General features: G+C 48.8%; 8 protein-coding genes across 15 annotated transcripts; 4 read left to right on the top strand and 4 right to left on the bottom strand.

Annotated features, from left to right (window-relative positions):
• The first annotated feature begins 12,323 nt into the window (after nt 1–12,323).
• Nucleotides 12,324–37,052, top strand: plekhg4 (pleckstrin homology domain containing, family G (with RhoGef domain) member 4). Of its 2 annotated transcripts, none has more exons than XM_068313930.1 (22): nt 12,324–12,475; nt 22,367–22,564; nt 23,343–25,647; nt 26,588–26,761; nt 26,851–26,974; nt 27,054–27,147; nt 27,251–27,337; nt 27,413–27,514; nt 27,628–27,726; nt 27,799–28,074; nt 28,319–28,441; nt 28,527–28,718; nt 32,888–33,783; nt 34,071–34,320; nt 34,402–34,491; nt 34,837–35,061; nt 35,137–35,488; nt 35,562–35,678; nt 36,023–36,164; nt 36,260–36,357; nt 36,449–36,711; nt 36,797–37,052. In XM_068313930.1, exons 1-21 carry the CDS (start codon nt 12,473–12,475, stop codon nt 36,673–36,675), a joined length of 6,174 nt encoding a protein of 2,057 aa, XP_068170031.1. In that variant the 5' UTR covers nt 12,324–12,472; the 3' UTR covers nt 36,676–36,711; nt 36,797–37,052. The 2 variants fall into 2 exon arrangements, with proteins under 2 accessions (XP_068170031.1, XP_068170022.1); XM_068313921.1 differs by having other exon boundaries at nt 27,413–27,529.
• Nucleotides 37,053–37,999: 947 nt separating this feature from the next.
• zdhhc1 (zinc finger DHHC-type containing 1) lies at nt 38,000–43,204 on the top strand. Of its 2 annotated transcripts, none has more exons than XM_068313592.1 (11): nt 38,000–38,492; nt 39,390–39,677; nt 39,808–39,983; nt 40,194–40,295; nt 40,413–40,537; nt 40,620–40,775; nt 40,856–40,971; nt 41,055–41,143; nt 41,391–41,502; nt 41,579–41,651; nt 42,153–43,204. In XM_068313592.1, the coding sequence occupies exons 2-11, from the start codon at nt 39,444–39,446 to the stop codon at nt 42,620–42,622; spliced, it is 1,653 nt and encodes a 550-aa protein (XP_068169693.1). In that variant the 5' UTR covers nt 38,000–38,492; nt 39,390–39,443; the 3' UTR covers nt 42,623–43,204. The 2 variants fall into 2 exon arrangements, with proteins under 2 accessions (XP_068169693.1, XP_068169695.1); XM_068313594.1 differs by having other exon boundaries at nt 38,000–38,504.
• Nucleotides 43,205–43,997: 793 nt separating this feature from the next.
• On the top strand, nt 43,998–47,751 carry tppp3 (tubulin polymerization-promoting protein family member 3). 3 transcript variants are annotated; one of them, XM_068325495.1, is made up of 4 exons: nt 43,998–44,154; nt 44,746–44,947; nt 45,910–46,063; nt 46,185–47,750. In XM_068325495.1, exons 2-4 carry the CDS (start codon nt 44,760–44,762, stop codon nt 46,377–46,379), a joined length of 537 nt encoding a protein of 178 aa, XP_068181596.1. In that variant the 5' UTR covers nt 43,998–44,154; nt 44,746–44,759; the 3' UTR covers nt 46,380–47,750. The 3 variants fall into 3 exon arrangements, with proteins under 3 accessions (XP_068181596.1, XP_068183235.1, XP_068182429.1); XM_068327134.1 differs by having other exon boundaries at nt 44,147–44,159; nt 46,185–47,751; XM_068326328.1 differs by lacking the exon at nt 43,998–44,154 and adding an exon at nt 44,477–44,661 and having other exon boundaries at nt 46,185–47,751.
• Nucleotides 47,752–47,755: 4 nt separating this feature from the next.
• Nucleotides 47,756–60,376, bottom strand: LOC137598960 (transient receptor potential cation channel subfamily M member 1-like). Its single transcript, XM_068319984.1, has 29 exons — nt 59,772–60,376; nt 58,545–58,821; nt 57,883–57,959; nt 57,603–57,795; nt 57,321–57,534; nt 57,126–57,250; nt 56,396–56,567; nt 56,121–56,295; nt 55,903–56,026; nt 55,492–55,564; nt 55,286–55,386; nt 54,985–55,182; nt 54,776–54,910; nt 54,089–54,139; nt 53,845–53,985; nt 53,721–53,750; nt 53,310–53,602; nt 52,283–52,511; nt 52,088–52,207; nt 51,879–52,019; nt 51,680–51,808; nt 51,355–51,606; nt 51,105–51,279; nt 50,069–50,089; nt 49,542–49,686; nt 49,247–49,449; nt 49,038–49,170; nt 48,467–48,840; nt 47,756–48,380 (listed from the first exon to the last, which is right to left on the bottom strand). The coding sequence occupies exons 2-29, from the start codon at nt 58,626–58,628 to the stop codon at nt 47,770–47,772; spliced, it is 4,719 nt and encodes a 1,572-aa protein (XP_068176085.1). The 5' UTR covers nt 58,629–58,821; nt 59,772–60,376; the 3' UTR covers nt 47,756–47,769.
• Nucleotides 60,377–60,999: 623 nt separating this feature from the next.
• galr1b (galanin receptor 1b) lies at nt 61,000–62,282 on the bottom strand. The gene has a single exon (XM_068322345.1). It carries the CDS (start codon nt 62,168–62,170, stop codon nt 61,379–61,381), a length of 792 nt encoding a protein of 263 aa, XP_068178446.1. The 5' UTR covers nt 62,171–62,282; the 3' UTR covers nt 61,000–61,378.
• A 662-nt stretch (nt 62,283–62,944) lies between these two features.
• Nucleotides 62,945–64,871, bottom strand: LOC137599695 (chymotrypsin B-like). The gene is made up of 7 exons (XM_068321146.1): nt 64,739–64,871; nt 64,159–64,262; nt 64,003–64,082; nt 63,770–63,851; nt 63,509–63,689; nt 63,281–63,414; nt 62,945–63,192 (listed from the first exon to the last, which is right to left on the bottom strand). The coding sequence occupies exons 1-7, from the start codon at nt 64,788–64,790 to the stop codon at nt 63,031–63,033; spliced, it is 795 nt and encodes a 264-aa protein (XP_068177247.1). The 5' UTR covers nt 64,791–64,871; the 3' UTR covers nt 62,945–63,030.
• A 698-nt stretch (nt 64,872–65,569) lies between these two features.
• On the bottom strand, nt 65,570–66,922 carry agrp (agouti related neuropeptide). Of its 2 annotated transcripts, XM_068324319.1 has the most exons (4): nt 66,716–66,922; nt 66,273–66,412; nt 66,071–66,168; nt 65,570–65,994 (listed from the first exon to the last, which is right to left on the bottom strand). In XM_068324319.1, exons 1-4 carry the CDS (start codon nt 66,748–66,750, stop codon nt 65,812–65,814), a joined length of 456 nt encoding a protein of 151 aa, XP_068180420.1. In that variant the 5' UTR covers nt 66,751–66,922; the 3' UTR covers nt 65,570–65,811. The 2 variants fall into 2 exon arrangements, with proteins under 2 accessions (XP_068180420.1, XP_068179632.1); XM_068323531.1 differs by having other exon boundaries at nt 65,570–66,168.
• Nucleotides 66,923–68,105: 1,183 nt separating this feature from the next.
• vps13c (vacuolar protein sorting 13 homolog C) lies at nt 68,106–105,471 on the top strand. 3 transcript variants are annotated; one of them, XM_068329416.1, is made up of 84 exons: nt 68,111–68,314; nt 70,333–70,376; nt 70,621–70,663; nt 70,748–70,843; nt 72,075–72,107; nt 72,867–72,968; nt 74,855–74,964; nt 75,078–75,137; nt 75,252–75,311; nt 75,412–75,492; nt 75,826–75,883; nt 75,958–76,085; nt 76,172–76,278; nt 76,362–76,536; nt 76,608–76,670; nt 76,750–76,888; nt 77,721–77,821; nt 77,952–78,094; nt 78,178–78,370; nt 78,453–78,567; nt 78,785–78,921; nt 79,170–79,299; nt 79,379–79,496; nt 79,568–79,700; nt 79,801–79,873; nt 79,968–80,068; nt 80,170–80,323; nt 80,407–80,483; nt 80,587–80,646; nt 80,737–80,887; nt 81,013–81,129; nt 81,207–81,310; nt 81,415–81,582; nt 83,316–83,620; nt 83,702–83,849; nt 83,921–84,029; nt 84,113–84,231; nt 84,370–84,526; nt 84,612–84,691; nt 84,799–84,858; nt 85,002–85,155; nt 85,236–85,355; nt 85,430–85,533; nt 86,670–86,837; nt 86,971–87,275; nt 87,493–87,640; nt 88,032–88,170; nt 88,277–88,398; nt 88,488–88,654; nt 88,740–88,987; nt 89,348–89,574; nt 89,858–89,950; nt 90,062–90,295; nt 90,381–90,512; nt 90,631–90,720; nt 90,830–90,985; nt 91,077–91,341; nt 91,550–91,710; nt 91,796–91,917; nt 91,995–92,292; nt 93,805–94,194; nt 94,500–94,604; nt 94,757–94,912; nt 95,000–95,125; nt 95,218–95,351; nt 95,425–95,551; nt 95,776–96,011; nt 96,819–96,963; nt 97,049–97,271; nt 97,392–97,461; nt 98,096–98,207; nt 98,270–98,383; nt 98,474–98,604; nt 98,717–98,798; nt 98,910–99,023; nt 99,117–99,192; nt 99,270–99,433; nt 99,502–99,547; nt 99,623–99,746; nt 101,514–101,628; nt 103,854–103,945; nt 104,041–104,164; nt 104,865–104,942; nt 105,030–105,471. In XM_068329416.1, exons 1-84 carry the CDS (start codon nt 68,215–68,217, stop codon nt 105,126–105,128), a joined length of 11,088 nt encoding a protein of 3,695 aa, XP_068185517.1. In that variant the 5' UTR covers nt 68,111–68,214; the 3' UTR covers nt 105,129–105,471. The 3 variants fall into 3 exon arrangements, with proteins under 3 accessions (XP_068187127.1, XP_068185517.1, XP_068186348.1); XM_068330247.1 differs by lacking the exon at nt 72,075–72,107; XM_068331026.1 differs by lacking the exons at nt 103,854–103,945; nt 104,041–104,164; nt 104,865–104,942; nt 105,030–105,471 and adding an exon at nt 103,073–103,847 and having other exon boundaries at nt 68,106–68,314.
• Nucleotides 105,472–110,922: the final 5,451 nt, after the last annotated feature.

The following is a 110,922-nucleotide window of genomic DNA, read 5'->3' as shown; positions in this document are numbered from 1 at the left end:
CAACACGTGGGAAAGAACGAGATCCGGTCTCACTGATGTTGTATCCATCCACCAACACCCAGGAAAGAACGAGATCCGGTCTCACTGATGTTGAATCCATCCGCCAACACGTGGTAAAGAACGAGATGCGGTCTCACTGATGTCGTATCCATCCACCAACACGTGGTAAAGAACGAGATGCGGTCTCACTGATGTTGTATCCATCCGCCAACACGTGGTAAAGAACGAGATGCGGTCTCACTGATGTTGTATCCATCCGCCAACACGTGGTAAAGAACGAGATGCGGTCTCACTGATGTCGTATCCATCCGCCAACACGTGGTAAAGAACGAGATGCGGTCTCACTGATGTTGTATCCATCCGCCAACACGTGGTAAAGAACGAGATGCGGTCTCACTGATGTTGTATCCATCCGCCAACACGTTGCGGATGGATTTTTGCTGGAAGTAAATTGTAAAGTGATAGTTCTTCATGAATATTTATGTTTCGGTGACCAGAGGTGGTGTCAGATCCTTTCCGGTCCTTTTCTCCTCAGGATCTAGTTTCTTTTGTTACTAACACCATAATTACGGAGCGGTATTCCAGGTTACCTCCCCCAGGAGGTATTTCTACCTCACCCATCTCCCCCCCCCGATGCTCTTATATCCTCGAGGTGTGTTTTCTCTGCTTGTTTGTGTGTGAGTTGTGTAACGCTTCAGTCTGCAGCAGTGTGTTCTGTACTGGGACCAGTTCAGACTGGGAGACGCCCACATGCTTCAGTCTGCGGTTGTTATGGGTGTTAATGGTGTTGATGCTGGAGGCTGTGTGGTAATAATGTGTGTGTTCGCCATCAATCACACGTGTGTGTTTTACTTGGAGCTGACCTGAAGGTTCAGCGCCGGTGTGATCCAGACCGGTTGAGTTCTGACTCTTTTTATTGGTTATCATCTCCTGGCGTTGCCATAGTTACCAGTTTCATGGTATAACATGTTCTGGTTGTTACACCATGAATGTTCAACAATCTTCACTCCTCAACCGCCTGTCAGACAACGCAGCAGGGACCACATCCATGAACGTTTAATCATGTTTTTGCGTGACACGCTGTAGTCATGTGACATGTTTCAAACACGGGATTGGTTAATTTAACACCTGAAAAGAAAGAATTTATTCTGTTCTGATCAGCTGAGCACTTCCTGTCGTTTAAAGGGAAAGAACACTTTACCTTATGATTTAGACCCGTTACATTTTTAAGACCCCGCCCCTTTCTCCTCCCAATTTTGCTCCTAATCCTGAAGTGAGTTTTGTTGTTACCATAGCAACATCACTGGCTCAAAACCGAATTACCGAAAGGAGGTTCTGGAACCTTTGGAAAGTTTTTTCTGCAGCTTTTTTTCCTGACAGCAGTAGTTTATGATCTGAAGAAGGCATCAGTTGTCACGGCAACCCCACCTGTTTGTTCCACGCTGGCTGTTCTCAGATGTGCTGCTCCGCCCTCCGTCTGCTGCTCTGCTGTTTCTGGAGCACACGGTTAATCCCCCCCCCCCCCGGAGAGAAAGAGAGTCACATGATCAAAGTCGAGCCTGTCCCCTGATTGGACGATTATGGTTCCGACTTAAAAGAATGTGCAGAGGAACCTTGGAGATACGAGTTGAATTAGTTCCATCGCCGAACTCATAAGTCAAACATTTCCCCATTTAAAATAACTAAAATCAGTTTAATCCCTTCCAGCCTGTTAGAAAGCCACCAAAAAACGAGATCCGGTCTCACTGATGTCGTATCCATCCGCCAACTAGAGATGATGTCCTGAAGTAAGACTTGTATGTCGAGCAGCTCGTATCTCAACGTTCATACCTACACGTGTAAAAGTGCAGTCAGAAATTCTGGAGTGTTACTGGACCGATGAACTCGTAGCCAAAGGTAGAAATCCAAACCTAACTCAGACAGAGGCTAAGCCACGTATGTCAAACTCAAGGCCCCGGGGCCAAATGTGGCCCACAACATCATTTTATTTGGCCCTCGAGAGCATAAACGTTCAGACTGTCTAAAAATAAATGGGTCAAAAGCATGCTTTGACCAAAAACTACATTTCCCACAATGCAGTAGTTCATCTCATTTTAACTCTGACTAAACGTAGTAAACAAAGTTAATGTCCTAACTTGTGTCTGATGTTATTTTTCTTTATTGATTGATAGTTTGATCCTTGATTGATGGAGTTCTGTGGGTTTAATAACCTGACAAATGAAAAGGATTTATGTTAGAACAGAGAAACAAACAAACATGTGTGTCAAGTTACAAACTGAAAAGTTTGTAACTTGAATAAGTAAGAAATTCAGTTATTTAACATTAAGGAGTAGTTACATTTATGTTACATTACACTCAGTTAAATTTAGTTACATTTTATTAGTTACATTAAGGTGTATTTATTGGGCTAAGCTAACATTAGCATGTATGATGTAGTATATTGTGAACATCTAAATTCTTCACGGAGACACTTCTTGCTCTCCAGAAGCGAACGCGCTGCCGCTTCATTGGCTCTGGAGTCAATCCAGACCTGAAGAGACGTTTTGGAGACTTTAAATCACTACTGTCCTGGTCTGAATGAGACGTTGGTCCTGCTGGAGACGGGACCGGATCACAGGCTGGACGGGCGTGGCCTCCTGTCCATGTGCCGTTTCCTTCCTCTGGTGTTTACAGCTGTCTGACAAAGCCTCCCATTAGCCTCTGATCCACACCCCCGGGGGCAGGTGGGTCTGCAGCCACACACGCAATTACATCCACTGCCAGCAGAGCGGCGACTGGAGTGACCCCGGATGACCAGCAGAACCTTAAAGGGTCGCAACAAACACCTGGAGGGGGGGTCTTTGTTGTTCCTGGAGGTGGAACGGAGCATCTGTTCAAAGGTGAGGCGGTACAACAGGACAGGTGTGACCATGTGTCACGTGACCCCAGCAGGTGAAGAGTTAAAAAGTAGCTAGCAGCATTCAGCGGCTAACTCAAAGCTAAAGAAAAACAAATACAATAAGACCCCCCCGAGATACGACCTGCTCCACATACAAGTTGCCCCCAGGACACCACCACATGTTGGCGGATGGATACAATATCAGTGAGACCGGATCTTGTTCTTTATCTCGTGTTGGCGGATGGATACGACATCAGTGAGACCGGATCTTGTTCTTTATCTCGTGTTGGCGGATGGATACGACATCAGTGATACCGGATCTCATTCTTTACCACGTGTTGGCGGATGGATACGACATCAGTGAGACCGGATCTCATTCTTTACCACGTGTTGGCGGATGGATACGACATCAGTGATACCGGATCTCATTCTTTACCACATGTTGGTGGATGGATACGACATCAGTGAGACCGGATCTTGTTCTTTCCCACGTGTTGGCGGATGGATACGACATCAGTGAGACCGTTGTTCTGATTTTATGCTCGTGTGAATTCAGGCAGCTGAAGCGGTTCGTCCTGTGGAGACACATCTTACCTGTCCAGGTGTCATCAGTCCCCCCTCCCCGTCCCCCCAGAATGTACAAACCAGGTGTACTGGGGGGGGGGTGGGGGTCTTGTTGTTCAGGTCAGTTTAGACTTAAACTGACCTGAAGTCGGTTTAAATCTCATGGCTCTATTTAATTAACTTTTAATTATTGTGTGATGCTTCTCAGCCTGAATGCAGCCTCCCCACAGGGGGACAATGGGGGGGTCCCAGACCATCCAACCAAACGATGAGGGCTTAGCTTCAGGCGCCCCCCCCCCCAGCTTCTGATTGGCTGCCTATAATTTGCCCTGCGAGGTGGAAAACCTGCTCACATTCCTGTCCGATGATCCGCGCCACGGCCGCTGTAATTTTCCATCGGAGCCGAGCGGCGCGGCCTTTACGGACGTGTTGTTATGTCGATGACTCCGTAATTACACACACACACACACACAGGCCCCCCAGGAAAGGCCGTGTGGGATAATCACCACTTTCCTCTCTGCCGGTGGGCGGCGGCAGCGCGGCTTGCTGCGTGTGTGTTCAGGTTCACGTTGTCGTTTGTTCGCGAATACGACGCAGTTATGTAAGAAACGCCGTGATGTCACAGAAACGCCGTTGGAGCCTGCGGCCTGGAGGGCCAGACGCGGCCCCCCCTAGACGGTCATTCAGACTTAGAACGGTCGTCGCAGGAAGTCGTCGCCCAGACTTGTTGATTTCAGACGACACGCTGGCGTTCCAAACAACAGAGCCGCACCGCCGCAGAACCCATCGTCATCCTCATCCTCACCAGAAAATAGTTCCGTCTTTGAAGTGGGATGAGTGGGACGGTTCACATGTGTGCAGCGTGTGTGTGTGTGTGTGTGTGAGACGAGGATGTGGAAGAACGGTTACCAGAAGTGTGTTTGGATTTGGATCGGGGGAATTTTTAGTTGTTGTGATGCTGACTCCACCCCCCCCCCCCACTGACCTTTTCTTTCCATACTCAAGCGGCTCATGAATGGATGCTGTTTGAGGCCATTGAAGCTGTAGTCAGGCTGAAGTGTCGGCTTTAGGGACCCCCCCCACACACCCCCAGGGAGGCTTCAAAGGTTTAGACCAAAAAGGGGCCCCACGGGGGCCCCCTGACGGCCGGGCTTCAGTCCCTGAACAGATTTTGTTCCTGAACGAACGGCTGAGCTCATCAGCTCATCACGTCTGTCCTTCCTTCCTTCCTTCCTTCCTTCCTTCCTTCCTTCCTTCCTTCCTTCCTTCCTTCCTTCCTTCCTTCCTTCCTTCCTTCCTTCCTTCCTTCCTTCCTTCCTTCCTTCCTTCCTTCCTTCCTTCCTTCCTTCCTTCCTTCCTTCCTTCCTTCCTTCCTTCCTTCCTTCCTTCCTTCCTTCCTTCCTTCCTTCCTTCCTTCCTTCCTTCCTTCCTTCCTTCCTTCCTTCCTTCCTTCCTTCCTTCCTTCCTTCCTTCCTTCCTTCCTTCCTTCCTTCCTTCCTTCCTTCCTTCCTTCCTTCCTTCCTTCCTTCCTTCCTTCCTTCCTTCCTTCCTTCCTTCCTTCCTTCCTTCCTTCCTTCCTTCCTTCCTTCCTTCCTTCCTTCCTTCCTTCCTTCCTTCCTTCCTTCCTTCCTTCCTTCCTTCCTTCCTTCCTTCCTTCCTTCCTTCCTTCCTAACATTAGCTACAGGTTGACACTTCCTGTTTGTTGTTGTGCTGCTGTTTGACTGGCTGCAGTGACCTCAGATCTCTTTATATGTTAAATCCATGATTATTAATCTCAATCTGAACGTTTTCTGGCATCATTGATCTGTCATTCTCTCTTGAAACCCTGTAAACAGTTGTTGTTGGTTACCATGACGTTTTGACTCCCATCAGCCGATCAGATGCTGTCAACCAATCCTACCCCCTCCCCACCTCTCGTTAACTTGGGTCAAGAACCCGAAACGTTCTCTCCAGCAGCGTTACGCTAATCCAGGCCCTACTCTTTAGAGCTGGGGGGTCTGATGGAGGAGCTGCACCTCATCTTCCTCATCCTCTTCATCGAAATGACCGTGTTCATCTGCAGGTCGGTCTGACGGCGGTTAGCCGCGCCCAACATGGCCGACGGCCACCACCAACGCGAGCAGCAAGAGGGGAACAGAAAGGGGACGCAAACCCAGAACCACCCTCCAGCATTCAGCCAGGTTTGAACACACACACACACACACACACACACACACACACACAAACACACACACACACACACACACACACACACACACACACAAACACACACACATGCGGTCATTATTTCTGCCTCTTTATCCTTCATGAATTCTGATTCCTTCTCTCCAGAGGCCCCTGGGAGTCCTCCCTGAGGGGCCGCGGAGACACTCATGGTCAGAGGTCTCTGATGTTAGCTGAATCGTCTCTTACTTAGCATTAGCAGTTAGCCCTAGCCTGATGGGGTCGTTCCAACTCTGAGGAGGTCGGGGGGGGAGGGCAGAATAAAAGCTGAGCAGAGCCGAACATCATCCTTCTATTTTATTACTTTCTTTATCATCCTGCTTTATTTTATTGCTTTCTGCATGAATCAGAATGACTGGACCCCTCCCAGAGAGCCTGAGGCCCCCCCCTCCCAACAGCCTCATCAAAATCTGTGGGAAACAAGAGATGTGCAAATACTTTCACTTTATTATGAAGTGGATTGTGAAGGACCACCCGTCTGGGTAGCTAACACTAACATGTGTGCAGCTAGCAGATGCGGCTAACGTTAGCAGGTCCGTAGCTAGCAGATGCGGCTAACGTTAGCAGGTCCATAGCTAGCAGATGCACCAAAAGTTAGCAGGTCCGTAGCTAGCAGATACGGCTATCGTTAGCAGGTCTACAGCTAGCAGATGCAGATTTTTCTGAGTGATTTAACCAAAAGGTGGCGCTGGTTGTTGCTGCAGGATTTTTAGTGGGTCACTGCTTCTGTTCAGGAAACATGAAGCAGCTGCTGCTGAAGCAGGACAGTAAATGTGCTGTAGAACGGCTGCAAATAGTCATGTGACCTACATGATGATGAGTAGAGTTTGAAGTAGCAGCTGTTGGTCTGTTCCGGACGGTTCTGGAGGACTATTTAAAGGTGTGAGCTGATGCCCAAAGCCCTGCAGCACCGTTATCAGCTGTTTGGTGAATCTCTTAGAGACCTTCATGCTTCATCGGTGGGGGTGGGAGGGTCGTGGGGGGAGCTATCCGAGGCTTCAGGATGGACCTTTCTTCAACAGCTTCTCTGTTAACTCTATGATGCTGCTACTCAACTGTGTCTCTCTGCCCTCTACTGTTACAGTCTGACCTCTACTGCCTAGCTGACCTCTACTGTTTCAGTCTGAACTCTAATGTCTGTCTGAGCTCAACTGTTTCAATCTGAGCTCTACTGCCTCAATCTGAGCTCTACTGCCTCAGTCTGAGCTCTACTGCCTCTGTCTGAGCTCTATTGCCTCTGTCTGAGCTCTGCTGCCTCAGTCTGAGCTCTACTGCCAGTCTGAGCTGGACTCTCTCTCCTGGTCCTGACTGCCTCTCAGTCTCGGGGCTCCGTCGCTCCGGCTCTTTGTTGTCTCTGCTGGAGTTGGGATTACTTTACTTTTGTCCGGAGCGGCGCTGAGTGGGGGTTGTGCTCCGGCCGCCGGGGGTAAGTACCTTCCTCTCTTCAGCTGCAGCCTCCTCTTCACGTTCAGGTTTATTTCTGGAGAACTCCGTCCAGTTGATCGAGGATCTAGAAAGTTTGTCCATTTTGTTCCTTGAGGACCCAACTTTATTTAGCCGTAATGCACGAATAGCGACAACTAAAAACACACCGTCCACTGAGATAACGGGGTTTAATCGTCTCCTCCAGATGGGGATTAAATATTCAAGGGTTTTTGGGGGGAATCCTGATCCGGTGAGGGTAAATCTGGTGGGATTGTGGTGGTGTTAGAGACTCTACTGTCATCCCTAAAAAGTCTCGGGTTTAAACTTTTCAGCTTTAGTTTGTTTCATCTTGGCTTCAGTGTTTGTAGGAAATATCTCCAGATGTCAAAGACTTGCTGGTCAAACTGGTGTGAAGTTCTTCTCGGTGTTGCATCGACGTTTCTCTCCTGGAGAAGACTCTCGCTTCAGGTTCGCTTGTCTCTGAAGGCTCTTCAAAAGTCTTGAATCTCTAATGAGTTGTTTTGTGCAGTGAATAGAAAGAATAGATGTCTATTCGCTCTGCACCCACGATGCGTTCATGGTCTGCAGGAGTTCAGAGACCTGAAGCGCTCCTTTGAACATAATTCACTAGTCCGGGAATTCCTGGAATGTCATGGGATTTTAAGAGTGTTTTCAGGGCTGTTTAGAGTTCCGATCGTGTCGGTGAGCGTTTGAGATCTGGATCAGCCCGCGGGAAGTCGCTGACTTTGTTCTGGTGTGTCTGTGTTTGACTGTTTGACTGTTCCTACAGCCAAAAAGCAGCTTCAGCAGTCGGAACAGGTTGGATTCTGAACCCGATTTGGATCGGTGACTCCGAAGGGATTGGTCAGGGCCAGGGTCAGGGTCAGGAGGGTGAAGCTGCATCTCGTACATATCATTAAAAGTACCCTCCACACAACCCGACCTGCAGGTAATACGGATTAACATTGACTGGCTCAATCCCACTTGGTTGAACTCGTCATCGGCCGTCGTCGCCACCATCAGGGGGTCGTTTCAGCGGTGTGGCAGGAGATTCCGTTCCTGGTGGGAATCGGATCAGATTCCCGGTTCGCCCAGGCGACCCCAGAAAACATGGGAGTGTTCGGGTTCTATTCAAGACTATTGCTGCTGTTGTCAACTAGTTATTGATTAGTTATTACTAGTTACTGATTAGTTATTATTAGTTATAATTAGCTAGTGACAGATCCACTCATCTACAGGGCAGAACAAAAGAGGAGGAGGAAATAAACCAAACTGGATGTTTATTGTCTGATAGAGAAGAGAGTTGAAGGTAAAAACATCTATCAATGATGTTTATTAAACGTGTGTCCAATTAGATTTTAATTGATTGTGTATTGATCAGATATTCTTTTCAGTTTTTAACATTTTTGATGGTTATTATTGAAGATATTCAACATTTATACACATTTATTACTAGAACAGTAGCATCATTCATTTACGCCTCTGTTTGCAAAGCATTCTGGGACTTTTCTTCTACCCCTCCATTGGGAGTCTGCATGTGAAAACACTTTGTTTGGAGGGTCATCTTATTGATGACTTGGGGGGGTTAGGGTCCTGTGTGACGTTTGTGTTTCGTTTTGTTTAGCCCCGCCTCCATCTTTAATTTCTCTACTAATTGGACGGAGATCAGAGATGATCAGTCAGACACAGTCTGTGTGTGTGTGTGTGTGTGGGGGGGGGGGGTGTTGAAGAGGTGGAAATGTGACAAAACACAAGAGGCAGGCCCCCACCTGCAACAGGTATGCAGCCTGTGGCTGCTCACATTCTTTAGACAGCCCAGCAAGAGAATGTGTGTGTGTGTGTGTGTGTGTGTGTGTGTGTGTGTGTGTGTGTGTGTGTGTGTGTGTCTGTGTGTGTGTGTGTGTGTGTGTGTGTAACAGGTGTTACTACTCACTCTTTAAACAGTGGGTAATCACTGCTTTGACCTTTGACCCTGTGTGAAGTCCGCTGTGTTGACATCTGATGGAGCAGCTGGAAAAAAAATGTCCATCAGGGTCAAAGTCTGGATCAGGATCATGGTCAGGATCTGGATCAGGATCAGGATCAGAGTCAAGATTGGAGTCTGGATCACTTCTCCTCCTGCTCCACCAACCAGAAGATCGTTCCTTCATCTGAGGAAGAGGAGCTGGTGTTTTGCTCTCCTTCTGCCGTAAAGATTTAAAGTGTATTAAAGTCACGCTAAGGACACGCTAACTTCATGGAAGGGATCATGAAACCATGTTGGCATCACAGGTTGTTGTTTTAGTTCCTGCTGATGCCAACAGGATATGAACTCTGAGTCCTTCAAGCCACCATCATCTTCATTTCCTCCTCATGAGCCTCAGAGCTCCTCGTCTTCCTCAGCAGACGCCTCACTTCGCTTCTGGTTCCTATTTAGCTTCACCTTCAAGGAACGACGTTTGATTCCAGGGTTCAGTTTGTCTGAACTGTAGCTGATGATCCACGAGGTGAAGGTCAGAACCTCCAGGAGACCTGAAGCATCAGCAGCCAGGTTCACGCAGTGAAAAAGTCCAGGTTCACGCAGTGAAACAGTTTAGGTTCAGACAGTGAAACAGTCCAGGTTCACGCAGTGAAAAAGTCCAGGTTCACGCAGTGAAACAGTTTAGGTTCAGACAGTGAAACAGTCCAGGTTCACGCAGTGAAACAGTCCAGGTTCACGAAGTGAAAAAGTTTAGGTTCAGACAGTGAAACAGTCCAGGTTCACGCAGTGAAACAATCTAGGTTCACACAGTGAAACAATCCAGGTTCACGCAGTGAAACAGTCCAGGTTCACGCAGTGAAACAGTCCAGGTTCACGCTGTGAAACAGTCTAGGTTCACGCTGTGAAACAGTCCAGGTTCACACAGTGAAACAGTCCAGGTTCACGCTGTGAAACAGTCTAGGTTCACGCTGTGAAACAGTCCAGGTTCACACAGTGAAACAGTCCAGGTTCACACAGTGAACCAGTCCAGGTTCACGTGGGGAAACAGTCCAGGTTCACGCAGTGGAACAGTCCAGGTTCACGCAGCGAAACAGTCCAGGTTCATGCGGCGAAACATTCCAGGTTCACACTATGAAACAGTCGAGGTTCCCGCGGCGAAACAGTCCAGGTTCACGCAGTGACACAGTCAAAGTTCACGAAGTGAAACAGTCCAGGTTCACGCAATGAAACAGTCAAAGTTCACGCAGTGAAACAGTCCAGGTTCCCGCGGCGAAACAGTCCAGGTTCACACAGTGAAACAGTCCAGGTTCACTCGGTGAAACAGTCCAGGTTCACACAGTGAAACAGTTTAGGTTCACGCAGTGAAACAGTCCAGGTTCACGCAGTGAAACAGTTTAGGTTCAGACAGTGAAACAGTCCAGGTTCACGCAGTGAAACAGTCCAGGTTTACGCGGTGAAACAGTCCAGGTTCACACAGTGAAACAGTCCAGCAGAGCACTCCCATTCATCAGCTCGATTGTTGGTGACAAGTCAATCCAGCGCCCGTTCCAGACGCGGTCCCGTTGATGAAATGTGGCGTCCAGCGTCTGTTCTGGCTCTGCCTCGGCCTCCTTTCATTCAGTGGAAGATGAGTGGACCCAGTGGAGCAGTTATCGGACCCGGCAGAGCTCCCAGAACTCCCAGAGTTCCCATTAAAGCTCCGACAGTGACGGGAGGAGGACCGATTCATCCAACACCCCCTCAGAACCACAGTCATTGTCCGTCTGCCAGTTCGTCTCAAATGTCCTCTCAAACATTTTCTGCCCAGCGAGAGCTTGTCCCGTCTCCTGGAAACCAGTGACTGACCCCCAGCAGCTCCTTGGAAACCAGTACAAACGCAGTTCAGTGCTGGTTTCAATGGTTTCAGGTCCAGTTCTGCAGACATTTAGAGGAAGACTGAAGGTTTTATAGCAGATGTCAGATTCGAAGCCTGATGTTTCCTCCATCACATCCCCTGCAGCCTGGATGGGTTCCATAAGGTCGGGTCGTCATTATGATGTAAAGAGCAGGCCTCTCATTGGCTGACACGTCCAGAACAGCTGCTTATTGGTTTAAAGAGTCAACTAAACTTTTGGAATGACCAAAAAAATGAGCAACTGAGGTGGAAGGGTTCACACAAAGCCCCAAACGTGGACAGCTGTCGTCAGATAGATTCATGTTGGATGAGAAAGTAGAACGTCGAGATATGAGCGGATGGATACATGAGTTGAGATCTCGTTTTTTCCCCACATGTTGGTGGATGGATACAACATCAGTGGGACTATATCTCGTTCTTTACCAGGTTTTTGCGGATGGATACAACACCAGTGAGACCGGATCTCGTTCTCGTTGGTGGAGTAAAGACGTAGCTCGTGTGTTCTTGCGACTTTTGCGTTTCTTTTCATTCTTTATAATTGCTTACGTAACTTATGTATAATTAATTAAACACAGGTAAAGTCTGCGTGTCTATTGGTTGATAAAAATGTTTTTTTTTAATATAATTTAGAGAGTGTGAGTTTTTTTTTATGAAGCTGGAATGAATTAAACTCGTATCTCGACTGTATTTGGCGAATAGAATAATCTTTGGTCTTTGAGTCTCCAGGTTCGTTTCTCTCTAGTGCCAACGCTGCAGTGCATTATGGGTAATTCCTACTTGTGTCAGGTGTTTAGCAGCTGTTTGGCCGACAGACTTCAGCAGATTTCCATCTTGGATTTTCTTTTAAACGTCCTTTTGAGTCAGAAGATTCAAGATTCAGACTGGATCTATTTTGTGACGACTCAGCAAAGAGACCATGTGATTTGTCTCTGCGTGTCGATTGGACGTCGTTCGACTGTCTCTGTGCTCCCAGTCAATAAACTGGTTTCCAGTCACCTTCATCAGAAGGTCAGCAGCTTCTTCACCTGTCATGTGACTGGCTGGAGGCCAATAGGAGAACAGTATCAGTTAGGTCCAGCTTGGACATGTGACTCGCTCAGTTGTCATCGATTTACAATAAACAGGCCAATCAGCTGTCGGCGGGGGCGGGACTTATCGATCAATCAGGGTAACGCTGGAAAATCAATGACAGGTTTATTTGTTCAGACATGTTCAGAATCAATACTGGATTATCAGTGTTTATTATCAATACGGGGCCGATCGATCGAGAAGCTGATGTGTGAGACCGGTCGCTGCCAGCAGGGGGAGACAGGGACGAGATGATGAGGAGGAGGAGGGACGGCCGAGAGAAGAATGACTGACAGCTGGTGGGCGGGGCTTAACGTGCGAGAGGCTCAAGTGTGAACGGTAGAAACAGACCTGACGGGACGAGAGACACTGGAACACCAGAGACAGAAAAAGAGAGAGAAAGAGAGAAAGAAGGGAAAATGGTCTCAAACAGGGATAAACCACTACTGACAGAACAGCATGGTAAGAACACACACACACACACACACACACATGCGCGTGCACACACACACTTCTTGCACTAACTGTTGCTGGTAGCACATGGATAGAGGGAGTGTGTGTGTGTGTGTGTGTGTTGAAGTGTGATTTTTAGGTGGGGGAGGGGCTATAATGGTGTTTGGTTTCCACCAAGGTGTATTCTTCAAACATTTGTTGTGTGTGTGTGTGTGTGTGTGTGTGTGTGTGTGTGTGTGTGTGTGTGTGTGTGTATTAAAGTGAGTCCGTCTGGAGGGGGGAAATAGATTTAAAAGCAGACTCCTCCGTCAGTTGAACACAAAGCAATGATCGGATGATTATTGCCTCCTGATCGGATGAATCACCTCCTGATCAGATGAGTATCTCCTCCGGATCGGATGATTATTGCCTCTGGATCGGATGAATCACCCCCAGTGAGGCGGGATCCGTTTGAGCAGGAAGAAACCGGAAGGAAAAACGAATCACAACACAAAGAATTAAACCAACAACTCCAAACCCGTTTAACCCCGCGTTGTCGGCGCGCAGAGGTCGAGTCCGGTGTTGTTGAAGTAGGATTGTTCTGATTGGTTGATCCCAGATGTGACCTCTGACCTTTCCTGAGGTGACAGAGGTCTGCAGTTCAACGGATCGTCCGTGACTTCCTGAGTCGCCTTTTTTGACGCGTTCCTGGATGAGTGTTAGGAGGTTGTTGTTGTTGTTGTTTGTTTATCAGGGGTTCCAAGATGCTGTGAGGATGATGAAATGAGAGCTTCATCTGGTCTGATCCAGTTTGACCCAACAGTTAACTAGTTAGTAGTTGATACCTTTAACTAATAAAACATCTAAATATAAAGTTTAATACATTATAAACAAACAGCCGTCATTAAAATCATCCATCGTCTTCAATGAAGGTTTGTGTGTTCGTGTGTGTGTGTGTGTGTGTGTGTGTGTGTGTGTGTGTGTGTGTGTGTGTGTGTGTGTGTGTGTGTGTGTGTGTGTGTGTGGTGCATTCATGGACATCACGGTTGTAGAAAGAAGTTTGAAGTTTCTCCGTTCCAACACACGTTCCTTTTGGTTGAGTCGTTCTTGAGGGGGGGGGGTGAAGGCTGGCGCCTGATTGGACGGGTTCGCTGACTCAAAATGAATCACCTGTACCTGTAGGGACACGCCCCCGCGTCAGTCCACTCACTGTCAGCAAGCAAACACTTGCAGATGAAGAAGTGATGAAGACCAGTGTGTGTGTGATGGTGATGGTGGGCAGTCGATTGTTTGCGGAATCACGATGGGTATTGATCAGTTTCTGATTGATCGGATTGGTTCATTCTTTGACAAGCTGTTCAGCTGGAGAAATTCTTGTTTATAAAAGTCAGGGAATTTTTAATACTTCAGTGTCATTTTAAGCAAATTCGTCACCTCCAGACATCTTTAGACAGTCAACCCAAACCGCCTAAAGTAGGAAAAAAACAAGACATGTTTATCAACCAATAGACACGCAGACAATACCTGTGGATAGTTATAAGTAAGTTAAGTAAACAATGAAAAGAACGAAAAGAAACGCAAAAGACAGGAGAACACACGAGCTACGTCTGTACTCCACCAACGAGAACGAGATGCGGTCTCACTGACGTTGTATCTATCCGCCACCACCTAGGAAAGAACGAGATGCGGTCTCACTGACGTTGTATCCATCCGCCACCACTTAGGAAAGAACGAGATGCGGTCTCACTGATGTATCCATCCATGTTGTTCCTTGGAGTCGGTCGGTCTGGAGACGTTTCGGTCCGTCTGTTGACAGGAAGAGCTTTCTATGATTAGCATATGGAGGGGGGGTATCATGTTTAACCCACTGACCCACTGGGCGCTACGCTCGTCCCGTCCTGATGGAAGCTGTCTTCACACCTCCTGGGGGGTCAGGTGTCAGGATGGGATCGGGGTCTTTGTAGCTGAAGGCTACAACTCGCCAGAGAAGCCTTTACTCCTCGGAGAAACCTCTTTCATCACATGACAGTCACAGGAAGTCTCTTTGTCCCAGATGATGATGATGGGGGGGGGGGGGGGTTGTCGGGACAGGACGGTCCCGGGGCGATGCGGTTCTTGCTGATCCAGGAGATTTGTCTTCCCACATTTTCCTGCTTCAACCTGCCTGAAAGTTGAAACACCTCCATCTGGGAAAACACCCTCCACCACATGAATGTGACACCCCCTTTAAAGAAGAACCCCCACTCCACCCCCACCCAGCCATTAATTCGCTGCCCTACTTTATGGGAGGTAGACCCTGCTTCATGTCCTGTAGGCCTGAAGGATCATCACTGGTAGATCATCTACAAACATGTGTGAAACTTTTCAGAACTGCTTCCAGCCGAGTGGCAAGATTCAGGTCGTTACACGTTCACAGACAGGAATTATGGAGCTGAGACAAAGTGAAAACTTTATTGAAACAAAAACAACAACACAAAGAGAAAACGACTGTTGAGCAGCATTTCATTGACATTCGGCAAGACCCAGTCCACTTCCTGATCACTGATTGCTCCTTCCTGTTCGCTGATCGTTTCTTCCTGTACCCTGGTGGCTCTTTACCGTGATTTTTACTTCCTGTACCCTGATTGCTACTTCCTGTACCCTATTCACTACTTCCTGTACGCTGATCTTTCGTTACTGTACCTTGACCACTCCTCCCTGTACCATGATCTGTACTTCCTGAACCCTGATCATTACTTGCTATATACTGATCATTCCTTCCTCTACCCTGATCGATACTTCCTGTATGCTGATCTCTCCTTCCTGTACATTGATCTCTTCTTCCTGTACCCTGATCCCGACTTCCATATTGCTGATCATCTTTCCTTTACCCTGATCACCCCTTCCTGTACCTTGATTGATACTTCCTGTATGCTGATCACTACTTCCTGTACACAATTTTAAACGTCTTCCAGTGCTGACAGGTGTTCAGGCTGATGTCTCTCTACTTCCTGTCAAGGAGAAGGTTTTTCATTCTCGTTGAGGAATGGGATCTGGTGCTAGAACAGAAGCTTGGTCCCAGAGGGTTGATAGACCCTCTTTACGACCCCAGAGACCCTCCTGGAGGTGGTCTTACCTCCTTTTCACAGCTGGCCTGGGTTTATAGAGCAGGATTAGAACCCATTCAGTCTCCATCGGGTCTGAGAAACGTTCAAATCTAATCTCCCGTTTCAGAAACTCGGCGTGTCAAGGTCACGGCTCTGTGCTATCAATCTCAGCTCGGTGGCGCCTTCAGGTCTTTGTGCCGCCTCTGGACTGTGTTTGTGTGGATGAATGGATGAAGGAGTGACGACATTCTTAAACAGACATCCTGGCCTTGTTCACACCAAACGATGCGTTCGATTGTCACCAGGAGAACCTGTGAAAACAGCTCAGTGTTCAGAGCTCACAACGTTTGGAGTTCAGTCGTCCTCCATTAGACGCTGGTTTTCAAAACTAACAATCAAGTTCACGTCTTTTAACTCGACTTAACGTCTGTCCACTCCACATACTGGACTCTTAAAATCACTAGACCATTAAAAGCTCATTATATCATGTTACTGTACAATGAACAAGAATAAAAACACGCAATCTTATTAAAATATGTACGTATAGTTCCAATATCTACCGTTAAGCGTCACTCATGATTCACCTGATTGTTTTATTCCAGATTAGTTTACGCTGGTTTATATATTTTAAAAAGTTAGGTTTTTTACTATGACAATAAATCCTGTTTTTGTTTAACCAACTTAAGAAGGCTTTTATTTTGTCATTCGTCCATAAAGCATCCAAGATGTTGGGTAAACGTCACCAAACTATAATCGCAAATCTAGTTTTTTTTTCTGTACTGTATCAAAAAATAAAATGTGTGTGTTTTTAGGCTTCAAAAAGATTCGTATTAACCAAATATTATAGAAAATGTATAAATAGATAAAGTGCAGAACAGAACTGGGAATGTTCAGTTTTGGTTTAGGCTGGAGACTAGTTTAACTAATCCAGCAAACGTTGTGTCTTCCCGGAACTAGTTAACGGCGTTTGGTGAGGCCTATCTGTACCTGTAACCTACCCATGTAGGAACGCTACACCTCTAAAGAGGAAGCCTATGTATCCCATCGTATTCCCAGCTCATTCCTGCTTGTCACTCATTGGGTGAGATAAGATCTGGGGGATGGAAGGCTGAACCCTGTGTGTGGGGGGGAACATCACCAAGTCCTCAAACAAGCTGCGACAGGAAGACGAGCAGCGAAAGTCAGAAACGAGCCTCTGAAAGGGAGCGGAGGTGATTCACCACGAGGAAACGTCAGATCGACGGTGCCGCCGAAGCGTCCTGACACTTTCACACAGGACTCGTGTTACCTGTGGAACGCACTGGAGTCCTGACGGTTGTGAGAACCGAGGTGCGAACTGTGGCGTGTTTCACGCGAGGTCATGCGTGTGCTGCGACGTAGTTTGAATCCATGTTGGTGTCCGTTTGTCAGCCGCAACTTCTCATCCGTGGAAATCTAGCTGCTAGCCTGCTAGCTGCTGCAGTGTTGTCTGACAACATTAAAACTTCTATCGTGCAGGCAGTCCTCGAGATAAGAACATCCAACTTACCAACATAAGTAGATTCGACTTGTCAACATCCTTAGATACCAACAAACGTGCTTCACCAAGTCCGACTATCATCCTGCAGTTCCCCTTTCTGCCACATCTCCAGCAAGGGCAGCACCACTGAGTTTACGCAGCTCCAACACTCGCCCCCCCCTCTTGTTGTTGGTTGTTGTTGTCTCTGTTAGCATCTTAGAGCATCAGACTTCCTACCTTGGATACTGTTTACCATGGATGATAAAGTAAAGACTAGTGAAGTTAATAGTCGTGGTGACCATCTCTGATGACAACTCTGACTCTGACCCACAAAAACCCCTCCCTCCACCACCTCTTTCTGCACTACCATACAGAAACATGATTTATGAGCCTCCAATGGTCCGGTATCTGTGGTGGACAGACGTTAATCCAGAGAAACAACCTAAACTAGATTTTTATTTTTAAACTGACGTCTAATCAGGACGACTGAACTCTAAACGACCTGAACCTGGATTTATTTATTATGGGATGTTTTAATTTCTGGTCAGTCTGAGGGAATAGAACTTTAGTATTTAGAGTAGTAATGATATTACTTTAGTATTTAGAGTAGTAATGACATTACTTTAGTATTTAGAGTAGTAATGATATTACTTTAGTATTTAGAGTAGTAATGATATTTAAATGACCTCAGATCGAGATTAGAGATTGAAATTTAATAAATAACGACTTACGAACAATTGAACTTATGAACAACATCTGGGAACCAGTTGTATGTTGAGGACTTTCACATAGAGAATTTTAGTTAGAAGCGAAGTGAAGCTAGCATTAGCAGTAGCAATGGTTCAAGATTGAGGTGAACTCTGGGGTCAGTGATGTCCGTGGACGTCAGGACATTTCTAACGTTACGTATCCGTGAACGCTACACGGAGAGACTTCCTCTTCGCTGTCGAGAAGCTAAAAAGCTAACATCCGTTTCATTTGCTGCCGAGAGATCACGTGTTTGAATCCAGACGGGAACTGAAGAACGTTTTGTAGAGGAAACACTGAATCATCAACTTGTCTGTCGTTCACACCTTGTCTGTCGTCTCGACCAATCAGGGAGCTGCCTCGCGTTCCGTTTGAACCTGTAGTTCTGATATTCATGACAGCTGGTCTGCCACTGTATCCACTTGTGTGTGGGGGGGTCAAAGGTCACCTCCCCAGTGGGTTTCTTTGCCTTTTAGCACTCCCCCCCTCCCATCTCTTACCCCCCCCCCCACTTGATTACTTAAAACCCTATTGCGACCCTCGGTGACCCCCACCTCAGCGTCTGAGTTAATCAGACTCGTATCTGGTTATCTCTCGTTATTCCAGGATGTTTGCCTTTCACCCGGCTGCCACCAGTCTGGGACCTGTTACTCATCCTCCACGCCCAGCAGGAACTGGTTTTTCCACCAGCAGGCGGCTGAACAGTTGCCTGAATGAATCATCGCCCTCTGGGGAGAGAGTGGCCGCCATTGGCTATTGATTCAAACCAGCTGAACCTGAGAGATTGGATTAGTTTATGTTCACGGCTCCATCTGCGTGATTAGCTTTGACCTCTTTCTGAATGCTAGGCGCTAACGTAGAGTTCAAACCATTTTCTGCTCTGTGATTGGCCGACAGGCGGCTTTCACCTCTAACACCTCTAACACCTGAATGTTACTCTACGTTCATGACTTGTTGTTTCCTGAATGTTTTTGCTGAGCTGCTCTGAATACTACACTACCCATGATCCTCTGCTGCACCAGGCTGGGAAGACACCGTAGCTGATCCAGAGTCTGATTGAACCCACTCACTGTTTGACCCCGTTAATACGAGGCTCTGTGATTGGCTGTCTGTCCCTGAAGTGCACCCTGGGAGTTGTAGTCATAATACCTTTAAGGACCTTTTGTTTACATATTTTTTTGGTTCATGCTACAGGTAACCATAGCAACTACACCATCACCACAATAAACGCACTCGACAAAGTGTTCGCCGTTCGTAAATTAGTGTAGATTAGCTTCACGGCGTGCGTTTCATGCTAAACCTGTTTAAGGTCCTGATTCAGTTTGTCTTGCATTTCCACGTCCTCTCATCTGACCTTTGACCTCTTCATGGTTGTGTCATCAGTGATGTCATAGGTGAACATTAGTCTGGAGCGAAATGGAACGTAAATCTAAATAAAGTCAGAATTTAAATGTTTTATTGCAGAAGCCTGGAGGTAATGAAGTTACTATTCATCAGAGCGGGGGGCCCCTCCGTCCCCCATGGGAGCCTCACTCCCCCTGCTCCAAAAGGGCCCCTCCCCACCCGACGCATCATCAGTGATGTCACCCGGCGGTCTGGTGACGGATGAGTTCTGTTGAATAGTTTGTGTGTTTGTCGGTGAAGTTCATTAAGCAGGAAGAAGGTCTGTCCTCGCTGGTGTCAACAGTTTGACCTCTGATCTAGGGGGGGGGGGGCACCAGCAGAACCCCACCTCCCACCCCATCGACCTTCGGCCGGGTGTCATCAGATACCCTGATGCTAATATTGGCTACGGTGCTACATTTGTCGGCCAGTTGTTGTGTGTGAGTCCTGCTCAGCTGGGTCACATCCAGAGTATTCAGACTGAAAGAGTGTGTGTGAGTGTGTGTGTGTGTGTGTGTGTGGCGGGGGGGCATATTACTACCCTGTTGCTAGGTAACCTCATTAATTCTGGGGTCATATTCTAAAAGAGACGATCGTGTTGTTATTGTACAGAGGTGAAGGTGGTGTGGCACCACGAGCAGATGATGATGAAGATGATGAAGATGGCTGCACTGATTAAAATAATTCAGAATAAACCCTCGTTATGCTGCCAGCGAACATTTACCTCTTCAGAAAGTTCATTTCTGTTTGTAAAATAAATATTTAATTGACGTCTAAAGCCTGAAGCGCTCCTGGTTTGTGATTTTAAATGTCTGCACATGTTCGGAGCTGAGTCGTCATTATTATTATTATTATTATAATTATTATTATAATTATAATTATTATAATTATTTACAAATCTGAAAAAATCAAGACCACGTGTATAAAATAAATATATAAAAATATATAATAATATATAAAATAAATTCTGAATTACCCTTCATGAGCTAGAGGAGGGAATCTTGTGGGACGTAAACACACACACCTTGACGGAGGTTCTTGATCAGAGCTCAGGTGAGCAGCTGAACATCATTTGTTCTGGTGACACACTTTTCATTAGAGCCCCGCCCCCTCTAAGAACATGTTATCCAAGCCCAAATATTTGGGGCTGCTGGCGTCGTCCGTCTGAGGAACGTGACTGGATACGGCGACACCCCCCATGGGCTGAACTCCCCAGGCTAGAATGAGGTCCTGCTACGTATATAACCAAACACGCCCGCAGGCTTGTCCAACAGACTTACGTTTACGTCGGTAATGAGCTCAGCCCTGGAGGGGTCACATGACCGCCGGCTATGGCGGTGGTGTTTAGTGATGATCTGCAGGACAATCCAGAAGGAACCTTCCTGAACTGCAAGCAAACGGACTCGGTACCGGGTGGACCGGACTCGATGGGGCAAGTCTCTCATTTATAGCATCCACAAAGGCGCTAACGTCGCCTCACCTGCTGGGTTGAGTTCACCTGTGGAGCTGAATGAAGGTCGGTTTGTTTCAGGCGTCCTTAAAACCTCACTGATGGTTTTAGTCCCTTAAAGATTAAACTGTTTGCAGATGTTGTGATATTAACTCATTCCAGTCGTCTGGTGAGAACATGCTTGACCTTTTGCATGAAATGATCTCGGTCAAGTCACAAATAACTTCGACATGTTGTTCAGTCTACAGTAGATTGATAGATGAAAACTTTATGAAGTAGAACTTCATAAAGCTACTCCACACACGAGTACTTTAAGATATGAGCCGTCGCTACGTCCATGGTTTTGTTCGACGTACGCGTGAAAATCCGAGATATGAGTGGATTGGATACATCAGCTGAGACCGGATCTCGTTCTTTACCACGTGTTAGCAGATGGACACAACATCAGCTGGGACAGTATCTCGTTCTTTACCACGCGTTGGCGGATGGATACAACATCAGTGAGACCGGATCTCGTTCTCGTTGGTGGAGTAAAGACGTAGCTCGTGTGTTGTCATGACTTTTGTTTCTTTTCATTCTTTATCATTTTTTATGTAACTTATTTATAATTAATTATACACAGGTGAAGTCTGCGTGTCTATTGGTTGATAAAAAAAATATTTTTAAAAATAATTTAAGGGGTTTGGGGTTTTATTTTACAAGGACTGAAAAGATTTCAAGGATTTTAATTCATTTTAATTGGGGAAATGTTGTTTGACTTACGAGTTCAGTCACCTAACAGATTCAATTCGTATCTAGAGGTTCTATTTTTCTTCTGATGTGACCACCTCTTGAATCTTTGAAGCAGGCAGTGAGGACGGACCGTCAGTCAGTGTGGTTCAAACTGTTGTTTTGCGCCGGTATCCTGTCAGAGACGAGGATGAGGAGGGAGTCCGGACTCTTCTGCCCTCATAGACATCCGTAATAAACTGAACGACAACGTCAGCGTTTAAATGTGTGTCATCACGCGAGGCGGCCGGAGCCGGACCATCTGTGCCCACTGATATTTTTACCTGACCGGTGTCCATTACCTTCAGACCCGTAGATCAGTTTCAGCTCTGCTCCTGTTTTCGGCGCCGGTCGACAGGGCGTCCCAGCCGTGCCTGCAGGGCCCGGCTGGCGGCGCACCCCTGGCGGCGAGCCAGATATGTTGGACTTGTGTTTGTACGCTCGAAGAACACGTGCCACGAGGAGGCACGTTGGCATTCAGATAACAGCTGACTGGGAGATTAATAATAGCAGGGGAGGCGGTCCAATGTGGTCCTGGTCTGTGTGGTCTGGTCTGTGGTCCTGGGGTTGGAGGGGCTGGTGGTTCTGGTTCCATGCTGATCGTTATCTCGTTCTGAGATCGGAGTCTGTGGGTGGTCTGAGGAATCCGATAAAATCTGTGCTTCAGTGACTCAGTTTAACGTATGATTGGAATGTGATGAAGGGCGGGGTGGGGTTCGAACCAACACCGTCCTGGAGACGCTGACATGGCATCATGTCTAGCCTGGTTACCTTTAGCTGGATGTTGTAAAAAAAAGAGCGAGTCTTCTTTAATATCTTTAGACGTTTGTGAAACAAATGTTGATCTAATTCCTGTAAAAGTCAGCTTTTTTTTTATTATTCTGAATTTTCCAACAAGTAAACTTAGAAAAAACCGAATCAGCTTGTTCAGAAGTTCTTTGTCGAAGCGAATCTCAGCCTAAGACTGACGCTGGTCTTTATCCTCTCAGGACTCTGAATCTTTGGACCGGTGCATTCAGACCACTCTGTCTGCACTGTACCCCCCCTTCCAGGCCACGTCCCCAACGGTCCTCTGTCAGGTCCTCGATGTGGTGGAGAGCTACTACAGAGGAGATGGTCTTCGATACCTCCTCCACTTCCTGTTGCCTGCTAAACAGTTTTTGGTGAAACTCCAGAAAGATGCCTGTGTGAGTATCCCAGGGTGCATCAGGGTGTTCTGTGTCCTGTCCTGTTTTGCTAAAGTTTCTGCCCAGTCTGTACAGATCAGTGTTTAGTACCCACAGCTTACCTTCCTGTCTTTAGAGGCTAACTTCCTTTCTGTACAGATTACTTTTCTGTCTATAGAGGCTTACATCTTGTCTTTAGAGGCTGTCTTCTGGTCTATACAAGCTAACTTCCTATCCAGAGAGGCTACCCTCATCCATAGAGGCTACCTTCCTGTCTTTGGAGGCTAACTTCCTGTCTACAGAGACTATCTTCCCGTTTGTAGAGACTACCTTCCTGTCTTTACAGGCTTCCTTCCTGTCTGTAGAGGCTAACTACCTGTCTTTAGAGTACAACTTCCTGTCTATAGAGACTTATCTTCCTGTCTGTAGAAGCTAGCTTCCTGTCTTTACAGACTTCCTGTCTTTAGAGGCTAACTTCCTGTCTATACCAGTTATCTTTACTGGCTACCTTCCTGTCTATACTGGCTACCTTTCTTGTGTCCAGAGGAAACCTCTCCGGTCATGCCTGACCTTTCCCCTTCAAAGCCGTGTGTTTGTCGTGTCGTGTTTGCTGGAGGTGACTCACCTGCTGGATGTGGTTTCACCTTCAGACGTCACACAGAAAACTATGTTCAGTCTGTTGACATCTTTGATTTCATTTCCTGTTAGACGACCGCTGACCCTGAGCAGCAAAAAATAAAATCAGTCCGATCAGACATTACCTCCTCCTCACCTCCTCTTCCTCTCTCCTCTTCCTCAGTTGCAGTACCGCGGCTTCCTGTTCCGTCACGAGGGCTGGCCTCTCTGCATCCATGAGAAGATAGTGGTCCAACTCTGTCCTCTGGACCAGCGCCTCCTTCACCCGGGGGACTTCTACTTGCTGGTTGCTCCGTCTCCACCTCCTCCTCCCCCTCCCCCTCGATCGCGCTGGGCCCCGCCTCTTTCCTGTCCCCGCCTGCTCCTGTGCAGCCTGTCCGAGGGGCGTCGCCATGCGGAGCAGCAGGAGGTGTCGGCGGTAGCCCTGCGCTCCCTCTTCAGCATGGCCTTCCTGGACTCGGTCAACCGGGAGAGGGAGCAGCGAGGAGCGTCCAGGCTTGAGCGCTGCCTCCTCTCCGTCCAGGGCGACGTCTTCAGGGTCCCCTGGGAGGACCTGGTCTACCCACAATTCAACAGCAGACCCAGGACCTCCCCCAAGGAGGCCAAGAAGTCGCCCGTTAAAGACGAAAGCACGTTTTTCAATCCCGACACCTCAAAGCAGGAAGTAAAACCGGTCCCTCCTTCCGCGAAGAGCGACCAATCGGCAGCGAGCAGCGGAGGCGAGGACTCGGAGGGCGAGTACGTGGAGCTAGCCGAGCTGCCGCTGCCTCGCTTCTCCCCCCAGAAAGGCTCGTTGACCCAGTCCATCAGCCTGCAGCACCGAGCCAGGACCAGCACACACACACCTCACCACACTCCAGCGACGACACACACTCCCAAACCCACGTCCACACACTCCCCCCAGGAAGTCGCCGCCCGGTCCGGGCCCAGCTTCACGCCCGTCGAGCAGGACCTCCGTCGGGACTCCTCTTCGTCCCCCCTCCCCCCCACGTCTTCCTCAGCTGCTCCTCCTGAAGTCGGGGAAACCTTCAGGACCGACGGTCGGACGTCACAGGAGAGAGAAGGAGGTACTGGTTCAGGTCCGGAGCCTGAAAGCCCGACAGAACAGAGACAGGAAGCAGAGGAGGAAGAAGAGAGGGAAAGGCAGGAAGTGGTAACGTTGGATGAGGAAGAGGAGGAGGAAGGAGAAGAGCTGGAGGGTTCAGAAGGTAGACTGAAGGAGGATTTATTGATTCACACCACTGAGGAGGTCAGAAGTAAAGAGACAGAAGTTGAGTCTGAAATATTAGAGGAAGAGGAAGATGAGGATTTAGAGGTGGAAGTAGAAGAGGAAGTTCAGGAAACAGTCGTGAAGCAGAGTCAAGAAAGTAGGCAGGGTAGAAAAGAGACGCATAAAAATGATAGAAAAGGAGAAGAGGAAGAAGAGAAAGAGAGAGGAGGTGAAAAAAAGGAGGAGAAATCTGACTCCAGGGACTCTTATTCTGAAAATTGCACACAGGAAACACAAGCTGAGGACTTTTATTCTGAAAACACTCTGCAAACACACACTGAGGACTGGTATTCTGAACTTAGCAGAATACACACACACTCTGAGAACTCGTCTTTTGAAGACAACACACAACAAATACACTGTGACGACTCTTATTGTGAAATCAACCAAACACCGACACACACCGAGGACTTGATTGATTTTGAAGACGCGACGCCACAAACTCACTCTGAGAGTTCTGTTTCTGAAAACCCGCTACATATACTCCCCGAAAGCTTTCATTTTGAAAATACTGCACAACACACACAACCTGTGGACTCCTGTGTAGAAAACACCGATCGAACACACACCAGGTCGTCTTATTCTGAAAAGACGCCACCAACACACACTGAGGACTCTGAGAACAGCAGATTAATACAAACACAATCTGACAATTCTGAAATTGTCCAAATTAGTACGTTCTCTGAGGACTCTTATTTTGAAAAACCGCAACAGAATTATTCTGTGGACTCTTTTTGTGAATATATACAGGAAAAACACATCGAGGACATTTTTTCTGAAAAACCATTGGAAGATTTGCATTCTGAAACAGTACTCACACACTCTGATGACCTTGATTCTGAAAACACACAACAAAAACCCACTGAGGACTCTTATTTTGAAAACACACGGGAAAAAATCTCCGAGGACTCTTATTCTGAAACGGTCCCAATATCTACACACTTTGAGGACTCTTATTTTGAAAACACACAACAAAAACCCACTGAGGACTCTTATTTTGAAAACACACAACCAACAAATTGTGAGGAGTTCATCGCACCAGTGACGGATCCGGACTCACTCTGGACCAAACCTGGGGAGTCTGAACCTGGACAGGAAGTACACGAGGAGACGAACAAGGAGGAAGAGGAGGAGGAGGAAGAAGGGAGCTGCTGTGAGGAGGTTGGTGGAGGAACATCAGCAGAGCTTCAGACCGAAGGTACACAATCCTCTTCCTCAATCTCTTTCTTCCTCCTTTAACCAAACCGTCAGATTCTTTCTGTCCTCATGTATCACCTCCTCCTCCTTCTCCTCCACCTCTGATTGGCTGATTCCATCTCTTCTTCCTCCTCCTCCTCCTCCTCATCAGTAAACTCTCACACTCCAGTTCTAACTCCAGTCTTGCTGGGACGTCCATGACGTTAAGCTAACGGTAGCGGACAAAGCTAGCAGGCTAGTGAGTGAAGATGTGGACGTTGTGAATAAAAAGCTGCTTCTACGCCGTCCCAATATTTTTGGGAATGGGTTTCAGCAGGAAGAAGAGCAAACCATATTTAGACAAGTTGTTGTGGCCGTAACGGCTGCTTAGCATTTGTGTTAGCGTTAGCTGACAGTTATCCTTTCCATCCCAAATTCCTTAGCAATGTGCTCTTTGTTAGCTACAACAGTCTGTTGGACTTTTAGCGTGTTTGAAAGCTGAATCGTGTTTCCTGTTTCAGGTCTGAATTGCCAACCAATCAGAGCAGAGGAGTAGTGTTACTTGAGGTTTAAACGACTTGTCGGCTCCAGCTATGTGTATGGAGGTTTAATTGGCTGTGTGTCGGTCTGTTAGCTTCCAAATTAGCATTGCTAGCACCAGAATAGACTGAGGGAGTGAGCTCAAATTAGAAAGGAGATTTTTAAACGACCCACCAGCTCCCCTACACTCTGATGTCACTCTGATGTCATCACTTGTAACTGTGATGTCACCGCCTGAAAAACGACGGCGAACTATTCTACGTCTCAAAAATTTCCATTCCGAAAACGTCTGGAGGCCAGTTTGAACTTGACTGTTTTTGTGTCCAGGTTTTTAAAGTGAAGCGGACCCCCAAAAAGGGGCGGGGCTAGCTCTGTTAACCTCCTACAGGTACAGGATGTAAACACCACATCTCTTTCTACAGGCCTCAGCGGGCTGACTGCTTCCAGGCCAACAGAACCAGAACTCTCAGCGTCCTCTTCGCAGCTGGACCAATCAGCTGCTTACACACTACCGCCGCAGCTCCGCCCCTCGTCCCAGCTGCACCACTACAGCTTCTACAACGTGCTGCTGAGATCCGGAGCCGTCTGCCTGCCCGGTGAGAGCCACACTGACACACAGGTGACCGCTTCCTGTCGCCCCTGAATGCATCGTCAGCATCTCCTCTTCCTCCTCCTCTTCCTCCAGGAACCAGAGACAGAAGCGGTCGTGCTCTGCTGACGGCGTCCGCCGCCAACGCCGTGTGGTCCCACCCCGACTGCGAGGCGGCCGAGCTGCTCCACCTGCTGCTCTACTACACCTCCACCCTCAGGTATGAAAGCCCCTCCTTCCTTCACGGCGCTCGCTCCGGTCAGCACTCCGCATCTGACATCACTTCCTGTCTGCAACAGGAAGGAGGTGCGAGCCAAAGGCGTGACAGTACTGGTGGACGCCAGGAGAGCCGCACCGGCTCCCGCCCTGTTCTCCGCCCTCAGGTCCCTGCAGGTGAGTCTAAGAGGAACCCCCCCAGGAACCGGAGGAATTTACCCCCTGTGTGTTTCCTCTTTTAACCCTTTGTGTGTGTGTGTGTGTGTGTGTGTGTGTTCAGGAGAACACACCTGGCTGCATCCACTCCGTGTTGGTCCTGATCAACAAGGACTCGTCTGTCCACGTGGACAAATCTGCAGCCTATCAGGTGACGCCTGACTCCTGGTCACGGGTGGGCGGGGCCTTACTTCCTGTTGTGACCACGCCCTCTGTGCCCCTGCAGGTGGAGCTGCTGAGCTCCCCGAAGTCTCTCCACAAGCAGGTGGAGCTGCAGCAGCTTCCTGCAGAGCTGGGAGGCTCTTTGAGCTTCAGTCAGAGCAGCTGGGTGTGCTTCAGACTGGTTAGCACACACACACACACACACACACACACACACACACACACACACACACACACACACACACACACACACACGGCTAACGGCTGTGTCGTCAACAGCGGGTGGAGCAGCTGACGCGTCAGTGCGAAAACGTCATCAGGCTGCTGCGGAAAACCATCGACATCCTGCAGGCCACGCCCCCACCTGATACAGCTCAGGTGACACACACACACACACACACACACACACGAGAAGAATCACAGCTTAACGCGCCTCTCGCTCCCTCCCAGGATGCCGAGCTGCTGCTCTCCAGAGACAAAGCGGTGATTCGCAGTATCCTAGAAGACAGCCGATTGGTGCAGCTGCAACAGGAGGGAGGGGCCTCCCTGTCGCGGCTGCGAAGCGTGTGCGCGAGCGAGGACGAGCGGGTGGCGCTGGAGGGGGTGTCTACCCTGTACGACGAGGTGGACGAGCTGCTGCACCGCCTGGTGACGTTGTCCAACTCCCGGACGGAGGAGCTGCGCTTTGTGCTGGAGTTTAAGAAGCTGGAGCAGGACTTCACCGAGGTCAGTCTGAGCGCGCTCAGTAGGCGCCGCAACGAAGGGGCGGAGCCACAGCCCCGCCCTCTTCTCGCTGCACCGCTCTGTTGATGTTTTGATCGATAGGAGTTTAAGGTGCGTTGTGGTTTTTGGGGAGAAAACTTGCAGGAGAAACAGCATGGAGGTGATTGGTTGATGGTCTGCAGCCAATCAGGACGCAGAACACAATGCGCTGTAAAAACAAACAAATGTTGGTCCCACCTGTGTCCAGGTGAGCTCCTGGCTGAAGGAGGTGGGGGAGGAACGTCTGAGGCGTCTGGAGGAGCCGGCGGATTCTCTAGAGCTCCTCAGTCGGAAACAAGAAGACTTCAGAGAGTTCAGCACGGCGGCACACGTACGACACACACACACACACACACACACACACACACACACACACACACACACTCTGTGGAGTCTCACCTGTGCCCCCCCCTCAGGAGCGCTGTACGCGGGGCGAGGCCTTGCTGAGGAGTCTGGAGCGTTGGGGCGACATGTCGTCAGCTGACCTCCACGTCTACGAGGTCAAAGTTCAGGCCTTCTGGACACAGCTGCAGGAATTCTGCCAGCGGGTCAAAACCACCGGACAGAAGATCGAACGGGCCGTCAGACTGTACCGCTTCCTGGACCAGGTACCGTCACTGGAACCAGTTACCATGACGACACCGCTGGTCCTCAACATACGAACAAACACGCTTTACCATTACTTTAGTATTTAGAGTAGTAATGACATTACTGTAGTATTTAGATTAGTAACAACATTACTTCAGTATTTAGAGTAGTAATGACATTACTTTAGTACTTACAGTAGTAATGACATTATTTTAGTATTTAGAGTAGTAATGACATTACTTTAGTATTTACAGTAGTAATGACATTACTTTAGTATTTACAGTAGTAATGACATTACTTTAGTATTTACAGTAGTAACGACATTACTTTAGTATTTACAGTAGTAATGACATTACTATAGTATTTACAGTAGTAATGACATTACTTTAGTATTTACAGTAGTAACGACATTACTTTAGTATTTACAGTAGTAATGACATTACTATAGTATTTACAGTAGTAATGACATTACTATTTAGAGCAGTAACGACATTACTTTAGTATTTAGAGTAGTAATGACATTACTTTAGTATTTAGAGTAGTAATGACATTACTTTAGTATTTAGAGTAGTAATGACATTACTTTAGTATTTACAGTAGTAATGACATTACTTTAGTATTTACAGTAGTAATGACATTACTTTGGTATTTAGAGTAGTAATGACATTACTTTAGTATTTACAGTAGTAATGACATTACTATAGTATTTACAGTAGTAATGACATTACTATTTAGAGCAGTAACGACATTACTTTAGTATTTAGAGTAGTAATGACATTACTTTAGTATTTAGAGTAGTAATGACATTACTTTAGTATTTAGAGTAGTAATGACATTACTTTAGTATTTAGAGTAGTAATGACATTACTTTAGTATTTAGAGTAGTAATGACATTACTTTAGTATTTACAGTAGTAATGACATTACTTTAGTATTTAGAGTAGTAACGACATAGTAACTACTCATGTCTTTATTAATGAATGAATGAAATGTAATAGCAACTCACAAACAGTTCAACTTATGAACAACCTCTAGGAGTGAAGTTGTGTTTGTATGTTGAGGACTTCCTACAGTATTACACTCATGCTATTAGTAATGGTCTCTTCTGTTTATGTGATGAAGCACGTGTTCCTCCTCCTCCTCATCATGATAATGTGTATTAAAACTGACGTCTCGTATTGAGGCCAGACAGGAGGTTGTGGGTGAGGGGGTGTTTTGGATGGGGGGGTGAGGGTCCCTCTTTCTTTGTCGTGTCCTGTCGTCTTGATTTAATTTAACATGAATAGTAATCGAGCTTCAGCTGAATCTCCTGATGCATCAATAACTCCTCCCCTCCGCTGCGATTGGATGACAAATCCACAGCCGCGGTGACATCACAACCCCCCCTTAGCTCCGCCTTTGATGGGTTTGCGTGCCGGCGACACTTCTGACTTAGCCAGCAAGTTCCCGAGAAAGTTTGAAGCAGCTAAAACTAGCTCAGTGACAGGAAGCCATCATCCAGCCAATCACAGGAGAGCAGGGCGGAGCCATGGTGTCACGTGATCGCCATTGATGAATTCACCTTCAGTGGTAACGAACAATCAGAGGACATGTTTAGCAGAGACCGTCATCATCATCATCATCATCATGAAGATGATGATGTCACTGGATCAAACTGCTAGTATGTTAATGAGGATCAGGATTTGACTCATTCGCACAAACCGTAGACACACATTCCACTTATGCGCGTGAGTGTGTGTGTGTGTGTGTGTGTGTGTGTGTGTGTGTGTGTGTGTGTGTGTGTGTAGTCCAGATAACACTCCAGTGCCAAGTTTTCCCTCCTTCCCTCTTTCACTCCTTTCACAAAGTCTTTGTTGCCGTGGCGATCCCCCCCTCTTCCCCGCCTCCTGGGACCGCCCAGCTGCCATTCAGCCCGTGAATGATTTTTGGTGTGTGTGTGTGTGTGTGTGTGTGTGTGTGTGTGTGTGTGGTCGAGCCCCTTCTCTTTGCTTCCTTCAGTCTGACTCCAGCTCTTGAGGAGAACACACCGAGGTAGGACACACACATACACACACACACACACACACACACTCTTCATGAACGCTAACACACTTGCTAGTTGTATTGTGTGTTGCAGCTTAGCGGTGAACAGTTGTGTTGTTATTTTGTGCGTGCGTGTGTGTGTGTGTGTGTGTGTGTGTGTGTGTGTGTGTGTGTGAGTGTGTGTGTGTGTGTGTGTGTGTGCCCCCCTCCACTGAGTTTACCTGAGCAGAAAGTTGAACTGGATGTGAATGAGCTAGCAGACGCTAGCACACTTTAGCAGAGGTTAGCTGTGAGGTTTCACATGTTGATGTTTAAACTGTGTTTTAATGAAGAAGGGGGCGGAGCCTCCAGAGACCGCTTCAGATGTGTGTGATCGATGCCGCTTGACCCCCCCCTCATTGATCTGGTGACCCCTAGATGGGGTCCCGGGCCCGCGGATGGGGACTCACAGGTTGGTGTTGGCGGAAAATGCTAACGCTGTGACGGCGCTAACAGTTTGTTTCGTTTGTTTACCTTTCATTTGTTTACATTTTGTTTACTTTTCATTTGTTTACATTTTGTTTGTTTACCTTTCATTTGTTTACATTTTGTTTATTTTCGTGGTGAGGCGGGGCTAAAAGGGGTGAAGGTGGGGCTTAGAGGGTTGAGGCGGGGCTTGGAGGGGGGAGGCGGAGCTTTGCTGTTGTGTTAGCTGATAGCTAATAGCTATTAGCTTCTAACTAAAAGCAGTCAGGATTGTCAGGTGACTCTGTTGTTTACGTAGCACCACCCCCTCTGAGGTAGAGGCGGGTCCTCACTGAGGAGGGGGCGGGGCTTTAAACCTGTGTGCTGATGATGAGGAGCGATGAAGGAGGTGCCTTCTGGTTCTCCTCTGTCTCTGGTTCTCCTGCAGGAGTTCTGGAGTGTAGGTCGGTTTGTGTTGTATCCGGCTGGTCCCTTTCAGTCACATGACCCGTTCTACCCGCTGTGATTGGACGACGGTGACGTCTGCCGGCGGTCCAGCAGGAGGTTCAGACTCGGAGCTCCTCTTCCAGTAAACGTGTTTGAAGTGGCTCCGCTCTTCCTCCCCCTTGTCTTCCTCCTCCCACTCCCCTGGCTCCTCCCATCCCCCCATGCCTTTCATCTGGCTTTTGGAAGGTTTTGTCCCCCCCCCTTCTTCTCCCCCCCCCCCCGTTTGGTTGACTGCGTCCGAGTCTGGAGTCCCGCAGGGCGGCTGTCCCCAAGAAGTGTCTGGACCCGGTCAGCAGTGTGTGTGTCGCCCCCTCCCCGTTATCACCCCCCCACTTCTTCTTCCTCGTCCTTCTGTCTCTGCTGCACAAAAACAAACATCTGATTTTAATTAGAGTCAAAAACTTCCTTCTTCATAAAGTGATTGATCTGAGTTCACATGTATGAAACACATCCATCTGGATCTGGATCACGGTCAGGATCAGGACCTGGATCTGGATCTGGATCAGGATCTGGATCAGGAGCAGGAGCAGGATCTGGATCAGGATCTGGTTTTGGATCAGGATCAGGATCTGGTTCAGGATCTGGTTTTGGATCAGGATCAGGATCTGGATCAGGATCTGGATCAGAATCTGGTTTTGGATCAGAATCTGGATCAGGAGTCGTCTGGGAACCGGACAGCTGCAGCGATCAGAACACATCAGCAGCTAATCAGTTTAAAGAGCAGTGAAGCAACACACACACACACACACACACACACACACACTCACCTACAGTAGGCCACTGGGTCATCCGTGTGTGTGTGTGTGTGTGTGTGTGTGTGTGTGTGTGTGTGTGTGTGTGTGTGTGTGTGAACGGTCCATATGGTTTCATTGTCTGAGAGGAGGAAGTGGATGGGGGTGGTTTGTTTGTTTGGTGTTCGATGATGATGATGATGAAGATCGAGACCCTGAACCTGTTTCTGTGTGAACAGACCCTCAGTCTGATCTGGTGTCATTCAGGTCTTATTCAAAATCTCAGGTCTCCATGGTTACAGTTGGGGCTTCTAAGGCATGATGGGAAAATTTATCCTGTTTTTGATTGAATTTTTTTTACATTTTAAATTAAAAACAGAATTAAATGTTAAACTTTAACGTGTGTGTGTGTGTGTGTGTGTGTGTGTGTGTGTGTGTGTGTGTGTGTGTGTGTGTGTGTGTTTGTGTGTGTGTGTGTGTGTTCAGGCGTACGGCTGGGCGCTGGAGGGTCTGCGTCACCTCGCCGGCGTCGCCATGGAGGACTGCACGCTGCCCGACAAATGCCAGGCCGTGATTGGCTGCCTGGAGGAATACCGCCGCCAGCACCCGCCAATCCCGGACGCCCGCTTCCAGGAGATGAAGGAGGCGGCGGCCGAGCTGCAGGGGGGGCGGAGCCTCCAGCAGTGGAGTTTTGCCTGGTCCAAGTGTCAGGAGACCAAGAAGATGTTCGACAGGAAGATGGAGGCGGCGATCCGGACCAGAGACTCCGCCCACAGGCAGCGCTCTGACTCCTCCCTCAGCTCCACCCTCTCCCTCAACAACAGCTCCGCCTCCTCCACCAGCAAAAGCTCCGCCTCCTCCAGGAGGATGCTGTCGGGACTTTGGAGCGCCCACAAGTCGTCGTCCTCCTTCTCGTCCCAGAAGGACCCCCCTTCAGCTCCGCCCCCTGGCGCCTCTCCCCTCCCCCCGGTCACCTCCACCCCCCTCCGACCCAAACACACCCCCATCCTCCAGCGTTTGCTCCGCAGCTCCTCCTCCGACGAGCCGTCCGACCCCAGCGGGAGCTTCGCCCGCCTCAGCTTCTCCTCCTCCTCCTCTTCCTCCTCCAGACGGCAGCAGCTCAGGAAGACGCAGAGCTTCGACTGCCCCCCTCCCACCCCGGAGGTGCCCCGGTACGGATCGTGTTCACGCAGCCACAACGAACCGGTTTGCAGAGGAAACACGGGCGTGTTCATCCGCGGGCTGGAGGTCAGCAGCACTGAGGCGGCCGACCGAACCCTCAGCCCCAGAACCGCTCCTCACGGCTGGGCAGGAGCGGCAGGACGAGGCCCCGGGACCCCCGGGACCCCCAGGGGCACGGCCGACTCCAGACCCAGGGCGAGGTGAGTACTGAACCACGAGCAGAGGGAGTGGGGGGGGTTAGCTAAATAAAGTAGAACCTCGAGATATGAGTCGGTTATAGGTTGTACTGCGGGTTCTCCTGTAGGTTCTCCTGTAGGTTCTTCTGTAGGTTCTCCTGTAGGTTCTCCTGTAGGTTCTTCTGTAGGTTCTACTGAAGGTTCTATGGTAGCAGCAGAGCTTGTATATTCGTCCTACTGTAGCTCCTTCTGTCCTGGCAGCGAGGGGTTAAAGTAGGAGGAGCTAACTGGCGGCCGTGGTGTCCCTGCAGTAAACTGCGTCACGTGGTGGAGGAGATGGTGACCACGGAGCGTGAGTACGTGCGCTCGCTCAGCTACACCATCCTGCACTACTTCCCGGAGATGGACCGGCCCGACCTGCCCCAGGACCTGAGGGGCAAACGCTCCGTCGTCTTCGGCAACCTGGAGAAGCTCCTGGACTTCCACAGCCAGTTCTTCCTGAAGGAGCTGGAGGCGTGCTGGAGACACCCGCTCCGGGTCCCCCACTGCTTCCTGAGACACGTAAGACCGCCGCCTTGATCCATGTTTGGTCCACGTCCGTTTGACCGACGCTCACCCGAACCCCAACCTGTGTCCCAACAGCAGGAGCAGTTCAACCTGTACGCGCTCTACAGCAAGAACAAGCCCAAGTCTGACGCCCTGCTGGCCAATCACGGCGCCTCATTCTTCAGGGTGAGACCCTCCTCCTCAGGTCACTTCCTGTTTCTAAAAGCAACTGACCAATCAGACGCCGTCATCGATTAAAGGAAGAATCTTTTTTTTGTTTGTTTGAATGTTTTGTCAAATCGGCTGACCGGTGTTGATTGGTCAAGTAATTTAAGACTGGTGGGAGGAGCTGTCATGGCGTCCAATCAGAGCGAGGCAGTCGGGTTTAGTTGAGCTGGATAACTTGAACTTATCCTGATAGGATGATACGATCAAGTGTCCGTCCTCCACCTTCCTCTTCCTCTGTTCTTCTTCCTCAACCTGCTCTTAACCCATAACCCTGTCCTGACCTCTGACCCCTGACCCCCCCAGAGGAAGCAGGTGGAGTTGGGGGACAAGATGGACCTGTCGTCCTACCTGCTGAAGCCGGTGCAGAGGATGAGTAAATACGCCCTCCTGCTGACCGACCTGATCAAAGAGGTGGGCGTGGCCCAGGAGGCGGAGCTCGCCGCGCTGCACGCCGCCACCGACATGGTCAAGTTCCAGCTTCGCCACGGCAACGACCTGCTGGCAATGGACGCCATCAGAGACTGTGACGTGAGTCCGTCGGCGCTTTATCGTCCCCCCCCCAATCATCATCATCATCCTCACCCCCCCCCCACCCCCGTCCAGGTGAACCTGAAGGAACAGGGTCAGCTGATCCGGCAGGACGAGTTCACGGTCTGGACCGGGCGCAGGAAATGCCAGCGTCACGTCTTCCTGTTCGAGGAGCTCGTCCTGTTCAGCAAACCCAGGAAGGTGGAGGGGGGGCTGGACGTCTTCATCTACAAGCACTCCTTCAAGACGGCCGACGTGGGGCTGACGGAGTCGGCGGGGGACAACGGGCTCCGCTTCGAGGTCTGGTTCCGCCGGAGGACCTCCAGGAACCAGACCTTCATCCTGGAGGCGGGGGCCGCCGACGTCAAGCGGGCCTGGACCGCCGACATCGCCTGCATCCTGTGGACCCAGGCCGCCCGCAACAAAGGTAGGACGAGGGTGGGTGGGCGTCGCCCGAGATCTCCCCCCTCACCCTCTGTATCCACCCCCCCCCCCAACAGAGATGCGTCTGAAGGAGATGGTTTCCATGGGGATCGGAAACAAACCGTTCCTGGACATCCAGCCGAGCGACGCCGCCATCAGCGACCGCGCCGTTCACTACATCATGAAGAGCAGAGGTGACCCACAATGCACCACTCACCAGAGACGTAGAGCTTACCCACAATGCACCACTCACCGGAGAGATGCCAGGGGTAGAAGTAAAAAAGGGGGAAGTGGTTTGTCCCGCAGCCCTCAAACTCATCGTTAAATCAGTTTTTACTCACTGACAAAGTGGGCGGGGCCAACCGCTGTCGCCGCCCACCAATCAGGGATGTTTTTAAATTAACACGATGAATTCCAGATTAAAATTAAATCTAAACTTTCCACAAACCGGAGGCGACCCTGAAGGCATCACGATGTGTTTCTGCCTTTGTCGATAAAGTTTATTGATTACTGACGACCTGATTGGTTGTGTTTTCAGGTGCCAGAACGCGGGCCTCCATCGCCGTCTCCGCCTTCGACCACGCCCACCCCTTCAAGCGTGGAGCGTTGACCTCTGACCCCCCGGCCTCTGGGCTGTCCTCCTCCAGCCTGCTGGGGCCCCTCAACCTGCACATGTACAGGTACCGGCCCACGCCCCCCCGGGGGTGCGGTAGAGTCATCGATGGTTGTTTCACTCAATTCATCTTCATCACCCTCTCTCCCCCCCACCCCCCAGCCAATCGTTCCCCTCCCCCGCCGCTGAGAGCTCCTTCGGCGCCTCCTGCATCGAGGAGGACGAACAGGAGCACGAGACCAGCAGCCAGCCCTCCATGAGTACGTGAACAGGAAGTGATGTCATTGCCGCCCCGCCTCCCACCGGTGCTAACTTTTACCCCTCTTGTTGCCCCCTCCCCCCTCATTTAAGCCACTGAGAGCTCGGGCTCCTCCTCCCACTGCCTGTCGGGCTCCACCGGCTCCGACAGCGGCTGCGTCTCCTCCCACCTGCAGGAGGCGCCGGACGAGCCCAGCCGGCCCAGCCAGTGCTCCGCCTCCTCCTGCTCCTCAAGCCCCTCCCACAAAAAGCACCTCAGCAGTCAGTTCGGCCCCCCGGTGAACGCCGCTCCAGTCGTCGGCCCCGCCACCGTCGTGTGAGTCAGCTGACCCCCCCCCCCCCCGGAGGGACCGACTGTAAGTGAACGCATCACCGACAGGAAGTGACGTCTGATTGGACGCATTAACAGAGTGACTCTCTGCCCCCCCCCTCTCTCTGCAGGCGTGTCTTCTTCAGTTTTGTTCCGACCATCGTTCCGTTGTCACGACGATGGCGTCGTGGATGTTTTTTTTTGTACATAAGAACCTCTTAGACTTGATGTAGTTTTTTGCTCACAGCTGCTGTTTTGTTGTTTGTGTTGCCGTCGGTTACGCTGATCCAGAGTCGGCGGCGTCCCGGTCCCAGGACCAGCAAACGAGACCCGAGCGTCCGCCGCCACTTTTCTTACTTGAATAATAAATGAGTTTGTTCAAACCGAGACGAGGCTGATTGTCGTCCATCGAGGTCAGAGGAGGAGGTAGGGGTTAAAGGTTACCAGGTGATCGGGTGGGGCCCCGCCCTTCAACACCAACGCCTTGGTCTTCTGGCCCACCCACTTCCTGGGAGCACCGGGTGATGTCACCAGAGACAGGAAACGAGAGAGGGAGGGCTTCTCTCAGTGGAACGGTGCTTCCCCCTGCTGGTGAGTCTGTTAACTACAGTCTGATGTCGCTGCCGAGGTAAAATATGGAGGTTCACACCAGGTTCACACCGGGTTCACACCGGGTTCACACCGGGTTCACATCACCGATTTAAAAACAAAATCACTCGGATGTTTAAATCTTTATTCACGGTTTTAATTTTTTTTCTGAAACCGGGATTTGCAGAAAATGTTCTTTAGAGTCAGACGTCCAATAAAAGTCACAAAAACGCATCAATGTGTCGGAAAATGTAACGTTTGATCAGATCCAACATGTATGTGTAGACGTGTGTGTCTTTATATTTTGTCTACATATGTGCCCGGAGTGTCCCCCGCCTCACGCCCTATGCCAGCTGGGATGGGGTCCAGCTCCCCGTGACGGGCTACAGCGGATACAGCGGCGGTACATGAAAATGAATCAGTTTTTTTTGGGTCGTTTTGCGTTCAGATGTTCTAACGGGTTTTCAAGGTCTCAACCGTACGCGATTCAGAACCAGAACAACAAGAAGAAACAGACTGGAGCCAAACAAACTGACAAATGTCTGCCAAGAGAAATAGTTCAAAAAATAATTCAAAAAATTCAAAATATTCAATGAGCTTCACTCTTGAAGCTTTTATTGGAAACAAAAGGAAATTTTATTGTGATTTTTAGAATCCAAACTACTGTAGTTAAAGTTCATTTACCCTCCAGACCTCTAGGGGGCGATAAGACTCCAGGTTTATCACCGCCATACAAACAAGAAGAAGCAGCTGTGTTACCATGGAAACAGGACACAGCGCTGGGAGACGGTCGGCAGCAGGAGAACCGGTTACCGGAACCACGAGCTGGTTAACGGACATCAGTTAATTAACGGACATCAGTTAATTAACCGTTAAACTAAACGACCCACCCGGAAGTGAATCCTCGTGTCTCGCTGCTGTTAGCTAGTTAGCAGCGTTCGGCTAACGAGGCTAGCGCTAGCAGAGCTACCGGAAACAAGCTAGCGGGTCCGGGAAATTAGCCTCGAAACGGGGATTAAACCTCAGCGGAACCCCCGGTTTGAATTAAACTAACCGGATAAAGAGAACCGGAGACGGAACGAACCGGAGAGCAGCAGCCCGGAGCTAGCGTTAGCCGGGTCGGAGCACGGAGGTCTGGCCCACCCGGCTGGGAGACAGACCCCCGTCCACCGGGTCAGGAACCAACGACTGGCCGGGATGAGATGCGATGGAGCCGAGGCCGCTAGCCCGAGCTAACAGGTGAGCTAACAGGTGAGCTAACAGGTGAGCTAACAGGTGAGCTAACAGGTGAGGTGGTTCAGACTGTAGGCCTGATCATGTAGGCGGCTGGTGTGTAGAATTAGCGTCTGTAGCTCTGATGCTAATGTCCTACTGAGGCTCATTCATTTCTTTGACCCCCTCTTCACGTTTTAAAGCACGCGTGTCAAACTCAAGGCCCGGGGGCCAAATGTGGCCCTCCACACTATTTTATGTGGCCCGCGAGAGTGCATACAAAGAAATGGGTCAAAAGTGTGCTTTGACCAAAAACTACATTTCCCACAATGCAGTACAAAGTTGAACAAATATGTGTCTGATGTTATTTGTCTTTATTGATTGATAGTTTGATCCTTGATTGATGGAGTTCTGTGGGTTTAATAACCTGACAAATGAAAAGGATTTATGTTAGAACAGAGAAACAAACAAACATGTGTTTTCAAGTTACAAACTGAAATGTTTGTAACTTGAATAAGTCATAAATCCAGAGTTATTAAACATTAAGGAGTAGTTAACATTTACATTACATTGAGTTACATCTGGCCCTTTGAGGACAGCCGTTATTCTAATGTGGCCCCCAGTGAAAATGAGTTTGCCCCCCCCCCATACAAAGGTTTAATCTAGTTTTCACTACATGCGTGACATCATCAGGCACACAACCTGGCGTACAAACCAGTGTAAACCCCATGGGAAATGGGTCTTACACTGTTGTAACTATGGGAAAGGACTGTTTACGTATGAATGTTGTTTTTTTGTAAATGTACATTCATTACTTTATTTTTATTTTTTATAATTATTGAATAAATATTGAATAAATAAAAATAAACAAACAGCAGTTTGTTTTTTCGTGGTGACGTCTGGTGATGCGTTCGCTTCCCGTAGGTCGTCTCCTGCCTGAAGCAGAACCGAGTCCCAGATGTTGGATCCGTGCTCAGGATGGACGTGTGCAGCCGGAACCCCAACCGCACGGCGCCGGTGGGTGGCGGCGGCGGCAGCAGGGGCAGCCCCCACCGATCCGACGTGCTGCTCTTCTCCAGGACCAACGGCTGGAGCTGGCCCCCCCACCCCTTCCAGCTGCTGGCCTGGCTGCTCTACGTCTACTTCGCCATCATCGGCTTCGGCGTGTTCGTCCCCCTGCTGCCCGCTCACTGGATCCCTGCAGGCTACATCGTATCCTTACGCCAGTAGAACAGAAAGTAGTCCCTGTTTGGGATCATTAACGTATATATAATCTAATCTGTGATTAAATAAATGCGATGGAGATTACGTGATCACATTATGGGTCCTGACCTGCCCTCAGTGCATGGGCATCATGTTTGTGTTTCACCTGTGCGTCCACCTGATGGCGCTGTCCATCGACCCGGCCGACTACAACGTCAGAGCCAAGGCCAGCCGAGGGCCGGTCCCCGCCTTCGACCGCTCCAAACACGCACACGTCATCGAGAACTGCCACTGCTACCTGTGCCAGGTGGACGTGTGGGTGACACACACACACACACACACACACACACACACACACACACTGTGGTCACACGTGTGACGCAGTTACAGTCTGTTTCCTGATGTCTGTAAACTATAGTTGGTGATTGATCTTGATCGTGTGTGTGTGTGTGTGTGTGTGTGTGTGTGTGTGTGTGTGTGTGTGTGTGTGTGTGTGTGTGTGTGTGTGTGTGTGTGTGTTGTCAGGGGTCCAAAGTCGAAGCACTGCAGCTCCTGTAACAAATGTGTGGCTAACTTCGATCATCACTGCCGGTGGTTAAACAACTGTGTGGGGAGCAGAAACTACAAGTGAGTCAGTAGGACTATTGATCCGTAGGCCCGGTAGGACTATTGATCCGTAGGCCCGGTAGGACTATTGATCGGAAGGACCCAGTAGGACTAACGACCTACTGTCTCGTCCTGCAGGCTCTTCCTCCACAGCGTGCTGTCGGCCCTGGGGGGCATCGTTCTGGTTCTGGTCATTTCCTCCTACGTCTTCATCGCCTTCTACCTGGACCCGTCCAAGCTGCGCTCGGACAAGCACTTCCTGTGTAAGCCCTGACCCCCCCATGCCTCGCACTGACCCCTGACCTCTGACTGCTGACATCAGTGCGTTCTGTCCCCCCCCCCCAGCGCGGAACGAGACGGGGGTGTGGTTCGTCTTCCTGCCGGTGGCGCCGCTGAGGTCGGCGGCCGCCGTCATCCCTGGTCTGGCCGCCGTCACCATCTCCCTGGCGCTGCTGTCGTCAGTGCTGCTGTCGCACCTGCTCTGCTTCCACGTCTACCTGAGTGAGTGGATCCACGTGGGGGGGGGGGGTCACTAACCCCCACCCCACCCCCCACACTAACCCCCACTAACTGCCCCGCAGTGTGGAACCGCCTCACCACCTACGAGTACATCGTCCACCAGCGCCACCGCCAAGACGCCAGAGACTCCAGGAAAGCCGGACCGCTGAAGGAGGCGGCGGCGTCTTCGGTCGTCAAGGTAACTGATGTTCCAGTGTCTCGCTATCCTTTAACACTGAAGTGTTTTCACACGCGTGTCGGTGTTTGCTGACCCCCCCTCAGGACGGGAACTACTCAGACGCTCAGGTTTACACCAACCCCCAGCTGGACCTGGAGGAACCCTCCACTGTGGCGGGGCGGGGGGAGCCGGAGTAAGTCACCCCCGTTAACTCAGAGCTGTGGTCCAGCTCGCTGTTTCCTGTTGCTAGGTAACAGCATCAGCTGTTCCTGGATGTTTCTCTCGTTAGCTAACGTGACCTCAGTAAAGTATGACATCATCTACAGTTAAACTCCAAACACTAAACCATGTGTGTGTGTGTGTATGTGTGTGTGTGTGTGTGTGTGTGTGTGTGTGTGTGTGTGTGTGTGTGTGTGTGTGTGTGTGTGTGTGTGTGTCAGGGTCCTGGCCAATCGAGTAAGGTCCGCATCCCGTCCTGTCCCGGAGGAAGAAACTCCGCCCAACACCTTCACAGAGATGTACACAACAGAAAACACACACCCACGTACACAGGTAGGTGATTGGTTTCTTTGCTGATTGATTGATTGATTGATTGATTCTTAACCTCAATGTATTTGTGTTTTTATAGAAGAAGAAGAAGGTTTGCAAGGTTCCAGCAGAGGTCAGCAGAGAGCACAGCTTCACGTCAGCCCCGCCCCCTGGTAAACACTCACATGTGTGATCACAGTGAATGATTGTGTCAAATCAGTGATTGATGATGTGAAATCAGTGATTGATATGTGAAATCAGTAATTGATACGTGAAATCATTGATCGCGTGAAATCAGTGATGGATGGTGTGAAATAAGTGGTTGATTGTGTGAAATCAGTGATTGATGATGTGAATTTGTTAATCGCGTGTGGTTCCTGGAACGCATTAACCGCGAGGAATGAGGGATCACTGTATATTAAATCAGTGATTGGTTACCTTTACTCAGTGATTGATGATATTAAATCAGTGATTGATGACCTGTACTCAGTGATTGATGACATTAAATCGGTGATTGATGACCTTTATTCAGTGATTGATGACCTTTACTCAGTGATTGATGACCTTTATTCAGTGATTGATGACCTTTACTCAGTGATTGATGACCTTTACTCAGTGATTGATGACCTTTACTCAGTGATTGATGACATTAAGTCAGTTGTGTTGTCCTCCAGCGGAGCTCAGCGGCGTGTCCACGGTGTCCCAGGCCCAGAGACTCCCTTTCCCAGCATTCCCTCTGAGGGCCTCCCTGTCCCCTCTGGGACCCATCCAGGCCGTGGCCCCCCCCGGTGAGTACCACTCTGATTCAGCGGAGTCCCTGGAGGAGATCCCGGTGGTGTTGGCAAAACTGGGCTCCTCGTCTTCCGCCGCCGCCGCCAGAGACGCCGCCACGCCATCGCCCAGAGGCATCCCAGCATTCCCTCCGCCCTCCCCCCAGCCCCCCAGGACTAAGAGGAAGCCCCCCTCCCGCACAAACAAGAGCAACATGGAGCTGATGTTCGAGATGAGCTCTACCCACAATCCCGTGGTGTTTGTGAGCCGGAGCAGCGGCGAGGCCCCCGAGCTGGGGGGCTCCAGGCGCGGCCCCTGGGCTGCGTCTCGGGGGTCACGGGGCCCTGGCGTCGCCTCCTGGATGGAGCTGTAGACCCGACCCGACCTGATTGGTCGAACATCTTTCATGTGCAACAATCTTGCTTATATGTAAATTAGCTGTTTGATGAATATTTATGACTTTGACCTTTGACCTTGTGGAGGTGGCGGCCGTCTGCTGGTGAGTGGATGTTTGTGTCCCCTGGAGACAAAACCCACCCAACACGGCGGCTCCCCCTGCTGGTCTCCATGGCGACGCACCAGTAAACAAACGTCTCCGTCAGCCTTTGGTTCTCGTTTCTCTTCACGCCGTTGTGTTTGTTTGTGTCTGCAGGTCACATGACGCTAGCTAGGTTAGCTTCAGATTAGCTTAGCATCACCGCTGAATCTAGAGAAAACGGCTAGCTTAGCCGCTACCTGCGAGAAAAGAATGGAAGCGTCTCATCTGTCCAGGTTGACGTGTGTTTGTGTGTGTTTGTTCTTCCCACCTTGAGGCGCCCCCCCGGGTGGAGTCACATGTTCACATGGTCACATGGTCACATGTTCACATGTTGTGCTTTAACGGCCGTTCACACGCATGTTTCACGTTTCTGCTGAGGTGGTTTTTCTAACAATAAACGCGTCTCTTCTATGGAAACGTTTTCCGGTTCTGATTCCTTTTCCTGCTCGGATCCAGAATGATTTGGTTTCTAAACTCCACCGCCCCCCCCCCCCGTTTTTAAAGCCCCCGCTCCCTCCTTGATCTACGCTCCCTCCCAGATCTTTATGGGTTTGTCGTGACCCGCGCCCCTCGGCTCCGCCTCCCACAGACGTGTGAAAGTAGAACCTCCCTGATGAAAGAGAAACCCGTAAACGTTCTCCGACCGGAGCTCAGCGCCGTTTCCTTTGGGGGGGTCGGGGGGGGGGGGTGAAACCACAAACGGGTTTCACAGCGACATCGTTACGAAACGCCGCCGCCGTTGCTATGCCAACGGGCCAAACTCCACGCTGGACACAGCTCCGTTTGTCGTCGGGTTCTGGTCGTATTCATGGTGACGACGACGGGTCCAACGGAGCCTCAACGGCTCTCATCCAATCAGACGAGAGGATCCAGAAGGAAGTGTTTTAGTGGCGATGAAGATGGTGATGATGAAGATGATAGTGAAGATGAAGACGATTATGAAGATGATGAAGACGAAGATGAAGATAAGACAGTGATGAAGATGTTGAGGAAAACGAGGATGATGAAGATGACGACGACGACGATGATGATGATGAAGATGATAATAAAGATGATGATGAAGATGATAACGATGATGAAGATGTCTCCATGCTGCTGCTGGACGTCCAGCGGTGGAACCCGACCCCACCTGACCTCTGACCTCATTCTCCGGGGGGGGGGGGGGCTGGCAGGAGCACGCAGACGTCCTGCCAGACATCCGACACGCCTTCTCTCCTCCACGCCTACGTCTCATTGGCCGGCCTGGGCGTGGGACAGGGTGTTGCCGTAGCGACGGGGTAAACAGACGACAACAAGTCCAGAGCAGCAGCGCCGAGATCAGAGCGGCGTTTATTCTGTGGAGGTCCAGAAGAGAGACGGACGCTCAGGTGGGGTGTGTGAGTGTGAGTGTGTGTGTGTGACTGTGTGTGTGTGAGTGTGTGTGTGAGTGTGTCTATATGTGTGTGTGTGTGTGTCTGTATGTGTGTGTGCTCGTTTGTGTTTCTATGTCAATTATTTGTGTGTCAGTGTAAGTTTGTGTGTGTGTGTGTGTGTGTGTGTGTGTGTGTGTGTGTTGGTCAGTGTGTGTGTGTCTGTGTGTTGGTCAGTGTGTGTGTGTGTGTGTGTGTGTTGTAACTGCATGTCTTTAAATCTCATATAACTTGTGTATAGCGGTTTAGGGGTGGTGGATTCGGGGTTAGGATTAAGGGTGGTGGGTTAGGGGTTAGGATTAAGGGTTAATATTTGGGACACTGAACTGAACCGGATCAAAGCCGGTATCAGAGGCCGGTCTCTCCCTGTCGTCCTGGGCGGTGTCCCCCAGGGCTCCATCCACGCCCCCTTACTGTTCCACTAAACACGATCTCCACATCCACCGTCATGCAGACGACACAGAGGTATTCCGTGAAGGCTTGTTAGGACGGAACGCTGAGGTTCGTTCTTTGGACTGTTTGTGACCTTCGTCCGTGTTTTTCCTGCAGATATTTTCCCCGTCATGGCCGACAACGCGAACACGGAGCAGCTCCTGGCGTCTTTTAAGAAGTTTGCGATCCATGGAGACACAAAGGCCACTGGGAAGGAGCTGAACGGGAAGAACTGGGCCAAACTTTGTAAAGACTGCAGCATCACCGACGGCAAGAACGTCACCGGCACCGACGTGGACATCGTCTTCTCCAAAGTCAAGTGAGTCCTGGACTTTGACCTCTATGTTGAGTGCCCCCCCTGGTGGTCGGGGGTTGCATTTGTGTTGATGGTAGACGAGGCATCAGGGTTTTGTTCCCTGAGGTTCTTATATATTGTCCTATACCAAATGCCCCTCCTTTTATAAGGGGACAAGTTGAGGGGGTGACATTATCAGATCCTGCCACAGCTGGGGCAACATGACCGGAATGGGGGGAATGAATGCTCACCATTCCACATTGGTGTGACGACGCCAGCTGCCGGGGGATCATTCTGGCCTCCACTGACCCGGCAAAACAAGACAAAGTCCTCAGAGGCAGGATGGGACCCGATGGACTTACCCCGGTGTTCTGATGGGACACCAGTCAAGGGGTCAAGAGTTCCAGAGCCCCTGATCTGATGGGTGGGAGTCTGCCTTTATTTAACCAAAGCTGTTTAAAGCAATCTGCTGGATTTAAGAGAGTCTTTTGAAGAAGTTCCACCTCTGATCCAAGAGGCTTCTTCAGTTCTAATGGTGTGACAAGACCATCCACCTCTAGAACTGAAGAAGCCTCTTGGATCAGAGGTGGAACATCTTCGAGAAACAAGCGTGGACTAGTCTAGCGTGGACTAGTCTAGCGTGGACTAGTCTAGCGTGGACTAGTCTAGCGTGGACTAGTCTAGCGTGGACTAGTCTAGCGTGGACTAGTCTAGCGTGGACTAGTCTAGCGTGGACTAGTCTTGTCTAGGCTAACTCAACCTGGCATTGTGGTCTAGGGACGATGGGCAACCAGGTGACCAATGAGGTGAGACTTCACCAGCAGTCCGTCCTTTTACAGTTTAGGGGTCGTGGTGTTCTTGTGGGTTTGTCTTTCAGGTGACCAATAAAAGCTCACGTGGAACCGGGTCCAGGTTGAAGTTTGAATCCACGGAGGTTCTCTGATAAAGTCTGGTCGTAACTTTTGTTCTTGTGTTTCCGTGTGAAGACAGAAGACGTCGCGGGTCATCACCTACGAAGAGTTCGTCCGAGCTCTGGTGGACCTGGCGCCCAAGAGGTTCAAGGGTCAAAGTAAGGAAGAGGCGCAGGAGTCCATCTTCAAACTGGTGGAAGGCGGAGAGCCCACGAACGTCGGCGTGACGGTGAGATATTTAAAACCGTTTGTGGAGAATCAGAACGTGGACGTCACGTGTTTGTCCTCTAGAGGGCGCCATTCCCCCGTGCGTCTGTCTGCTCTCATGCGTCCTTGTCTGCGTCCCTCAGAAAGTGGTGAAGACAGCAGCGGTGGATCGCCTGACTGACTCCTCCCGCTTCACCGGGTCGCACAAGGAACGCTTCGACCAGAGTGGGCGGGGCCGCGGGCGGGAGGGCCGCGAGGAGCTGGTGGAGAACACGGGGTACGTGGGCGCCTACAAGAACGCCGGGACCTACGACGACAAGGTGAAGGCGGACAAATGACCAATCAGGACAATCGGCTGTGGACGACACTCAATCTGGACCAAATCTTTAGCTCCGCCCCCTCGACCCCCCCAACCCTGCCCCCGCGTGAGTCTGATTAGCTGAACTAAGACCAGGTCTGGATTACTGCGCTGGTGTTTCTTTCCCACATCATTACCCATCAGTCCACTGGTTACTATGGAAACATTTAAATGTGTTCAAGCTTTATTTATATCAGGTTTGTTTTCAATCAACATGCTATCAACATACCGGCACAGGTATGACATCATCATTTAGGACATGAGGCACTACTTACATTAACAACTGACATAATGTTCAACAGGCTAGCATGTTAGCATTAGTTATTTTTAACAGGCTAACAGTTTTGCATTCCTCGTTTACTGCAGGCTAGCATGTTAGCATTACTTCCATAAAACAGCGTATAATTTTAGCATAAGTTGTTTTCAACGGGTTAGCGTGTTAGCATTACTCCATTACAGTAGTTGTTTTCAACTGGTTAGCATGCTAAATGAAATCTGTCGGGAAAGAAGTCAAATGTACTTCGATGTCTTCCGGTCGTTCCTCAGACGGATCCTCAGCGGTGTTGGTCTTCCTCTCCTCTCTCCTCCTCTTCCGTTTGATTGTTTATGTTATCTTCATGTTGTTGCTAATCTGACAGATGCTACCTGCTAGCGCTAACACAGCGGCCAGTTTGTGAAGCAACACGAACCGGTTAAAGTTCGTCTGCTGCTGCTACAGGTCGGACGGATGCTCACCCACAGAGAAACGACCGTCGGATGAATCTTTTCATTTAGCAGTTAGCGAAGTGTTTGTGTTTGGATGTTTGATGCAGTAATAAACAAATAAATACAGGCTAACAACAACAACAACAACAATACTCAATGTAACAACAACAATACTTCAGTTTAACGCAATGAATCTGAAACTCGCTTCAAAAGACGACGAACCGCAAACCGATTCCTGACATCAAAATTTCAAATATGTTTATTCTGACTTTGATGCTTTGATGGTTGTCATGACGACGTAGTAAGTACTTTTTACTCCGATTTTAAAAAGAAATCTATTGTTTTTATTTTGTGGACCTGGATGTGTTGATGAAGCAACAGGAAAACGTTTTCCTGTCTTCATGAAGCTCATTTGTTCGACTGACGTCCAGAAACACGACGGGTCGTCGGTTCAAATACGCAGAAATGAGAAAGTGTGATGGATCGATCGAAACATTTAATAAACACAAACAACAACAACAAAACATTAAGTTTAGATGGTTTAAGGTAATCTATTAATACTGTATTCATCACTGATAATCTGATTGGATGTATTTACAACATTTTATAAAGTTATTGATCATTAAAGTCTCTTACAATAAAACCGAAGATAAAACCACTTGTTTTTAATCTGTGGTGGTTTTCGCTCTGGGTCTTTTAGAACCAGCTGTTGGGGTCTCTGGTTCGGGTCCGGGACCCCCCTGCGCCCCGCTGAACGCTGACACCAGGTCTCTGACGCTGCCCCCCAACCGGCTGATCTCCCCGCCGTCTTTCTTCGCTCCCGTCTTTCGTGGGTTTGCGTTCAAACTCTTGGAGCGCAGTGTCGGGTACATCCTGTCCTCCTCCGCCGGCGCCTCCTCTGGAGATTCCCCCGTCAACCCCCCAGATGGCCCCCCAGGCAACCCCTCCCGTTGAGTCCTGCTGGAAGCGTGCAGGACGTCGCACCCCGGGGGGTCCAGACGGGCGGACGTCTGAGGGATGCTGCTGACGGACCGGCTGTTGGGGGAACCGCCAAGGGTTGGAGTCGGTGAATACTGTGTGACCTTTGACCTTTCCAGTGGGAAGGACGCCGTCCCCCCCAGTCTGGGTTTCTCTGCTGGATTCTCGTTCGTGTCAGAATGAAGTGAAGCAGGCGAGCTGTGGGCGGAGCTTTGGTCGATGTCACACGGCGAAATCAGGATGTCGACGTTGGAGGACGTCCTCTCTCGTCCCCCCGCCTCCGTCGACTCGCTCCCCCCTGGAAGAGAAAGTAGGCGTCGCCCTTTAATTCAGTCAGAAGGGAACCGGATCCTGGGTCCGCCCCGCCTCAAGCCGTCGTCCTACCTGCTGTGGCTCCACCCTCAGTGTTTCCGGGTCTTTCTGGACTCAGTTGGGTCTTCTTCTCTTGTCCCTCCGTGTCTCCGGACATGGAGACGCGGTCGTCGCGGTCCAGCTGGTAGCGGTACAGACTGTAGCCGTCGCTGCTGTTGATGCTGCTGTGCCTCAGAAGAGACGCCGGCTCGCAGACGGACGATCCTCTGGAGTGGGTCCGGACGAGCTCCGAGTGGTCGATGCCCGCCAGCTTCTCCAGAGCGTTCATCATCCGGCCGGAGAACTCCTCCAGCTGGCCGAGGCGCAGGTCCACCGTCTGCAGGGACGCCTTCATCGAGTGCTCCCTCTCGTTCACCTCCTCCAGACGCATGAACATGTTCTCCACCCTGAGACAGGGAAACAGGAAACCAGTCAGGGAAAGTCAGGTGTTCCAGGAGTCAGGTGTTCCAGGAGTCAGTCCTGGAGTCATGGAGTCTGGCGTTCGTCCTGATGTCGTTGGTCTGGACTGTGTCCTTGGGACGTCTCTACCGTCCTCAACAAGACGATTACTTCCTCTTTGAGTTGTGGCCTCTCACTGACTGACCTCTCAGACGTCACCCTGATCCTCTCGTTGTTGGACGACTGCTTCTCGTCGTCCTTCTCCCTGAAGTACTCCTCCACGCACTGCTCCTCAAACTCGTGGAGACTCTTCAGCTCGTCGGCGCTCAGGACCAGCTCTAAGGAGACAAGACGGCTTTGATGTCTCCGCTGTGGACATTAAAGTCGCTTGACGCGACAGACTCGGGGTCTTACGCAGTCGTCTCTCCTGGTCGTCGTGCTCGCCGTCGGGTCTTCTCCTGCAGCGGCAGCACAGCCTCTTGAGGATGATGAAGATGTGGGGGAAGACGATGAGGGGCGGGGGCAGGATGGGACGGTCATGGAAGGTCATGATCAGCTGGTAGCGCTGGAACTTCCACACCTGGTTGGAGATGGACTTCACCTCGAAGAACGTGTTGCTGTGAAGGAGAAACGTTTGGGCGTTAGCTTACAACCAAATCTTCTGTCGATCATGTGTTCATTGATCTGTGATCGGCTGGTGTGGACTGACTTGAAGACAGCAATGAGCAAGTTGACCAGCAGGATGTTGGCGACCAGCAGGTAACACGCCATGATGGCGGGAGTCAACCAGGCTCCAGGGATGCAGGGAGGAAGCTTCTTCCCGTCTTCATCATACATGTTGTCTCCACACGGAGCTGAGACACACAAACATCACGCTAACGTCAACGCTAACTCAACTCGTAGCTTGAGGTTCTACTGTAATCCTAAATCTCAGTAGATGTGTGTAAAGATAGATAACCTAGCATGCTATGCTAATCATGATCAGTTCATGTGGAATCAATCCAGGATTAGCAGCATGAAGACGTTCCAGATGAACGCTGCAGTCTCCATGGAGACGTATCTACAGGTATTTTTGTCTTTCAGTTCTATAATTTTAAGCTAATTGTTGTGAAGGTTTTGTGAAAGAATGACGAGATTAACGTCGATAAATTCATGTCATTAAACGATGCACATAATCTCTGAAGGGATTTAATCCCGAGGCATGTTGAATCTAACAATCAAGCCAAAGATACTTACGATTAATTTCCATGGCGTAAACTGTCCGCCGCCAGCCACAGGTTAACGGGACCGGAAATAATCCACCAGAAACAAGAGTCAGTCAAGACATAGTAATCAATTCAGTCAATCACTCAATCCAATCAACTACAGAATGAATTAATGGAAATGAATTAGTGGAAATTAATCAGAAGCAAAATACTCAAAGGGATCGCATGGAATTCACATCGGTTTGAAGCACGAATGAATATTTGGTTTAAATCAAACTAATCTTTCAACAGAGCTCTTGATGATTTATTGATAATCTGATAATTCATCTGCAAGTATCTATGAGTTATCGATAAATTTCCTCTGGGACTAAAAGTATCTATCTATCTATCTATCTATCTATCTATCTATCTATCTATCTATCTATCTATCTATCTATCTATCTATCTATCTCAGTGGTCCCCAACCTTTTTTACGCTACAGACCGATTTAACGTCAGACCGACTGACCCACAGACCGGTACCAACTGACCCACAGACCGGTACCAGTCCACAACCCGGGTGTTGGGGACCACTGTTCTAAAGCATCTCAGATGTCCTGTGTCCAGGTTGTAGTGACATCTAGTGGCGAGGACACAGATTACAACCGGCCCTGGTCTCACCCTGTTGGAGAAGAGACCCTGGATTCTTTCAATCACTGATGAAGACAGGATGATGAAGACTGAGGGCAGATCTACACACTGGACTAAACATGTCTGTGTAGGGTCAGGGTTAGGGTTAGTGTTAGTTAGGGGGTGAGTCCAGTTATCCAAAATTGTTTAAATCAATCCACCGGACTTTAAGAAAGTTTCTTGAAGATGTTTCACCTCTCATCCAAGAGGCTTCTTCAGTTTTGGAGAACTTGAAGAACTAGAACTGAAGAAGCCTTTTAGATGAGAGGTGAAACGTCTTCAAGAAACCTTCTTAAAGTCTGGTGGATTGACTTAGACAGCTCTGGTTAGCTGGACTCAAAGGCGTCTGGTTAGGACAGACTGTCTGGATGGAAGTCTTACTATGAACTCTAGTCTTACGGTCTATGGAGTCTGCAAACACCTCGCCGTAGATCATCCAGTAGGGCATGTAGAAGATGTTCCTGGCCAGACGCCACGTCGGCTCCTCGTCAGGGTGGAGGATAGCCTGCCGCGCTACGCCGAAGCTCATCAGCACCACCAGCATGATGACCACGAAGTACAGCATGTCGATCATCTAGGAGGAACGGACGGCGACCTCGTGAGACTAGAGGAGGCGGGTCGGTCAGTGATGTCAGACGTGAGGCCGTACCATTTTGCCGATCATCATGACGTAGGGTCCCAGGTACTTGTTGACCCCAAAGATGTCGAGGACGCGGATGTACCAGAAGATGATGTCCACGCAGTAGATGACGCGGCCGTAGCCCATGGAGGGCTCGTTCTGCAGGCGCAGCAGCAACCCCAGCACGAAGACGGAGATGGCGGCCAGGTCGGTGATGTTCCAGTAGTCCTCCAGCCACACGTTGATCTTCTGCTTCAGCTTCCCCGGTTCTGACATCAGGATCTGGGGGCGGGGTAGAGGTCAAGGGTCATGGGGTGTTTCAGCTGTCTATCAGGCATGTGACGGGTGTGTGTACCTGTCTGACTTTCTCCAGGCCCAGCGTGATGATGTAGGAGATGACGATCCACTCCTGGAGAGACGGCCATCGCTCCATCTTCACCAGGATGATGTAGTTATACAGCATGAGGTACACCAGGTAGGAGATCTACGCACACAAACACATTGATCAGATTGATCAGATCGATCAGATTGATCAGCTGATGGTTGAAACTCACCGTGTTGAACCAGAACTTGGTGAAGGGGGCGTTGTAGAACTCATAGATCTTCCTCCCGATGGGGGTCCTCTTCTTGGTTTTCTTCTGGTCTTCTTCCTCGTCTCCTCTCTTTGACATCGTGTCCACGTTGGAGACGGCGTCCTGAAAGAGAGTCTCCATCAGTCAGATGGTAAACCGGGTCGGGGTCATTGAGGTTCTGGCGTCGCTACCTTGCTGGATTTGTTGTCGTCGTCTTTCGTTTTCTTCTCCTCGTCTTTGGATGAAGAATCGTCTCCAAGACGGAAATCCATGAGGAGGATGGCAGGAGGGAAGACGATCCCAAGGATGACCTGAGGAGGGACACGGCAGTAGAGACGGTAAGACCACGTAGCCCCGCCTCCTGGCACCACCTGGTGTTGTCCTACCTTCAGGCTGTTGCTCTTGCCCATCCTCAGGCAGCCCATCCACATGTCGGTCAGCAGCATCTGGCTGCAGGTGTGGGCGATGAAGTCTCGGTGCTTGGCGGCGACGGCCAGCTTCAGGCAGGTGGAGTTACTCCAGTTCTTCAGCTCGTAGGTCAGCAGCTTCATGGCCACCTGCTCGTCGTGTTTGTAGGCCTGATCCAGCAGCTCGTAGGCCAGCTGACCGAACTCCCTGCACAGAACGCACAGTCAAAACGCAGGCAGTGGCGCCCCCTTCAGGACAGGACGATCAGTACACACCAGAAACGCGTAAGTTTAATTCACCCCATTCAGAGCTAAACCAACCAGAAGGAAGCTACTAATAATCACAATTATAGTACAGGTAGTCCTCAACATACGAACACAAGTGGTTCCTGAAGGTTGTTCATAAGTTGAATTGTTTGTAAGTTGTTATTTATTAAATTTCAACCTCTAATATCCATCTGAGGTCATTTAATGTCATTACTGCTCTAAATACGAAAGTAATGTCATTACTACTCTAAATACTAAAGTAATGTCATTACTACTGTAAATACTAAAATAATCTCATTACTACTCTAAATACTAAAGTAATGTCATTACTACTCTAAATACTAAAGTAATGTCATTACTACTCTAAATACTAAAATAATCTCATTACTACTCTAAATACTAAAGTAATGTCATTACTACTCTAAATACTAAAGTAATCTCATTACTACTCTAAATACTAAATTTCTATTCCCTCAGACTGACCATAAACAATTACAGAACATTAAAACAAAGAATATATAAAATACAGGTTCAGGTGGTGTAGAGTGCTGCCCCTGCGGGGGTTGTGGCAGAAAGGGGAACTGCAGGATGATAGTCGGATATGGTGAAGCGCGTTTGTTCTTATTTACAAATGTTCATATGTTGAGGACTTCTTGTACTTCTTATTTAGAAGTATTCATTGGTCATGGTGCTTCTCTCTGAAGGGTCGGTCTCTGGTCAGACCTGGACCTGGACCCACCTGGAGTTGTTCTCCAGGTCCTGGTAGATGTCGTCCACCAGCTCGCTCTGGGACGACTCGTGGGCCATGGCCTTGTAAAGTTTACAGGCCACCAGAGCTTTGGCCATCGCCTCCTCGCCCCGCTGCCACAAGAACAGCGCCATCTTCTGGCGCTTCATCAGCACCGCCCACACCATCAGCTCGTGGAACGGGTACTGGAACCGGCTGACCTCGGGGTCGTCCACGTCGATGTTCACCTCCTCCTCTTTCTTCTTGTTCTTCTTTCCTTTGCCCTTTGGATGGGGCTCATCGTCCTGCAGGACGTTAACGTGTGTGAGACCCTGAATCCACCAGAAACCCAGAAACCCCAAAACCCCGAAACCCAGAAACCCCAAGGGGATCACATAAGACTGAGAGGACAAAGACACAAACCTCCATTCCCAGAAGTTTCAGAGCTTTAGGCTGAAAGAGAAGAGAGACGACAATTTCACTGTGTGAACCCGGACTGTTTCACTGTGTGAACCTGGACTTAAACAGGAAGTGGATCTCCACTCACTCTCTTCAGGCCGTACAGGTTGTTGTACAGCGTCCTGAAGCTCTTCCTGGTGTAGTTGCAGCGATAGGCTCCGCCCATCAGCAGCTCCAGCACCAGGCCGATGTCGATCAGCGTGATCTGGTAATCTGGTGGGAGGTTCCCCTGAAACAAACATCCAATCACAAGCCGCCAAACTTCAACCCTGGAAGAACTTCCCTCCGAGACGAACTCATCCTTTCACAATAAAAGTCCTGATTAAACTCACCTTCTTGACGTCTCGAACCACGACGTGAAGCGTGTTCGCCGGTCCCAACTTCTGTTGACGCAAAACAAACAGGAAGCCTTTGAAAACAGTCGCTGGAGGAGCAGGAAGTCACCAAAATAAACAGGAAACAGTTTGTGGAATCAGGAAATGAACACTAAACAGAGATGATGTCATGGCGATGATCAATACCCGGATCATGTGGGCGATGCGTTCCACGGCGATGCGTCCCGTGGTTCCATGGAGCAGATGGCGGCAGAACAATCGTCGTGTTTTAAGAGCCTCTCCGGCGGCGGATGAAGATTAGAGATGATGATGATGATGATGATGATGATGGACGTTAAGCTGTACATTAACAGACGATGAAGGTCACAGCTTTTGTTCTATAAGCGCAGGAACATTGTTCCTATAGGCGGCGGCGTGTCCGTCTGTCAAGGGGAGGAGCCTAAAGCTTCTGGATCACCAATCACATCCTGGCTCTGATCTGAATCCAGAATCTCTTTAAAGGATTATTTTCCACTGAAGGAAAATTACCAGATTAAATCTATCTGTAATCGATTGGACAGACGTGTTCCAATTAGCATTTATACATTAGCTACATGCTAACGTGAGCTTTTCTAAGATGGGAGAGAAGATGATGGTTCAGGCTGTTAGCGCGCGGCGCCGTTAGCCTGCTTTAGCATATCTTACCGTGTTGTAGAGCTCCTCCAGGCGGGGGATGGTCAGGAAGTGATGGATGTTGACGCCGTTCTCGATGAGGAGCTTCACGAAGTCGACGCGGTCCAGAACCAGAGCGTCCATCATAGCCTGTTCCAGGGAGTGGACCTGCAGCATCATCGTCATCATCATCATCATCTTCATCTTCATCATGCTAACGATGCTAGCGCTCTGGTTCTTACCCAGTTCAGCAGCTCCAGCTTCCGGGGGTCGGTCTCCTCCGGTGGTTCTGGTTTACTTTTGGCCCCTTTTCCCTTCTTGCCCCGGGCCTTCCCCCCCTTCCCTCCCCCTCCACCCCCTCCTCCCCCGCCTCCACCCCCCCCTACTCCTCGCTGAGTCGACGGACTTCTGGGTCGCTCGGTGGGCAGGATGCTGACGGGCTGCAGAGAAGGGCCAAACAAGTTTGATGGGTTTTATGTTCAGGGTGGCAGGGAGGCGGTCCCGCCTCCACGGACGCATTGCATCATGGGTAAACTAACTCACCGGACAGTGGAGTCCATAGATGAAGATCTGACTGCGAGCGATGTCCACTCTGTTCCAGGCCAGAGCCAAGCTGAGCTGATCGGACGCCGAGGCGTTGGTCCCTGGAAACACGCCAGCACCTGTCAGTCACCTGAGGGGCGGGGCCGGGCCTCAGCCAATCACAGACCAGCAATTTACAGGTAACACAAGTGATCAACAGCTGTTACCTTTGAGGAGAGCCGTCAGGATGGACATCTCAATGTCCTGCTGCCCCTCAGAGCCCATCCTGAAGACGGTGATCTACACACACACACACAGAGGTCAAAGGTCACATGTGACCTCTGTTTTTTGGGGGGGCGTGTCCTCCTTCCTGCTGCTGCGTTTTAATCTGACAACAAATCATTTGTCCATCCGGCGCTGCCTCCGTCCGCGGGACGCAGCAGAGGATTGTGGGATTAAATTAATGGTGGGCGGGGTCACGGAACAATCTCCATTAGCGAAGTGGTTTGGGGTCAGGGATAAACCTTTTGTCATTACACTGATGTCACACCAGCCAAGGTCGCGGCGCTGCTTCTTACTGGTGTCAGACCGGGCAGCAGGGCCACACATTTACCCAGAATTCCTAGCGTGTGACCTACCAGCCCCCTCTTCTTCATGCACTCCATCACCATGAGGAAGATCTGCTGCGCCTGGGCGCGGCTGTAGCTGAACGTCTTCTGGATGGTGACCAGCAGCTGGTCCTTCACGCCGTCGCTCAGCACCCTACGGACAAACGCCACAGTCATGTGACCCCCGTCTGGTTGTGTCGGGGACAGGGGGGTGGACCCTGGCACCAAGACTGGAACTCGTGACTCACCCGTCCTCCTCGCAGTATCTGTGAGCGAAGGAAATGATGTCGGAGGCGCGGCCGCTGCCGTCGCAGATGACGACGGGCACCGGAGGCTCCTCCCTCAGGCTCTCCAGGACGATGGAGATGACGTTAGGCCCCCCCTCCAGGATCAGGCACACCACCGGGACGCCCTGACCCAGACCTGGCACACATATGGATTTGTGACAGCGTCTGATCTCGCAGGCTCCGCCCACCCCCGCCTCCTGGACTGACCCGTTAAGACTCGAGGGGGCGGGACTTACGCGTGTTGATCTTCTGCAGGGCGATGTGCTTCTCCAGCTGCCGGCGGAGGCGGACCTCGGAGCCGTACTTTCCTGTGGTCCCGTTGTCAGCCAGGATGAAGTGGGAGTGGCTACTGTTCAGGACCGCCAGCTTACTGAGCGGGTTGGACATAGTCTGGTACGGCCGGGTGACCTGCAACGGACACGGGTGATTGGTCCAACCACAGCTGGGAGCAGTTGGAGCAGAGCTTCAAATAATAACAACTCTGAGTCCAACGGACTCGCAGGGTTCTGGTGTCAAAAGTGTCAGATCTGGTTTTGGGAAGGGTGTCCTGGTCTGATGGGGGTCTGGTTCAGTCCAGATCAGATTGACTCCGCTTGGTTCTGTTCTGCATTGCTCTGGTTCAGGCCTGGTTCAGTCTGATCTATCTTGGTTTGGTCTGTTTCTGTTTGGTTTTGGTCTGACTTGATCCGGTTGAGTTCGGATGTGGTCTTGCTAAGTCTAGTTCACTCTGGTTTGGGTTGGGAATTGTCAGTCGGTGTGTTTCAGTCCTGTTTTGTCTGGCTGTGTCTGACTCAGTCTGGTTCTGGTCTGGTTCAGACTGGTCTATCTTGGTTTAGTCTTTCCGGATGTGGTCTTGCTAAGTCTGATTCAGTCTGGTTTGGGTTGGGATCCGTCAGTCGGTGTGTTCCGGCCCTGTTTAGTCCGGCTCTGTCTGACTCCATTGGGTTTGGGTCTCATTTGTCTTACGTCTCTCCCGATGAGGTCCTCCTTGTTTTCGATAATTCCCCAAGGCGCGATGCCGATGGCGCCCACTTTCCCTCTGGACTTTGAGGAGTGGTCTTTGAGGGCGTCTCCTACGTGGCGGATCACACCTGACACACAACATGAAACAGTCAGAATCAAGCGGAACCAGAGAACCGGTGTCATTTGGGTAGACTGTACCAGTGCTGACTCCACCGGTGAAGATCCAGGCGCCAGTGGTCACCGCTGCCTTGATCAGTCCTTTCCCAAACACTTGCTTGAGTTTGGGGGGCAGATCGAAGTTCTGCAGCCCACCGTGGACGGAGATCAGCAGCGTGGGGAGCTCCAGTTGCCAGTCCTTCACCATCAAGTGCAGCAGGTGGTCCGGTTTGGAGTCGTAGGACACCCGGATGTACTACAAGAGGAGGGGGACAGTTTGGACTGTGTCCTTGATCTCCAGACCGAATACTGGTAAATACCCACCATGGCCTTGTTGCTGTGTCCGCCCCCCTGGAACTCCACCACCCCGTAAGCATCGGTGGGAGACGTGTGGGTGTGTTTGATGGGGCTCCACCTCTCCGTGGGTTGGACCTCCAGCTGAACCAAAGGGGCGGGGTCGTCTTTGGCCTGTGAGAGGACGGCGGTGTGCTGCGACACCAGCTGACCGCAACAGCACCTGCACAACAAATGGAAGTCAACCGTCATCACCGTCATGGTCTTCATTATCGTCATCACCATCAGGTCTACACAAACGTGGCGTCACCTGGTGGCGTCTTTGCTCAGGATGATCTGGATACATTCTCTCCTCTGGAAGGTTCTCTCGATCCAAGCTCTCTGCGCCTGAGCAGGAAGAGGAAGTCAGCAGCAGGAAGTCACAACAAGACAGGAAGTCAACAGCAGGAAGTCACAACAGGACAGGAAGTCAACATCTGGACATCACGAAGCTCCATGATGGAGGTACCGGGTGTAATTCAAGTACCAGGTGTAGTTTAGGTACCAGGTGTAGTTTAGGTACCAGGTGTAGTTTAGATACCAGGTGTAGTTTAGTACAAGGTGTAGTTGAGGTACCAGGTGTGGATTATATTGTCGTGTCGGGGGCTGAGCAGTGATCCGATTGGACGATACGGCGTGAGGAAACAGATGAAACACGAATGTATTCATGTCCGAATGAATCTGGCTAATTTCTGGAAAAGAGCATTCCATTTCGTTCCGCATGAAATCCTCTTATTGTCTCCATAATCCCATAAAACATAAAAGTCCTTTAATTCCATGTTCACATCCACTCATCCGTGTGTGTGTGTGTGTGTATGTAGTAAATGTGTGTGTCCTGAGCCCGTAGCTGTCAGCCAATCAGAGACGAGTCAAAGTGAAGGTGAATGTTTTAACAGGTGAAGTTGGTGTCGGTGAGGTCAGTGGTGTCAGTACCTTCTGTGACCCAGAGGAGGCGCTGCGTTTGATGGACGATCGTTTAAACGACCCGTTGGTTCCTCTCCTCCCTCTGGTGTCCATCCTCAAGTCGTCAGACGTCCTCCACGCTCATCCTCCTGCCTCCTCCGTCCTCCCGTCTCCCCCTCGGTCCTCCCGTCTCCCCCTAGGTCCTCCCGTCTCCTCCTCTGACCTCCTGTCTCCTCCTCTGACTTCCTGTCTCCTTTGACTCCGGTCCTCCTGCCGTCCTCCTCGCTGCTGTGGTGCGTTCAGGCGTCTGCGGTGGGATGGGACAGACCGCTCCATTATCAGGATTATAGGGCGGAGCTTCGTTGCGGGTGGAGATTTAGTAAATGTTGATTGAAGGTAAATCTGCTCCAGAGACCTCTGCCTTAGGCCACACCCCCAGGTAATCCCCGCCCACCACCCGCTGATGCTGATCAGTTGAAGTTACATGTCGGAGTTTCAACAAACTGGGACGGCCAATCAGGTCACAGAGTGCACGCCCCCACCAATCCCCAACTCTAATGGAGACTAATGAAGAAAATACACTGTTAGCATGTAGCTTAGCATGAAAATACAAATCAACCTGGAGAAACTTGGTGCTTCTGCCAGTTTGAAGGGGGATTTGGGCTTTGATGTCTGAGCGATGCCCTGATTCGCATCACATGATCACGTGGTCACATGACCAATCCTGGCTGATTAGGAAATGAGCTCCAGCAGTGTTTGGAATATTTCCTTCCTCTGGAAGTAAAAAAAAAAAAAAAATCCCTTTCAACGAAATTAAACGCTAATCCAAACGCCGACTCGTTTGCATCCCAACGCCGGAACACGGATCAGGGATTAAATCAGTCCCTCATGTCGCTGTTTGTCCCCAGTCGGAATAAATGTGATTGAATGTTAGCGGTGAATAAAACGTAAGCCACCGAGCACCCGTGGGTCTGGGGCTCCTGGCCCCTGATTGGTCAGGAACCACGTCTGATACATGTGCTCTAATGAGGCCCAAATTCTGAACCCTGAAGGCGTCCAGTGACATCATAAAATCTGGTGTTCCGAACAAACGGCCAACTGGACTTCTGCCCCTCCCCTTCAAAATAAAAGCACTTCAGACACCGGTCACGGACAGGAAATGAAGATTCTTCAAAATCTTTTTAAAAATGCATAAAAACAGGTAACCAGTGACATGAAAGCAAACGAATAACGCAAAGGTAGGTGTGACCAACTTACTTCCTGTAAGGAAAGCGTTCGGCGTATTTGTGAATCATGACTCGTTTATTTGATAATCATATTTAGCATTCGTAAATCAGAATGAATTTCCAGTTCGGTTGAAGTTGTCCAGCAGGAATGGTTTCTTTTCCTCAAAATTCCTCTGTGAAGATCAATGCAAAAGATTCCATCAGTCCAGATCGGCGATAGAACCAAATCTATGTCCCAGAGGTGCTTGTCAGGTGCAGGTCACATGTCCGACCAGCAGGGGGCGCTCTGACACCGGGAGTTCAAAGATTAACTTCCTGTTTGGAAGTTACAAACTGTCAAAACCTTTAAATGAGATGTTCACCTCAGTTTGTTTGGTCGACATTCTGCTAACGTTGAGGTTCCACCAAACCTCTGAGGTCTGACGGTGGTCATGGGTTCTAACAAATGTTGACAGTCATTGGATGTTTTGGGATCTGTGGACCCTCCTCTTCCTCTTCCTCGTCCTTACTCTGACCAGGTGATTGGTAAAACAGGATGTAATGAAAACACTTGTCCCTCAAAAAGCTACCGTTTGTCCTGCACCCCAACAGACAGCCAACAGCCAATCACACGTCATCCTGAGGTCTGTTAGTCAGATGTTGGCGGTGGACTGGGTCAGGGAGAAGGTTTCGCGGCGGACGCGGACCCCCTTCCTGTCTTCCGGTGGGGGGTGGAGGCAGCAGCTGAAGGCCTGACGGGACGCCTGGCGGAAGTTCTCCGACAGGAAGGCGTAGAGGACGGGGTTGACGCACGAGTTCCCGTACGACAGGCAGTGGGACGCGATGCGGAAGACGAAGGAGGCGTCGTTCAGGGGGAAGGAGCCAAACTCCACCCACATGGCGATGATGTGGTGGGGGGTCCAGCAGACGGCGAAGGCGGCGACGAGGAGGAAGACCGTCTGAGCCGTCTGCAGGGGGAGACAGGAGACCTTTATTCTGAAGGCACCAACACGGTTGGATGTACGTGGGTTGCTGTTGAACATGGTAGGATGTATGTGGGATGCTGTCAGAAGGAAGAGGAAGAAGAGGAAGCTGCACCTTTCTTTTGGACCGCTCTGACCTCTTGGACATGATCTTCATCTTCTGATGAAGATGAAACAAAACCTGGAAGAAAAAACAAAATTTAAAGAAAAAGTATTGAACAAGAAATGATTTACGAATCTCTAACTGGTCAATAACAGTTTTTCTATTGATTTACTATTGGTTATATTGATATAATTGATGACTGATCACTAAAGTCTATGACCGCTTCCTCTTGAACTGCTGATGATCTTTTATTTTGAAGCTCAGACTAGTGGTCGTAGGTTCCATCCAGTCTCACGTGTCGTAGGTTTTATGAGCACCATGCCGGCGCCCTTTGCTCGGTCGACACGGAGACTCCTCTCATTTTACAGCAGCAGTCGTCAAACATTATCCCGTTAAACAAGATCTGAAACGGACCTGATGGAGCCGCGGTCTGAACCGGATCACATCTCAGGACTCTGGATCAACGGTACGTTCTGAACCTGAGGGGTCGCAACCACCCAATGAACCCAACCAGACCAGCAGAACCATCTCCAAAGACCTGAGCGCCGGTTCAGGTGCAGACCACCGCAGGACTTAGACCATAACCGACGACTTTGAGACTCTGACTTTGGTCCGGACATCAGGACAAGCTAATGAAAAGGTATTGGTGGATGGATGACTGATCCATCCAATCATCCAGCCATCCATCCTTACCTTGGTGTAGCAGCAGCTGATGAGCAGCAGCGGCACCAGGAACCCCAGGACCAGGATGGCCACCTTGTAGAACTGTCTGGACGCTCCGGCCCAAATCTGCCAGCAGAAGGTGCTGTTGGGGGCTGCAGGGTGGCTGAGGATCACCTGGTGCTGGGCGACGGGCACCGAACACAGCAGAGACAGGATCCAGATGATGCCGACACCGGCCAGAGTATTCTTCTGGGTCCGAACGCTGGGCGACCTCCCAGAGTGCACCACGGCGATGTACCGGTCCACGGACATGGCCGCCAGCGTGAAGATACTGACCAGCATGCTGACGGAGGAAAAGTAGTGCCCGAACTTACAGAGGAAGGCGCCGAACACCCAGTCGGGCAGTGAGTAGATGGTGGCGTGGAATGGGACGCAGAACAGGAGGAAGAGGAGGTCCGCCACGCTCAGGTTCAGGACGAAGATGTTGGTCGGGCTCCCAGAACGCCGACCCTTTCCTCCACCAACAGTTCTCCACCCGTTTCCCATCACCACCATCACCAGGGAGTTCCCCATAACCCCCACTATGAAGATCAGCCCAAACACGAAGGGTACCACCACCGCCTCCGGCCCCCTACCCTCCGCCACCTCGGACAGGTTGAAGTCCAGGAGCTGGACCCCGCCAGAGGAGTCATTCACCAGCATGTCGGAGCTGGAGGTCAGGATAGAAGACGCACCTGATCCATGATCTGGATCAAACACCTCCAGGAGTCTCAACTCCAACCACCAGTACGGTGCTCTACTTCCTGTCAGCAGATTTCAGGGTAAAAGTTCAAGATCGTTATCTGATTATTGATTAGCTCTAACGGTGATGCCTGATTATTGTTAACCCATTCCATTGTCAGGTATGATTATTGGTCAGGGTTCTCCTGGTTGGTGGATCACACCATAGATGAACATTCTTCTCATGCTGGATGCATTTAATTTGAAACTGGAGCTCAATAAAGGAGAGTTCCTGTTCTTCTGTGGTCGGTTGAGTTGATCATTATGAAGATACTGGATTGTCCACCGTGGTTCACCACAAGGTGTGAAATCACCAGGACACAAAATTGTCATCCGAACAAAAATGAACAAACTGTATTTGTTGTGATTGAATCTGTAGAGGACAGCGCCCCCTGCTGTGTACAATAGAACCTACGGTAGAACTACAATGATGAAGAATGAAAAGAAATCCAAAAATCACGAGAATACAAGCTCTATGACTTTACTCCACCAACGAGACCGAGATCCAGTCTCAGCTGATGTTGTATCCATCTGCCAGCTAGAGATGGTGTCCTAAAGCATGGCTCGTGTCTCGGGTTTTTGCCCGTATGTCAAACAAAAATATGGACAGAATGCCTGCTCAAATCTCGAGTTTCTTCTGTATTGTAACTATAAGATTGTAATGAAAGAACAACTCAAACTCAAGTAGATGTTCAGTGTTTTTATTATCGTTCATAGTCCACACACTGTGGAGTGTCTTTGGGTGTCAGGACTCCAACGGTGGCGCCGGGGCCTTCAAGCTCTTAATTGGAAGCGAGGATCTGGTCGACCCAGTCGCGGAGCTCAGTGACGCGGGCGTAGACGGCGGGCGTGGAGGTGGAGCAGCGGCTGCTTCCCCAAGAGACGATACCGACCAGAGTCCAGGCCTGATCCCTGTGACAGACCAGAGGTCCGCCAGAGTCGCCCTGAAGGGCAAGGAGGAGTTAGCAACGACACCAACGTAACCATCGACAGGTGAGACTAGGTGAGACAGGTAGGTGGGCGGGGCCTCACCATGCAGGAAGTGGCTCCGGCTCCTCCAGCACAGATCATCACGTCGGAGATGTTGCTGCCCCAGTGTCTCTTGCACTGCTCATTGGACAGCAGGGGCAGGGAAGCCTGCTGCAGATTGTTGGGGGTACTGGGAGCTGTGGGGGGCAAAGACAACACTTAGACCCACTTCCTGGTCCCCCGTTAGAGGGAGAGAACCTGAACCCTGTACCCAGAAGAAGAGCATCTCACCATTGTAGCGGGTCAGACCCCACCCGGTGGTGACGCAGGTCATTCCAGCGGGGAAGACATCGGTGGTCTCAGCCAGACAGACGGGGGACACGTTGGTGCCCAGACGGGCAGGGGTCGCCAGCTTGATGAGGGCGATGTCGTTGTTGATGGTGCGGGGGTTCCAGTCGGGGTGGGTGAACACCTGGGGAGGAAGACGGAGGAGGGGGGGTTAGGGATCGGGGACATGTTCTGAAAGCTGATTGGCTCCTGTGGGGTTCTTACCTTGGCAGGCTTCAGAATCTGGACGTCCTCGTTGGAGCCGTAGCCCTTGTTGTGTTCTCCAGCGATCACACGGTGGTAGGTCCTAACAGGAAGTACAACTTAAAGCCTTTTTGGACTCCGTCCCACAAATGTGGACTAATCTTCAAACACCCCCCAAGGAGGAACATTGGATACTCAAACTTTTCCCTGGAACTGTTGAGACCTCTGTTCTTGTTGGGTCCGGCTGGACTCACCTGACGTTACAGTGGGCGGCGGTCACCGCCCAGTTCTCGTTGATCAGAGATCCTCCACAGAAGTGGAAGCCGTTGGATTGCTGAGAGAAGAACGAGCCGAAGTCAGCCACCACAGAAGAAGGAGACGCCAACACCCCCGTGTTTCAGACGACTCACCTGAAGAGACACCTGCCAGGGCCAGGAGTGAGGCACCGCCTCCTCACCGTTGACGATGCGGGCGTGGCCGGTTACCTGGGGTGGGATGGCGGGAACGCCACAGCCTGAGGGGGTCAGAGAAACTTTACTGTGATGGAACTACATTTATACCCAGATGGTCGTCACAAATAGTCTCTAGAATCCCCAAATTTCTTTGCAGTAAAGTATTGATCTTATGTAACATAGGACTTAAGTTACCAACGAGATAAGATAGAAGAACATCATACTTATTTTAGCAAGAAAGCTAGTCAGAAAGCTATTTCAAAATAGGGCTAACTCTGCTTACAGCTATTAAGCTAGTTCAGAGTGAATCTATAAAGCTCGTCCTGTCCTGTAGGTTAACAACTTAAAATTCTAGAAGTGTGTCTCGTGTGGTGCCATGAGAAAGTTTTTGGTTCCCGTCTTTCTTCTCGTCGTTAGATGTTTCGTGTTTTGTACCTGATGCAGGTAGATCCTAAGTTGTTTGCAGCTAGAACATTAAGAAAATCTTAACGAGTTCACGTCTAGTTCGGAAAGTTCTCTTGGCGTTAGCGTGTCTCACCGTAGGCGGCGCTGACGAAGGCGAGGCAGGAGACGATCCAGAGGAAGGCCATGGTGACGATGGTGAGGGTCAGCGACGGCCGCTGTTTTATACCTGGACCCTGTTGGGTCTCAGCCAATCAGAGGGCTCGCTGGTTTGTCCAGCTCAGTTGTCAGCTGCTTATCAGCGCTAAGACCACGGCGGCGTTCTCACGAGTCACACGCCCCAGCGTCCAGCTCTCTGATTGGTTCACAGCAGAACCACTGGACCTTTTTTTAATCCAACATAAATTGACAGAATGTTCATCAGAGGTTCTGCTGTAGAGTCTGGAACGTTTCCAAACACAAGTACCTGAAAGGAATTCATTTATTTGATTGGATGAGGAAATGTATTAAAGCTCTAATGCGGGTGATCAGTTATGGATTAATCAGCTGATCAACATCACGATCGATCTGATGTTCACATCAGCTGGTTTCACTTCTGTTACCTGGTTTACTCTGTTGTGAACTGCTCAGTTTTTAGCTGGTTTATTTAGGTTTCTTTAGCTGTTTACTCTGTTCTTAGTTGTTTCCTGTATTGTTTGTTAGTGTTACTCTGTTGTTAGTTAGTTTACTTTGTTAGCTAGTTTACTCTATTAACTGTTTTACTTAGTTGTTGGCTGTTTATTTTGTTGTTAGTTGTTTTACTGTTAACTAACGGTAAAACAAGCTACTTTACTCTCTTGTTTGTTGTTTACTTTGTTGTAAGTTGTTGTATTCTGTTAGTTGGTTTACTTAGTTAGCTGGTTTAATCTGTTGTTAGTTGTTTACTCAATTGTTTGTTTTTGTTGTTGTTTGTTGGTTTGACAGAAAACACGAAGGAGACCTGATGACTCGTTTTCAACAAATGTTTAGTCAGCAGAAAACACATTTTATTCTACATGGAACAGGAAACACGTCAACACGCGGTCTAAACATCTACACGTGGTGGTGTTTGTGGGCGTGTCATCAGACACGGACAATCCAGTCTTCAGACGCATCAGCTGCTTCGTCACGAGTCATCAGAATCATCAGGGGCGTGGTCATAGGTGTGGTCGGGCGTGGTCATAGGCGTGGTTAGGCGCGTCTGGCCGGGCAGGCGTGGCCGACGCGGCGGCAGTAGCAGATGGCGTTGAAGAAGCGGCAGTAGCAGGTGTCGCAGGCGTCGCAGCAGGGCAGCGGGTAGCCCAGACACGACTGCTGGTGCGGGATGCAGCGGCGCGGCGAGCGCATGGCGCGGCCCTGGAGCTGCGCCGAGTCCTGCTGGGCGGCGTGGAGACATCACGCCACAGGAAGTAAACCAAAAACAGCAAAGGAAGAATGAAGCCTCACCCACCTCGTCGTAAGACCCTAAATCCACCAGAATGCGATCCTCCATCACGTCCAACGGCAGGAGGGCGGGGTCACGTAGGGGCTCAGGGGCGTGGCTTCTCTCTGCAGGACAAACAGCTTCAGAAAAACTGTTGCTGGACGTCCTTCATCCTGTCTGAGGTGGTTTTAGGTGGATGGAGCGCTCTGATTGGACGGGAGTTACTAACCAATGGCAGACAGGAAGGAGGTGTCGGCGTGGCGTCCGGGATCCGGACCTTCGTCCACCTGGAGGTTTCCATGGACCAGAGGAGACGAGAGACGCAACAGGTTGAAGGACCAATAGCAGAGCAGCAGAGAAGCAAACATCCTGGAGGAGAAGGAGAAGAGACCGTTTCAGAGGACACACGTTTAAACTTCAACATACTCAACTCTGAAAACACAGGAGCTCAAAGTCAGGATGATCTTCTGACCCCTGCGTTTCCTGGACCATCATGAACGCTCGCATGTCCCTATAGCGCCCCCCTCAGACGAGAACGAGTGATGGTTCCGAACCACAGATGAAGAAAACAAAAGATCACAAGCTGCTGAAAATAAATCTAAACATACGAAACGACACGGAAAGTAATAAAAAAAATAAGCCAGACCTAAAGAAGCAGAGCGGGAAACTCACCTGTCGCTCTGACTCTCAGCTCTGTCTCCTCTCATGAGGGTGACGGCCAATTTAAAGACTCCTGAGGGGGGAGGAGGTCACATGATGAACTGTGTGTGTGTGCGTGTGTTTAGTACTAAATAAGATTATGTAAACATGGTCAGTTTTATTTGTTTCCATCCATCTTTCTTTTTTTTTTTTTTAGATATTTTCACGCTGCAGAAGAAATCGAGGTCCAACAAGAAGAATCAACCAACTTGAATCAAACACATCTGGTCATGTGTCGTCACGGCAACCCCTCATCGATCACGCTGGTCTGATCTGATCTACTTGGGTACACATTTGTTTACACGTTCCAGATTCTCAGTTAACCTGGGAATGGATGTTTGATGAACTAGCGTAGCGCTAGCTGCTAGCCTGAGCCAGAAGCTTCATGTTGAAGGGGTACCGGACATAAAGACCAGCATAAGGCTGATCTGGACCAAAACCAGATTCTGATCCTGGTTCAGTTTGATATTTCACGCCTTTCACAATAAGAGTTTCCTCCTCTGCACCAAACTGTCCCTTAAACATGGTGATGATGATCTGCTCTGAACTTTCCTGTTGTTCTGTTGCCGTGGTAACGCCTCTTATCTTAAACAAGCATATGCCAAATGATTGCACGGGATAAACATGTATTATCACGTATTATTAAGACTCATTTCCGTTGATGGACGCTAACCAGCCATTGGCGCTGCCGTGATGTCACAGTTCAGGGAACCGGTGCCGTGTCTGCAGACGGAGGATGAGGGGAATGAAACGTAAGCGAAGCAGCGGATTGAGGATAATAGAAGAGACATGAATGGAGCAGCTGATCTAATGTTCTCCAATCAATCACACTGGAGGAGCTTTAATGAGAACAGAGCACAATAAACTGGTGGTGGTGGTGGATGAAATGACATCACAACAAGAACTCAACAGCCCATGGTCGCTTCAGAGGACATCTGAGACAAAGCATGGATGAATACACACAACTGGGACAGGCCCAAACTGGTTTAGACTGGTTGAAACTGGTCGAATCAATTTTAAACAGTACAATATTAATAAAAAAATAAACAAATAATAAAAAATTTGTATTTTAATACAATACTATTTAAAACAGCTGATGAAAAGGGCTGAAATGGATATAAAGGCTAGAACATTATAAAGTGTATAATTAAAAAATTCTGAATATTTAGTAATTAATATGGTACCAGTTGGTGTTAAAGAAAGTGAACACAAAATAATACATTTTGTTTCAAAATATATTATTATTTATGCGGCTGTCAAAGGACGAGCCGTTGAGGAGACGACTTCCTCCTCAGATCGATGTTCTCCGTCTTCTCCCTTAATACACACACACAGGCAGCACTAATCGATCAGACCCAGTAGTCGATCCCAGAGGGCCCTAATCCGGGTCACATGAAGCGGAAGTCCGTTTAACTGAAAGCTGTCAGCGACCCTCCGAGCGGGATCCAGGCGTCCGACCCGGAGGTTCAGCCATGGTGTTCGAGTCCCTGGTCAGCGACCTGCTGAACAGGTTCATCGGGGACTACGTGGAGAACCTGGACAAGTCCCAGCTGAAGATCGGCATCTGGGGCGGTGAGCGCAGCGGCTCGTCAGCGGCGGTGACGCCGCCAGACTCCGTTAACGAATGTCACGATTTAGATGTGTGTGCTGGCCAGACGCGGGGGGGGGACACTGTCGAACATAACAGAACACCAGCTGTCAGAAAAGGCTCTAAGCTCGAATTCGGCTGACTTAAAATCCAGAAATCAGTTACATTTCAGAAGAAATGTTGACCTTTTGTGACATAAACATCACCCAAACCCCGCGAAAGGTCAGTGTTGACGCGCTGCTGAACAGGAAGGCGTTCATCGGCGACTGTTGAGCGATTCAAATTAAACACGAGCTGCGGATCTGACCGCAAACACCAGAAAACATCACGTGGTTTTACGTCGGCGGTGGTGTGACTGAACAACCCCCCCCCCCAATCCACTGACACACCTGTCTGTCCAGGTGCACTGGACCCAGATCTGAGATCAGGCTGGTGGTGAGGTCACGTGACCGTCGGGCAGGTCCTGAATGAATGACGAGATTGAGACATTAGCCTAGCCTAGCTACTATAGTCACTATCAATGTTAGCTATGACGGCTAGCATAAACAGTGACAGCATGCTAACATCAGTAAGCACTCCCTCTCATTTGCTAGATTTATTTATGTCAGCTGACATTGGCTATGTCAGCTGACATAGCCAATGTCAGTTGACATAGGTGATGTCAACTGACATTGCGCTCTCCAATGTCAGGAGAGTGCAGGAGAGAAAATGCCAATCCAATGTTCAAATGGACCGGAGAGAGTTATATATACTTTCATAGCCAATGTCAGCTGACATTAGCTAGGACTTGTTACGGTATCTGCCAAACTCTAGCATTAGCTTACATTAGTTATGACTAGTTATCGATATTATTGATTGGTGTGATTATTGTGTTACTGATTTCTCTTCGTCTTCTTCTTGTTTTGTTTTTTTGTTCTTCAACTTCTTCTTCTATTGTTGTCTTTCGTGAGTACCTACCGATCTTACCAGCGTCATGCTGCTGGAGGCCAGTTTAATGATCTCTATTATGTATTATTAATTAGAGGAATTATTATAATTAGTTTGAGTGAACAAAGAGCTTCCTCATATCGTAGTTTATTAAACTAAATGTTTGGTCACGTCTCAAACAAAGAGGCTGTAACTGAGCTCTTCTGGAACCACTTCCTCCTTCTGGTTGACCCGTCCTACCTGTTGAACAGGTACCCATCACTCACTGGCTGCTCTGTGGTCGCCATGGAGATGAGCAGCAGAAAGAAAACTTTCGCCGGATGCAGCTGTAAAAAGAAACAACGACTTTGTCTTTTAAATGACATTAGTTGGACTAATCTTCACAATAGTTTGAATTTATCTGAAACTAAAGCATCTGGTTGTGGGAAACAATTTTTATTTGCATCACTATTAATATTAGAAAATAAATAGATCGTCAGAACCTGAGTTTAGAACCTGAGTTCTCATCCTTTTTTTTTTTTTGTAGTTTCATGGGAAGTATTTGGCTAATGATCAGGTTGATTATTCAAATAATTAAATTACAAAAGCTTTTTTTCACTGTGAACTTTATTCTCAGTCAACACAAGACAAGCATCGCAAACTACAGATGTAAATTGTTTGTTATTATTATTATAATTATTACAATATTATTTGTTATTGATATTATTTTTTATTATTTTTATTATTGTTATTACTATTATTATTATTAATCACAAATGAATCGGATTTTTATTACATGATGAAGGTTGCTGCAACAGGAAAATGACCACTAATAATTCACTTTTTATTTTCTCGTACAACAACAACAGCCTCACTAAAATTACACAAAATAAAAACCTGGATAGAAAACATCGTCATGCAAACAAAAATAAGGTTCAGGTGATTAATGTCAACGGGAATGAGGTCGGGAGTTCAAACCCTCCAGGTTACCACAGGTTAAATCCAAAGGCTATGACAGGTTATAACCTACAGGTTAGTACAGGTCGTAAAAGTCAGACGATGTCACGACCTGAATCTGTCCTTTGTGTCTCTGCAGGAAATGTTGTCCTGGAAAACCTGAAGGTGAAAGAAAGCGCTTTGGTGAGTTGACCTTTGACCTCCGATGTCACCAGGTTTGTGTTTTCCAACATGGATGTGCAGCAACCAGTCGTCATATAAATTGCCGTTATTGATTTTGACAAGTTATTATTGATTGACATGTCCGATTGAGGTGAGGTTCTGGTTGGATGACATGAAAATAAAGGACAGTCTGATCAATGAACGTCTTCATCAACACAACTGATTACTGATCGCGTGACGGAGCTGAAGTGTGTTTGTGTTTCAGAGCGAGTTTGACGTTCCCTTCAAAGTGAAAGCCGGACAGATCGGTGAGTGGTGATGGAACTGAAAGAGAAGTCTCCTGATTGGCCAGCGTCACTCAGCTGCTGCTGACTTCCTGTTGATGTTTCTAGGGAAGCTGACCTTGAAGATTCCCTGGAAGAACCTGTACAACGATGCGGTGGTGGCCACGCTGGACGGGCTCTACCTGCTAGTAGTCCCTGGAGCCAGTAAGGAACCGTTCACACCTTCTAAAAACAGATTTTAAAACACAAGCATTCAGAAGCTCCGGTTGGTCGTCGCCAGATCAGCCAATCAGATTTCAGACAACCGTGCCCTCGTTGGGGTAAAGTTTGAACGTTCATCTGTGTTTCTGCTCAGGAAGTTATCAGGGGTGTTCGTCTCGTTGAGTCAAACGGACACGTCCATCGTGTGATGACGTCCTGGTTGGCCCGGATGAGGGCCTCCAGCAGGGTTGGAAGGTTCCCCTAGGCCTCGAATGCCCTACTGTGTTCTTGGACCTGCCCATTTAAAGTTACCCAAAGGGGGGGCTAAGGCAAGAGTGTCCACATCAGCTGGCCTCTTCAGGCTTTGTAGTTATTCTGAGATGGGGAGCACATCTGTTAACTTTTGTAATGTCTAAGAACACATCAACAACTTCTGTGGACCTCTAGTGTCCTGACCTGGACTCAAAGACTCCCACTTGGGTTCGTTGCCCCTTTCAGTGCTAGTCATCAGCAATCTTCTGGACCTATCTTCCTCCACAATGCAGGCTTTGATCCATTGAGACTCCTTGACCCTAGACCTCCCTGGAATGCTGACTTTGGTGGACAGGAACCTCACATTCACCACCTTTCTGGAGCAAAAAGACCTTCAGAGACTTTCTCCAGGTGACCCATAGTCTTGAAGAGTTGTTGATGACTTTAATGATGGGCTCAGATCGGTAAACTCCAGTTGTAGCCCTATCCCCGGTTCCTGTTCACCCCAGACCAGGAAGGGCCATGTCCCAACAGTCTCTGTTGCCTTAGGTTGTTGGGTTTAGTCGTCATGTGACACCCAGTTGTCAAACCCCCAACCCTCAGATCTATCTGTGCTCGGGAGTTCCAACCTTTATCATTTCTTCTCAAACCTTTCCAGAGAAGTTGAGGTTGAGCTCCCTCCAAAATGTTCCCTCAATGGGTTCTGTGTTGGGTCTTTGTCCCTCCCCTCCCTCTGGGATCGGTTTGGACCCAATGGTCAGGAAGACACATCACATGTCCCAGATACCGTCGTAGGAGGTTTCACGATAAAACACGCATTTAAAACTCAACCGTCTTAATTATCGAAACAAACGCAGTTGTTGAGGCGATTGAAATGAGCTGATTGGCTGATCTGGAGCCAGAATTTGTACTTACAGTACATACTAGCATGAGTTGTCATTTTGAATGGAGTGTGTTCTCAGTCACTGCATGTGTGTTCCAGCTGAAACAAAGATGAGAACGAGTCCATATAATGGTAAGACGTGGCGGTACAGAGGTGTTGGGGCAACTTCACCGTTTTTATGCTTTCCCAGCTTCCTGTTGGGGGCCCTCCTGAATCTACTTCTCATCCTGGTGACCTTTAGTCCTTCTGCGTTATGATTGGTTCGTATCGCTTGAGCTGGGGTCCCTTCAGGGGGTTTCTTACACCTTCTGAAGGTTATTTTTTTCTGCAGTTTGAAACTGGGTCTTTCTGGTAGTATGTACCGTGCTGATGATTGGCTGGGTGGAGGTGTCAATCAAATGTAGAATAACTTGTGTCCTCAGGTACTAGTCAGTGGAAATAGTTTTTAACAGCTTCTGTTAAAAGCATTTAAAGTGTGGTAGAACCATCTTTTCATATTCCTGACAGCCAGTCGCTTTGATGACGAGGTGATGAAGGTGAGTGACGTGCAAACGAATGGCAGATAGCAATCTATAATATTCATTCAAATGGAAGAGCTAAGCTAAGCACCGATAGCTTCTTGAGCTCGAAAAGGAAAGGCTGATTATATGAAAGTATGAAATGTCACGTATTTCTGAAGGTTAACAAAATGAACTTTAATTATCCCAACACAAAGCTGTTGGTTTCAAATAAAGACGCGACGAGTCTGTTGGTCATGAAGAGAGACTTGAGACACTTCATCAAATCATCATCTAACAGGAAGTTCCGGTTGAAGGCGAGCTCTCCTGTAGGAGTTCACTCTAGTGGGGAAAGAAGACTCGATTAAGAAGACTTGTTTTTGTGTCTTTGCAGCGATCAAATACGATGCAGCCAAGGAGGAACGTTACCAACAGGAGGCAAAGCAGAAGGAGCTGCATCGCATTGAAGAGGCGCTACAAATGGCTGCACGCAGAGGTGAGTTTGACCCGGTCTGACCTCTGACTGCATTCTGACCTCCAAGCTCTAACAGAACAGATTTAGAGTGCAGACATCATGTTTAAAAGTTTAAAACGCCTCCTGATCGTTTCAGAAACACATTTTTAGAGTTCAGTCACGGCTTGAGGGTCGGGGTCGTTCAGGACTTTCAGATTTAAATAATTGTTGAAGTTCAGCAGCGGTGCATTGTGGGTAAACATCACGGACCGCAGAGATTTGCTTGTTTGCATTCACACACTTCCCTCAGGAAAGACCAGTCAGTGATGCCAGTTAAAAACTAGCTTCAGGTCCAACTCACCTGTCTTTAGGGTAAACTGGAGGTGAACTCTGATTGGTCGAATCCAGGTTAGAATAATCATAAAACTAAATGAAGCCCGTTTGACTCTGAGCCGAGATGGTAGAGTGACATCACAGATCCATCAGTCATGTGATGTTTAGATGCTAACGTGTTGTCTGCTGTTCACGCTGCGTTTGCTGTCAGCATCTCAAACTGGAGATCTGCTGTTCAGTCTGGAGAGTGTTGTTTACAAGGAGCCTCATAACGGTAACACACACACACACACACACACAATTAGTCCTCAACATACAAACACAACTGGTTTCTAGAGGTTGTTCATAAGTTGAATTTAAAAAAAATATCAATCCTTAAACTCCATCTGAGGTCATTTAAATGTCATTACTACTGTAAATACTAAAGTAATCTCATTACTACTGTAAATACTAAAGTAATCTCATTACTACTGTAAATACTAAAGTAATCTCATTACTACTCTAAATACTGTACTAATGTTGTATTCCCTCAGACTGACCAGAAACAATTACAGGACATTAAAACATCCCATAATAAATAAAATCCAGGTTCAGGTGGTTTAGAGTTCAGTCGTTCTGATTAGACGTCAGTTTAAACATAAAAGTCTAGTTGAGGTCGTTTCTCTGGATTAACGTCTGTCCACCACAGATACTGGACTCTAGAAATCACTAGAAAACCTTTAGAGGCTCATAAATCATGTTTCTGTACAATAAACCAGAATAAAACACGTCATCATATCAAACATGTACGTATAGTTCCAATATCTACCGTTAAGCTTCACTCGTGATTCGCGTGATCTTTGTAATCTAGATTAGTTTATGATAAACTTTAATCCTGATAATTTAATCCTTGAGGAGAAGAAGAAGAAAACACCTCAAGGAACTCTCCACCAGTTTTTAAGATCATCAACAACAACAGTCAGTCAGCTGATCCGCCGTAGCATGTAGCATGTAGCTTACCGATCGCTTGTATGTTGATGACTACCTGTACCTCACGCAGCCTTAGCTTAGCTTAGCTTTCATTTGTGTCCCCTACCGTTACATTAGGGTTTAATGTGAACCTTCACCCCGCGGTACCGTCACATGTTCCCGACCCAGAGGCTGAATGTTTGCTGGTGTTCTCGTCCTCTTCTGTCTCTAACTTCCTGTCTGTCTTTAATGCTGCCAAAGTCCCCAAAGGATTCAAAAAACATAAAAAGGCCAAAAAAGGCTTGAAGAAGCTGAAAGGACACGACAGCAGAGCAGGTAAGGAGGACGAGGTTCATCCAGGTGGATCATTAGTCAGTTTGTTCAGAGACGCAGCGATGCTCCAAGGATGACTCATCAGTTTTATTTATTTTTATTGATTATTGTCTTTCCATTCTGGTGTTTGTGACGTCTGAACGTATCCATGACCTCGTCTCTGGATTGAAATCACTTTTCCTTTCTCATGAACGACCGATCGTGTCCCGTTTGTGGCTCAGGCATGAGGGTCAGCTGATCGGTACCGACCCGGGTCCGATCGGCTGATCGGTACCGACCCGGATCTGATCAGTCCAGGTCTGCTTTGTTCTCAGAGAAAGCCCAGGAGGAGAAGAAGGACACGTTCATGGAGAAGCTGGCCACCCAGGTGATCAAAAACCTGCAAGTGAAGATCAACAGCATCCACCTGCGCTACGAGGACGACGTGAGTACCGGTTCTGATCTGGATCCGGGTCCAGATTCTGGTTCTGGTCTTGATCTGACAGTCAGGCACTGATTCCCGTCACTGTTAGCTCACTGGTCATGTGACTGTTTCAGCTGCTGGACCCACAGCGCCCCCTGTCTATGGGAGTTACCCTATCAGAGCTCAGCCTGCAGGTGACACACACACACACACACACACACACACACACACACACACACACACACACACACACACACACACACACACACGTGACAGTCTCATTTACCTGCTGCTGTTGGATCTTTCAGACCACTGATGAGAACTGGAAGTTGTGTATCCTGAACGAAGCAGCAAAGGTCATCTATAAGGTGAGACGCTGTGACCTTCAGTGACCTTTGACCTTAATCAATCGACCAAAGTGACACCTCCCGACCCGATGTGACCCGTTTGTGTGTTTGTGTGTGTTAGCTGGGCCGGCTGGAGTGTCTGTGTGCTTACTGGAACGTCAACAGCCCCATCCTGCACAAAGGATCATGGGAAGAGATTGTGGTGAGTCCTGATTAGAACCAATCACCAACATGTGAGCCAGTCTGATGTGGTTTCAAACCGCCATGAGGACGGAGAGTCAACAGGAAACGGACGACTAGCTTTACGAGCTAACAACAGGGCAGTTAGCGGTAGCGCAGACTGTCAACAGGAAATAGATGGCTAGCTAGAGGCGCTAACGACAGAGACCTTGGATCACATGATGACCCTCAACATGTATGCGGAAATCCAGGAAGTTATGCCATCGTATTTGTGAATATTAAACAATCGTGTGTCAGCTGGTTGTCTTCTTGCCTCTGACCCCGCCCCCTCTCCTTCTGCTCCGCCTCCTTGCAGGAGCAGCTGAGGTTTGGCATCAGCAGGACGGATCAGGAGCTTCCACATTTTCACTACAGTGAGTTTACAGGAAGTGACCAATAAAATCCAAAGGAACTTCTCACTGATTGGTTGTTGTTTTTTTGCTTATAGTCTTCAAGCCGATCTTCGCTTCGGCTAAAATGACCATCAACCCAAACGCCGAGCTGGAGCTGAAGACCCCCAAAGCCAATCTCCACCTGGAGGTCCAGAACATCGCCATAGAGATGACCAAACCTCAGGTAAGAAGCACCTTTAAGGTTCTGGTTGGTTGGTGTTGGATTCTCAGGGTGGTGCAGATGTTTGAAGGTGGTGTTCTCCTCTGCAGTACCTGACGATGGTGGAGCTGCTGGAGTCCATTGACTGCATGGTGAAGAACGCCCCCTACAGGAAGTTCAGGCCCGAAGTCTCCGTCCACCAGAACCCCAAAGTCTGGTCAGTTCATCCAACATGACGTGTCCATTCGTCCGTCCGTCCGTCCATCCATCCATCCGGACCTTCTCTTTCCTGGTTCTCAGGTGGAGCTACGCCTTCAGCAGCATCATGGAGGTCCACATCCGGCGCGTCAGTCACATGTGGTGCTGGTCCAACATCCGGCAACACCGAGACAAACTGAAGACCTACAAATCCGCCTACAAGACCAAACTGCTGAGTCAGAACAAGCCGAGCCCGGAGGCGGATCAGCAGATCCAGGTTGGAACCGGTTTAAAACTCGCTGGGTTGCGTTTCCATTGACATATTGAACGGTGTTCACTTCCCACCAGGACCTGGAGAACCTTCTGGATGTCTTCAACATCACCCTGGCCCGGCAGCAGGCCCAGATGGAGGTAACCCGGACCTCACACCCGAGTCTGGTCTCAAGGTGTGGGATTTGACTCCATCATGACTCCCTTCCTCCTCTCCCAGGTGATCAGGTCGGGGCAGAAGTTGGCGGCAAAGAAGGCCGCAGGGGGGCAGAAGCAAGGTGGAGGGTTCTTCAGCAGCTTCTTTGGGAGGAAAGCCAAGAAGGAAGAGCAAGAGCCAGAGGAGGTCAAGGACCCTGAGGGTACGTGGAGACCGCCGGTGGTCACCGCGTTTATGCTTCCCCCAACTGCCCTCAAGTCTTCCTCACTACATCCATCCACCTTCTCTCTGGTCTTTCTCTATCCTGGTAGCTCCATCCTCACCAACCTTACCCCGACATCATCCATCCTCACCATCTCTCCATCAGAGTCTGCTCTCTCTAACTTTATCTCCAGAACATCTCACCCTGGCTGTTCCTCTGATGAACTCATTTCTGATCCCATCCAACCTGGTCACTCCTCGAGAACCTCAACAACTTCATTTGCTACAGCTCCACTTCCTGTCTTCTGTTCAGCTAGACAGGAAGTATCGTTTTATGTTGGACTAATCCGTTCATCATGGCTGTCCTCACCACTGTCTTCTAGACTTTGTCCTACATTCTACAATTTCAATTACAATTTCCTCCGGGATTATTAAAGTATCTATTCTATCAGAGACTCCTCTGACACTTCCGTCTACCCGTTCCAGCCTGTTGGATCCATTTCTTCACCTCTTTTTGCCTTACCGTTGCTTGATTGACTGTTGTTGTCAACCATTGGACTCTTGACATCAAGTATTTGAAGTCCTCAACCATCTCTAGTTCTTCTCCTTTTAGCCTCCTCTTCCTCCTCCACTCCTCTATATTCTGTTTTGCTTTGGCTAACCTTCATTCCTTTCCTCTCAAAAACTTGCAAAATATCCGTCCACCTGCCCCTTACCTTCCCTGCAAATCACAATGTCAACAGATGCTAAGCTACATGGTGCAGAGAAAGAAAATAAGAGATGGTGGGGAGTCTCTGTTTAAACATGAGTTGTTTCCTTGGTGATGCGTTCAGGTTCAGGGTTGGACCAGCTCATGACAGCTGAGGAGAAAGAGAAACTCTGCACCGCCATTGGCTACAGCGGCAGCTCTCACAACCTGTCTTTACCCCAACAGGTGAGATGCTAGCAAGTTCGGTAACCCCTATGATCAGAAAACAGATTGGTATAGAAATTTGAAGACACGCCCTGGTCCTCAGAGGATGAACCCTTCTGAATTAACGACTTCCTGCTGTGTGTGTCGCCAGTATGTTGCCATGGTCGTCACCTTCCAGCTCCACAGGACGTCTCTGATGTTCAGAGAGCGACCGGACATCCCTGAGATCCTCAAAGTCCAGATGTTGGACCTCAGCACCAAAATATCTCAGAGACCAGGAGCCCAGGCCTTCAGGTGAGTCTTCAGCATTGAAACACCAGATGTTCTTGGGTTTGATCTTCATAGTTCCTCATCGAACCCATTCTGTGGTCCCACAGGGTGGAGGCGGCCCTGCAGCACTGGTTTGTTACTGGTTTACAACAGCAGGGTGCGGTGCCGTCACTCATCGCCTCGGTGGGAGAAGACTCCTCCTCCCTGCTCAGCGTCGTGTTCGAGATAAATCCCCAGGAGAGCGCTGCCGACCAGCTGCTCAGAGTCCACTCGCAACCTGTGGAGATCATCTACGACGCGGTAACCACAACCGCCGGACCTCAGTTCCAATCTGTCTCCGACGGAACACCGGCGTGAGCCCTGTCCTGTCGTTTGTTTTCAGCTGACCGTCAACAGTCTGGCCGAGTTCTTCAAGACGGGCAAAGGCGTCGACCTGGAGGTGCTGACATCGGCAACGCTGTCCAAACTGGAGGAGATCAAAGAGAAAACGACCACAGGTCTGTTTGAGTCTCAAGGACACCTCTGATTGGTTCTGATTCAGTCCTTCTAGGGTTTGGTCCTCATCAGACCTCTGAATAATTCTGATTCAATCAGTCTGGGTAGGGGTTTGGGTTTGGTCCTCATCAGACCTCTGAATGGTTCTGATTCAATCAGTCTGGGTAGGGGTTTGGGTTTGGTCCTCATCAGACCTCTGAATGGTTCCTGTCCCTGCAGGTTTGTCTCACATTATTAAGACCAGGAAAGTCCTGGACCTGAGAATCAACCTGAAGCCGTCCTACCTGCTGCTACCAAAGTCCGGTTTCTACAGCAACAAGTCAGACCTCATCATCGTCGACTTTGGTAGCTTGCAGGTGAGCTCTTTGTCTTTTCTTTAGCGTATCTTTAGTTTGAGGTCGTTCGTGGTTTTTGCTAGCAGTGTTGATGTGTTGTAGACCTGGAGTCTCCAACTCAGGCCAGATCTGACCCAACGGGTCCAATGGTTTGTGAAGCTCTGAGTCTTTTAGTTTGTTGCTGAAGCTTTGAGATCGAACAGGTGTTCGATGTTCTGTCCAGATGTTGGTCTGAACTGATGGAGTCTTTCTAAAATGTCTGTTTGAAGCTGAACAGCGTCGCCCAGAGCGGTCTGACCTCATCGTCCTCCTTCTCCTCTCTGGAGGAAATCATGGACCGAGCCTACGAGAGATATGACGTGGAGTTACGAAGAGTCCAGGTGCTCTACAGCAAATCAGGTACACACACACACACACAACAAATTCACAACCACCTGGAGGTCGGTATTTTATCGTCTCGGTTGTCAACAACCTCAAGGTGAGGCCTGGAAGTCGGCTCGGCTGCAGGAGACGTCGCTCCAACACATCCTCCAGCCGATGGACTTCAGCGTCCAGCTGGCCAAGTGTATGGTGGAGAAGGACGCCAGGATGGCCAGGTACAGTCGGCGCCTGCAGAGGGGTGTCCCCTGTCTCTGTGGTCTGTAAGCTGATGTGGGTGTCGGTTCAGGTTCAAGGTGTCGGGCGAGCTGCCTCTGCTTCACGTCAGGATCTCGGACCAGAAGATCCACAACCTCTTGGACTTGGTGAACAGCATCCCACTGCCCAGCACAGACTCCGCCCCCTCCAGCCCTGCAGACAAGGTGCATGTTGGGGTTTTTTTGTTTTGCGAGTTCGGATCAGGAATGGATTGAGAAATATTTGACGTTAAATCACCATATTTGGGCGTGTTTCCTGTTGTAGGCGCGATTGTTGGCGGAGGCCAGATCGCAGGTGTTTAGTCTTCACCCGGCGCTCCTTGACGCCATGGAAACGGGTCAGTCCTTACTTACAACTCGTGATTCCATGTGTCACTTTTTGGTCTGTCGTGTAACTCTAAGCTCACGTTACGTTCGTGCGTCACCTTTCAGACTCCGATGAAGACAACAGCGAGAAGTCGGCCGACGAAGACCACCAGCGCGCTGCTCTGGCGGAGCTCACCGACCTCCAATTCAAATTTGAAGTCAAAGAGGTGGGGCTTTTTCTACTCGTACTGTGGGTGGAGCTCCCAACGAGGCAATCGGAAACCTCAAATGAGTTAGCGTGTGTCAATGACACGTGTGGTGCGTTCAGGTGCTGCTGGAGCTGACGCGACAGGCGCACCAGGAGAAGACCGTCCTGTCCTTCAGGGTGAGTCAGCTCGGTGCCGAAGGGAAGAGGCGGAGCTTCGACATGAACGTCACCTCCTATCTTCGCAGCGTCACGCTCGACTACTGCGACGTACCAGGTAGGATCAAGTCAACCAATCACCTGCCTCCGGGATGTTGTCATGTGATCAACGTTGGGTTTTATTCCTGCTTTTCCTTCCAGACGGCAGGAGTCCTCTCCATATGATCAGCTCCTCGGAGCAGCAGGGCTCCAACCTGCTGAAGGTGGAGTTCATCAAGGTGACGACGGCCAATGAGCTAACAGTCTGGCTGATAGTGGGCGTGGCTTGGGGGGATGATGTAATGGGTGATCAGACTGACCCTTGTTTCCGTTGCCCCGCAGGCCGACCCCTGTGGCCCCAGCTTCCAGACTCTGTTCGACAACACGGAGCAAACGCTGAAGGTGGGTGGAGCCTGTTTCCATAACAACAGAGGGCTGAAGCTCGTTTTGATGGTGACGTCGTCAGATTGACACACCAGCTTCCTGTTCCAGGTGGAGTTCTCCTCCCTGGACTTCCTCATCCACACCAACGCCCTTCTGTCCACCATCAACTACCTGAACAGCGCCGTGCCGCCGCAGCTCGGCTCCGCCCCCAACAGGGACGCCAAGAAACAGGCGGAGAAGACGGGACAGGGCTGGACAGGTGGGTGGGGACTGATTCCCCCCTGACTCCCCTTTGACTCGCCTCTGACTCGCCTCTGACTCACCCCTGACTCGCCTCTGACTCACCCCTGACTTGCCTCTGACTCGCCTCTGACTCGCCCGTAGTGACGAAAGGAGCCAAAGACGGCGACACCTTCAGCTTCAAGCTGTTCGCCATGCTGGGTTGTTTCCACGTGGAAGTGTGCGACGACCGCCGCAGCATCGCTGACATCAGAGTCCAAGGTAGGTTCCGTACGAGGAGGAAGAGGCGGAGCTTCAAATCAAGGCCGGCGTTTGACACGACTGTCGCCGCCCTGCAGGGATCCAGGCATCGGTGTTGGTGCAGGCGAAAGAGACGGAGGCGTTCGCTCGGCTCAGAGACATCGTGGTCACGGACGCCAACCCCAACAGCATCCACAGGAAGGTGTGAGCGCCCGCCTGTTGTCACGGTTACCGCAGGGACGGATGGGCGTGGCGTTGGAGTGTCATGTGACGAGTCGGCGCTCACCGTCTTCCCCTCTCCTGCAGGCAGTGTCCATCATGGGTGAGGAGGTGTTCAGCTTCAAGCTGCTGCTGTTCCCCGGGGCGACGGAGGGGGAGGGGTACGGCGACATGACCAAGGTCGACGCCAAGGTCACCCTGCGTCTGGGGTGCATCCAGATCGTCTACCTGCACAAGTTCTTCATGTCGCTTCTGGTCAGACGACACACACAAAAATACACCGACGCTAACATGATGCTAACAGGTAGTCCTCAACATACGAACATAACGGGTTCAACATATAATCTACATTTGAGTTCATTTAAATATTATTACTACTTTTTATAAGTAATCTCATTACTACTCTAACTACTAAAGTAATGTCATTACTACTCTGAATACTAAAGTAATGTCATTACTACTCTGAATACTAAAGTACTGTCATTACTACTGTAAATACTGAAGTTGTATTCCCTCAGAATGACCAGAAACAATTCCAGGACATTAAAACGACCAGGCAGAAACCTGACCTACATTGGTTCCTACATCATTTAGTTCCTACAGGAGGTCGAACCCGTCAATAACGAATAAAAGTGAACTACCAGCAGGTGGTGACAGAGTTTTCTGACGCGCAGTCTGTCGTCTACATTGCTTCTCTAACTCCCAACCTGACCTGAATTGTCTTCGGTCTCCATGTTAGTGAATGCCTCCGTGAACAGAAATGCATTGTGGGTACGTTTCCCGCTCAGAAGTTCACAGAGAAAAGAAGGAAGAAACATTGCAGGAAAGACCAAAAGACCACAGGAAGTGACATCAAAGTAAACTGTTCACTGAGTCTGAGACCTGCTGAGTCATGTTAACATGACGCGTAAAATCTGAACCTATGGGGTGTTAATGTTACGCTGCTCGGTGGTGGGGGGGTGGTGGCAGGAAGGGGAACTACAGTCGTGGGATACGGCGGTTTGCAGTTGTTCATATCTACGAATGTTTGTAAGTCAGATGTTTGTATCTTGAGGACTTCTTGTTTGTACACACGGGTACGCACACACCTGTATGGATCAGTGTTTTTACACTGTGTGGGGGAGAAGTGCTGGATCTGAACGTTAGACCGCGTTTGTTGGTGGGGTGGCAGGAACTCTAGTTCCTTTGGGTTCCTTTGGGTTCCTCTGGGTTCTCTTTCCATCTCTGTCCTCCCATTCTTTACCTGTGTTCTCTGTCCACCTGTGCGGAACCACCGTGACCCGTCAGAACCGACGGTTCCTGAGGAACAGCGTGACCGTTTGCTCTCTGACATGTTGTCTGTTGCATGTTCTTCTCTCCTGTCTCTCATGTCTGTGGTCTTGTCGGTGTCTTCTGTTCTTCCAGGCCTCTCTTAGCGTTCAGTGTGCGTCAGCCGACGAGGTACATTTCCCAGCATGCAGCTGTGAACTGCATCAGCTTTAGCTTCACTCAACGACTCCACCTGCACCTTCAGTCCACCTTAAATGTCACCTGGTTTTACCTGAGCAGGTTCACCCCCGTCCGAGGACCGGGGTTAATCTGAGGCGCGACGGCGAGGAAGCGCACACATCACGCCTCTCATGCGACACTACACTCCAAACTCACGTCCTTCATAAACGTGCTGTGCTACTCACTCAGACGCCATCATCATTTAACCCCCCCCCCCCCAGTCACATGACCTGTGCCTGTGTGACCTGCCCTCTCCTTGAAAATGGAACTTCATTTTTGTTTCAGAAACTTCCGATTGGATTTAGAAAAAAAATTCTCAGACTTGAAGCTTAATCTTCATCTCGAGATTTATGAAACAGAAATGACCGACACTCCTTCCAGGCATTGAACGCCTCACATCAGCTCCTTCTAACTCCATGAGATCCGTCTTCATCACGAGACTCCGGTTTGGTCCCGGTCTCACTCCGGATCTTTTTTTGTTGTTTTTTTTTGCGCTCCAGATGTTCATCGATAACTTCCAGACGGCTAAAGAAGCCCTGAGCGCCGCCACGTCTCAGGCGGCGGAGAAAGCGGCGTCCAGCGTTCGGGGTTTTGCCCAGAAGAGCTTCCGTTTGTCCATGGACATCAAGCTGAAGGCGCCGCTCATCATCGTCCCCCAGTCCTCCACCTCCCACAATGCCGTGGTGGTGGATCTGGGTCTCATCACGGTGAAGAACAGCTTCTCCCTGATGCCGGCTGAAGGCTTCTCTCTGCCGGCGGTGGTGGACCAGATGGACGTGAAGCTGACGCAGCTGAAGCTGTCCAGGTGAGGCTGGGGGGCGAACATCTCCATCTGCTTCGCTCGTTTGGGGCGCGACGATCAAAATCTGAATCCACCTGTTTTTAGAACCACGCTGAAGCCAGATTCCTCTCAGCCCGACATCGAGATCCTCCAGCCAATCAACTTGGAGCTGCTGGTCACCAGGAACCTGGCTTCTTCCTGGTTCACCAAGATCCCTGGAGTCCAGATCCAGGGAGTCCTCCGGTCCCTCAATGTAAGACTATCCTGTGGTTTGGAGTCTTCTTGAAGTGTTTCTCCAGGTTGAAACTGTCATGTGTTCTTCAGATGAGTCTGGGTGAGGAAGACCTCAGTGTGTTGATGAAGGTCCTTGTGGAGAACATCGCAGAAGGCAACAAGGAGCACAGCATGGATGTCAAACGTCGTGTGGCTCAAGGTAACGTTCCTGTCAGCGACGCTCGGTTCTGGTGGCGCGTTGAAAGAAGACCTGGAAGCAGAACTGTTTGTGTTCTTCTTCAGAGAGGGCGGAGCTCGCTGAGCTGCTGAAGGTGGCCGGATCGGATGGGGTGGGGGCCACCACCAACGGAGGTCAAGGGGAAAACACCGTCAACGTTCTGCTCAAGTTTGAAATCAAGGAGGTACGGATGATTGGGGGGGGTGGAGATGAGGAAATATCTGAGAAAGCTGAGCCGGATCAGGATTTAACATCCAGAAGAACACCGTTTGTCAGCTCCTCTTCCTCCGCCTCCTTCTACTTCCTGTTTCCTGTTTCGTAGGTGCTGCTCACCCTGAAGAAGCCCAGAGAACAGAAGGAGTCGCCCTTCCTGCTGTTTCACGCTGCTCTTCTGGGCATTAACACCAAAGTCAGGAAGTACGACATGTGTGCAACAACGTACATCAGGAAGATCACCATGAAGTGCCTGGAGTTCAAAGGTCAGCGCCTATCACACGCCGTGGTGAGGTGGTTCTCGATCCCCTGCCGGTGAACGATGATGGACTTTTCTCCATCTTCTTTCAGACGCCAACGGCGAGCCGCTGTGTCTCATCAGTTCCTCGGTGGAATCTGGAGCCGAGCTGCTCAAAGTGCAGTATTTCAAGGTGACGTCACGTCTGTTCACCTGTGGGCGTGGCTGCCTGTTCTCACGTGAGAGCGTGATTGGTTCTGGAGTAAAGGTGGAACTTGTTCATGAAGGTGTTTTTTCCAGGCGGACCGATCGGGACCAAACTTCTCCACCGTCTACAAGAACACGGAGCAGATGATCAACGTGAGTTCGTCCACGCCTCCCGACGCTCTGGCTTGAATCGCATCTAATTTAAATGATTTTCATGGAATTGTTTTCCCAGAATGCTTTTCAACGGCGGTCCAGTTGGCTCCTGATTAGTGGTTTCTTTTACCTCCTACCTACAGGTGACCTTCACCTCTCTCGACCTCATTCTCCACACTGAGGCTCTGCTGTCAGCCATCAACTTCCTGTCGGCCACGCTGTCGTCGGGCGGATTCCCTTCTCCAGACAAAGACGTCAAACTGAAGACGGAGGACAAGACAGTTTCTGCCAAGTCCAGTCAGTACCAACGTGTCCTTTGTAGAATCCCAACCTGAAAGGTCCACCCGTCTTTGACGTGATGATGTGTTTCCCATCAGCCACCGTGGTGTCACCTGCAGACAGTGGCGTCATCGACCTGAAGGTCATGATGACCTTGGGAGCGTTCAGCATCTTGGTCTGCGACCAGTGTTGCAACATGGCCGACATCAAGATCCAAGGTGCTGAATCAAGTGCTCTGTTTTTTTGTGTGTGTTCTCCAAACACGAGTGACCAAATTTGGTCGTTCCTGCAGGGCTTCATGGGTCTTTGCTGATGCAAGGACCACAAACTCACTTGTCGGCGAACCTGAGAGACTTCATTGTCCTCAACGTTGATCCCAGAAGCGTCCACAAGAAGGTCGGTGTCGTCTGTGAACTCCTCCCTCACCTCATTGGCTCATAGCTGTTCTTAGAGCAGCGATTTGGAGCTTTTTGATCTTTCAAGGCCCACGGAATATTGAGTTCTATGACTATAAACACATTGAAACTATTAAAAGAAAGTTTAGACTCTCTTCTTTAGTTATCATCGGTAGAACTTCAGGTGCTTTCAGTAGGAGCAGGATATTGATAGGGGATCTCTGCTGAATTGTCCCCCTGTCCCTCCCACTGAAAAACACAATTGGCGTCTATAGACATTAATGGCAGTCAGTGGGTTAAGGACTGATGAAACACAGTATTCTGTTATTATAGATTATAGAAACTGGGCTGAAGCCTCTGAGCCGCTCCAGCTGACTTGTGTAAACACACGTTCATCACAGACTTCCTCTCTAAACTATTTAAGTAGTAGTTCCTGATCTCCCCCTCTGTTGTCTAAAGCGCCTGCTGGGCTGCAGCATGTGTATTACTTCCTGTATTTAAGCCACACCAGGGGCAGGGTTAGATGGAGGCAACTGATTCGCTGTGGCGACCCCTGAAGGGAAAAGCCGAAAGGGAAAGAAGAAGAAGGACCCGAGCATCCAACTGTAGGCTTGGTTTGACAAATCATGAAGTCGGTGATCCTTCTTCAGAGCCGTTAGTAATTCTGTGACTCCCAGTCGGTCAGTCTTATACAAAGTCTGCTCAAATCATTCTGTGTGTCCAAATGTGTACACAGCTACACATTTCGATGGTGACTCCTCGGACTCCTCTGAGTCACCATCCTAGAGTCCCTCCGAGTCACCATTCTAGAGTCCCTCAGACTACCCTACACTCCCTCAGACTACCCTACACTCCCTCAGACTACCCTAGACTCTCTCAGACTATCCTAGACTCCCTCAGTCTACCCTAGACCCCTCAGACTACAATAGAGTCCCTCGGACTACCCTAGAGTCCCTCGGACTACCCTAGAGTCCCTCGGACTACCCTAGAGTCCCTCGGACTACCCTAGAGTCCCTCGGACTACCCTAGAGTCCCTCGGACTACCCTAGAGTCCCTCGGACTACCCTGGTCTCCCCTATACTGCCCTGGACTCCCTCATATTGGCCTGAATTGCCTCTTCCTCTTCCTGCCTGTTAGGCCATTTCAATTGTGGGCGATGAGGTGTTCAGCTTCACCATGAGTCTGACCCCCAAATCCACGGAGGGCGCTGGTTACGCCGACACCTCAAAGACTGATGGCAAAGTGAAGCTGAATGTGGGCTGCATCCAGGTGGTTTACCTTCACAAGTTTATCATGTCTCTGCTGGTGAGTGTCACAGATGATAGTGAATGTTAAATATATAAGTTTGTCTAAACCATTAAACCATTGGGGTGTCACACCACCGTCTCTTTATTGTTTCTTTATCTAGTTTAACAGTTTTTAATGTCTGTTCATTTAGAACTTCACCAACAACTTCCAGACGGCCAAAGAAGCCCTGACTGCTGCCACGGCTCAGGCAGCAGAGAAAGCAGCATCCAGCGTTCGAGACTTGGCCCAGAAGAGTTTCCGTCTGTCCATGGACATCAACCTGGACGCCCCACTCATCATCATACCGGAGTCTTCCACCTCCCACAATGCACTTGTGATGGACCTCGGTCTGATCCGGGTGGTAAACAGCTTCTCTCAGCTGCCTGTTGAGGGATCTCCACTGCCAGCCATCATTGACAACATGGACGTCCAACTGACGCAACTGAAGCTGTCCAGGTCAGTTAATGCAATTTCCTCCGGGATTAATAAAGTATATCTATCTATCTATCTATCTAGTTGATTCATGTCCACAAGACATCTTCAAACCAGAAACTACAAGACTAAAGATGTCAGCACTGAAAGACTTAATGGAGTGTTTAGAAACCAGAGGATCTGTCCGTCCCGAGTTTGGATCAATGGTCTGTTTATACTCTGGGTCTCACTTTTTTCTCAGAGTCTGTGCAGACCACATGTCTGGTGGTCCCAGCATCGAGTTACTGGAACCAGTAAACCTGCACCTGAACATCAAGAGGAACTTGGCATCTTCCTGGTACAAAAAGATGGTCCCCGTGGAGATCAATGGAGACCTGAAGCCCATGAAGGTAGGAGGAGGTTTATAGAGGGTAGAACACCTTCTATTCAGCTCATCCTGACCTGGAGTCAGTTTCAGCTTAAAAAACAGATGCTTGTCCATTCCTGGAGTTTTTGCCTCATGGGTTTGTTATATTTATAATTAATTTAACGACTTAGAAGATCATTGAGACACCTGAGTCTCACATGGAAGTCTTTCCACATTAAATATTACAAATTCTTGTTTTTGCCACCAGTTTACATTTACACCACCAAAGGTAAAGTGCTTCTGTCGACGTGTAGCATCACTAGCTTCCTCCAGATCCTGTTCCAGTCGGGTGTAGTCAGAGCTCACTTGAACTTGTGTCAGTACCATAAAATGGGTTCTGTTTTCTTAGAGATCCACGTTGCTCATGTCTTTAGGTGGAGCTGAGTCAGGACGACCTGAAGACGCTGCTGAGGATTCTGGTGGAGAATCTGGGAGAGGCCAGCAGTCTGGAAACCAGTGGTGTAAGACCGGAGTCCAGCGTTCAGCTGCAAGCAGACAAAGCCCCCCTCCCAGGTGATGGACTGAACCAGACTGATCTAACCAGTCCAACTGTCTCACTGGTCTTTGTTTCCTGCTTTTGATTGGTTGATTTTGATGTAATCTGTGTTGATGAGTCCAGGTGATGCTAAGAAGCTGTCGGTGACCAGTGATGAAGAGGAGGATGAGAGTCTGGAGACTTTGACATTTTACTTCAGTATCGAGTCTCTTGGATTGGTACTGTACAACAATGACCCAAAGCAGGTTAGTTTGATTCGGGACCAACAGGTCCAGGACCAGCTCCATGCTTGGTTGGATATTGGTGGTCTGATGGTCGTCCTTGTCCACTACAGCCGTTGGACCAGCAGCACCAGGAGAACCTAAGATTAGGAGAGTTTACCCTCCATCTCATAAGGACCTCAGGGAAGATCCTGACCAGTGGCAACATGGAGGTGACCACCATTCTAACCGCCTGCACACTGGATGATTTGAGAACAGGTCTGGAGAGGGTGACTTCACGGTAAGGGTCACAGGACTTGGGGTTTTTGGTGACAAGTCTTGATTCTGCAGTGACTCAGTGTTGGAACTCGGCTGTGTGGTCTCAGGATGGTGGGCTGCAGGGACGAGGAGCACTCGGAGCCCATGATTGACGTGACGTACCGGCAGAGAGCTCGGGAACGGGAAGTGGTGGCTGTCCTCCAGAAGCTCTACGTGTGCGCCAGCGTGGAGTTCCTCATGGCCGTCACAGACTTCTTCCTGCAGGCTCTGAGCTCGTCTCAGAGCAGCGTGTCACCACCAAGCGACAGACTTCCACTGAGACAGACCACAGAGCCCCGGGGCGACACCAAGACCAGTAAGACCAGCAAGACCAGCATACACAAGGACTGGCAGTACTGACATTAGCCAACTGGAGTTATGATCACTGACATTAGCTAACTGTAGCTAAGACAGCTGACATTACCTAACTAGCTAAGACAGCTGACATTAGCTAACTTATAAATGACTGTAACACAAACAGTCCGCTCTACCCAGACGCACTTGTACCGGGTACCGGGTCAGGAGGTTCTTCAGTCACTGGTGGGGGGAGGGAGGGCACTGTAGACCCAGAGATCCATCAAACCCGTCTCGTGTACAAAGGGAGAAACGGAACAAATCGTTTTACTCAGCAATAACTCATAGAAGCGTGCTAACTTGTTGAACATTGTCTCCTCAGACTCGCTGGTTCGGACCATTGTCCGACTGGTGGTGGTGGACCCGGAGGTGGTTTTTGTGGCTAGCCTGATGAAGGCCGACGCCCCGGCCCTCATGGCTTCTTTCCAGTGTGACTTCCACCTGGAAATTGAGGAGAACGGGACCCAGAACATGAGAGCGAACTTGAGATCGCTGAACGTTATCGCCTGCCCCTTCATCCAGGACAAACAGAACAAGGCGGTCACCACGGTAAGACAAATTCAGAGTTAACTGATTTGGTTCCTCTGGTGCAAAAACATCTAAGACTCAACCGTCTGAATCTTCTAGACCTCGTTGAGATTATGCATGAATGAGGTTAGCTTCCTGTCTGCAGCAGGAAGCTAACCTGATTGGTCTTGTGGTAGCACCTTACTAAGTTCCTTTTCAGTACTAAACTTTTTCTACTCCGTCACGACGTCCATGTAAATGTTGACTGGCCTGGTTCTGACAATAGTGGATGGTCTGGACCTTGACTGGTCTCACTATGTTCTAGGTGTTGAGACCCTGCTCGGTTGCCTTGGAGACCAAAACCCACCCCAACCAACCGCTCACTGGTTCCGTGATAGTGGAGGAAGTCATTGTCAAGGTAAATTAATGAATTGCAGTTTTCTGGAAACAACAGTCCAACAGAAGGACCTGCTGTCCGGACTGGGTCAGGTTCCGTGCTTAGAGAACTCCCCATTGGTCCTTTCTGCAGATCTCTCCATTCATCCTCAACACCATGTTGACCATTACGGCCGCCATGACAGCAAAGAAGCCTGACGAACGATGTCAGGAGTTGAAGCCTTCCACCGTAGACCTCTGGTCAGTCATGAACATCTACGGCTGTAACTACTGGTTCCTGGGAGTGGACCAGGCAATTGAAGCCACCGAGAGTTTCAGAGAGAAGGACGAAAGTAACGAGGGCGAGACCTTTGATGCAGAGGTCAAGGTATGAGCTTCCCAAGAGACAATTTTACTCTGAAAGGAGAGATTGGGCTGCTCGGACCTGTTCCTAATGCACCGTCATCCCACAGGTGGTCCAGGTGACCCTGGAATCTGGTCTGGGGCATCGAACCACACCCTTGCTCCTGGCAGAGTCTTCCTTCACTGGATCGGCCAAGAACTGGTCGTCTCTGCTGCGACTGAGAGCCGACATGACCCTGGAGGTGAGAAGTGGTCCTGAACATTCTCAACAGAACTAGAGCCTTGCCTTCAGACAAGATTTAAATGTCTCGGGGGGTAAGTCTTTGGGAACCAGTCACGTAGAGAGTTGTGTGACTGCAGGTGAACTACTTCAATGAGATCCACGCGGTGTGGGAACCTCTGATTGAACGGGTCGACAGCGGCAAACGCCGGTGGAACCTGGAGCTTGAGGTAAATCTATTCTTCCCCTGCAGGAATGTTCAACAACACGTCTGTCTCTGTCCCTCTCTGTCCATCCCTGTCCACTTTGTGAACTCTTGGACCGTCTGTCTTCCTTTAGATGAAGAACAACCCCGTCCAGGACAAGAGTCCCGTTCACGGGGACGACTTTGTCATTCTCCCTGAACCTCAAACAGCCATCAACATCTCTTCCAAAGACACCATGAACGTCACTGTAACCCAGTGCACCCTCAACGTCCTGCAGAACCTCTCCAAGGTAGAACACAACTTCTAGAGCCAAACTTTTTCTGTTCCTCCTACAACAATTGCCAGCGTCGCCTATTTTCCACTGGTATCTCTTCCAACAGGCATTCTCAGAGGGAACCACCTCCAGCTATGACTGCTCCCTGAAAGAGAAGGCCCCTTTCACCATCAGGAACGCCCTGGGGATCCCTCTCATTGTGCAGCACAGCGCCAACCTGAGGCCGGTGGGTTCTCCAGCGCAGGGGAAGCTCCACGAGCTGCCGGTGGACCAGAGCATGGACCTGGAACACTCCACGTTCGAACGATCGTCACGAGGAAAACTGTCGGCTCTGCAGCGGCAGGAGAGCTGCCTGTTTCACCTCACCATCGGTCAGTTCCCCACAGCGGTCGCCCATGAATTTGAGACACTTTCTTAGCTGAAGTAGTTAGGTTCTGGTCAGGATCGGTAAAGAACGCATCACAGACGGGTTGTTACTGATGAGCTGGCCATCATCCTTATCCCAAAAACAAGTTTAGCACAACTCGAATATGTCTCCTAATAGGACCGTTGGACTCATGTTTGTCCCTGTTCCTCTAGTTCCCTCAGGCTACAGTGAGATCTCCAAGGTGGCCGTCGACAAACCGGGTCGCCGTCTCTACAACATCCGTGGTCCGATGCTGCAGGAGGCCGTGTCTCTACTCCTGCAGATCGACGCCGCTGAAGGCAACAAGATCGTCACCGTCCGCTCGCCCCTTCAGGTGCCAACCAGAAACACCTGAGGGTTCCTCCTTGTCGAGGAACCGACAGCGTGACGCCGTCTTCCTGTCTTTTCTGTGTCCTCAGATAAAGAACCACCTCTCCGTGCCGTTCACCGTCTTGAAGTACTGCCCGACGTCCCGGAGGCTTCAGAGCATCGGTCAGGCCGAACCCGAGCGGGAGTTTCACATCGCCTTGGAGTCGTACAGGTAGCGTCACGTGGCGCTGATCGGTCTCTGATGGATCCGCTGGGTTCTCAGGGTTCTGTTCACCCCCTCCCCCACAGGTGTCAGCTGTTCGTCCGTCCAGCCGGATCTCTGGACGGACAGTACGGCCCGTCCTCCTCCTACGTGTCCTGGAAGGAGCAGGTTCACCTCAGCTCGGAGGTGCAGTCGGTGCTGCAGTGTCCGGCGACCGACAGCGGCCTCCTGCCGCTGATGGTCAGCACGCTGGCCGTCCCCGACGACCTGCAGCACATCGCCAACCAAGGCGAAGAAGACTGGGACCCCGCCTACATCATCCACCTCTACCCTGTAGCTACGCTACGCAACCTACTTCCCTACGCCGTCCGCTACATGATGGAGGTACGGTTAGCGTCCACACGAACCGGGAAACACCAGAAAGAAGTTTAAGGTTCACCCAACTTAGAGCTGATACTATCCAGTCCACTGATTGGTTGATTAGATGTGACCTCTAGTCGGGTCTAACATGGTCTTCTGCAGTGTTTGATTTGCGTGTGTCCTTGTGTCTTTGATGCACAATTTCTGGGACACAAGCTTTAAATGTACTTTCAGTATTCAACAAAAATATTCACAATTTTTCTCTTTCCACTTAAATTTCGAACCCGGAAATCACCGTTATGTTTTGATCTTGCGCGAGTTTCTCGTCACGAGACTCACCTGCGTGATTCTGCCTGATCAAAATTGACCAAACGGCAACACGTCTGTGCGTTTTACACGCTGCAGTGAGAGAGGAGTTAGTTAGACCCTCCAGAACAAACAGAAGCATCCTGTTGGGTTTGTCTGTCTGTTAAAGCGCTTTGAAATGTCTGCTGATGTGATCAAGCGCTATACAAATAAAGGTTGATTGATTGATTGATTATCACCACGCCTCTGAAAAAGATAAAAAGTTGGAGAAAAAGCAAGTGAGAATGAGTGCGTTCTTGAATAAAAAACATTCAGAGGTTAATGAAGAAAAAAAGACAGATATTACTACAGGTATTACTACAGATATTACTACAGATATTACTACAGGTATTACTACAGGTATTACTACAGGTATTACTACAGGTATTACTACAGGTATTACTACAGGTATTACTACAGATATTACTACAGGTATTACTACAGGTTTTACTATAGATATTACTACAGGTATTACTACAGGTATTACTACAGGTATTACTACAGGTATTACTACAGGTATTACTACAGATATTACTACAGGTATTACTACAGGTATTACTACAGATATTACTACAGATATTACTACAGATATTACTACAGGTATTACTACAGGTATTACTACAGATATTACTACAGGTATTACTACAGGTATTACTACAGGTATTACTACAGGTATTACTACAGGTATTACTACGGATATTACGGATATTACTACAGGTATTACTACAGGTATTACTACAGGTATTACTACAGGTATTACTAAAGACATTACTGAAATGTGTGTGAAGGTTCTCTCAGCTTGGTTCAGTGTCCACAGGAGAATATATGAATTATAGGCAAAGGAAACTAGTGAGTGTAAAGCAAAAGTTAAACAAAATATTGTATTACATATTTCTTTATTTCTAAAACAGTTTTTTTAATGACTACTAGGATTTAAAATTTTGATAAAACATAATTTTACTCTTGTTTTTGCTTAAACAGTTATGTTATTAAAAAATCCTTTAAATGAACAGTTTGCTCAATATTTATATTGTACTATTAGCAAAACCCAATCCATGCATATGCTTCTATATTCTATTACTACTTTTGGGATACATAAACGTCATGTTGGGATGCACACACTTTACTCTAAGTGCATCCCAGGGATGCACTACTTTCTTGAGGTAAAATGAACTCTGCTTCTGTCCCCAGAACTCGGCGGACTCTTTCGAGCTTCAGGATGGCTGTACATCGGACCTCCTGAATGCCCGAGTGTCAGGTGAGATCATGTCTTTGGTGCTGATGAGGTATCAGGGCCGCGACTGGCACGGACACTTTCGTATCAAACAGGAAATGCCTGAGTTCTTTATGGTGAGTCTGACGTGCGACTCTGACACGAACATGACGGTGGACGTTAGCGTCCACGTGATGCGCACAGCGAGCCGCCTGCTGCTGTCGCTGTTCAGCCCCTACTGGATCGTCAACAAGACGTCTCGGGTGCTGCAGTACCGAGCCGAAGACGTCAGCGTCAAGCACCCGGCGGACTGCAGGGACGTCCTGCTGTTCTCCTTCAGGAAGAAGAACCTGTTCAGCAAGAACAAGGTGAGACCAGCTCATTGAAAATGGGACGGGCGACAGGTTCGGATGTCGGGGAAAATTTTTAAGGTGATCCAGTAACGAAAAAACTAGGAGGTGTCTTGGTCACACCAACGATTGTTTGTTGGTTCTGCTAGCTTGGGAGTTTGACCCACAGACCAACTGACCTGCAGACCAGTACCGACTGACCCATGGACGGACTGAGCCACAGATTGGTACAGAGTGATAACCGGACCTGTACCGGTCCACGCTTTGGGTGTTGGGGACCACTGACCTACCGGGCTGTGTGTAACTGGTTGCTGTGTTTCCAGCTCCAGCTGTGCGTCTCCACCAGCTCGTGGTCGGACGCCTTCTCTCTGGACACCGTGGGAAGTTACGGCTGCGTTCGTTGTCCCGCCAACAACATGGACTTCCTGGTAAGGAAAGAACTTGGAGGCGATTCTAAGTCTCTGCCCGTCTCTGCTGATGGCGCTACCTGGCAGGGTTAACCATTCATCCTTTCAGGCTAACGTCAGCTAACAAACGACTTCACACCAGATTGACTCCGGTTTGACTCTGGTGTGTCCAGGTGGGGGTCAGCATCCAGATGAGCAGCTTCAACCTGACCAGGATTGTCACCTTGAGTCCGTTCTTCACCCTGGTGAATAAGTCGTCCTACGAGCTGGAGGTGGGCGAGGTCACCGGGCTCAGCTCCATCAGATGGCACTACGTCTCGTCCACAGAGGTGAGGAAGACTCCATGAAGTCTCCCCCAGTCTCACCTGAACATGAACGCCCGGTTCTGTCGTTGTTGACCTGTCAACGTTCTGCAGTGCCTCCCCCTGTGGCCCGAGAACCCTGCAGAAAAGTTGTGCATCCGCGTGGTCGGATCGGAAACCATCTCCAAGTTCTTCTACTTCAACAAGCAGGACAACGGGACCCTTCTGAGCCTCGACGTGGTTCGTCCCTCTTCTGGACCAATCAGATGTCCTTGGATTTAACCCCCGTCGTCAATCAGAGGTTGCTAACGTGTGTGTGTGTGTGTTTCCAGTGCGGTGGAATCATCGTGGACGTGAACATCACCGATCTGTCCATCATCATCAGTTTCAGTGACTACTACGAAGGAGCCGCTCCTGCCTTGTTGCTCAACCACACGCCCTGGGTCACCATCAGCTACAAGCAGAGGTCAGAGGTCAATACTCACAGACTACTTTTTGACGTTTTGAGGTTTTCTAACTTTGTCGTCATTCTTGCTCAGCGGCTCATCGGTGACTCACGAGCTGAAACCCGGTGAGGCCCGGCGGTTCGCGTGGGACGAGCCGTCCAGCGTCCGAATGCTCAGCTGGAGCTGCATGGAGGACTCAGGGGAGCTCGACCTGCTGAAGGTTGGTCACTAGGATTTGTTATTGCTGCTCTTTGTTGTTCTGCTGCTCCAGAGTGTTTAACAAACTGTTAAAACTGCTTTCAATACAAGGAAAATGGAAGAGAACCACAATAGATCCCTGAGGAACCCCAGAAGTGATTACTTGGCTCCTGATTGGGAGACACTCCCAGAACTGATTTGTGGGTTGGTGTTCCTCAGTCCTGACAGTCTGGTCTTTGCTCTCAGGATGACATGGGGCAGTTCTCCCACAACAGCCTGTCTCAGGTCCACTGGGTTTGCTTCCTGGACGGACGGCAACGGGTTCTGCTGTTCACCGAAGATGTCGCCGTGGTGTCAAAGGCCCGGCAGGCCGAGGACCTTGAGCAGTTCCAGCAGGAGGTGAAGGTGTCACTGCAGAACCTCGGACTGTCCCTGATCAACAGCACCAGCTGTCGAGAGATTGCTTACATTGGCATCACCAGGTAAAGACATGAGGAAGTAGACGGGACAGGAGGTAGATGCAACAGGAAGTAGAGGCAACAGCAGGTAGATGCGTTAGAAAATACACTGAACAGGAAGTAGATGCAAAGGGGTAGACGCAAAAGGAGGTAGACCCAACAGGAAGTAGATGAAACAGCAGGTAGACGCGACAGGAAGTAGATGTGACATGAAGTAGATGCAACAGCAGGTAGATGCAAAAGGAGATAGACTGAACAGAAAGTAGACGCAAAAGGAAGTAGACGCAAAAGGAAGTAGACGCAAAAGGAGGTAGACGCAACAGGAAGTAGACGCAACAGCAGGTAGACGCAACAGGAAGTAGACGCAACAGCAGGTAGACGCATTAGGAGATAGACTGAACAGGAAGTAGATGCAACAGCAGGTAGACGTGACAGGAAGTAGACGCAACAGAAATGTAGAAGCAAAGGGAGGTGGATGCAACGGGAAGTAGACTCTGTGGGAAGTAGTCGCTGGGGGAAGTAGATGCAACAGGAGGTACACGTGTCAGGAGGTAAGCTGGACAGGTAGTAGATGCAAAAGGAGGTAGATACGACAGGAAGTAGACGTGATAGGAAGGAGACGCAACAAGAGGTAAAGGCAACAGGAAGTAGACTCAACTGGAAGTAGTTGCAACATGTGGTAGGCTCCACAGGAGGTAGACGCAACAGGAGTTTCGGAGTGTTTGCGTATAACCGTTCAGGCGTGTTTGCGTGTTACAGTTCAGGCGTGTTTGCGTGTAACAGTTCAGGCGTGTTTGCGTGTTACAGTTCAGGTGTGTTTGCGTGTTACAGTTCAGGCGTCGTTTGGGAGATGAAGCCAAAGAATCGCTGGAAGCCCTTCAATCAGAAGAACATCAACCTGCTGGAGAAAACCTACCAGAGCCAGCTGAGTGGGAAGACGGAGAGGGGCTGGGTCAAACTGGACACCAACCTGGAGGTCAGAGGTCAACCACATTTACACTGAACACACATATCCTGACCGTGTGCCCAATTGGCTTAGCACGTGATGTCATTGGGTTCAGGTGAACCTCAGCAGCGCCATCATGATGATGCGTCAGCCGTTTTCCTGCCCGGTGAGGAGGAACTTCCTGTCTGGGATCCAAGTGGAGTTCAAGCAGTCGTTGCACCAGCGCAGCCTGAGGGCCCAGCTGCACTGGCTGCAGGTGGACAACCAGCTGCCCGGCGCCATCTTCCCCATCGTTTTCCATCCTGTTCCTCCGCCCAAATCCATCGCCCTGGACTCAGGTGGCCATCTTGGTTCCCTCCATGCAACGCTCATAAACACCAGCCGGATGCTGTTGTTGCTACTGATGGGCAGCAGCTTCAACTACTACTGTCTGTCATGATGACTCTCTACCTCCACAGAGCCCAAACCGTTTGTGGACGTGTCCATCATCACCAGGTTCAACCAGCACAGCAGTGTCATGCAGTTCAAGTGAGTCACACCCACCCAATTCACCCAATTCAGGTACAGGTAGACCCTCAGGATGGTAGAGTACAGGTAGACCCTCAGGATAGTAGAGTACAGGTAAACCCTCAGGATGGTAGAGTACAGGTAGACCCTCAGGATAGTAGAGTACAGGTAGACCCTCAGGATGGTAGAGTACAGGTAGACCCTCAGGATAGTAGAGTACTGGTAGACCCTCAGGATAGTAGAGTACAGGTAGAACCTCGGGATAGTAGAGTACAGGTAGAACCTCGGGGTAGTAGAGTACAGGTAGAACCTCGGGGTAGTAGAGTACAGGTAGAACCTCGGGATAGTAGAGTACAGGTAGAACCTCGGGATAGTAGAGTACAGGTAGACCCTCAGGATAGTAGAGTACAGGTAGAACCTCGGGATAGTAGAGTACAGGTAGAACCTCATGATAAAGAATGAGATCCGGTCTCAGCTGATGTTGTATCCATCCGCCAACTAGTGATGGCATCCTGACACAAAACTCGTATCTCGGACTCTTGGTCGTACGTCAAATAAAGATATGGACAGAGCAACGACTCGTATCTCAAACCACTCGTATCTCGAGGTTCTACTCCCTGTCATGTGACTGACTTGCGTATTTTGTGTACCTCAGGTACTTCATGGCTCTGGTTCAGGAGATGGCGGTGAAGATCGATCAGGGTTTCCTGGGAGCCGTGTTGGCTCTCTTCACGCCTCCTGCCGACCAGCAGGTGGACAAGCAGAAGGTAAAGCAAGGCAGCAGGTTGTTGGTTCTAGTTCCGGTTCGGAGCGTCTGCTGTCATTTCAGGCGGGGCTTATCGACAGAGATCTACAGCTGCTGCAGACCGACCTGACGGAGGCGTCGCTCTCCGACACGTCAGGACTCAACTTCTTCCAGCATTTCCACATCTCTCCCATAAAGGCGAGGATCTCCCAGGGTTCCTTTGACGTCTTTAGGGCTCCGTCTGTTTCGTTGTATTTTACTTTCGGTCTTCTTCTTCTTTGGTTTCAGCTGCACCTCAGTCTGTCTCTGGGCTCCAGCGGCGACGACTCGGCTCAGGAGACGGCGGCCATCCAGTCCCTCAACCTCCTGCTGAAGAGCATCGGCGCCACACTGACCGACGTTGATGACCTCATCTTCAAGTGAGACGCTCGTGTTTGTGTTCTGGTTGGACCCAGTCATCCGACCTGTGGTCGGGGGATGTCAGATTCTGGGCGTGGTCTCGTTCCTCACCTCTGTCCTCCTCTCTGACAGGTTGGCCTTCTTCGAGGTCAAGTACCAGTTCTACAGCCGGGAGAAGCTGATGTGGGCTGTCATCCGACATTACTCTGAACAGGTAGGGCTGCATTCGTCACCGCCCTCATCCATCCATCCGTCTGTCATCCATCATCCATCAGTCCGTCCATCTGTAAATAAGTGTTTAAGGAAGTGATGCTTGTGGTTCCAGTTCCTGAAGCAGATGTATGTTCTGGTTCTGGGTCTGGACGTTCTGGGAAACCCGTTTGGGCTGATCCGGGGTCTGTCTGAGGGGGTCGAGGCCTTCTTCTACGAACCTTTCCAGGTAACGCAGACGCTCGTCCCTCAGCTCAGTCAGGTGCTCAGCAGGTTCCCTGGTCTTGGTTCTAGTCTCTGTTGATTGCTGTGTGTTCCTCAGGGGGCCGTTCAGGGTCCAGAAGAGTTCGCTGAGGGTTTCGTGATCGGCGTCCGCAGCCTGTTGGGTCACACCGTGGGTGAGAAACGAGTCGCTCGAGTTTGTCGGACCGGTTCATAATGAGTCTGGCGTACTGAACTGTGTTCTGGCCCCCAGGTGGCGCTGCCGGTATGGTCTCCAGGATCACGGGTTCCGTGGGTAAAGGTCTGGCCGCCATCACCATGGATAAGGAGTACCAACAGAAGCGTCGGGAGGAGATGAACCGACCGCCCAAAGACTTCGGCGAGAGTCTGGCCAAAGGAGGAAAAGGTCTCCTGAAGGTACCGACGGTCCGCCTGACAAGCGTTTGTCAGCTGGTCCCAGGTCAGTAACCGTCACTCCTCCACAGGGCGTCGTGGGCGGAGTCACCGGCATCGTCACCAAACCCGTGGAGGGTAAGTGAGCTCCACCTCCTTGGGTTCCAATCGCTGTGGTGACGGCCGTCACATGGAGGTCCTTCGTGTTTCCAGGGGCCAAGAAGGAGGGAGCGGCCGGGTTCTTCAAGGGCATCGGGAAAGGTTTGGTGGGCGTGGTCGCCCGGCCCACGGGCGGGATCGTGGACATGGCGAGCAGCACCTTCCAGGGCATCCAGAGGTACGTCCCCCCTTCCCGAACCTTCAGTTCCGTCGGTCCAGTTCTTTGTCCTGTGGAGATCTTCCTGCCGACTCATGTTCTGCTTTGTTTTCTGTTTTTCTTTTCCTCATTTCCTCGTGTGAGTACCTCACATCCGAAACGTTGAAGCTCAGCTCCTTCATCTCAGATCCGTCTTCGTCTCAGTAGAACCCGTGATTGGACTCTGTTGGGATGAAGGACTTGAGCTTCATCGTGACGCCATGTTTCATTTTTTTTTGCATCTTGTCCTGCAGCAGACGGACGGTAAGTCGCGGCATTGTGTGACCGACGCCACTCCCTCCATCGCTAACGACGTTCATCACACTAACACCGCTAGTAGCCCCGCCCCCTGTCAGCCTCCCTCCCTCAGCTTAATGCAGCATCGTGAGTCTAGAGGCCACGCCCCCTGAGGAGAGCTACCGGTCTGGCAGGTTCCTGTAGGTGGCAGGAACCACCTACAGGTTCTGGACCAGAACCTGTTCAGTTCCAGACCTGGTTCTTAGAAATCCACCATCCTGTGTGTGATTGGTTGAACATTTCAACCCGGATCAGAACCTTCTAGGCTCTGGTGTTTTCTCTGTTGTGGATCCTGGAGGGTGTGGAACCTCCAACATCTCCAAACCGTGATGTCAGGTTTCAAACGTTCTGCCAGAATGACATCATCAGCTGCTTCTGGACGGAACTCAAAGGTTCTATTTTTTATAATGTTCTTGCAATTTTAAACTTTGACAGCTGACCAAACCTTCTGGACCGACTCCATTCCCCTCATCGTGAGATCTTCTCTACGTTTCTACCGTCCTTTGAGACAAAACAAGGTTCTCATGGTTCTAGTCGCGGCTGAGGCTTCGTTCAAACGATCAGCTGGTTTGGAGGGGGCGTGTCACCCATCTCCCCGCCTACTTTCACCTAGATTTCCCATCATCACCCGCTGTCTCCTCAGGGATTGGCCGACCTGTCCTGAATGATGTCATGGTTCTGCAACGCTGAGCTCGACTTCCTGGTTGACGGTTCTGGTCGATACTCTTAAAGCGGCGGCGTTCATTTACTGACCCGTCGAAGGGATTTGATTGATTTGTTCGTTCTGTTTGCTTGAGATCTGATCGAGGTTCTGTCAGCAGAACGTTCCAGAACTGATTTTTAATTTTTTGCGAAGGAATAAAACCAGGTGTTGCTAATCTTTTTTTTATCGTAGTCACGGCAACCAATGGCGTTAAAGATGGTGATTTTTGTGAATCACGTTCTGTTTGATCGACGCCGTAAAGAATCCAACAGTAGATCTGAACCAAACAGAACCGGTTCTGGTTCCTCTTCCTTTCTGAGGAGGGTCCACCCGTGTGTCACGCGTGTGTCACGCCTGAGTGGGTTGGTGTAACGGTTGGTTGTTGCTGTTTCATGCTGCCGCTCTACAAGTCATGAAAGGTGAGAAACCCCAGCTGACGGATGCATCGTGTGCATTTTAGCATCAACCCGCTTCAATTTAACCTGCAAAGCCCGACGGACGATTCTGATTGGCTGCCTCATGTATCACCTTAACGACGTCATGTGATCTCCAGCAGGTGTTTGTTTCAGCTCGGTGATGTTTCATATAATGACGGGTAAACGACGGCTTGTTGGGTGGTAAACAGGTAGCCTGTTAGCTGTTAGCTAACAGTGATGTTGATCAATGAGAACACATCAGTGTGTGTGTGTGTGTGTGTGTGTGTGTGTGTGTGTGTGTGTGTGTGTGTGTGTGTGTGTGTGTGTGATCAGAGCGGCGGAGTCAACAGAGGAAGTGACCAAACTTCGCCCGGTGCGTCTGATCCGGGAGGACGGCGTCATCAGACCGTACGACCTGACGGAGTCGCAGGGTTTCGACCTCTTCCAGGTTTGACTTGTTTACTGTTTCTATGGCAACGTGAGCATGATGTCAGAATGGTTGGAGGCGGGAGTCGTACTGTCAGAGGCGTAAGCGGCAGCAGTTTCATTGTAATCGCAAAAAACAGCTGGTTAAGGCTTGAATTTCATAACTTGACTAATTTATAATTAAATAATTAAATAATTAATATTAACATACTAACAATATGTTATAAGAATAATTAACATAATATAATTATTATATTATAATTATTATATTATGTAATTTTTTAATTGTAATTAAGGAACATCACATGAGCACAGAAAAATACCAGGAAACAAGAACGAGATGAAGAATAATCTTTCACTGCGGGAAAAAAACGATTAAACTTTGGCATTTTAGGGTCAAATGTTCCTTGAGATCAAAAGTAACTTCGCTAAAGTAATGGGTTGTAAGTAATCTAGTATCTGACCTGCAGGAGAGGCGTAAGCGGCAGCAGTTTCATTGTAATCGCAAAAAACAGCTGGTTAACTAAGGCTTGAATTTCATAACTTGACTAATTTATAATTTAATAATTAAATAATTAAATCATTAATATTAACATACTAACAATATGTTATAAGAATAATTAACATAATATAATTATTATATTATAATTATTATATTATGTAATTTTTTAATTGTAATATATTATAATTATTATATTAATCATATTATAATTTACAATAATTAGCATAAATAACATAATTACATTTTTCTAAAAAAAAAAGTGCAGTTTCCTCCGGGATTAATAAAGCATCTATTTTTCCAATGCAATGACTGACATGAATTAATGCTAATGCTAATGCTAACTCTGATTGTGATCTGCTGTCATTCTGTTAACATCATGGTTTAACTGGTTTACACCAGTAAGCTATTCTTACACCAGTAAGATTCTTGCAAGTTTACCGTTTTGTGTTTAAGAGAAGTTCTAGCGTTTATCGCAGTAAGTAAGACAAATACTTTTTTTTTTTTTTTTTTTTAAATAATTGGGTGGCTTATTACGTACCTTGAATTTGGAGTAATGCAGTCTTTGAACAACAAGTTTTTAAAACCAGCGATGGATGTAATGCAGGAGGCATCGGCCTGGGGCGGAACGTACAACAGGGTGTCGTCAGCGTAGAGATAAAACTAAATACCACACATACCCACAAAGTACAGTTGAATCTATAAAGTCAGTCTGCAAAACAAACCAGTTGTGACCTTAGCAACCCTAACATCCCATAATAGTACTGGCTGGTCAACTGTTAGCTACTGTTAGCTAGGTCAGCTAATGGAGGGTTAGCGATCAGCGATCGTGATTCCATTTGGAGATGTACTTTTATTACCCGACTAAAACCCTGTGAACTGTTCTCATTCCTGCTTCTTCCTCTTCCTCTTCCTCTTTTCTCTTCCTCTTCTTCTTCCTCTTTTCTCCTGTTCTTTTTTCATGCAGCCTGATGAGGAGTAAACAGGTTTTGAGCGGCTCAACTTTATAATTTAAGTGCTTTTAAAAGACCTTCAGCTAAAGTCATTCTGTCTCAGTTGAAGGATTCTCATCCTCTCCATGTTGTCATTTCTGCATTAATCTATTTATCATTCATGTGCTAATATATGAATACTGATATATATAAACATTCATCTATAGATGTTGTGCTCAAGTCTTTGTATGCATGCAGAGTATCTTTGTCGCACCTCCACACTGTTTCTACAATATTTCTGCTTTCTATTGCTTCAATAAAGCTTTTTTTTTATTTTTGTTAAAATAATTTTGCAGATTTTATTTATAATTATTCCTGATTAAATCATCCCAGACAGTGGACATTATTTTACTGTATAGCAGAGACGATAATCTCTCATATTTTTATAAATGGTTGCAGCTTCAGGTTTGATTCTTTCAGAACTTGTATGAATGTAAAGGAAACGCTTCTGTTTCTCAGCATGACCTCTGACCTCTTGTGTTTGTCAGCTGATCAGTGACGGATGTTTAACCTTTAATAAACCGTCTCTCCTCATCCTACTTATTCCCCGTTTCTGTCTTTAAACGTCTGACGTGAACGCGTGGAAACGCTGAGACCAGTTTCAAGATGCTCCTCCAGCAGCCGTCGTGTTGGTGTGAACTGTAAAGGTTACGTGTCCCGTGTAGCGTGTTGCCTCACACGTGATTGTGCGATGACAGCTAATGTTTTATCACGTGATTTCTGATGGGAGTCGAGTCTGAGGTGTTTTTGTTTCAGCGTTCAGGAATCAAACAGCTGGACGGAGAAGTTTTCAGAGATTACTGTCCGTACCCGGGACACCGCAAGACCAACGTCATCGTCACCAACAGGTAGAGCGAGACCACACCCACTGAGATGTAGACCACACCCACTGATGAGACAGAATGATCTATGTGTGTGTGTGTGTGTGTGTGTGTGTGTCCAGGAGGGTTCTGTGTGTGAAGGAGATCGACTTCGTCGGTCATTTCAACAGGGAGTGGGAGTGTTTGTTCGAGAACTTCTACCGTCCTCCGTCTGTGTCCCAGTCTGAGCTGAAGATCTACTGTAAGGTACTGACTATCACCTGGACCCCACGGGGGGACTCTGGACCGGTTCCAACCCGGTTTATGCTCATTAAAAGGGGCTACACTGGTTGTGAACTGGTTTTACACTGGTACATATGGTGACATGAGGGATATACTGGTATATAGGGGAGTACAGGTGAACCTCGGCTGACATCATTTGGCGTTACGTCGTTCTCGGTTATACGGCAGATTAAAAAAACAAAACTTAAAATCAAATTACTAAAATATAAAATTATAAATAAAAAAATCGATAAAATCAAAATCGAGTTGACATCATTTTACTTGATTAATTCACTAGTAAACCATTAATAAATCAGAATGAAACATATATTATTAGCCCGTAGCAGCTCCCTTGACCCACAATGAGGAAGAAGCGGCAGAAGAGGAGATGGAGACGTTTTTTCAGTAACATAAATGTAAATAAAATGTAGTTTTTGCTTAAAATTTTCATATTAACCAAAAATCATTGAAATACGTTGATCAATAACGTCCAGTACAGAACTGGGAATGTTTATGTAGTTTAGTCTGGACTTAATTCAGCTCAAGTCGAACTACCGAACGACGTTAAGCGAGGTTAAACTGTATTCCTGGTACATCGGAGCCGCACCAGTTCAAACTGGTTTGGTCAAAGCGTTCCCAGTATGAACTGGTCGGACTAACCGACCCCTGGCTCGTCTCTCAACAGCAGAGGCAGAAGTTGCCTCCAATGACGGGGCAGGACGCGGTGAGGACCCTTCACCTCACAGACCCCAACACGGCTCAGGTGGGTGTGGCTCTGGGTGGGTGGGTGTGGCCCTGGGTGAGTTGTGGGTGTGGTTCCCTCTCACCTGGTATCTATGGTGACCAACAGAAGCTGCTAGCCGCCATATCGGATGCTCAGACGGCGCAGCGGCAGCATCGCATGGCGAGACAGAAGTCCCAGCGCTTCCTCAAAGTCAACAAACAATGAGGTCACTTCCTGTCAGCACATGATGTCACTTCCTATCCACTGCTGAACACAATCAAAATCATGAACCGGCATGAATTAACTTTTTTTAAAAACTTTTCTTCTTGTTATCACGTTATAGGCTGATATAAACCATGTGACCTCGTTTAAAGTCAGTTTATCTGTTTGCAGCAGATTTGGAATAATTCTCAACATACAGTGTTTGGAAATGCTGGATTTATTTATGACATCATCCCGCATGATGATCTCATCCGTCGAGAGGCAGAACAAAAAAAACCTGACTTTTATTTTGAAACATCTTTTCGCCTGGGGGAGGGGTGTATTTCCCTGCTTTTTGCCTGCAGGCTGCACCGTTAGACAAATGTTGCACTAAGAAAATCTCTCTAATATGTTGATGATCAATAATATCACACGAGGTCTGAACGTCATCACATGATTCGTTCGACCAATCAGAAGTCACGTTACGCTTGAACAAATTATGTAAGTGGAAGATCTATTTTGTTATGAGACGTTTTGATTGTTTGAGACGTTTGTCGTCAAGAACGTGAAAGAGTGACGTGAAGTTATTTCCTCGCTGTTATATTGGTGTTTGTAACAATGATCTGAGCTTTAACACAAATAAAATCTACAGACATTCAACTCCCAGAATCCTCGTTCTGTCGAGTCCACCTGAGGATGAGGAGGTCGGCGGTGATGAAGCACCACCCGACCTCCTCCCTCACGTGTCTTTTGAGTTGACTGAACGTTTGAGAGTCAGAGGTTGCGTGTTTCTGGTCTTATCTGGACAACCTACATCTCCAAAGAGGTGGTTTCCATGGCAACACGTGTCCACTTTGACACAAGGGACGACTATCGGACCTAAATGTCCGGCATGATGGATGAACGTGTCCTTCGCCTTCACCCATCAGATGCAGATTAAATTCAGACACATGACTCCCCACTTCCTGTCTCAGCCTAGCAGGAACAGGAAGTCGTCAAGGAAAACATAAATCCGTCACTGAGATACTGTGGAGACAGGATGAGCGTCAGTTTATCGACTGAAATGTCCTGAAGGGAAGATTAGAGTTGGGAAAAGGAACCTGGACCTTCCTCATCATCTTCATCACATGAGAACAGACGACAGGATCAGACTTCAGGACGTCCTGGAGGTGAAATCAGCCCTAAATGTAGACGTCCGCTACCTGTTGACGTCAGAGAGAATGATGTCATCAGCTAATAAACACCATCTTGAGTCTGAAGTTGTGATTTTTTTTCTGGAGCTCCAGGGATTGTGGCCTTCAACAACTCCACCATCGACACGGAAAAGAAGACCAGGAATCCAAGAAAACGAGGAGCAACATCTAAGGAACATCACACGAGCACAGAAAAATACCAGGAAACAAGAACGAGATGAAGAATAACCTTTCACAATGAGAAAAAAATTATTAAACTTTGGCATTTTAGGGTCAAATGTTCCTTGAGATCAAAAGTAACTTCGCTAAAGTAATGGGTCGTAAGTAATCTAGTATCTGACCTGCAGGAGAACAAAGTACCTTTACTTCAAAGTTTGAATACTGCAGGAAATATGAGTGAACATTTCTCATCATAATAAAAACAGGATAAAAGCAGATATGTATTCAAATATTTAATCAGACGAGTTGTGAAAAACACATCTGTTCATGTTTATTACTATCTATTCGTGTTTGTGTTTATTAACATCTATACATGTGTAATATCTGTTCATGTATTTTGTGTTTATTAACATCTTGACGAAGGTCCTTTTATGATCTTTTTGATTGTGTTTATTAACATTTTTTTGTGTCTGTTCATGGTTATTAGCATCTATTCGTGTTTGTTCAATGTTTATTAACATCTGCGTCTGCATGTTTATTAACATTTTTTCATGTTTGATTGTGTTTATTAACAACTATTCATGTTTGTTCATGTTTATTAACATCCGTTCATGTTTTTTCTTGTTTATTAACATCTGTTCATCTTCGTTTGTGTTTATTAACATCTATATATGTTTATTAATATCCATGGTTTTTTGTGTGTATGAACATCTTTTCATGTTCTTGTTTACAAAGATCTTTTTGATTGGGTTTATTAACATTTATTTCTGTCTGTTCATGTTTATTAAGTTCGATATTCATGTTTTTATTAATGAATATCTTATGTTTGATTGCGTTTATTAACAAATATTCATGTTCTTGTTTATAAACATCTATTTGCGTTTGTTCATGTTTATTAACATCCGTTCATGTTTTATCTTGTTTATTAACATCTATTATCTTTGTGTTTATTAACATCTATACATGTTTATTCATATTTGTTCATGTTTTTGTGTTTATTAACATCTTTTCATGTTCTTGTTTACGAAGATCTTTATTTGATCTTTGTGTATATTAGCATTTATTCGTGTCTGTTCATATTAACTTCTATTCATGTTTGTTTTTGTTTTTTATGAAGTTATTTTGGTGATTGATTGTGTTTATTAACAACTATTCATGTTTGTTCATGTTTATTAACATCTATTCGTGTTTGTTCGTGTTTTTTAACATCCGTTCATGTGTTTTCTTGTTAATCAACATTTATTAATCTTTTTTTGTGTTTATTAACATCTATTCATGTCTGTGTTTATTAACATCCATACATATTTGTTAGTATTTGTTCATGTTTTTTGTGTTTATTAACATCTTTTCATGTTCTTGTTTATGAAGATCTTTTTATGATATTTTTAATTGTATTTATTAACATTTCTTTGTGTCTGTTCATGTTTATTAACTTTTATTCGTGTTCGTTTTTGTTTATGAAGATCTTTTTATGTTTAATTGTGTTTATTGCATCGGTTTTTGCATGTTTATTAACATATTTTCATGTTTGTGTTTATTCACATTTATTTGCGTCTGTTCATGTTTATTAACAACTATTCATGTTTGTTCTTGTTTATGAAGTTGTATTCATGTTTGTTCACGTTAATATCCGTTCATGTCTTGTTTATCAACATCTATTCATGTTTGTGTTGATTAACATCTATTCATGTCTGTTTGTGTTTATTAGCATCTATTCATGTTTTTTAATATCTGTTCATGTTTTTTGTGTTCATTAACATCTTTTCATCTTTGATTGTGTTTATTAACAACTATTCATGTTCTTGTTTATTAACATCTATTTGTGTTTATTCATGTTTGTAAACATCCGTTCATGGTTTTTCTTGTTCATTAACATCTATTCATCTTTGTTTGTGTTTATTAACATCTATTCATGTTTGTTCATATTCATCCAGCCGGTAAAAAAACAATCCAGTGGTTTTCCATCCTTTCGTTTCTGTCAGTAAGGAAGAGTGGTTTGTTTAAATTCGCCAGCAGACAGCGTGGCGTTCACTGACCTGCTGAGATGTGTTTACACTCACGCTGCTTTCGCTGTAATCAAAGGTCTGGTGCACGCCGGCGAGCTTCCCGTTTACATGAACCTTCATTGAAGTCAAACATCTGCAGCTCTTTGACCTCTGTCTCCTCCTCAGGTTCCCGTCTGACTCACTCTCTCCGTCAGCGACTCACATTTCAGATTTTTGCGGTGCCAGTGAATGTCTCACCGAAACGTGGTCGTGCTTTGTTGTTGCTGTATTGTTGCGTTCAGGGTAACATCATCTTCCCTCACTGATCTGTCTGGCAGCTACTCTTCCTGGAACGCGTTGATGATTCTAGGGAACGCCGAAGCTTCCCTATTGATAAACCTTCCAGGAATAGCAACTCCACTCAGACTGGTGTCATGAGCCTCCAGACTGGTCTTAAACCAGTATAACGGGGGGTGGGTGCATGCAGCTTTCTTTTTCATGTTGCTTCTGTTGTCGCTGTTCCAGTTTTTATTGCTGTATAAAGTTGGGTTGAACAGCGGCGGCGGCGTTGAGTCAGCGTTTGTTCTTCGCTGGAGGTTCAGCTCATTAGAACGGGTGTTTGGTTCCTACCCGGCAAATCCTGACCCACATCCAGGATCTGAACCCTTCAGGCTCCTAATGGTCTTCTTCAGCGGAACCAGTAAACATGCTGGTTTCTGTCAGCTGGAGGGGGTGGGTGGGGGCAGGATGGGGGTCCTGAATGGATTTATAATGTGTAAAAATATGCTTTCAGGCTGTGAGGGAGGGTGGGGGGAGGAGAGGCAGTGGGGTGAGTACCGGGGGGTGGGGGTTAGGGGGGTAATGACTTCCAGCTGCTTGAGGCCGAGTAGAGGAGGACGTTTGATTCCTCCAGTCAGAAAACTGGGGGCCGCCGATTCCAACGGTTAACGTCCAGTTTAAAAAAGACAGGAAGTGGTTCGGATCAGCTCCCCAGGAAGGTGCTGGTGGTTTGGTAACGTGGTCAGAGAGTGGTTAGGGTATACGGTCAAAGTTTTTAGTGGTTTGACAATGAGGTCAGAAAAGATTAGTGGCTTTATAATAAGGTTGATGGTTTGATGGTTCTATAATGAGGTCAGAGTGGTTTGATAATGAGGTCAGTGGTTTGATGACATCAGAGAGGTTTGGTGGTTCTGTAATGAGGTCAGAGTGATTTGGTAGTTCTCTCATGAGGTCAGTGGTTTGGTGGTTTGATGAAGAGGACAGTGATTTGGTGGTTTGATAATGAGGTTTTTTGGGGTTGGAGGTTTCATAATGAGGTCAGTGGTTTGATGAGGTCAGAGTGGTTTGGTGGTTTGATGATGAGGTCAGTGGTTTGGTGGTTTGATAAAGAGGTCACCGGTTTGGTGGTTTCATAATGAGGTTTTATGGTTTGGTAGTTTGATAATGAGGTCAGTGGTTTGATGAGGTCAGAGTGGTTTGGCGGTTCTGTAATGAGGTTAGTGGTTTGGTGGTTCTGTAATGAGGTTCGTGGTTTGGTGGTTCTGTAATGAGGTCAGTGGTTTGGCGGTTCTGTAATGAGGTCAGTGGTTTGGCGGTTCTGTAATGAGGTCAGTGGTTTGGTGGTTCTGTAATGAGGTCAGTGGTTTGGTAGTTTGATAATGAGGTCAGTGGTTTGGTTGTCTCTAATGAGGTCAGTGGTTTGGTGGTTCGGTAATGACGCTTGGTGGTTTGACAATGAGGACAGTGGTTTGGTGCTTTGATAATGAGGTCAGAGTGGTTTGGTGGTTTGATGATGAGGTCAGTGGTTTGATGATGAGGACAGTGGTTTGGTGATTTCATCATGAGGTCAGATTGTTTTTTGTGGTTTGACAATGAGGTCAGTGGTTTGGTGGTTTGATAATGAGGTCAGAGTGGTTTGGTGGTTCTGTAATGAGGTCAGTGGTTTGGTGGTTTGATAAAGAGGACGGTGGTTTGATAAAGAGGACAGTGGTTTGATAAAGAGGACAGTGGTTTGGTGGTTCGATAATGAGGTCAGTGGTTTGGTGGTTGGGTAATGAGATTTGGTGGTTTGGTAATGAGGTCACTGATTTGGTGGTTTGATAATGAGGTTTTTTGGTTTGGTGGTTTGATAATGAGGTCAGTGGCTTGATGAGATCAGAGTGGTTTGGTGGTTTGATGATGAGGTCAGTGGTTTGGTGGTTTGATAATAAGGTCACCGGTTTGGTGGTTTGATAATGAGGTTTTTTGGTTTGGTAGTTTGATAATGAGGACAGTGGTTTGGTGATTTCATAATGAGGTCAGATTGTTTTTTGTGGTTTGATAATGAGGTCAGAGTGGTTTGGTGGTTCTGTAATGAGGTCAGTGGTTTGGTGGTTCTGTAATGAGGTCAGTGGTTTGGTGGTTTGATAATGAGGTCAGTGGTTTGGTGGTTTGATAATGAGGTTTGGTGGTTTGATGATGAGGTTAGTGGTTTGATAAAGA

Source organism: Antennarius striatus, chromosome 1 (genome assembly GCF_040054535.1).
Source record: "Antennarius striatus isolate MH-2024 chromosome 1, ASM4005453v1, whole genome shotgun sequence".
Taxonomy (NCBI): Eukaryota; Metazoa; Chordata; class Actinopteri; order Lophiiformes; family Antennariidae; genus Antennarius; species Antennarius striatus.
The sequence above is the reverse complement of the archived record's forward strand: the minus strand, read 5'-3'. Positions and strand labels throughout refer to the sequence as shown.

Bases quoted from the DNA above. Each gene is read 5' to 3' on its own strand.
- LOC137599695 (XM_068321146.1), bottom strand. From the start codon at position 64,790: ATGGCCTTCCTCTGGATCGTCTCCTGCCTCGCCTTCGTCAGCGCCGCC. The intron at 64,083-64,158 runs GTGAGTCGTCTG...TTCTTCTCTCAG, and splicing joins CCTGGCAGGTGTCTCTTCAG to CAATCCAACGGCTTCCACTT. The intron at 63,415-63,508 runs GTGAGATGCTCT...TGCCCCCCACAG, and splicing joins GGGTCTGACCCGCTACAATG to CTCCCAGTACCCCCAACAAT.
- vps13c (XM_068329416.1), top strand. From the start codon at position 68,215: ATGGTGTTCGAGTCCCTGGTCAGCGACCTGCTGAACAGGTTCATCGGG. The intron at 78,568-78,784 runs GTCTGTTTGAGT...CTGTCCCTGCAG, and splicing joins CAAAGAGAAAACGACCACAG to GTTTGTCTCACATTATTAAG. The intron at 88,988-89,347 runs GTAAGACCAGCA...TTGTCTCCTCAG, and splicing joins CCGGGGCGACACCAAGACCA to ACTCGCTGGTTCGGACCATT.
- agrp (XM_068323531.1), bottom strand. From the start codon at position 66,750: ATGAGAGGAGACAGAGCTGAGAGTCAGAGCGACAG. The intron at 66,413-66,715 runs GTGAGTTTCCCG...CTTCTCCTCCAG, and splicing joins GCTGAGAGTCAGAGCGACAG to GATGTTTGCTTCTCTGCTGC. The intron at 66,169-66,272 runs GTTAGTAACTCC...TTTGTCCTGCAG, and splicing joins CTCCTTCCTGTCTGCCATTG to AGAGAAGCCACGCCCCTGAG.
- galr1b (XM_068322345.1), bottom strand. From the start codon at position 62,170: ATGCTGGTGAATGACTCCTCTGGCGGGGTCCAGCTCCTGGACTTCAAC.
- zdhhc1 (XM_068313592.1), top strand. From the start codon at position 39,444: ATGGACGTGTGCAGCCGGAACCCCAACCGCACGGCGCCGGTGGGTGGC. The intron at 39,984-40,193 runs GTGGGTGACACA...GTGTGTTGTCAG, and splicing joins TACCTGTGCCAGGTGGACGT to GGGTCCAAAGTCGAAGCACT. The intron at 41,652-42,152 runs GTAAACACTCAC...GTTGTCCTCCAG, and splicing joins CACGTCAGCCCCGCCCCCTG to CGGAGCTCAGCGGCGTGTCC.
- LOC137598960 (XM_068319984.1), bottom strand. From the start codon at position 58,628: ATGGACACCAGAGGGAGGAGAGGAACCAACGGGTCGTTTAAACGATCG. The intron at 57,960-58,544 runs GTACTGACACCA...CTTCCTGCTCAG, and splicing joins CCTCCTCTGGGTCACAGAAG to GCGCAGAGAGCTTGGATCGA. The intron at 53,751-53,844 runs GTGAGTGGAGAT...CTTCTCTTTCAG, and splicing joins ACCTGTACGGCCTGAAGAGA to CCTAAAGCTCTGAAACTTCT.
- tppp3 (XM_068327134.1), top strand. From the start codon at position 44,760: ATGGCCGACAACGCGAACACGGAGCAGCTCCTGGCGTCTTTTAAGAAG. The intron at 44,948-45,909 runs GTGAGTCCTGGA...TTCCGTGTGAAG, and splicing joins ATCGTCTTCTCCAAAGTCAA to ACAGAAGACGTCGCGGGTCA. The intron at 46,064-46,184 runs GTGAGATATTTA...TGCGTCCCTCAG, and splicing joins CCACGAACGTCGGCGTGACG to AAAGTGGTGAAGACAGCAGC.
- plekhg4 (XM_068313921.1), top strand. The intron at 27,727-27,798 runs GTGACACACACA...GCTCCCTCCCAG, and splicing joins CCCCACCTGATACAGCTCAG to GATGCCGAGCTGCTGCTCTC. The intron at 28,719-32,887 runs GTACCGTCACTG...GTGTGTGTTCAG, and splicing joins TGTACCGCTTCCTGGACCAG to GCGTACGGCTGGGCGCTGGA.